At 52.1% G+C, this 140,146-nt stretch overlaps 3 protein-coding genes and 1 long non-coding RNA gene across 16 annotated transcripts in view; all 4 read right to left on the bottom strand.

The window, feature by feature from the left end:
- TSPOAP1 (TSPO associated protein 1) overlaps positions 1-59,129 on the bottom strand; it is a 67,918-nt gene extending 8,789 nt beyond the window's left edge. For 3 of the 10 annotated variants that reach the window (XR_007207769.1, XM_048325013.1, XM_048325019.1), the window contains exons 1-30: positions 58,747-59,129; positions 46,535-46,642; positions 44,792-44,920; positions 43,247-43,423; positions 39,766-40,020; positions 34,830-34,937; positions 33,936-34,019; positions 33,179-33,268; positions 32,346-32,468; positions 31,863-31,967; positions 31,076-31,126; positions 28,299-28,319; positions 24,905-25,088; positions 24,384-24,604; positions 22,107-22,216; positions 20,211-20,320; positions 17,993-18,808; positions 17,337-17,488; positions 15,267-15,839; positions 12,838-13,137; positions 12,381-12,560; positions 8,191-9,300; positions 7,456-7,582; positions 7,153-7,304; positions 6,440-6,602; positions 4,121-4,192; positions 3,975-4,040; positions 3,719-3,751; positions 2,709-2,812; positions 918-989 (exon numbers count right to left, since the gene is read on the bottom strand). Coding sequence is in view for 9 of the 10 variants with exons in the window: in XM_048325013.1 (XP_048180970.1) it covers positions 918-989; positions 2,709-2,812; positions 3,719-3,751; positions 3,975-4,040; positions 4,121-4,192; positions 6,440-6,602; positions 7,153-7,304; positions 7,456-7,582; positions 8,191-9,300; positions 12,381-12,560; positions 12,838-13,137; positions 15,267-15,839; positions 17,337-17,488; positions 17,993-18,808; positions 20,211-20,320; positions 22,107-22,216; positions 24,384-24,604; positions 24,905-25,088; positions 28,299-28,319; positions 31,076-31,126; positions 31,863-31,967; positions 32,346-32,468; positions 33,179-33,268; positions 33,936-34,019; positions 34,830-34,937; positions 39,766-40,020; positions 43,247-43,423; positions 44,792-44,920; positions 46,535-46,642; positions 58,747-59,025 (6,075 nt within the window). In the remaining variant the exon portion in view is untranslated. Of the gene's footprint in view, positions 1-917; positions 990-2,708; positions 2,813-3,718; positions 3,755-3,974; positions 4,041-4,120; positions 4,193-6,439; positions 6,603-7,152; positions 7,305-7,455; positions 7,583-8,190; positions 9,301-12,380; positions 12,561-12,837; positions 13,138-15,266; positions 15,840-17,336; positions 17,489-17,992; positions 18,809-20,210; positions 20,321-22,106; positions 22,217-24,383; positions 24,605-24,904; positions 25,089-28,298; positions 28,320-31,075; positions 31,127-31,862; positions 31,968-32,345; positions 32,469-33,178; positions 33,269-33,935; positions 34,020-34,829; positions 34,938-39,765; positions 40,021-43,246; positions 43,424-44,791; positions 44,921-46,534; positions 46,643-58,746 lie in introns of all 10 variants that reach the window. The other 7 variants (XM_048325015.1, XM_048325016.1, XM_048325021.1 and 4 more) reach the window with 7 other exon arrangements.
- Positions 59,130-64,647: 5,518 nt separating this feature from the next.
- On the bottom strand, positions 64,648-66,527 carry LOC125336253. The gene is made up of 2 exons (XR_007207711.1): positions 66,431-66,527; positions 64,648-65,347 (listed from the first exon to the last, which is right to left on the bottom strand). It is a non-coding gene; the product is annotated as an uncharacterized LOC125336253 (long non-coding RNA).
- A 9,729-nt stretch (positions 66,528-76,256) lies between these two features.
- Positions 76,257-78,965, bottom strand: SUPT4H1 (SPT4 homolog, DSIF elongation factor subunit). The gene is made up of 5 exons (XM_048324758.1): positions 78,745-78,965; positions 78,049-78,155; positions 77,882-77,937; positions 77,653-77,706; positions 76,257-76,652 (listed from the first exon to the last, which is right to left on the bottom strand). Exons 1-5 carry the CDS (start codon positions 78,820-78,822, stop codon positions 76,585-76,587), a joined length of 363 nt encoding a protein of 120 aa, XP_048180715.1. The 5' UTR covers positions 78,823-78,965; the 3' UTR covers positions 76,257-76,584.
- A 250-nt stretch (positions 78,966-79,215) lies between these two features.
- On the bottom strand, positions 79,216-139,928 carry RNF43 (ring finger protein 43). Of its 4 annotated transcripts, none has more exons than XR_007207729.1 (11): positions 139,424-139,928; positions 138,017-139,317; positions 98,312-98,434; positions 93,928-94,002; positions 92,416-92,547; positions 91,814-91,915; positions 90,976-91,131; positions 90,369-90,471; positions 88,390-89,913; positions 81,905-82,221; positions 79,216-81,715 (listed from the first exon to the last, which is right to left on the bottom strand). XR_007207729.1 is itself a non-coding variant. In XM_048324756.1 (11 exons), the coding sequence occupies exons 3-11, from the start codon at positions 138,251-138,253 to the stop codon at positions 82,178-82,180; spliced, it is 2,496 nt and encodes an 831-aa protein (XP_048180713.1). In that variant the 5' UTR covers positions 138,254-139,317; positions 139,424-139,553; positions 139,791-139,928; the 3' UTR covers positions 79,216-82,177. The 4 variants fall into 4 exon arrangements, 3 of the variants coding, with proteins under 3 accessions (XP_048180713.1, XP_048180712.1, XP_048180714.1); XM_048324756.1 differs by having other exon boundaries at positions 79,216-82,221; positions 139,424-139,553; positions 139,791-139,928; XM_048324755.1 differs by having other exon boundaries at positions 79,216-82,221.
- Between the last annotated feature and the right edge of the window lie 218 nt (positions 139,929-140,146).

Here is a 140,146-nt window from a genome sequence, read left to right as displayed (position 1 = left end):
TGATGTGTGAAGGCACACCGTTTCCCATGCAGGAAGAGAGAGGTGGATGATCCAAGGGCCAAGGCTCACGTAGGCACACAGCTGGAGGGCAGGCACAGCCCCAGGAACGTGTTTGCCTACTCGGATCACCATCCCAGCCTCTGACCCAAGTGTCCGAGTGCTGGTGAAATGCCAGCTCTGAGCAGGTGCTGGTTCAGCTGGTGTGTGCATGGAAAAATGCAGGCCAGGCTTTGGGAAACCTGCAGGCAACTGGTGCCAAAACATAAACTCAGAACTACTGGGATATTTAAAGGCCACGGAGCTGCTCCGAGGGCTGGAGCCCCTCTGCTCTGGAGCCAGGCTGGGATACCTTGGGGTGCTCACCTGGAGAAGAGAAGGCTCCAGGGAGACCTCAGAGCCCCTTCCAGTGCCTGAAGGGTTCCAAGAGAGCTGGAGAGGGACTGGGGACAGGGGACAGAGAGACGGGACCAGGGGGAATGGCTTCCCAGTGCCAGAGGGCAGGGCTGGATGGGATCTTGGGAAGGAATTGTTCCCTGGGAGGGTGGGCAGGCCCTGGCACAGGGTGCCCAGAGCAGCTGGGGCTGCCCCTGGATCCCTGGCAGCGCCCAAGGCCAGGCTGGACACTGGGGCTTGGAGCAGCCTGGGACAGTGGGAGGTGTCCCTGCCCATGGAAGGGGGTGGAAAAGGATGACCTTTAAGGTCCTTTCCAACCCAAACCATTCCAGGATTCTGTAATATTGGACTTACAGCAGGAGCAATGAGTGCCAGAAACAGGCTGCCCAGCACTAAGGAAAGAGGAGTTTATTTTTTTTCCCAAAAGCAGAATACTTTGTTCCCTGATTTCTGCTTCCCTGCCACTCGATGAACTCCAACAATTTCCAGTGTAACCACAGGATCTTCCCAAGCCCTGCACTTACATAGTAGAATCCATCATCGTCCATGGACCCAAAGACAGTGATAATGTCCCCGGCACTGAAGCTCAGTTCAGCCTGCAAAGAGCCAGAGAACAGAGGTCACAGGAAAAGCACTGCCTGGAAATTCTCACCAGGAACTTGGCTCCCCCAGGCTTCTTGCCCAATCTCACTCCAAGGGAGGGAGACCACTGTATTTAGTCTTGCAGTACCAGGATGCACGAGAGAAACTGAAATGGATAACTCTGGAATTCACTGCTAAGGAAGCATTTCATAAATTAAGACAAGAGCAAAGCCTATTTTTAAACCAATTTTAATAAGGGTTCAAAATATTCCCTACCACCTGCTCTGGAAAGCACTGAGGACAAGCTCAGCAAACACCAGAAATACCTTTAATTTCTTTAAATATAATTACAAATCTGTCCTGTATAAATATAATTACAAATCTGAGCCTGTTCTGTATGCAGCACTCAGGGATTGGTCACTAGCAGGAATGCATACAACAGAGAGATTTAACATGGACACAGAACAGCAGCACAGCAAACAGTGACTCTCTGTCCTGTCAGGCACCCCAGCACATGCTCCATGGGGCACAAGGACAAAGGTGTCACCAGTCTCTTTTAATGGAAAAAGCTGCCCAGTGGAGGCTCCAAACAGGCTGAGTCCCACTCAAGACACTGGCACTTCACAAGTGTCAGCTGGAAGGGATCTACTTCCAATATATTTACCATCTTTTATCCCTAGCCCTCAATTTATGTCTGGAGGCTGCAGGTCGCTCCTGTGGAGCATCTCCCACAGAACTGCACCAGCTTGTTTCAATAATTTGAGCTCTTGTCCAAAAGGAAGGTTCTAGAAGAACGAATCACTGCAAAAAGTACAGTTCCCTCCTTGGTGACAAGGGTTCAAGAGTGTTGAGTGGCTGGATATGTGCTCACATTGTGTCTCTCCCAAGATATTCCACCATCCCTAAAACGCTCTGGCCTCGGCCGTGTCTGTCCGGGCAGGAGACACAAGCACTCCCTGAACTGTGCCCTCTGTTGGCCAGACACTCCTCTGTGGATGAAGGGAAAGGCTCTGGCTCCAAACTCCACGTTTGTGTTTGCTCAGAGCGCTAACACAGCTCACACAGCTCGGAGGAACAGAGGACAGAGCATGTGCTCATCTCTTTTTGCAAAAAGGATTCTGCATCGCCACCTTTCCACCTGGAACAGACTGATCCACAAAAATACTGTTTGCATTATATCCTTCCCTGTTTAGATTATATCCCTTCCTGTCCCTGGAAGTGTCCAAGGCCAGGCTGGAAGGGGCTTGGAGCAACCTGGACTAGTGGAAGGTGTCCCTGCCCATGGCAGGGCGTTGGAATGAGATGGGCTTTAAGATCCCTTCCAACCCAACCCATTCCATGATTCTGTGATTCTATATATAGGAATTGCTTGGAAACAAGAAATTTGCAGACTGGTCCATTACACTGGAGCTAAATCTTTTTGCTTGAACCAAGACCTACACAGGTACTTAACACAAAAGTCACGCTCGAATTAAGTGCCAGAAGTGCTTTCAAACCCTTAAGCAGGTTTTTCCTTTTCCCAGAGTGTTTCTGGGATCAGCTGCTACCAGTAGGAGCTGCTTCCTCCTGCCCCAGATCTGCTCAGGCCTGTCTAACCACTAAAGGATGCCATGAATACTCACACAGTTCCACTGAGACTCTGGTTGGATCAAAGGGCTGAGTGTCTTGAGAGAGAAAGAAAAAAGAGACAGGAAGAAGAAACCTCTAAAAAGAGAGGAGCAGCTGGTGGTTACCTCCACATCTGTGTTTGGAGAGCTCTCCTTAGGGTTGTAGTCAAAGGCAGCCACCATCCTGCGAGGAGTCAGCAGCTCTGCTTCAATGTCTTTATGTTTCTGCCCTGCAGGACAAAAATAAAATATTCTCAGATGGAAATTTTGTCTTAGGACAAAATCCCAAATCACAGCAACTCCTTCACCATTCTTGTAGTGGAGTGAACAAAAAGAATACTGGGGGAAACTGAGTGGAGAGAGACTTTCGAGGCATTTGGTAAAGCAGTTTTCCAATCTTCTTCTTCACCTCATAAGCACAAAAGTGGGGATATCCCCCCATCCCAGCATCCTGGTGCTCTGTCTGTATGTACAGGAATGTTTTATTTTACGTCTCCTACTTACACACACACACACACATATATACACACACAGAGGACAGCTGTCTCTTTACAGTGTCTTGAAAGGACATTTCTCCTCCCACTACACAATGTTCTGCTACTGAGCTACAAAATTTATCCTCCAAGGGCCAGGGAACAGCACACAGGGAGGTGCGGCCTTGCCATCGACAACCTCCTGCCTGCTCAGCCCCATTTACCTACAGACCTGCCCTGAGCCTACAAAAGCCAAGTCTGCTGCTGCAGAAAACACACATTCATGGATTTAAACCCTGCCTCGGGTCAGCACTGGATGGGCTGGCAAAGGGTTTGCAGACCAGGCCTCTCTGGATATCAACAGATGATGCACCTCAGCAGGGGGAGCAGCCTCTCAGCAGCCCTTGGATCTTAAGGACCACAGCATGCAATGAGTGAGAGACTGGCCTGCTCCTCCCACAGCACAGCAATATGTGTGCTCCCCCTGCAAGCACCCTCTGCTCAGTCAAAGCACTCTGCACCCACTGCTGAACTGAAAGAACTAAAACCTTTTGTTACAGTGCTCTGAAGCAGCACCACAGGGTGTCTCACTGGCCCCTGACCACAAAACACATCTGTACTTTGATCATGCATTACCTACTCTCCAGTAAAAGCAATTCTCACCTGGCTGAGACTTGTACTCCTGTTTGTCCAGCCCTGCTGGGGGAAGAGAATGCCTCATCAGTAAGAGCTCATCTCCAACAGTGACCACGCGACAAAACTGACAAACAGTAAAGAGAACACCAAGACAGCAAACAACAGAAGCAAACTGTTCATGCAACTGAAAGTCTACACCAGTAACCAGGACTCAGGAACGTAACAAGAAGCAGAGGTCAAGCTCCAAAACTATAAAAGACATCACTGTTGTTAAAAACTTAACACCAGCACAGGGATGGGCTCTCTTTCCACTTCCTAGCAGTCGTACAGAGACAAACGTCTGAGGGTCCTGAAAGCAAGTAGTAAAAATTCAATGCAGTCTGTAATCCTATAGCAAAAACCAAAGAGGAAGCAGTGGGTGACACAGACCTTTCTTGGAGCGTCTGGGTTTTGGAGGAGGGACGGTTTGGCGGCGTGGAGGTGGAGAAAATGTGCCATTTCCTTAATAAAAACACCAAAAAAGCAAATAAATAGACAAGAGAAACAGACAGTGAATGGAAAGTGAGAAGCATCTTGAATAGTGAACAGGGAACAGAGGAGATGACATGCCTCCCCTGGGAGGCTGACACCGGGATTTCTGTGGGCAAAGCCCTCCAAGCCTTGCCTGTGGACTCAGATGAGGCATGATCCACATCCCAAATACACAGAGAAATCCACACTGTGCTTATGCCTTTTAGCCACTCCACAGCTCACAACAGACAGACTTTGCTGCTCTTATCTTTCAGAAGCAGCACCATAAGGACAAAATAAAACCTTGTACCATTAACACCTGAAAAATCCCAGCCCTCTAGCTAAAGTTTCTGCACTGAGCAGGGTCAGGACTGGATGAAATCCCAAATGAACCTGCAGAGTGCCCAGACCAACCCCTCCAAGGCATTTCCTTAGTTACAAGGCTGTCATAGGGGTTTATGGCAGCAGGAAAACAGCAGAGGTACAGCCAGCCCCACTGCCAAGGAATCAGAGGACCACTACGGTTCGAAGAAGACCTTTAAGATCATCAGGTCCAACCCTCACCTGGCTGCCCCCTCCTGTCAGGGACTTGTGCAGAGCCACAAGGTCCCCCCTGAGCCTCCTTTGCTCCAGCCTGAGCCCCTTTCCAGCTCCCTCAGCCGCTCCTGGGGCTCCAGCCCCTTCCCAGCTCCGTTCCCTGCCCCGGACACGCTCCAGCCCCTCAGTGTCCCTGACAAGAGGGGCCCAAAACTGCCCCAAGGATTTGAGGTGTGGCCCCACCAGTGCCAAAACTACAGTCCCTCCCTGCACACACACACAAGGTACATCTTACTGACTACCACCACCTTCCTCAAAACTTTCAAACCCTTCATGTTTAATGAAGTCTCAGAGCTATTAAAATCCTTTACTCTTTCAAGAGTATGCAGTGGGGCAGGGTAGAGAGAGCCCTGTGTATCCACAGAGGGACACAGGCCACCACAGGCATCCAGCCATCTCTGGCATACACACAGGAGAAAGAGTATGGATGTGGGAAACACCTTATTCAAATCTCCTCAGACACGAGAGAGGCCAAAGGAAAAACATACTCAAGAAATCACAAGTGAAAGCATCAGGCTCCTTCAATCCCTGTGCTCCTCAGGATCAACTTTCCAGGGACCAATATTTAGGAGCTGGGCACTGTCAGCCCCTCAGAATCATAGAATGGTTTGGGTGGGAAGGGACCTTAAAGGTATGTTAGGGCTGGATACTGGGTCTCCCTCCACGGAAATAGGAATGAGTTGGATTGCTCCTTTTTTTCTGCTGAGTTTTCTTACTTTTTGGTTGATTTGTGTTTCTTCCCCAGCTCAGGCAATGTCAGGGCTTACCTTTGCCATGTGCTGTTTTTCACTGCTGAACTGGCAGGGAAACAGGGATCAGGCAAACCAGGAATATCCTGGTGTTTTAACAAGTGGAGCAGATCCAACAAGTGGCACTGGCAGTAGAGGGTGCACAGAAGAGTGCAGGTTGAGGGGTGGAGGCATGAGGGACAGGCACTGGGACCAGTATTCACAGCAGGGGCAGCTCACAGCCACTGAGCCTGACTCTGCCTGAGCTGTGCTGGCTGCACATGGCAGGGATGCTCCCTTTCCTCCCCGAGTATGTGAGTGGGACGAACAGGAAAAGTCTGCAGTGCACAAAGCACTGACCATGCACTTCAGGGAGTAAGGAAGGAGGAACCCAACGACCAGGTCTGCTCCTTGTACACTCCTGTCTGCCTGCCTTGCTGTCTCACACCTTTCCTCCCTCTTCCCCATCGCCATTCCCAAGTCACAGATCCTCTCACCCAGGAGCAGGGTCATCCTAAGAGTTCAGTCACAGGCTTTCAAAACAAAGGCGAGAACAGAGTGAGAACTCTTGTTCACATCCTCCAGCTGCTCTCCAAACGCTTCTGTTTCCCCTCCCCTAGCAAGGCTCAGCCTCTGTGCTCAATTCCCACACCTCAAGCCCAGGAGCAGCTGCAGCAGCTGCAAACACTGCAGTGGAGTCAGGGATGAACCGAGAGCTTGGAACACCCCCATCCAGCCAGACCCCCCCTGCCGCGGAGCAGCCGCTAAATCAGGCTGCAGATCCAGGACAGCCCTCCAGATGGCTTTGGTGGCTGCAGTGCCCACACACGACAGCAGGGCTGAGCTTCCCACATTCCAGCAAAGAGCCACAGAGCAGGGCGCACACACACACACACACACACACACACAGTACCTGGGCTCTCCGTGTCTGCAGGCAGGAACCCCTGCTTTAGGAGCTGCTGCTTGAGCTCACTGCTCTCCACAGGGACTTCTGACACCATGTTGCATGGAATGTATCCCTCCCTTCCAGCACATTCCCCCCTGTAAAAGCCATCAGCATCCTTGTCTCCACAAACCTGCAAGGGGAAATAGACAGTTTACGCTGCAGGGACTGAGCTGCACAGAGAAAGAATCATGAAATATCCTGAGTTGGAAGGGACCCACAAGGATCATCCAGTCCAGCCCCTGGCCCTGCACAGACACCCCAACAACCCCACCCTGGGCATCCCTGGCAGCGCTGTCCCAACGCTCCTGGAGCTCTGGCAGCCTCGGGGCCGTGCCCATTCCCTGGGGAGCCTGGGCAGTGCCCAGCACCCTCTGGGGGAAGAACCTTTCCTGATATCCAACCTGACCCTCCTTGACACAGCTCCAGCCATTCCCTCAGGTCACCAGAGAGAAGATATATAAGATACATATAAGATATATATACATATATATATATATATAAATATATATGTAAGATATATAAATAAGATATATAAATAAGATACATATATATAAGATATATAAGAGGGGCATCTGCCCCTCTACTTCCCTCATGAGGAAGCTGCAGACCTCCCAAGGTTTATGCTGCCCCAGGAACACCAGATGGATCCACAGAGTAGGAGATGTTCACTAAGCTCTTACTTTCAGGATCTGCCCCTCCTTAAATGGGAGCTCCTCTTCTGCTGCATCAGGGTTAGGGGACATGGAGACAGGATCGTAGTCAAAGAGAGCCACAAAGATCCGAATGCCATCATCTTTGCCAGAGCTCTCGGGAGCGGTGCTCCTTGGAGGGCCTGTGCACAGAGGGGACACAGCAGAGAGAACATCAGCACCCTGCCCCTGCCCTAGCCCTGCAGGGCCCAGGCACTGCCTGCCAGCCTCTCCCCAGCCACTTCCAGGCTTCCCTCTCTCCTGCTGCCCTCATCTCTCCCCGCTGCTGCTCACCTGGACTAGAGAGCAAAGGTTTCTGCATTTGGCTTCTTCTTACACTCTTGCTCCGCCTCCTGCTAGGAGCCTGCCACGCGGCCGTGCACGGCGGCTCTAGGCCCCTGGAATCTTTATGACTGGATGCCTGCAATTGGAACCACCAGAGAATTAGTAGCAGCCTCTGCCTTCCAACTCCCTGAACAGTGCTCAGCCCAAACGCACTTCACAAAGAGCAGTGCATCCAAATGCAACATTCCTCTTCAGGGACACTCTAGAGCTGGAAAGACCAAGAGAGTTGGAAAACAGAACTGAGGACAGGCAGGCGCCCTGCCAGGCACCAGTGACGATCCCCTTGGTGAGGGTGAAGATGGAGGAAAGGGCATTTCGAGGGGAGGCAATGACATTACAGTCAGCATCTACACAAAGCTTTCACCAATCAGCTTATTGCACCAGGGATTTTCGTTTGGGTCCCACAGCCTCCTGTCGTGGGGAGGAAGACCCAGCGTGAAAAGGAATACTGCATCGGTGACACTTGGTCAGGGAGCAGGAAAAGCAGAAGCAGCTACTACAAGAAAAGCCACGGAGCAGCACAGAACTACAGAATCTCTCAGGTATTCTTCCAGACAATCCTAGAGGAGGGTCCTTTCCCTGGACAACACGGAACAAAGCAAGATACAGGCAGGCCAGGGAAGCAGAGGGAAGCCAGTGCCACTGCAAGCTGCTTCAAAGCCAGAATAGGAAAAGTCACCCAACCCTTTTGTGCAAGGAGGTGCTACGTATCCCCTTCGAAGAATGTTCGAGCCTCCTTCTCCAGCCAGGTGACTTACAGTCCAGCTCCCAGCCCTGCTCCTCAGAGCTGCTCTCACACCTCAGGGCTTCCTTCTCCCGGCAGAAGAATCTCAGGTGCTGGCTAGGAGACCCAGCCCACTCCATACCCTGCTCTTCCATCATCTCCAGCCTGGTCAGCTCCCTTCTGCCACCTGGGTGGGCAACCTCAGACTGACTGGAGCAATCACTCCAGTCCCCCTGGCAGCTCTGGGACCTCTCTGGCCACAGCCTGCTCTCCGGGGAGGATGCACAGGTTGAATCCTGATCATCTTCAGAGTCATACTCGATGTCTATTTCCAGGCTCCTGGGGCTGGGGCAGTGCATTGCCATCACAGCAGGTTCTGCCCCCCCTGCTCTTGGGGCTTTTTTCCGTAAGGTGCCTTGTCTGGCCCGGCTGTACAAATCCAACCCCTCCTTCCCACCGGCACTGCTGACAACATTCAGCTCCTCCCTGAGACTGGGAGCTCTGTATAACCCGCTCCCCATCTGGCTGCAGTTGCCCAGCAGACGACTGCAGTGCTCTGCTGGATCACTCTGTCTCTTCCTACTTATCTCAGGCCGACTCCGGGTCTTCTCTCGATAATTATTTCCCTTCTTCTTGCTCCAAGAAGGACTTGTGCCACTCCCAGACTTTGGGTCGTTTTCCTGATAGCCCCAGTTCCAGTGTGCCTTCTTTTGACTCCAGGCCAGCTGGCCAAAGGCAGGATTTGCACGGTCAGCATCTGCTCTGCTCTCCTTAGCACCGTGCTCCTCCTGCGGAGTCTGAGCAGACACATCCATGGAGGTGTTATTCCCATCTTCCTTTAGAAATGGCTCCTTGCTGTTGGGTGGTTTCTCTGTTCTTCCTGAATGGTAGGTTTGTGTTTCCAGCGAGTCTTGAGGGTCTGTCTTTTCTTCTGTAACATCCTCGTCTTCATCCTCATCCTCAGTCACTTCAGGGATGCTGAACAACTTCTTGCTGTGGTTCTTCTGAAGCGGGAGCTCCAGGATCCTCTCCAGAATCTCCTCATCACTGTCAGTATCACAAAGATCCATCTGTACCCAGACCCCGAGAAAAGCCACAGCCAGGACAAGCAAAGGAAAAAAGAGAGGAAATACACATTAAAACAAGAGGCAAAGTGACCCTGATTCCCTCCCAGCAGAGCAGGATGGAGCTGTGGCTGCAGCAAAGCAAGGGGAGGGGGCAGAGGGAGCGATGGATCTTCTGGCAAAAGCAATCGGATGGACCAGCAATGCAGCGGGAAGCGAGGAAGGCAAATGCATGGAAGAGCTCCCTCCCAGCCTCTCCTGTACACACACAGCTGCCTGCAGCACCTCTCATCCTGCCACGGGAAGGATTCCCCACGGCTTGGCACCCTCGGGGCGGGACGGGGGCAGGAGAGGCGCAGTCCCTCCACGGCAGAGCTGAGTGGGCTCCTCTGTCCACAGGACTGAGCCTCAGCCTGCGCTCACCCACGGAGCCACGGGTCCCCCTTACCTCTGTCCTCCCCCTGGAGCACGGGGAATGGCCCCCTGCTGTAGGACACCCCTTGGAGACGTTGCTGCCTGGGCCCTTCCCATCTCCTAGCAAAGCGCAGCCCTACTGCAGGTTCCTGTCTGCAAATCCAGGAGCAGAGCTCCCACAAGCACAAAGAAAAACCCCTTTACCTCAAAGGGTCACACAGACCTGAGTTTCACTTGCAGGTGGGGGAAAGCCTACTAGTTAAAAGAAAATTTTGGGGACAACACTGCTGAATTTTAAAATTTGCTGTGGACCAACTGCAGAATTTATGGGTTTGCTCCTTATTACATTAGCACCAACACAAAAGGTAAAATCCCAGGTGCATAGTGTCATTTTGGTAGGAAGATATGTCTGGAGGTCTCTTGTTCAACTTCCCTGACAAGTTACATCATTATGTGCTCTAAAGACACTTACAAATAGCTTAACAAGCATGTGTAGCTATTGAAGTTTTAAGCTACAGCCATGAGCAGGTCTGTTCAGAGATAATTAAAAACCGAACCACAGTGGGGGCGAAACAAAGGCAGTCGCAGGCTCTCTACTGATAGTTCCAACCTCGATGGCTTTTTCCAAGCAAAAGTTGGTCTTGAATTACATTTAGAACTGGTTGAAGGGGCCTCCAGAGGTCTCCAGTTCAGTCTCCTAATTGCAGCAGGACTGTTGCCAACAATGAATCAGTGTCTTTGCTTAGATGAGGCTTGAAAACACCAAAGAATGGAGATCCTGAACCCTCTGGGGACCTGTCCCAAGGCTGCACCACCCTCCTGGGAAAGAGGTCTGAACTCATCTCCAGCATGAACCTCTCCAACAGCACCTCATGATTTCTGCCTCTTTTTATATATCATCTCCCAGAAACAAGAAGACTTTGGCTCTTGTCCTTTTAACCATCATGCAAATAGTTATAGGCAGTCACAAAATCTCCCACTCAACTCCTCTAGGCCAAAAACCCCTCAATTTTCTCAAACTCTCCTTACAGGACACATGCTCAAGGCTTCTGCCTTGTCAGCACCCATTAGGAATATGCCAAATTCATAAATACAACCATAAAGTAAGTTCAGTAAGACTTCTTTTAGCTGCTCGCAGAGTTGTGGCTTCTGCTTTTGAGTTTTAATACAATAAATGGTTTCAGCAATTAAACAACTTATTTGAGGATAAACATTTTAAAAGCAGCACCCCTGTGTGTTTTCATCCTTTGGATCCTGAAAGAGTTGGCTGAGGAGTCTTGAGGTAACAGAAAATTTAATTAAATATGCAGAATCCTAGAAAACAGCCCTACTCCAGTCACATCCCCTTCAATCCATAAGGCAGTCACTGGAGCTCTTTGCCCTAAAGCTTCCTACCCTCATGTCCTCTCCCCATTCAGCATCTTGTCACTCTCACTCTGTCACTGCCAGAGCAGAAAACAATTACTTCATCCAGTCAAGAAGCACCAGTTTGTTCAGCTCAACAGGACGTAAGCAGGGTTTTGGTGTTTCCTTTCAGAAAAAAACCCAACCAAAATAAAACACCCAGAAAAAACCCACAAAGAATAGTGCTCTTGATTGCTCTTATTTCCTTTTTTCTCCTTCCAGGAAACTTGTTTTTCGTCCACTTTTTCCCAGTCCAATCCCAACAACTGGAAGCCCTTCCAAAACCTTCAGAGGTAGCCCCAGCCCCTCCAGCCACCAGGCTCTCCTGGGGCTCCTGATGTGCTGTGCTGCAGGTCCAATCCCACACCTGGGAAGCAGAAGCCCCTTCAGAGGGAGAAAAGGAAATTTACTCCCAAGTCATTACATTGTCCGCTACCACTGAGTGCTCACCAGCCCCATCCCTGCAGACCAGCAGCCACACAGGGCACCAGCAACCACAGATGTTCTTTGGTCACATGAAAAATCAAAGAGAGGCTGCTTTCTTGCCATCCAGGCGTATCACATTTCCTGCAAAGCTTTTTAACTTCCCAGTCTCTCACTCTCAGTCCTTTCCCTCATGGACGTTCATCCCAGCTGCTGTAATCTGTATGGTTACACACCGGCTCCAGTTGGAATCACATTCCCACAGGTGCATTCAGGCCAGGTTTAACTCTTTGAGCACGAATTAACCTGGTCACTTACAGCTCAGCTCAGGCAGAATTTCACCCCTTGCAGCATCTGAACTGCAAAGCCACAGCTCTGCTCCTACATGCCAACCCTGGCTACAGAGAGCACCAAGGCCTAAGCCAAATAATCATAGGATCATGGAATATCTTCAGCTGGAAGGGACCCAGAAGGATCAAGTCTAACTCCTGGCCCTGCACAAGACACCCCAACAACCCCACCCTGTGCCTGAGAGCATTGACTGCTCCCTGTTTACAATCGGTGTTAAGAACTCAATCAATAGCATTGACTTTAACCCTGGATTTTAAACATCACATCACCCTGTGTGTTTTTCCATCTAATTAAACCCTGGCTCCATTCATTACAAACAAACACCCTTCCCTCTCCCAAAGACCTTGTGTTTCTACTACCTTGAGCCAACACTGGGAGTAAAAGCAGAGCAGCAGGACCTTGGGAAAGACTCAGCCCAGCCCCTCCTCCTGTGAGCTGATGGCATGGGATGGCTGCGCCGGTGCTCCCCGCAAGCAGCACTCGGGACAAGTTACCTTTTCCCCGTTCTCCTGGGAACACGGCTCTCTCTGGTCCCATTTCTTCTCTTCCAGAGCTTCTGAAGACAGCTCCTCTTCTTCCTCCTCTTCCAAAATATCTGAAAGGTCAGAACTCCGGTTGTGCTCAGAGAAAAGGGTCAACTGTCTGCGGCCCATTTCCGACAGTTTTTCTTCTTGCTGTTGAAAAGCAAAACACATTTTCTCAGTTCTCCCAGACTCTATTTCAGCAACAAAGGAGCATTTTTCTTTTCTCTGAGCACATACACAGCTCAAGTGTGGTAGGAAAGAAAGTGGGCAGCAGCCAGGGAGTGACTGGCATGTGTGGACACACACAGCCATCAGCCTCTCTTTACAGCCTACAGAACAGTTGCTGCCTAAGGTTGGAAAACTCAAAGTGTCAAGTAGAGTTCACATCCCTCCACAAGCACACACATTCAACCAAGGTGAAACAAACCTCTCTTTTCACTCTGGACATTTCTTTCATCACCTCCTTGCCAGGAGACAACCTCAGGAACTCCTGGCAGCTGGTCCCACTCGTGTTTCCATCTTGGAAGGGGTCCTGTGTCCCCTCAGCCTGGCTGGGGGAGGACGGAGGCTCTGGGCTCAGGTGCTTCTCTGCCTCTCTCTCCCTGTCAGCACTGGGACCTTTGGGTGCCTCCTCCACAGAGCACATATGGCAGGTTTCTGTTTGGAGCTTCCCCCTGCTGTCGGTTGGGCTTCCCAGCTCCGGCGCTTTGGTTGCGGATTGCTCCAGCTGGGAAACAAACCAGCAGTGAAACCAAGGGCAGGTATCTCAGAGTACTAATACACCAAAACAGAGTCTTACCACCCCAAACTCTTTGACCCTCTGGTGTGTTCTGTGCTGTAGGCATATGAATATTTTGGCAGGCAACTTGCAGCTGGAAATGTTGGCCAGCCCTGAAGCAAATCCCTCCCTGTCCTCAGCTCCCAGGGGACACATGGAGCTCCCAGTGCTGCAGCTCAGGAAAGGCCCACAAAGGTATTGACAGGAACAGGTTTCAGAGCAGCAAGAAGAGCCCAAGCTATACAAGGTAATTTTCTCACTGTCATCTGCCAGAGGCATGTCCTAGACACCATCTGGCATGGTGGGATGAGCTGGAGATGAGGACACTACTCCAGGACTTCCAGGGGTGCAAGGGGTGTGAAGAAAAGGGGAATTAATGAAGGATAATATACACAGAGAGTACACCAAGCTCCTGATTATGTCACCTAGTGAGAATTAAAGAAGGTCTTCATCTGTATTCCAACCAGTTCAAGAAAACCTCTGGGAGATGGAGGAATGGAGCTCCAGAAACAAGAAAGGTAAGGCAGGTGGGCCCTCAGCAGCTGCCTCTTTCTCACTCTAACCAAGGCAGCCTCCCTGCATTTTGCAATGGAGCACAACCTTGTCCTTATGGACCAGGCGCACTTTGGAAACACTGAAGGATCAGACCCCAGGGGCAGTGAGACATTGCAGTGTTGAGCTTCTCAATGTCCCCTGGGCTCACACAAAAGCCAGCCAGATCCTGATCTCATGCCTAATCTCACAGCTCATTCTCCCACCCAGTTTCCCTCTGCTGACAGCCAAGAGAGGAGACACATCTCAAGTGAGAAGGATGATTTGCATCCTGGGAGCACCTGTTTCACTCCTCTCCACAAAGGAGGCAAAGCAACCACCACAAGTGCAGCCATCTACACCAGACATCTGCATGTCTGGAGGCAACAATGCTGGAAACAGGTGAAGTGCAGCAAGAGGCTCACAGCAAACCAAGGAAATCTAGGCTGGAACTGAATCCACCAGCTGAGACATCATTCTCACAGAAACCTCCTGGCACACCTCGAACATCTGAAGCTGGGGCAAATCCACCAGGACACTCCTCATCCCTGGAATTGCTCAAGGCCAGGTTGGATGGGGCTTGGAGCAGCCTGGCCTAGTGGAAGGTGTCCCTGTCATGCACTAGATGATCTTTAATGTCCCTTCCAACCCCAACCATTCCATGATTCTATGAAATGTGGGTAAATGAATCCAGCAGTTGACCCAAGGTACTGTGAGCTGCAAATGACCAGGAGTTGATCACTGAAATTTTGGACTCAACATCTCATTTCTTCTGGGTATTTAGCTGGCCTTTGGGCTTGGGCCCACCAAGCTGCTGTTGCTTCAGCAATTCTCAGACGTCTCAGCCTAACTCTGAGCCTTTGCAAGATCGCACTGCCATGATTAATAAAGTTATGCTGAATTTAACAGTTTGGAGCACTCCCCTGAGTTCTGATGTCAAAGGTCAGAATGGGAAATAGATTATTCTCCCTGATGTAATACATCCCACACCAGGAGGGCCCACTTCCCTCTGGTCACAGAGCAATCATTCACCTGTCTTTATATGGCTCTCAGACATCCTCACCACTGTCCTGAAAGAGCTCTGAAAGCACTCACCCACCCTACTGGGGATTCCACTGGGAATGTCACTCACCCACTGGGAACTGCAAATAGCCAGTGTCAGGACAGTTTGCCAGTTCTGCAGCCTCACTCTGCCATCCACTAAGGTGCTCTACCACTGCCTAGTGCAAACCCACCAGACTGGAGAAGGTCCCTTCAAGTCAGAGAGCACAGCAATGCCAGACTAACATGGGAACATCCTTTTAACTCTGCAAATTGTTCCTTTCCTCACTCTGCTCCTCAGCTGCTAGCAAACAGAATCAAGACGTGAGCAGCATCTTCCAGGTACACAACAGCAGCCAACACTCCCTGTTTGCCACCACTGGATGATGGCCCAGAGGCAACAGTGTGTCACAGAAAGATGCTGTGGCATCTTGCTCCACTCCCCAAAAAGGATCCATTGCCCTTCCCTGCACACCTGGCACTGGGCAGGAGACGTAAGCACTTACCTGCACCTCTGTCCCTTCACCCGGCTGTTGCAATCCCGGTTCCTTGGAAGGGCCAGGCTCCGTGCCCTGCCCTGGGAGCACTGTGCCAACCTGCTGGGGAGGCACACTCAGGCATTTCTTGTCTCCCCCAGTGTCCGAGCCCTGTGGGGAAGTGCCTGGAGCCTGCACCAAGGAAGCACTGGGGGAGGGGAGGTGTGGTGGGGAAGAGGCTTTCTCTGGCAGGGGCCATGCTGAGCCGACGGGACTGGAGGAGGGATCGATCCGTTTGGCATCTGAGCTCTCAGCAGGAATTTTCTGTTGGAGCGGGAGCGCAGGTGTGTGCTGCGGGCTGCGGGCAGGCAGCGAGGCCCTGGGGCCCCCCCGGGCCAGTCTGGAGGGGACAGTGGTGCAGACAGGGGAAATGCAGTGGGAGGATCGCAGCAGGACCGAGGAAATCTGGGCTGGAACGGAATCCACGGACTCCCCGTACTGAGACATCGTCCTCACAGAAACCTCGCGGCACACCTGGAACATCTGAAGCTGGGACAAGTCCACCAGGACACTCCCAGCTGTTGGAGAGGTAACTTCTATCACCTGTAAGCAAAGGAACAGGAAGGCATTATTTATTTGCACAGCTCAGCCCTCCTGAGAAGAACAATTCCCAACCCAAAGAGAGACCCCAAAGCTCTGGAGGGCAGCTGTACAGAATTCCCACCCTTCTGGCACAGTATCTGAGAAGAATGATCAGTTAAAGAGAAATTTGAGAAACTGAATAGTCTACAAAATATGAATACATTCACTCTCACTCCAGATTTTAACTCTCCTTGTTTCCTAAGTGCTTTTTAGTGCTTTTAGTGCTTTTCCCTTTTTTTGGCCATTCTTTCGACTACCTTCCTAGACTCGTCCTTTTTTTGACCATTTTGTGAAGAGGAAAAAGCATTTCCACGACAGAAGAGCAATTATCCAACACAGCATCATTCTGTTTTGCACTGTGCTCCTTCAAACTACATCATGTGTGCACAAGACCACAGGACAATTTTAATACAGAATGTCCTTGGATGGTCTGTACCTGTAATAGTACTGAACCCTGGGGTGTTTGTATGTTGGAATCACGGAATGGTTTGGGTTGGAAGGGACCTTAAAAACCCATCTCATTCCAGCCCCTGCCATGGGCAGGGACACCTTCCACTTGGAGCACCCCAGGCTGCTCCCAGCCCCAATGTCCAGCCTGGCCTTGGACACTGCCAGGGATCCAGGGGCAGCCCCAGCTGCTCTGGGCACCCTGTGCCAGGGCCTGCCCACCCTCCCAGGGAACAATTCCTTCCCAAGATCCCATCCAGCCCTGCCCTCTGGCAATGGGAAGCCATTCCCTGGGTCCTGTCCCTCCATTCCTTGTCCCCAGTCCCTCTCCAGCTCTCCTGGAGCCCCTTTAGGCCCTGCAAGGGGCTCTGAGCTCTCCCTGGAGCCTTCTCCTCTCCAGGTGAACACCCCCAGCTCTCCCAGCCTGGCTCCAGCGCAGAGGGTCTCCTGTCCTGGGAGCATCTGCACAGCTTCCCCTGGACTTGCTTCAGCAGCTCCACATCCCTCTGATGTTGGGGGCCCCAGAACTGGAGGCAGCTCTGCAGGTGGGGTCTCACCTAAGCAGGGCAGAGGGGCAGATTCATCCCTGACCCTTCTGCCCATGCTGTGGGGATGCCAACTTTATGATGGATCACTACACCTCACTCCTCACATTTGAGAGAAAGCCCCAGGTAGTGGCTGTGTACCTGTCCTTGTGCTCTGTCCATGCCCTGGGGACTCACTGTTTCCCAAAGGATCAGGCCAGTGCCTGCGCTGAGCAGAGGAGGCTGACTGTCCTGTTTTGCTGCTGAAGGGTCCTGTTCCAGGAGCACCTCCAAAATCTGGACAGAAGTCTTTTGTGGTGTGCATCACACATCCCAAGCAATGCCCCTTCTCTGATGTCACTCCTTTCCAGGCCAAGGACTGTCACTGCCTCCTCAGGACACCTTCCTGGATCGAGTTTTCCATGTCTTAAGGTCCAACACTTCGTGCTACCCCTGCAGCAGCCCCAGCCCCCCCCACACCCCGCACCTTCTGTCCATCTGCGTACACGGCATATCCAGTGACCCGGACCCCGTTGGAAGAGCCCTCGGCGTCAATGGTGACAGGTAACCAGCTGATAACCAGGATACCTGGAGAGGGACCAGCTTCTACCTGGACATCCAAAGGAGCATCAGGTGTGCCTGTGAGAGACCAAACACAATTTCCTCTTGCTTGTCTGGCTACAGCATAAAGCTCAACCCTGGTTAGAATCAAAGAGCAAACTCCCAAACCAGACCTGCCCCTGCAGAACTGAACTACAACAGCCAGGCCAGTCCTGGGAAATGACAGACAGAACCAGAGGAAATAAGGTGCTCTTGTTCTGTGAGAGCTTTAATGCACAGAGAACAGAACTTTGCAAAAGTAGCTGAGGCCATGATGCAGCAACCCTTGGAGCAAGGTCACGGCAAACCATCTCTTCCCTGCCCAACCAGCTGCTCCAACCAGCACAGAGGATGTCTTCCCAGAGCAAATGAAAGCAAAAGAGATAATCAAATTTTAAAATAAAGGAAGAAAAACATTAAGAAAAAACAGTGCAGCACCTCAGGCTTTGGGGACCTAATCAACCTTGCTTCCCTTTGCCCCACGGCTTCCCCAGCAAAGGGCCAGCTGAGCACAGCCTCTCCACACGCAGAGGCCGCCGGTACCTGCTAGAGGGGTAGTGAAGTGTATCACAGCTGAGTCCTGCTCCTGCCCCTGGGGCACCTCCTCCCAAGGAGTTTTCATGGGCCGGGCCTCCAGCTTGGCCACATACTGGGTGCTGGGCTGCAGGTTGCGGAAGGTGTACCAGTACACGCCCGGCTTGGTCACATCGCACTCCTGCCCGTTGAGGTACACCCCATGGCTGTAGTTGCTGTTGCAGGGAAGCCACGTGACCTCTGCTGACGTGGCCGTGACACTTCTGACTTTCAGCATCGTCGGTGCCACGCCAAAAGCCTGCCCCACAAAGAAAGTGCAGCGCAGTTTATCAGAGCTGCCGTGCTCCGTCACCGTCTGCACGGACACGCGGTAAGCCCTGCTGTGTAAATCCAGCTTTTCTATCACTGCTTTGGTCTGAAGGCCACTCTTCACGTTCTGACGTAGCTCTTCATCCACATAGATGTTGTAGCTTTGTATGTCTGGGCAGCCAGCTGGCAAAAGAGGTGGTTCCCAGCCTACAACTATGCTTCTGGCAAGCTGCTTGATCAGAGTCAGTTTTCTTGGGTAAGGCACTGCTGTGTGACTAACGGGTTCCTCCCGGTCTCCTTCTGCTCTACTGGCCAACGGACTGACGCTACTCTCTTCAATGGAGAACTCGCTCTTTTCTCCACTGCTGGTGCTTGCACTGACCAAACTTTTCTCCTGGTATGAGCTATGGGTGAGATCACTCAGCTCCGGAGGCAGAAACGTCATGAGGTCATCATCTGAAACTCGCTCAACAAAATTGGAGGGGACCAGCCCTCGCCGGCCATCCATCAGCTCCCCTAAACAAAAAACAGGACACCTGTTACCACTGCTCCTGCCTTTGAGCCTTCCAACTCAGCTGTGAGGACTACGGGACAACATCTATGCCAGGGTACAACTGCTCTGCAGTCAGGAGTGGAAAAAACCTCAGGGAGGTTATTCCTGGCAATGTTTCCTGATTTCCTAGGGCTTCCCTTGTTAGGTCCCAATGGACACAGTGAGGAGACTCACTGCTCCACACATTCCAGAGCCAACTAGGTAAAAAGCTGGGTTATGTAATTAGCTAAAGGGTTTCTCCTTCTTCATTATCCCATTCTTCCTCATCACAGCTCCTTCACTAACTTTTTCAGCCTTCCCGAACTATGCAGATGGATGATTTTATGTCTTCTCCCAGCCATACAGATTGGGGGTTTGCAGTACTTCCTCAAGAAAGTCCATCTTTCCAGCTCTGTATTTAGCTCTGGCCTTCCTTTTAGCTCCCTCCTTTCTCAACTCCTGTACTAAAGGTGTCCCAAAAAGACTTGTGGGGACAACAGATACACAGCACTTGGTCTGTGCAGACCCATCATACCACAAAGGAGCAGCACATGGGGACTGCACTGCCTTCCCCCTTCCAAACTCTAATACAGCAAATCAATTGAAAGCAGGGAAAGCAGAAAAGGTTAGTAAAGAATAACCTTTTTATTCTTTAAACAATAAACAAACAAATAAATGATAAGCTTGGGAATAGAAAGAAAGAAAAATGAGGCAGAGCAGTCACAGAACAAGCAGTGCAACACACATGCATTTGCCTCAGCTCTTGCAAAGCACCTCAGGAAATCGGGAACCATCACCCTTTAAGCAAGTGGCTCCACAAAGAAACTTCAGCACAAATTTACAGCCCACAAATCTTGGTTTTGATTCCATCTACCTCTTAAATCAACCAGGATCATGTTTGCAAAGGGGCCAGAACAGAAAAACTGTGTGACAGCAGCGAGGGTCACAACTGTAATTTGGGTTGGGTGCCAAAAGAGCACGAGGCAATGGAGCCCATCACCTGCTGCAGTTCCTGGCTCACTACAGTCACTGGAAAGAGGGAAACAGCCCATCTGCAGAAGGGGCTGAACATGTTCCTCTCCATGATGAGGGAGGAACCATATGGGAGTTGAAACCATAGGGCATGAAAACCAGAACTTGCTGAAAGTAGTAGCAAAATTTCCACTGAAATCACTAGACCAGGATTTCATGACTGAGACTTAATTAAATCATAACATAAATAAAAGCCTTTTCCAACAGAATCTGCTCTTCCTTCTAACAAACTAACTTTGGGCAGAAAACCTTTACCTTGAGGTTTCAAGATTCACTAAATTCCTCTCTCATTTTCTGGAGAGAGATCAACTCTCCCACAGCAGGTCAGTCACATTTCATTTTCCTAGAACACACCTTCAAAGAAGCCATCTTCATCCATGTCTCCATAGATGTAAATATATTCTCCAGCAGTCAGTGGAAGCTCTGCCTCTGGATTTTCATTAGGTCCATCAAAAGGATTGTAGCTGAAATATTTACAATTGAAAGACTTAATTAGCATAGGAACCTTCCCAGCAACACATTCCAGCTGTGAAGCTGATAAGCTTTCAATTCACTGGGAATGCATCCACTTTGGCAAGCAGCAAATTCCAGAGACAAAGGACGAGACTTTAGTTTACATATAAAAATATTTAATAACAGGTAATTTCTGAGGAGCAGAACAGATGACTTGTGACATCCAAAGAACAGGGATATGAAGATGCTGAGGGGACTGGAGCATCTCTGAGGGAGCTGGGCCTATTCAGCCCAGAGGAAAGTCAACAGAAAGGGGCTTTTATCAATGCCCAGGTGTATTTAGGGTGGGTGTCAAGAGGAGTGGGCCAGACGCTTTCCACTGGTGCCTAGCAACAGGACAAAGGGCAATGGGCACAAACAGGAAATTCCACCTGAATCTGAGGAAAAACTTCTTTTCTTTGAGGTTGAGCAAGCACTGGAAGAGGCTGCACAGAGAGGTTGTGGTGTCTCCTCCTGCTCTACCCCACATTTTACACAGCACTCCAAAAACTTTGCTAGCAAGAGAGTTAGAAATACACTGGTGATATGGCTTGGACTCGAGGCAGTTCTAACCTGCCTACCCAGGGATCCTCAAACTAATCAGAGGGTGTCATTTCACAGCAAAATGCCTCAAGAAAAACCTTTATCTTTACAAACACCTACTGCCAATTCCTATTCTTTACCCCTTAAAAGGGTTTTATTCATGCCAAAACAATGTTTACCTCTGTGATCTGATTGAGACCTCATGGGCCCAAGACTGACCTGAAGACACAAAGCACATCTGATGTGCTCCTCACAAGCATGGAATCTTCCCAGTGCTCTTCCTCCCAATTCCCAATATAAAAGCTGAAGGATTGGTAATAACTGAACTGTAGTGATTTGGGCTTGACCATGGTGGCTCAGTGAACAGCAACAGTCATCAAAAAATCTGTGTTTATTCTGTGCATTTTTTTTTTGTCCTTTAAAAATCAGAGCCAGAAAAATTTTGGCCAAAAATTTCAGGAATTCCAAGCTGAAATTTTCTTAATTGTTGGAATAAGATTTATTGGAGAAAATTTCTTGCACTGTTCTGAAAAAACCAGACAATTCAACAAATACGTCAAGTCCAACTAATTTTCAACAGAGAACAATACTGAAATTTTCACACAGTGCTGCTCACTGAACAGCTACTGAGCTTCATGTGCTTTTGTTGAGCTAAGCCTGGACTGTGCAGGAAGTAACAAGTCTCAAATCATGGAATGGTTTGGGTTGGAAGGGACCATAAGGATTTCAGCCCCTGCCATGGGCAGGGACACCTCCCACTGTCCCAGGCTGCTCCCAGCCCCAATGTCCAGCCTGGCCTTGGGCACTGCCAGGGATCCAGGGGCAGCCCCAGCTGCTCTGGGCACCCTGTGCCAGGGCCTGCCCACCCTCCCAGGGAACAATTCCTTCCCACTATCCCATCCAGCCCTGCCCTCTGGCACTGGGAAGCCATTCCCTGGGTCCTGTCCCTCCATGCCTTGTCCCCAGTCCCTCTCCAGCTCTCCTGGAGTCCTTTAGGCACTGGAAGGAGCTCTAAGGTCTCGCCAGAGCCTTCTCTTCTTCAGGCTAGACACCCCCAGCTCTCCCAGGGTGAAAATTCCATGGAGAAATAAGATGAAAGCTCTAACCTATTATTATCCAGTCCTAACAGTGGGGAATCCTAGATAAGAATGTGAAGTAGGGAACTATGGAGAACCCGTGTAACTTGACAGAGCACAAGCAATGACCACTCGGTACCTGTATCGAGCTAAGAACACCTGGAGCTTTGCAGGGCCTTGGCTGCCTGGCTCTGGCATGAGGGAGATGCTGTCAATATCCAGTTCTTCCATTTCACTTGCAGTGTCCACCTAGAAATGTTGAAGATAAGGATCTGAGTAAAGGAACACTCCAAGTGTTTGTACATGGTGAACACATCCTCTAAACTCGTGGCTGGTGTCAGTCTGGCCCCTGGGCTAAGGACCATCCATAAGAATGACTTTTTAGGTGAGCTAATAATAGTAGTAAGAGGCAACAGCCCCAAGTTGGAGCTTCAGTCAGACATTATGAAAAACTCCTTGCCAGGTGGGTGATGCAGCCTTGGGAACAGTTCCCAGAGCTGGGGGATTTCCATTCTTTAAGAATCCGTAGCCTCAGCTCAGCAAAGCCATGGCCACACTGAGCTGGTGACAGTCCCACTGGAGCAGGAGATTGGACTAGAGGCTCTGGAGACCTCCTCCAGCCCACACATCCGTAATTCAGTATGTTGATTCCCTGCTGCCTCTAAATGGTAGCTGTGCCTGTGTGCAACACAAATGTCAACCTGAACGAAGGAGCTCTGTTGGATGTTGAGGTCTTTAACTGCTTCTGTCCTCTCCAACACCTGCAAATTTTCTGTATGGTGTCTGTGTACTTTAGACAGAACTTTGATTGGAACTCCTGGTTTTAGCTGGCTCTGCTAACAGCACATGCTGAATGAAAAAGTACAGGAGTCAGGGCAGGAAGCCCCCCTTCCTGCCACAGCCTCTCCCTTTCTAGCCAGCAGCTCCTTCTGCACTTCCCAAGCTGGAGGCTGCACCCTCAAGGCATTTGGTGCCTACTGGCAAAGCACCTTTGAGAAATTTCTCTCAGCTTTTTTGATCCCAGTAAAATTTGGGGATTTTACATCCAGTGGCAATGGGTTGTATAATGCACCCCTTCTTCTTGAGGCAATGCACTCCCTGGGGTTTGTCTGAAATTGTGCCAATGAACCAATTCAAGCTGCCTTTTTAAAGCAGACCTCGAGGCAAATGCGTTTGTGATGAAGACCCATTGCAGGCACCAGAACACAAAGTATTTTCCCTAATACATGAAGTGCCAGACTTAATCTCAGAAAGAGTTCAGAGCATCTTTTCAAGGTAGTGTACTCCTTGTAATGCAATCCTGCCCGTGTCCTTGGAGAACAAACACCCCTAACACCCAAATGGAGGCCTGGAATGTTCCCACAACTATGTGCTGGCTCTTTTCCAAGGATCCCACACTGATCTCTGCAGGCATCTATCTCTCCAGGGAGGCATGGTGGCTTCCAAGCTTTCTCTTGAACTAGAAAGCAGGCATTTTTCCTGCAATAGACTTGCTAACAGTTCCATACCTGTTCCTCCCCAGGTGTGACCTTCACTTTGTCTCTGAACGCGGCACTTCCCTGAGCTCTTACACAGTGGGAGGCTCAGCCTGGCACTGCAGCAGCCCTTTGTTGTGGGTGTCCTGACCTGGGCACCTCCGCACTTCAGTGGCTTTAGTGCTCAGGAAACCCCAGAAGAGCAAAAGGTGCCCCTCAGGCCACCACACCCAGCCCTGCTCACAGCACTGCTCTGCCCTAAACTGTCCCCTCAAGTGATGCACAGGAGAGAGCATCAAGCCTAGCTCAAGTGAACCCCACATCACCACGAAAGGGCTCCTGGGGAGGAGAAGCAACAACCATCAAGGAGATCTTGGTGACACAAACATACAAAGCCTGTTAGTTCCATCCCCCTTAGCACAAACTCGGCATCTTCTCATGGTTTCTTTCACCAAGTAAAATCTTAGTAACTAAAAACGCCAAACAAGAAGTTTGAGTTCCTCATCCACAGCTCAAGGCCAAAAATAGTCTGGATACGGTTTCTCCCCATGCTAAAAATTCCAGTTTGTAGCCTTTACGTGTTTTAGTGGCAGCTGAGATGCCACAAGGAAGCTTAGCAAGAGCCATCTCACACTTCTCATCCCACTCCTTCTCCAAGCTCCCAGGCACTGTCTAACCAGTTGTTTCCTTCGTGGAGCACAGCAATATATTCAAATGAGCATTACAGACATAGCATCCAAGGTAATTTCAGTATTTTCCTACAGCTTTTCTCTTGTTTTTCCCATTTTCTTCAGGCAGCCAGAAGGGAATGAATGCAACCTTACTGGTGAATGCATGTGACCTTACTGGGGAGTGAATGCAACTTTACTGGTGCTCTCAGCAGTGCATTTATTCCCTTCTGGCTGGAAAGCACAGGTGGCAGAGGGGACTCCCATACTGACCTCTGGAGTTGGGCAGGATTTTGGGCTGTTCTGCATGGATTCTGATTTTGAAGAGCTGGACTGAGATTCCCCTTTCTTGGATTGTTTCTGAGTACTGGTGGGAGCAGCTGGGGAGCCCGTGGTGGTGTCTGGCCCCCGCTGCGACGGCTGCAGCTCATCACTCCCTTCATTGTGAATCTTCTTTGTGCTCTGATGGGGGAGCAGCCCAGGAACAGCTGATTCTGCAATAAAATCAGCTGGCCATTAGTTACAGCCACAGGCAGGATACAGGACCAGCAACGAGCATCCCAGGGAGCAGCCCAAGTCTCTACAAACGCGTCTCGTTCGACAGACTGGACACCTGTGCTCTCCCTGGCCGCAGAAATGCCAAGTTCTCTTTACAAAATGAACCAAAAGTATTTGCAATAGGGACAGAGATGCCAAAATTACACTAAACATTTGCATTATCTCCTTTAGCCCTTTTCATTTATATCAATATCAACCCATTTGTCAAAGCCCTCTCAGGCACATCCAGCAATTACCCTTGTCCCAGCGGGGCTGCGGGGCGGAGCTGCACAGAGCAAGGGGCAGCTCCGAAGTCACCAGAGTGGAGGTGAGAAGGTCGATTTTTCCTGTTTGAAGCCGGAATTGTTGGAGTTCCTGCGACAGGAGGCTGAACTGCTCTGTTTGACTGCGACACTGGTCTTCCAGATCCTTCACCCGGGCCTGCCAGGAGAGAACAAGGTGAGGAACAAACCCCTGTTGAAACACTGAGGTTCCAAACAGGATTTGCCTTTGCTGCATCTTTTCCCAGACTCCAAGGAGCTAAAGGATGCTTTTAAATGCCCTGCCGAGGAACAGTCATTGGAAACTGGCAGCTTCACACCTCTACTTATCTTAGAAAAGCTGAGGCTTATCATCCCTGAGGAAGCTGACTGCAAACTCCATTAGGACTTATCCCTAAAATGCTGGGTTTGAACTCCAGTATCCTCTCCCAGCCCTGCACAAGACCAGATGAGGTAAGTCAGAGATAAATAAGCCTTAAAAAGATTCAAAAGGCTTTGCATGGTTTTTGGACCCTTAAAATCATGTCTCCAAAAGGAATTGCTCTCCCAATCCTGCCCATCACTCCAGAGGCTCCAACAAGCTCCCAAAACCTTAACCTGACCTCGCCACCATTCCAGGCATGACTACCAACTGTCCCTCCAGACCTTGGCTCCTCCAGGCACTAGGAAGGGCAGAGCTCACGGGCTCGTGCTGCAGAACTCTCCTTTGAAGTGTGAGGCCCATACACTTCCCCCCTGGTCCTACAGGGATGATTTGCTCCAAATCCATGCTGAGGACAAGAAAGCCACACCTCAGCAAGATGAGGTGCCAAGGAACCTTGGGAAATATTATGGAGAGGGAAGGACACATTCCTGCTAGAGAACCATTTGTATTTTCCCATATTCTCTTCTTACCACCTCTAGAACTTCCCCTTACAAAATATTGCTGATTCCTGGCTGTCTTTACACATCCCCACATTCCCCCAGGTTGTAGGTAGATCAATTCCCAAGTGATTGCAACTGCTCCTTTCCCTCCTCTCACTGCTTTTTGTAGGTAAGATGCCCCAAAACAGATGACTGCACTGCACTCTTCAAAATTTTCCATTCTACAAAATGTATTTGAAGTGTTTTTTCTCCTTCCAACTCAAAAAATAAATTATGCCTTGAAATATTACATGAAGACAGAAAGTCTGGATTTTTAAGCAGGTCTAAAAATAACATTTCTGACCTGGAAAAAGCTCTCTCTGTGGTCTCAGAGTAACAGAAAACCTTTGTAGCCGCTCCCTAAGGATTTAGGAGAGTCATGCATTTTTATTTCACTGTGTCATATCTGTTTTAGGTGTTTCAGTTTATTACTTGCTCCCTTCACAAGTCCAAAGGGGCTCTCATGCTCTAAGGAAAGCTTGGATAAATCTCTCAAGTTTGGCAAGAACGGTCTCTGAACTGAAATCAGATGCCAGGAGGAGCTTCCAGAAGTGTCTGTGCTATCCACTTGCTCAGAGTCAACTCCTTGTTTACTAAGTCACATTGCACAGGATTCCTCTGCCATTAAGAGTGTTTGAATTTACTTACAGTTTGGGTTTTTCACATAAATACTTCTCCCCTACACGTTACATCTTATTAGAGAAAAGAAACAGTAAGAACAGCTGCACTGGATCAAAGGAGGGCTTCCTCAAGTCCAGCATGCATCCCTGATCCCACCTTGGGACACAGCCTACAACAACAGACAGGTACAGAATGACTGCAGGACCGGAGGGGGATTTGCTGTCTTCTCTGGAGACATGAGCCAGCAGATGCATCAGGATACTGTGTTTAACAGCATCATAATAGTACCTTGTCCTGCGAATTCATAAACCACAGTTTAAATCCATTTACACTGGTGGCCAAGCCAATAGTCCAGATAAATCACAGTTTAATTCTAAGACACCTAATTAGTCAGGTGTCTTTTAATCTGTTGTTCCAAACAACATACAAACATCCCTTAAGTACTACTGCCACATCATACACAACGTGTACTTCTAGCAGCTACTTGCAGGGGATCGCAGACAGCTGGGAAGCAGCAGGTTTCCAGGGCAGTGCTGGGAGGCAGGAGGATAAGGAAGAGGAGGCCCAAGGATGTGGCTAGGAGGTTCAGGGAACCAGCAGGAATCAAGCTCCAGACACAGAGAAGACTTCTGTGTCTATGCCCAACCCAAAATGGGGAGAAAGAAGCCTCCCACAACTGGGACTGCATTTCCAGAAAGAGGCTGCAAGAGCAGGAGCAGAACTTGCTGGGGTCAGTTTAACCCCCAATTCAGGAACTGATTCTCCACACCCAACCACCAGCAGGTCAGCCCCATCCTCTAAGACACTCTCCTCAGCTGGTCTGTCCACCTCTCCAGCTCATGCTCTCCTTTCAGATGTCCCTTGTTCCCCTTCTCCATATCTTCTGCTATGTCCCTTTGAGATCAGAGAATTCCCATTTTGCTCCAGATGTGCAGTCCAAGATCTTGCTAAAAACATGGCTGATGCCAAAGGAACTAAAGGAACATCCATAACTCTACATCAGTGTGGGTGCCACTTCTACGAGATGTGGGCATATCCCAATAAAGTCCTTTCCTAAGAGTTCCCAACACCTTACTGCTTTTTTGACCAGACTTGAGGCTGGCATTTTTTTAAAAACTCCCTTACCTTCCACCTTGCACCTCCTGCACCAGCAGGGAATTCTGAGCCCACCACTGGGCATGTTTAGCCCCTGCTCTCTTCCTTCCATGTGCCTTTGCACAGTCAGTGTTACCTGCATTACCCATTCCTCCTGAGATCTCTGCCAGACTGGAAGATTTCAAAGCAGTTTTCTATCAGCTACAAATCCCAGCACTTCTATACCGGCCTTCTTTCCAAACCACCTGTGAACAGGCCAGCTAGCACAGCTCCCAGGCTGGAACTTCATTGCCTACTACCTCTTCTGGGAAAACTATTATCTGCAAGCTCTGCTTCCCATCTTCCACCCAGTTACAAAGTCAGCAGGACCCGTCTTCTTCTCCACAACACTCATTTGCAACAGTGTCACCACTGCCTTTGGGGTTTGAAGGAAACACTTCACTCTTGGACTGCAAGTACTTCCCAAAAGACACTTAAATGTGGAGAAGGAGCACAGTTGGGCAATTCTAAAAATCTGGAAGTGCCCAAAAAAGTAAACTCCTAATTCTAATTGGTCAAGAAAGCAAGGCACTTAGAGAGAAAAGCAGCTGCTCCATCAAACTCACAGTGGGAGTTCCTTTAATTACATTTATTTCTTGGCAGTAACACTCTTGCAATCTTTTCCAGAGTATAGTTAAAACAAGAATATCAAGCAACTGTCAAAGTCAGAACAGAGGGGAAAATGTCCTGTTTGACAGGATTAGAGCAGTACCTGCATACAATCCAAAGTACTCTGGGAGCAAGAAGAAAAGCAAAAAGAGATATCAAACCACATCAGCAGTTACACTACAACACTCTGCCAAAGACAACCCCACCCTCAGCCTGAATGAAACTGTTTTCTCACCAACTTACAGCGTCTGCCTTGCTCCATACTGAGATTCCCATCTCATTCCCAGAAGCATCTGCTTGCCAAACAACAGCCAAATCCCACACACCAAATGCACGAATAAGATAACCAGGCACTTTTCGAGGGCCTCCAAATCACAGTGTGCTTTGAGATGAACGACAACATGCTTAGAGTGGCTGCTGAATTTCAAGCCCCCTTTCCCAGCACATTGCACTCACCCAAAAGTCAACGGAATGGATATTTTGTGCCCAGACCTTTCCCCAGGTCTGAGACCATGGGAGTGCTGGGAATCAAAGCGCAGCTCAGAACCTGGCTGTGACAGGATCTGAAGCAGCTGACAGCCTGCTCAGTCCTGCATCCTGCTCCTAGGTCAGGGAAAACAAGCAAAGTTGAGCTCTGGTCACCTCATTTCCCACCAAAACTGGATTCCTGGAAGGAGGCTGTCTCCTTTTGCTTCTATGCAGTGCCAAAGGCAGTTGAAATCTTGTCTCATGTACTTTGGAACCACTGAACTACCTCGTTCCCATGATCATAACCCTCAAGCTTTTCCTCCTAAGCTGAGACAGTGCTTCTCTCCATGGCATTCCTGCACACACCCCATTCCATACTCTCCTCACCCCTGTCACTGCCTTGTCTGGAACTACAGAACACCTGAGGCTGAAGGAGATCACCCGGAACACTGGGATCACCTGATCCAAGCCCTCAGCTCAGAGCACGGATGGCTGCCGAGAGCTCTGTCCAGTTCTGAACATCTCCAAGGAGGGAGACTCCACTTATGACAATCATGGGACAGAACTCTTCCAACAGGAAAATGGACTACACTCATTCTTCATTAATCTCACATCAAAAAGCAATTCGAGCACATGTAAAAATGATAATACATAGCCCAGGCATCTCAAACCCCCTAAATTATGCCATACACTGATGTTCTGGAATGACTATGATTATAGTTAAGTAATTTAAATGACTGTTGCTCTGCATTAATCTGGCTTTTAATGACAATTCCTCTTTTTTTGGTCTATTTTGTAAAATTCAGGGTTGAATGGGGCTCTAAGAAACCTGGTCTAATGGAAGGTGTCCCTGCCTATAGCAGGAGGTGGAACTGGATTAACTTTAAAGTCCCTTTGAACCCAAACCATTCCATGATTCTGTGATCTCTGTACCAGTAACATGAAAGCAAAAATATTTAACTGATAAGGCCCTTGCTGAAGAACACAACCAGCCCCTCGAACACGGAACAAGAGGACTGTCTGTTTCTTCCTTTGCACAGGGAGATGTCTGCTGTAAGCCTAAGGAGCTTCTCCAACCTTTCACTGAGTTAGTTCAGAAAATGTTTGGCAAACATCATAGAATCATCAAATCCCAGAATGGTTTGGACTGCAAGGGACTTTAAAGCTCATCTTGTTTCACAGGCAGAAACACCTTTCACTAGACCAGATTGCTCCAATGGCCTTGAAACAGAATACAGCAACCCTCCCTCTCCCTAAACGCTGCTCAGAACCCAGCTAAACACCAGCTGATGTAGAGCAGCACCTGTATCAGCTGATCCCATCTCTGCAGCCAAAGCAGAGGTCCCCAAAGGGATGTGGCAAGAGGACAAGATATGATGTCACATCCCCCAGTACTCACCCAGCCTGCAACACTTCAATCCTGTTTAGCAGGAGCCCAGCACTCTTGGGCTCTACAGCTCAGACAGTGGCCCAGCCCCCTCCAAAGCTGGTGCTATTTGCAGTCAGGGAGCAATTTCCTCCATCAAGGACACTTCCCATCTGCATCAACAATCCTGGGCCCCCAAGAGCCACAGAGCTGCACAGCAGTGGGCACAGGGAGCTCACTCTGACATCCCTGCCTGTTTGTCACCGCTGGAGACAGGAGCATGGCCCCCGGAGATCTCACTGTCTGGGTGCACAGTAAGACCTTCTGCTCACCTCAGGTGTTTCAGTGCTCAGAAAAGCTCTGAGAGAGCAGAAGATGCTCCCCTTGCCACCACACCCAACCCAACCCTCTGGCAGTCACTAAATTGCCACATCAAGTTCCAGGGTTTGGTGCTGTGCCTTTGCAGCTCCAGGAATCCAAGGTTTTCTCCAAAGTCATCCTGACAGACACTGAGCTGATGCCAATCAACCCCAAAGCAGTGCTCAGCACATCTGGCAGGCTGCACCAGTACCCTGTCAGCCACCAGGCAAAGCACATTCCCTGTGCATGTCAGAGCAAATGGGACAAGGGAGCTGCCTCAAGCTTCACCACTCCTTATGCTCAGGTTTTCCTATTTTTCCCTAATAAAACAAAGAGCACGCATACACAAGGGAAATTTTAAATCCCATGGGCACAAGTATTCTCCTTTCACATGATGCTGGAAAATGGAGCAGGCAGATCTGAGTTTGATTACTTAATGCATCCCTAAAAGAGTTTTTGGGCACGATCTGAATGAAGTAACCTATCTAAGGACTGAACAGGCCAGGATTTAATTCCCTGAACTTTGACCCAAACGTTACTTTCACTGCAGCAACATGTTGCATCCGATCAAGACACTACAGCATTTTGCACAAGAACCAACAAGACCCAAGGCATCCAAACTGATACTATAAACAAAAGATACCAAATCTGGAACCACTAATTCCTCTTGTGTCTTTCTGTCTTACCTCTAGAAGCTGTACCGCTCCCTCATGTTCCCTTCTTGCCTCTGCCTGCGCCTAAAGAAAAATAAGGAAGGGAGTAAACCAGAAAGCAGCCAACCTGAGTTCACTTCTACTGTCATCCTACCTTGGTAGTCCATTGTAGACCAGAGCACAGGTCTGGTGAGGAGCAGCTGAGGGAGTTGGGAAAGTGGCTCAGCCTGGAGAAAAGGAGGCTCAGGGGGGCTTCTGGCTCTCCACAACTCCCTGACAGGAGGGTGCAGCCAGACGCAGGGTGTCAGGCTCTGCTCCCAGGGAACAAGGGATGGGACAAGGGGAAACAGCCTCAAGTTGTGCAAGGGGAGGGTCAGGTTGAATACTGGGAAAATTTCTTCACAGTCCCTGGCGCAGACTGCCCAGCGCAGCGGTGGAGTCAGCACCCCTGGGGTGGTTTAACAGCTGTGTGGATGTGGCACTTGGGGACACGGGTTAGCGGTTGTCTTGCAGCGCTGGGGGAACAGAGGGACTCGATGATCTTAGAGGGCTTTTCCAACCTTTATGATTCCATGATTTAATTATTTAAACCACTGTATAGTCTGGAAACATCTCTGGGCTCCGGACACACAGCAGAGTGAAAGGCCAGAACTAACATTCACAAGCAAAGCCCTTCACTTTGCTCAGGTACCAGAGTTCACCTGGACTCAGACACTCTTACCCTGTAAACACTCATCTACCTCCTCCATGCACACCTCCAAAGGAAACAGAGTGCAGGAGGCCATTCAGAGAGGAAAAGGCCCTGTCACACCCCACATACCTGCTGCAACCGCCGGACCTCCTCCTGCTTCTCCTGCAGGACTAGCAGTGCTTCCTTGTGCTCCACTTCCAGCTGCTGCCTCCGCTCAGCCACATTTCTCATGTGCTGCAAGACATGGCACACACACTGAAACCCTGTCCTGTGTCCTACCAACAGCCACAAAGCCAAACCAGGGCCTGTATTTCATGTCATTATTGCACAAAGTAAGAAATGCCCATCGCAAGGCAGAGCAACACAGTCACAGAAAACCCTCAAATCAGTGATGGCCATCTTATCTCCCACACAAATCCCTGAAGCAGCCTTTCCAAAGCACCTCTGCCCACTTTGGAAAGCCATGTTCCAGGATCCTGCAGAAGCAGAATTCCCAGTGGAATTCCCAGCACAGAGACAAAAGAATGGTCAAAAAAGGCAAAGAGACAAGTGCCATCCAAAGACAGCAGTAAGTGTTTGGACAGTCCTTCCAGCCATGTGGATCCTACTGACCTTCAGCACCTGCTCTAGATTCTCCAGCTTGGTTTGGAGTCCTTGATTCGTCTGAATTACTGAATCCCGTTCCTTAGTCACCAAAACCACCTGCAGTTTCAGGTCAGCATTCTCAGATTCAACCTGAAGAGAAAGGATTCTCAGTAAGCACAAGCAGCCATAGGTGCTCCTTGTATAAGTAACAGAGACCGGTTTATTTCTGTGCTTTCTGCTAGCAATGATACCAAAACCAGGAACCTCCTCTCCTTCTGGTTTTCATTTAAAACAAATAAATGAGCATTTGTATCAGGCCTCAACATGTAACACTTTATTTGCACACTGCTTCCCTCCCTAGATTCATCTCCCTCCCTGTTTCCACGGAGGAAGAGACTGGGATAGGAACAGGCTATATAATGAAGAAAAAAAAAAAAAAAGCATGAAGGTCTGTAAGCATTTTTAATGTCTAATGGTAGGATTAAACACAGAGAATGGGACAGAAAATTCAGTAGCCTGCTGAAATCATCTTTGCCTTCTCCACTTATCACAAGGAATTTTTGGTTCCAGGGTGCACTATAGCCTGACGACTACCAGCAATGCAAGCAAAGGCAAACGTTTCCACTTACAGCAGTTATTAAACACATAGGAAGCCTTATGCAGGGTGGCAAATTGACACATGGGACTGACAAATGACTTTCTAACTCTTGTGCATTACATTTGTCCAGAGAAGAAGCTGGGAACAGAAGCCCAGATCAGCACATGACCATTACTGAAGCTGGAAATGTGAGAACAGCATGTTCTTCTCAGGAACTCTGCAGAAGCCAATGCTGCCAACCTGACAAAGACGCTGCTTTTACCTGTCCTGCCCACCCAGCCTTCTCATTCAGCTGCAAGTTCTCTTCGGCCAGTCGTGCATTTTCACTCTGCACCTCCTGCAGCTGGATCTCCTGTCCAGAAAGAGCAGGAATTACTACACCAAGGCCCTCCATCTAACTCCCCCAGATTATCCTGCAGAGCAGCTCCACTGCTCCTGTTTCCTGATGGTGCAGGATGCTGGTGCAATGCTGCTTGAGGGGTGGGAGGCAACAGTGAGCACCACTGCTCAAACAGAACCCAGCCCTGGGCCTGGGGTTGGACCTGGATGACCTCTAAGGTCCCTTTCAACCCAAACCAGTCTGTGATCTCTTAAGGAAAGCAAAGCAGAAACAGAAGGGAGAAATCCAGATGCTCTGCTATCACTTGCAAAAACTCCCTGGAATTAAACAGGATTTCAGCCAACAAGTAAGAAGCACAAGAAAATGACGGTGGGATGGTGGTATTACCATCTCCATACCTGTCTGGAGTGCCTATGAAAATGGTATCTCCCCAAATTAGCAAAAGGTCATGGAATTTCATCCAGTAATTTATGTAGCTGTATTCAGCCCACAGGTAGCTGAAAGGCTAAATAAACAATCCCAGCCTTAATGGCTGGAGCCCCACATTTGTGACACTGTTCAAATAAACAGAAACACTGGTGATTCCTTATTAAGATGAAGACGATCCAAGAGAGGCACAAAACAACTCAGCTCCTCTTCTCCCATTATGCTCATAACAGTAGGCAACAAGAACACTTACTAGTTCTTTGCATCTTTTATGCTTTTTCCTCACTTCATGCTCAAGGTTTTCACATTTTTTGCGCTTTTTCTTGAGTTCAACTTCCTGCACAAAACAAGCAGAAGTAGATCAGCAAGTCCACACTCTTACAATGCCTATGAAATTCAAGTCCAGCCTCTCAGACTCAGGGCTGTATTAGGTATTTTTATTTTCTTATGAAAATCTCTTTGTGACAAGCTTAAACAATGTAGAAACCAAGGGAGACTTTTCTGAAAGTTAGGAAAATCAAAAAATAAAACAACTATTCCCCTCTTCCCCAAGCCTTCAGTCTGGAAACAGTTCTGCTCCCATGTGTGTGGACTGTTCCTATTTACACAGGATAGCAGAGAGGACATGGTGTGGGAGACAAAACAACAGAGTTGTTTAAAATCTTCATCTTTAAACACCAGCTGTGCTACTTTAGCTCCTATTCTAATTCCAGTGACACCTAACAGAGCACAGACATCCTCTTTATCTGCAGCTATTCGTACCCCTCAGACAGACAGGAGCTGCTAAACCTCCCTGTGAACTGTCTTAATTTGCTGGAATAATTCACAAGGGATACATTCCTCATCCACATCTGTCCCCAGTTCAAATATGTCTAAACCAAACACAGCCCAGAACCTACTGGCATGTTCCCCTCTTCTTTGAGTGTGACATATTCCCCTGCCAGCCCAGCAGCTGCCACCCAGCAACACTCTGCATGCAGATGGCCTGTGTTTTCCTACCGATTCCCCGAGCTTCCCGCTTTTGCAGAGCAGCTGCACCTAAAGAGACGTCAGTCCCCAAAATCTCTACCTGGATTGCACATGTGAACCCCACAACAAAAATAAAAAAGTAGAGCACTCCTTCCCCCAAACCAGGTTCACAACTCACCAGCTGCTGTATCTGTTTGCTGCTCTCCTGGTTTGTCACTGCATTTTTGGGAGGGGAATTTTCATGTCCTTCAGAGGCAGGTCCCAGTGGTTGCACACCTGGTTCCACCTGAAAGCACAGGAGATGCCAGAGAGCTCAGGGACATCCAGGACAACAGTGCACAACGAGGGAGAAAGGACTTTCCTGGCAGTACCCCCCAGGAGAGCAACGCTCCACAGGGAACTCCTGATCTCTGAGCCGCACCACTTGACATGGAGAAAGCTGGACACCATGCCAGGGATCTCTGTGCTGGGAATCTCCTGGAGCCCAGTGCCAACCAGCCCAGCTTGACTGAAGTGTCCCCGAGGCACAGCGGGCTCCTGGAAGCCCTCAGATCCAAGCTCCCATATTTGTGCCTCACCTAACGACTCAATGACAGGCAGCAGCAACACCTTTCATGGCCCTCCCCAAAGCGACACAGAGAGGAGAAGAGAGAACACAGCCCACAAACGACAGAAACAAGTGAAGATGTCAGAATCTAAGGGCAGGGAAGAGCAGACAAACACTACCAAGAAATGCAGCATCCCACCTCTGCTGGTAGCTGGGAAGGGCTGATAGGGCAGCAGTGCCATGGCTTCTGTGCCACCACCAAACCAGATGAAAGGAGACACTTTTTATACACATTTGTACACAAGTTTCTAACAAAATACCTTTTCATTTGGGTCACAGACAAACACACCTTAATCCTCTAAATTTTTGCTCTCAGCTGATACTTGACTTGACATTGTCTGCCCAGAATAATCCCTGACTACAGGGCAAAGACTGAGACACACAGAAGAAAAAGGGCCTTGATAAGGCTTTAAACATTAACTGTAAAGTTACTTCTGATAAACAGATTTTAGGGACAGATCTTTAAGGTCATCAAAGCCAACCTACAGAATGAGGAAGAAGCAGGACTTTATGAATCCATCTCAGCCTTAGCCTTCAGCTGACCTCTATTACTGGGTCCCCAACGGTTCTGTGGCTCACGTGCATGAGCACACAGGCGCAGGGATGGTTTCAGTAATATTAAGCCGACGGCAAGGAGCTGAGAAGGGTCCTTGCTGTGGAGTTCCACAGAAAGCAGTTTATTGCTGCAACTTGTGAAGGGTTCCAGAGGCAAATGACCCCGACCATGTGACAGCTGGAGCTTGAGTACAGGGCTGTGGCTAACACCAGGAGCCAGCTGGGGAATCAGAACTGGGGTCCATTACCATAACCAAACACCCTGGGAGAGGCTCCTTCCCCTCACCATAACCGTAACTCTTTGGCACCAGAGACTGTCTTACCAAGAACTCTCTGTCTTTTGTACCACAGGTCAATCAGCCATCACAGACCTCTACTCAGACACAGAGTTCCTCATTTCACTCTGAACACCTTCAGTGCTGAGGAAGCAATGGGATGAGATCTGAGCTCCCTTTACAGCCAGTCATTAGGGCAGTGTCTAAGCACTACACCTAGGATGTGATTTTTAACCTATTTTTGGCTTGAAAGATCTAAGTTTTATCTATGTCTATATTAATGGCTCTTCTGCTGAAAGCCTGAGAGCTCCAAGAGCTCACACTCAAGCCCAGGCTACCAAGGACTTCTCCTTTTTTGCTACAAAGAAAATTCTGAAATCACCTCCCATGTGAACCCCGTTCCCTACCACCCATGGAATAAGGTTCACTGCAGAGTCTGACAGTCTGAGCACCAACCAGCACATGGAAATTGGGATCCTCCACCAACCCATGGTACCTCCATGAGTCCCAGCCCTTGGAAGCTTTCAGGTCTGCTGTGAAACCCGTATTTAACTGTGGAATATCGATGTGGAAATGTTTCTGAAACTTTTTTGTTCTTTTTCAATCACCTTGCTCATATTAAGTTTCAAACTGGTATTCAGAGAATCCCAGAATCACTGAGTTTGGAGAAGTCCTCCAGGAACGAGTCCACCCTGTGCCCAATCCCCACCTTGTCCCCAGCTCAGAGCTCTGAGTGCCACCTCCAGGCCTTCCTTGGGCACCTCCAGGCACGGGGACTCCAAACCTCCCTGGGCAGCCCCTGCCAAGGCCTGAGCACCCTTTCCATGGGGAAATTCCTGCTGATGCCCACCCTGAGCCTCCCCTGGCCCAGCCTGAGGCCGTTCCCTCTCCTCCTGGCCCTGTTCCCTGGCAGCAGAGCCCGACCCTCCCGGCTGCCCCCTCCTGTCAGGGACTTGTGCAGAGCCACAAGGTCCCCCCTGAGCCTCCTTTGCTCCAGCCTGAGCCCCTTTCCCAGCTCCCTCAGCCGCTCCTGGGGCTCCAGGCCGGGGTGCTCCACAGTACAGGGTTCAGCCAAGGGACTGGCAACAGCCTCCTCCCTTCACCAGTGCTGTCAGACTTAGCCTCGCTGACTTACTCATCAGCCAGAAAATCTTCTGGCAGTGAGGACAGACTCTCCTGAGTCAGAGAAATGAAGCACATGCATGAGAAAAGTAGTCTTGTCTGACAGAACCTGCAGGATCAGGTGAAAATCAAGGTATGGAAAGGTCATTCAAGGAAGGTAAGGGCAGGGTAGAGTGAAAAAACATCCATGCATCTCTCTTCACCACAGCAGAATTTGGGGGGCCACTTGGGACAGAAATCTCAAACTATGAAGAACAAAGCTGAGAACCTCTCTGAAACGGAACTGTCCATAAGAACTGTGGAAGCCAACAAAATAAACAGTAACAAACCACCAACATTATGTAATATTCACCCCAGGGCTCAAAAACCCCTTTGGCATAAACTGTGTCCTTCACTTCAGCCGTAACTGAATCAATACGTGCAGCAAGTCACTTCTGCAACACTGCCTTAACACAAAATAACTGGGAAGATGGCAAATACCATGTTTTAAGAGTATTTAAGCATATTTCAGCAGACATTTTGACACCAGTTCTGGGCAAACTGATAGAAATTGAGACAAAGGCAAATACTTAAAAAACCCCCAGACAAACTTATATTGGGGGGGGGGTGGGGGGGAGGGGGAAGGCAACATTTTCACAGATCCATGAAGAGTTTTTTAAGATGTCAGCAAGCAAGTGGGTGAGAGAGATCCAGTAGGAACCTGCTTGGGTGCACAGAGGACATTCAGCTGCAGTCCTTTAACGGGTGTCTGCAGACACTGAGCCACCACAGGGCGAGGGGAGGGTTTTTTCTCTTGGGTAAATACTCATAGAACATGAAAGGGCTGAAAAAGAGGGAGCAGGAACTGTGCTTTGCAAGTACTGATGTAGCAGAGACAAACAGTGACAAGGGCCTCGTGACACTGAGAAATTACAGAGACGAATGATGGTTTAATAAAGAGTGCTTAGACAAAAAAAGTGAAGAGATCTTTTGGGAAAGGGAGAGACAACTTCATTATGCTATCATATAAATCAATGCCACAGCGGCCGGGATGCTGCTGCATGCTGCTTCCCCAACACAAAACCGACAGAAAAAACACACAAAGGAGAGAGACAAAGATGATGAACACTGAATAACAGAAGAGGCTGGAAAGAAACAAAAAAAACCGGCTGAAAGACAGGGGTTTACAAATCCAGGAGTGACTTGGAATAGACGGACAAGGAATGAATATTCAATGCATTTGCTGTAAGAGCCGGGGGCAATAAACGAGAGCAGCTGGCGGGAAGGTGGGGGGAAGACGCGCAGCCCGTCCTCCCACCGGGGAATGTGGGATCCTACCACACTGAAAACACGGGAAGAAACCGGGAGAACCCCCAGGAGCCGAATCCCCCGGAGCCCGCGGCTCGGAGACCCCTGACCCGCCGGCCCGGGGACTGCAGGGCACAGCGGCACCCGCGGCCCGGCCCCGCGGAGGCCCCGGCCCGACTCGACTGCGCTGAGCGAAGCCGCTCCCCGGCGGGGCCTCGGGGCCGCCCGGCCCAGCCCGGCCTTACCTGGCGGCGGCGCGGCCCCGCCCGAGGCCCCGCGGCACCCCCAGCCCAGCCCCCGGCCCAGCGCAGCCCCCGCCGGCCCGGCCCGGCCTTACCTGGCGGCTGCGCGGCCGCGGCGGGGGCGGCGCCCTGAGGCGGCCCCGGATCTGCCGGGCTGAACCACTGCGGGCGGAGGGGCCGCGCGGGGCTGGGCCGGACCCGGCGGCACCGGGGAGGGCGGGGTTGTGCCCCTCTGCTCTGGTGAGACCCCCTGGAGCTGCCGCCGGCTCGGGGCCCCGAACCTGGAGCGAGGCCAGAGGAGGCCCCGGAGCTGCTCCCAGGGCTGGGGCACCTCTGCTCTGGAGCCGGGCGGGGAGAGCCGGGGGTGCTCAGCTGGAGAAGAGAAGGCTCTGGGGAGAGCTCAGAGCCCCTTGCAGGGCCTAAAGGGGCTCCAGGAGAGCTGGAGAGGGACTGGGGACAAGGGCTGGAGGGACAGGACACAGGGAATGGCTTCCCAGTGCCAGAGGGCAGGGCTGGATGGGATTTTGGGAAGGAATTGTTCCCTGGGAGGGTGGGGAGGCCCTGGCACAGGGTGCCCAGAGATCCCCGGCAGTGCCCGAGGCGAGGTTGGACAGGGCTTGGAGCAGCCTGGGACAGTGGAAGGTGTCCCTGCCCATGGCAGGGGGTGGAATGAGATGCACTTTTAAGATCTTTCCAATCCAAACCGTTCCATGATTTTATGGAAAAGAAACATTGCCGGCTTTCCTAGGTGGAAAAGCACAGCACGGGAGTCCTGTGCTAGGGGACCGGGACTGAGCTCCTGGCACAGCTCAGTATCCCTGTGCTGGTGTGGGCTGCCAGCAGCATCCATGTCCCTCCTCACCCTGTGAGACCTAGGGCTGGGATCGGTCCCTTTGGAAACCAGCACTGCACCTGTTTCCAGCGGATGTGAACCACAGCCCTCACCTTAGTGAAGTTCCCTAAGAACAGCAATTAACTGAGTAATTAAATAGCCAAACTTGCCGATCGCTGACCCACTTGTCTCACCTCCCTGTGAGCTCTCCCTCCCAGCGTTGGGTCTCCCAAGGCCCCCCTTGGTCGAGGTGCACCTTTGAGGCAGGAATTTGTCGGTCCCAGATGTGCGGCAGCACTGGGCATGGCACTGCCTGAGCTCATTTTGGAGGAACGCAGACACTCCTTGAAATTCTTGAGCGCAATCTGCCTCTGGAGCCGCAGCACCTCGCGCTGCGATTCCCGCAGCAGGCGGTCGAACTCGATGACGTTCAGGCAGCGAGGGTCATCCTGTGGGAAACCAAACATGGCACCATGGCCCTGACAAGCTCCAAAAGGTGGGACAGGTCACATTTAACATGCTAGCACCAAAAGAGGGGAGGCCGGGAAAACCCAGGTAGTGTGGCACACATGCATGGCTGACTTCTAGGTCTCCAAAGCCTCAAAACTCACTTTATATCCTTTATGCAAATACATTATCCCTCGTGAAGATAAAACCCAGCCTGTAATGCTCCTGCAGCTCTCCCAGCATGATGCCCAGGGCTTTTCCAATCATGGGCCATCTCAGAATATGCCAGCAGGGAGCGTGGCAGGATAATGTCATTTCATGGCCCGGCCAAGTTAGAGCTCTCGCTGCTTTCTTTACTCCTTGTTGTGGGTGCTGGCAAGCGCTGGGCTTTGAGAGGTTGCAGGAATGAAGAACATCTAGGATTTGGTCAGTTCTTCCTCAGGATAATATTTGGTTTCCTATCATTCTTGATTTCTCTCCTCTCAAGACAGTATGTGTGATGGACACCTATCTTTAGCACAAGGGGTCACTCCCATCCGTTCATGACCCAAACACAGGAGCTTTTGAAGGAAACCAGCACAATCTGACTCTCACAAAACCGGGAAGAATATGTCACCAGCTGGTGTGATTCTTCAAAGGTTTCCAGATTTCAGGAAGCTGAAGAAACATGTACCTGCATGCCCATATGTACAAAATTGGTTTATGAAAACCTGTCTTTTCAAATCTGCTGCTGGAGGAGACATTGTTCATTCCCCTGGAAAGCTCCTAAGCCAGAGAATTCAAGACATAATTGGTATCCAGGACAAATGCAATCTGCTTCCCTGTTCGCTTCTTATTTGCCCTAAAAATAGTGTGTGCCTTATAAATACAGTTTGTGGAGAGAACCATGGTTACTCTCACACTGCAAGGGGGAAACTGAGGCAGCATTAATGGGAACTGATTATAGATTCAAGAAGTGAGCAGCTGGGCCTCCTCTGTGCCAGGCCCATGTTCAGGCTACCAGGGTAGTAGTTCTTTAAACAAAATTGGCTGTGGCTATGTATAAAGTCTCCCTTCCCCCACCAAAAAAGGCAGCTATTCCCAACAGACAACCTCCAAAGCCTGGGGGAACAAGGGAGTAGAAAAAAAGCTCAGTTCTCCCCTCAGTTTCTATTATATCCATCCCCTGCAGCTGTTCCCCCAGTCCTCCACTTCCAAGGATCCATGCTGCAAGAAATTGCAGCCTGGATTTAGCTGGAGCCGGGGTTTGGTTGGAAGCAGATCACTGGAGTATGATCTCAGGAAATTATTTTATTCCATCCTAAGAGCCCTGGCTTTGCAAAACAAGGCCAATGCCTTTGCAGCCCAGGGTGCAGGGTGTGAGTCCTGCTACTGCCAGGGAAGTGAGTGGATCCATTTCATAGGCACTGAAAAATTTCTACTGATTTAAATACCCAAGATTAAAATTGATTTGGTTACAAACTCTGAACGTGCACATCATATCTCTGCATAAAACCCCCTTCATTGGCATAATGCATTTTGCATGCTGCAGACAGATTAGGGGAATTTGGAATTTTAAGTAGCTGGAAATTAAAATTTAATGAGCGGTTTGCTTGGAAGAGAAATGGGAAAAACAAGATCAGACAGAATGATCTGTATTGCTCTCTTTTCTGTGGATTCCCTGCTCAGGCATCGATGTCCCGGTTGCTGGTGCCACAGACAGGGTCACCTTCCAGGACAGGGTGGTCACCCAGGTCACCCGTGCCCTAGGAAGGCAGTGACTGAATTTGTCAGCCCTGACGGTTGCACCCGTGTGCTTTTCCTTGGCCAGGAATGAATCTTGCTCACCCCCTTCTGTCACATTCCTTTGCAATCTGTCACTCTCCTGTCCCTAGCAGGTTCAGGTTGCCCAGCACACTCTGTTATGAAAATCAGAATGCTTTGGAAAGGGTCTCTTCCCCTTTCTGTGGGGACCTGAGGTGAGAAATCAAAGGAATGGGAAGGAAACTTCTTGCTGACACTGTAGAGCACACACAGACCTGGATAAGTTTGTCCTGTGGTTCAATGCCAGGAAGGATCAATGGGGCAGCTCTGTACGAACACCAAATACGCCCCATTGTTCTTATCCTGACTAGATCTACATTAGGGAAAGACTGAGACTCCACCTTCAAACCTGCAGTTAAAAATGAACATATGGGAGCACAGGGAAAAAAATAACGCTGTTTTCAATGAGGAAGTATTTGTCACCTAAATACCACGTAAGTAGGGCAGGTAGAAGTGCAAGTGTTCAGCTCAGCTGGGGACAGGGAGGTACGGTGGCACTTGACTATATTTGCATTAGCAAACCAGGGGGAAACCAGCATGGGCCCAAGTGTTACTGAGCTTCTCTGGAGATTTGAACTGACCTGAACTGAAAACATCCAGTTTCAGAATAAGAGATGCAACTGAGATGCCCAGAACAGGTTGCTTTAGTCACTTTGAGTGAGAACCATCTCACCCAGCTCCAGCCGCCTGCAGAGGCTCCTTTCAGAGCTCTCACAGAGAAAAACTTTGCAGGAGCAAAGTCAGACACATCTGACCAGTCCTAGATCTCGGGATGAGCTGAATTACCACTTTATCCCACCATTTATATTGGCATGGCCTGTGCTGGTGCTGAGGGGAATGCAGGTCACCAGCCCAGGAGCAGACACTAGCACTGGAGATGGTTTCATGAACACCCAGCCCTGCCTGGGGGCTTGTAGCCTTGGTCATAAACATGTCAGGAGGCACTGAATTATCACCAGTCTCGTGGTGGCTGTGAGTCCTCAGAAAGCTGCAGCTCGAGGCTTGGGATCTAGACTGGTTTTTGGGAACGTGCTGGTTGGCTTCTCAAAGAAACGCTTTAAAAGGAGGCCCTGCTTATCTTGCTTGCAGCTCAGCCCTTTGAAAAGTCATGCTGTCTGTGGCTTCTTGGGGGTTTCCAGGGAAGGAGTTTTAGTCACTGCTGGAAATGGCAGCTCAGATCCATGAACTGATGGAGGGACAAGCAGGGTGTCCCTCAAACACACGCTACTGGAGAGATCTGGACACTGTCTCTGCCACACACTCCCCCAGTGTCCCCATTCAGCTCACACATCAAATCCCCTGCCCTGTTTTCAGCCTCCAGTTGAGACTAATTCCCCTCAAACCACTTCCTGGAGCCTGGTTTCCATCACTGCTGTTGCACCACTTGTCCCCAGCCCCGGAGTGATGTCCCACAAAGTGTCTCACCTTCCCTGCCAAGAGTTTAGCCTGCAGTTCCCGGCATTCCTGCTGCAGAGCTTCAATCTGCTTGTCTTTTGCCAGGAGAGCACTGGCTTGCTCTGTTAGGTCCTTGGCACGCTGGCGGGCAAATGCTTTTTTGCACAGTTCCAGGCTGGAGCCCTTCAGAGGCACCGGAGCAGTTACCTATGCCAGAGAGCAGTGAGGTGTGTTTGTGTGTGACCATCACCCCTTGGTGTTCACCAACCACCACCCCATCACCCTTTTGTGTTCCTTAACCACCACCCCATCACTCAGCACAGGGAGCACTGTCAAAAATTGCAGCCTGGCCCCAAAGGACAGACAAACAGACAGAGGAGCACGACAGACCTACAGAAAAGTAGAAGAGGAAAGGCTAGATGGAAAAGTGGCTCAAAGAAGAGGTGGGGAAGGACACAGTACTCAATAGGTACAGCCAGCACGGGGGCTGCAGGCAGGGCAGAAGTGGGGAGGGGAAAGAGAGAAAAACAGTATGAGGTAAAAAAGACAAGAGAAGGCAGCAGAGAGGAGGGGAGAATGGCAGGAAAGATGAGCATGGGCTCAAGTATAGCATGGAATCAAGGATAGAGGTGGCCAAACCAGGAAGAGAATTGGAGCTTCCGTGGGTTTCAAGGCAACAGGAAAGAGCTTCAGCATGGATGGGTGGAAGATAGAGGGAAAGGCAGAGGCTAAGGAGAGCCCAGCAAGGGCCAGTGCAGCCAGGGAGGATTGGGACAAATAAAGCAGTATTTGTATAGGTGCTGGGGGTCTGCACAGTATGTCAAATGGTTTCTCTTAACATAGTATCTGACGAGTCCGTCTGCTGCCCTGCAAGTACCAATATCCCATGACAGACGGGCGGCACAGTGCCTGGGCACAGAGAGGGCAGCAGCGCCAGGAAATCCCCCTACCTTCTCTCCAGCACAGTTTTCACTTCCTCGTTTCTACCCTAAACAGCTTGAATTCCCCATCACAATCCCCGCTTTCCTTCAGGAAGGTGTGCCCAAGATCCCACACCCTACAGCCACCTCCCACTACTGCTGCACCATGTCAGACACTCCAGGGTTCACAACAAGCTGCTGTTGGGTTGGAGAAGGCAGAAGCCCTGTGGCTTGCACAGCATTTCGAGTGAGGTGAGGATGGGACAGAGATGCCTCTCACCCCTTCCTGTTTTGCTTCACCGCACTCCTTTTCTTATTCAAATCCTTCCTGTTTCTTTTTGGTGAAGTCAGATGAATTATTTTCATGACTTGCCCAAGGAAAGCTGAGTTAATGACTTTAGACTACGACCTTACAGTAAGAAACCAAGCAGGAAGAAATTCCACAAACCAGCCCCCAAGAGGAGTAGAGAAGCTGGCGATGGCTGGGGTTGGTGATTCTTGCTCTGCCGTGATGTGCAAAGCATGCTTGCTGTAGGTTTAAGAAAAAGGGAAAGGAAAGGCCTTTCTAGCTCAATGGAAGCAGAAAACCAAAGTTCCTGGTGGTGGGGTGCTCTCCCAGCCCAGCTCCCCAGCCGCAGCAGGTCCCGGCACCCACCACTTTGAGGTTTGCCTCCTGGAGCTTCCGGGCTCTCTCCTCCAGGCGCTTGGCGATCACCGCCAGCTCTGCGTTCTTCCTCTTCAGGTGCTTCACCTTCTCCTCCGTCTGGGGGAAGCAGCTCCTGCGCTGGAGAGCAGAAGGAGAAGTTGGAGGTGAAGCCCTTGCTCAGGAGCCAACATTCCTGGCTGAACCTGACCTACGTAAGGCACACAGGCCATTTCCCAGCCAGGGCTTAGTTCTCCTAGAACTATCCCAACCATTGAACACCAACCTCTGCTGCCCCTCCAGTCCCTGAAACCTGTGTTTTCCTGGTATTTTTGTTAATGTGACCTCTCAGTCCCCATGAGATGCCCCTCACCCCACCCTGGACCATCCCACATGGTCCCTCTCCATCCACAACATCCCTGTTGCAGGCTCTGCTAGGACTCAACATGTCTCCAGCATCAGGGTATCCTGGCCACCCACCCTCTGGGCTTTCTCTTCCAAAGAAGTCTTCCCAGTTTATTTTCCTGGGATTACAGGACTCGACACACCCCTGAGGATTTGTACTTGCACAGCGAGCTTATCTGTGTCCTTTCTCTCCTGACACCAAAGCATGAGTGGGAGAAGGCAACAAAGGACTTTATGATATTTGCAAAGCAAATTTCCTTTTTCTTCCTATTGATTCTGTTCGCTCTTAATCCCCTTTTATTTGTTATCTGTCCGTTCCAATAAGCTGCCACTTGCCGATGGCTCCTTCTCCCAAGGTCGAACCCAGATGTGTTGTGCCATCTTTTCACATCAGCAGAAACGTCAGGCCGACTGATCCTCACGATTATTTCCCTCCCTCCCCCAGTGAGAGTGCACCATGGGCGCCTGGGCTGGAAGGCTGAGGCTGATTTTTGAGAGCCAAATTTGATGAGAGCACAGGCTTGTGCTTCACTAAAATCCAGATGACTGATAAGGGCTAACCCCTCGGGGTGCAGGACATGCTGAATTTATGCTTTTAGTGTTAGAAAATGATCTAAAATATGCGTTTTGAATGGGGTGATATAAATCTGAAATGCTGAGCAATCAAATTTGCCCAGCGTGGCTGGGCTGCATCCCCACACTGCAGGGCTGTGCAACGGGTGATGCTCTCCAGGGAGGATGCAGGAGGGAAATATTCCCTCTTTCCTGAGGGTCCTGGCTGCCTACCTGGGAAGTCAGGCATGGGGGAGGGGGCAGAAGACAGAAGGCCCAGGCTATGGCAGCCTGGCTTGGCTTTGGGGTGCAGCTGGGGAGGATGTCGGTGCTGGGCTCTCGTGGGAGCAGGGGGCAGTGCTGCACTGTCACCCAGAGCCAAGGCTGAGTGAATCAGTGTTTCTGCTTTTCCAGTTAAAGAGGAAATAAGAGCGACTTCCCCTGCCCTCCCCTGCCCAGCCCTGCTCTGCACTGTGGGGAAGGGTCTGGCTCCAGCTGACGGCTGCAGTGTAAAGGCACCCAGGGGACCCAAAGCACCCAGACCCCCTTCATTCTCTGGCCCTGCCCAGATGAACCTGTGAGTTCAAGAAGCATTTGGACAGTAGTCCTGCACATGGTGTGACTCTTGAGGATGGTTCTGTGCAGGGCCAGCAGTCGGATTCAATGATTCTTGTGGGCCCCTTCCCACTCAGCATGTTCTGTGATTCTGTGATCTCTTAGAGTTGGCAGCAGACAGCAGCTCTCTGTGTCCAGGACTCGCTCCCCATGGAGCATCCCACGACAGCGTCTCCTGCTCACCAGCAAGCTGTTCTCCTCGGCCAGGCTGGAGCAGCGGTGCCGCAGGTCCTCCAGCGCACTCAGGAGCTTCGTGTTCTGGCTCACGAGGAAGCCGTAGTCAGCCCCACTCTGCAAAACAGCACGGAGAGGCAAGGCAGGGCTTCAGCTGCCTGGGGCAGGGACTGCAGGTCCTGCAGGACCACAGGGATTCACCAGGGGCAGGGGCAGAGGGGCTGCAGCCTCACACCAGCCCCAGCCCTGCGGTGAGCCCAGCCTGGCTGTGCCGGGGGCTGGCAGGGTCAGGGTGCTGGTGGCAAAGGGTGGGATGTGGGAGCTGATTTCAGGAGGAGGCAAGAGGCTGCATGTCCACTGGGGGACAACTGGCCTTTGAGGCCACCCTGAGGGTGACAGCTGCCATCTCCATAGCTTTAAAAATTCTTTCAACTTCCACCCATGGAAAAAGCCCAGACCCTTCTGTTGTCCTGAGCCATGGCACCATCCAAACTGGCTCAGGTGAAACACGGGCAGAGCCAACAAGACCCAGGCAGGCAGAACACAACCCCTGGCACCCCAGACATGTGTGCTGCTCCCCACAGCTAAGGGACCCAGTGGCCTCCAGCACCACGTGGTTTTGGAGGCAACCAGACTTCCTCACCCTCTTCCCCACATCAGCACTCGTGTTTGGCCCAGGAAAGTGCCCAGGAGCCAGACCCCAGATCTTCCTCTCTGTGTCAGCCTTGGCTCCGGAAGAAGGTGACATGCAGGATTTTTTGCAAACACCAACTTCATTTTGCCACCTCAAAAGCAGCAGCGGCAGCAGCAGCTCAGCCAGGAGCTGTATATAGAGTTTTGTGGTTGCTGCTTCCTGCCGAGAGCAGCTCGCCGCAGGCTCGCTACCGGAGCCGGCTCCCAGCAGGGATTTCTGGGCGTGAGCAAAGCTCAGAGCTGAGCTGTTGCTTCACAGCTGCCATATGGCAGTGCCTCGGGAAGATCTAGCCACATGTTTTCCCAGCAGCCAGGCAGGTCCTGCAGGACCCAGTCCCAGAGCCCAACAAGTCTCCGCTGAACGGCCGCGACCCTCCCGGTGCACAGCTCTGCCCTGCAGTTTTCCAGCCAAAGCTACGGGGGAAACATCCCTCGCTCCCAAAGGAGTGCTGCCCAAGCTTCCGGGGTAGCAAGAGCTCAGACAAGAGTTCAGCTCTAGGAGTCTGAGACTGCCTAAAACTCATTACACTTTTGAACAATTCTGGTTTCTCCATCGTGTCCACTGTAGAGATAGGGCACAAGACCAGTGCCACAAAGTCCCCTCCCACTGAATTCCCCAGCGTGGTGCCATGCCCATGGCTCTCCCAGCCTCTCACACCTGTATGGAAATGCCTTGACAAAGCAGGGAGGGAAAACACAGCTGAAGGAGGTTGAAAACAACCAAAAAAAACCCCCTGAAGATGACACCCAGCCCTTCCCATCAGCCTCATCAAGCCCCTGAGACACCAGGATATGATGTGCCATGAGCTGACAGGCTTTTGGCTGAGTGATTTGTAGATGTCCACCCTACCTGCAGAAATCCCCGGGTTTGTGAAAGCTGGAGTGAAATGCCCCATGGAAGGAGGCTGTACTGCTACCCACACGTGGGAAAGCAAGAATATATTTTCCTCTATTTTTTTCTCTCCTAGGCACTCCAGGCCACTGTTCTTGGGGACATCACACTGCAGCACCTGCCTGCCCTCTCCTGCTCTCCAAAAACTTAGGGCTGCTCCCAGGGATGGTCAGGGTAGGCCCAGAAACAAAGGAAATCCCTGAACCCAGCATCCCAGGGATGCCAAGAAGCTCCCCTGGGAGCCATGTGCACAGCTCTGTGCCCAGTACCAGATCCTGCAGCATCAATCCCATCCCTGCAGCTTTACAGGGACAGAGGAGGTGTCCCAGGGAGCATTTCCCCCATCACCAGCTCCGAGAACAGCAAAGCACTTCCTTGGCCTGGGAATCCACGTAGGGGACACTGCAGGTGTCAAAGAGGAGACAAAGCAGGGCGGGTTCACGGGGACAGGGGTCCTACCAGCATCTCCTGTGCTGTGCATGACAGCACCTCGGGCTGGTCCCCTGCTGCCACCCCCAGAGCCAAGCAGGCAGCCCTGGGATGAAGTCAAAGTGCATTATTTCCATCTCTTTGCCACTGCCAAGAGGCCTCAAAATTCTTGCCTGTGGTTGCACTGAGACAGGGCAAGCACCATGAGCCAGCAGCCTCTGCGCTGGGATGGGAGCAGGAGAGGTTCTGAGGAGGAGCTGATGTGCTCCTGCTTCTCCCACCAGCCAGTCAGGACTTCTGGCATCAGCAGCATGGGGTTTCAGTAGGGGACAATCAGCACCTCCAGCATGGCATGGGGATCTTTTGGGGACCTACATGCAAATTCCTGCATTTGAAACCCCATTTCTGTAGCCATAAACCATTTCATCAGGGCAGGATGCAAAGGCTCATAACCCCTCACCCCTACCCTGCCAGGCTGTCCCCAGCTCAGCCCAGGTTTCGTGTCACGACTCCAGAGCCCATGGCATGGCAAAGGCTGGCATGTCCCTTCCCATTCTGTGGATGTTGCTGCCTCCCCGGGCAAGGTGCCACGGAGCAGGAGAGTGTGGCTGTGTGCTCCAGGCTGGGGCCAGGCACGGGGCCAAGCCTCCCCTGTGCCAGCACGTCCCTCTGCGGCCACAGCTCCTTGGGGCTTTGCCCAGAGAGGCACAAGGGACATCAGCAGCGAGACGATGTGGAGGCAGCAGATCCTTGCTGTGCCAGGATGTCTGTCCCGCGCGGGGACGTCACTGCCCAGAAAAGCTTTGCCAAACCTTCCCATCGGCTCTGAGCCGGCGCTGGCTGCATCAGCTGAGCCCTCCTCCAAGACCACGGAGAGCCTGGAACCGAAGGGCTGTCTAGACGTCATCCCACGCTCATTAAACATTCATTTCCTATAATGAAATGGCTTTTAATTTATCAACCGCTCCACAGCTCCTTAAGGATCCCGCGCTGCACGGCGCAGCCTCGCTGCTGGCTGCACTCGGGGCTTCCACGGTGCTTTTCATGGGGAGCTGGAAGTAATCGTCAGGGAGGAGAGACACAGAGGCTCCCCCCAAAGTGACTCATCCTGATGAAGACATACAGAAGTGTCAGCAGGAGCTGGAATCCAAATGCGTCCCTCAGTCAGGGAGGTTTTCCGTGAGCTGAGGCAGAGCTGACACCATGGGGCAGCAGAGAGGGTCTCCAGGCAGCCACATTCCCCAGATCAGGAGCATCCTTGGCCACTAAAATATTAACCTAAAAATTGACGCAAGTGACACGTTCTTTTGCCACAGGAAAGTTTCTAAAATGAGAGGAAGGCAGGAGCAGAACAGCAGGGATGCTGAGGGAGGAGAGCAGCAGGCACATGGCTTTGAAGCCTCCGTTACAGGGAAATCAGCATCATCTGTTGTCTCTTTTGGCAGGTAGAGCCCAAAGTTTCTCCAAGACACATTGAGAGCAGCAAACAAAGAAAAGCCTCAGCATGGCAGCTGCCAGAAAACTGCTGCTTTTTCACCCGAAAGCTTCAAAAAGCACAGGAGAGCTGCAGCGGCTTTTGCAGGGAGAGGTGCCCAGCCAGGCTGCTAAATGGGTCACGCAGGCAAAATCCCTCTGGAGCACCCAGCATCCAGCACAGTCCTTAAAGTCCTGCAGAAAACTTGCAGGAGGCCTTTGGGGGACAGTAAATCAGCCAGCAGCCGTGCTCCGCAATGCGGCTGGGGCTGTGCCGGCACCGCGGCACGGCCTGGCACCCACCGGCCCAGGGCTCCCCCAGCCAGCCCTGGGGAACAGCCAAAGTCTGAACCCTGCCTTGCTTTGAAATTCCTGCTGAGAGCCGGACAGGGAGGAGGAATTTACCAGGTGGCCCCATGAGCAGGAGGTCTCAGGTGGCCTTTTGGAAGCAGGCAGGCACATGGCTGATTTGAAAACAGATAATTTGAAGGTGTATAAACCACACGCAATTTGAAGGTGTATAAACCACTGACAATTTCAAGATACCCTGCAGTGACTTCTCCATCTGCAGCTCATCCAGGGTACAGCTGCTGGGTTTGCTTTTGCAGGAGCCATCTCTGAACACAACTCCCCTCTGCAGACACCTTGCAGAGTGATTTCCCAGGTGAAGCTATCCCAGCTCTCCTGCTATCTTGGATATATTAAATCCACTACCTCTCCTTCATTTGAAATCATTGTCCCCAAGCCTCCACCATGTCAAAGCCCTTTAGCTGTTCGTTCCACCTGACTTTAGTAATTAGTTCCCTTAACTTCTCAATCCTCTTCACTTGGAAATGAAGCCTATCATTGCCAATCCGTTTCCTCCTCTTCCAGCCAGTTTCAAGGGAATCAGCCACCTCACAGAACAAAGTTATTTTCCATAGGCTGCTCTTCTGCAGTGCCCTCACTGCATGTCAAAAGCAAGACAAAAATAGCCTCACCTCCTGTTCGGTCAGTGAGCAGAGCCAGCCCCGGCGCTGCCGCTGCCGGCACAGCGAGCAGCCAGCACATCCCCACCCAGGGAACAGGGACAGTGCTGCCAGAGGTATGGGAGCAGTAAGAGACATGCCTGGGACTAGGCTGTGGTTATCCTGCCACTCTTCTGACAGGCAGTGCGTCCCACTGCGCTTGTCCTGCTTCCTTCCTGCATTTTGCGCCGTTCCTGGTTTCAGACACAAACATCTCTGTTGCGCCCTTGCCTTTAGGGCACTTCCCCACAGCCCTGTGTGCTGCCAACTCCCCTTTCCATCAGTCAGCATTTTCCCCTGCTGCCCATCCCTCTTCCAGCCTACTACTTGCCCTTATTTATGTGATTTCCTCATTTATCTGATTTTTATCACTCCATGTAACAAATTCACGGAAGAAAAAATCCATCCAAGGCTATTAACTTCAAAGGTCCTGCCTCCAGCATGAGGAGTGCTGGAGCCACGAATTGAAAGATATTGAGGGAATATTCAGAGGAGCAGTCACTATATATTTGCTGTTTCTCTGCATTTCCCCAGGCATCCTCTCCTGCACACCCTCTGACCACTGCCAGCTCTTCATATGCTCCTCACTGGCTGTTTAAAATGAGACACAGCTAAAATTGGAGTCTTGCAAAACCAGGTCCTCTCTATCTTTAAACCCTCTGTGGAAGCCCCATTATGAATGGATCACAAGCCCAGCTATTCCAGGAGGAGAATAATCACCTCAGTAGCCCTGATGGCCCTGGCTCACTGTCCTTTGATGAGCTCAGCTTCTCCAGCCTCCCAACCAGGGAGAAATTAATGTTCCTGCAAAACTGAGACAGGGAGGAATGTGAGTGGAAAATAAACTCCCAAGGCAGAGGATCAGCTCTCCAAAATCCAATGCTGCAGCTGGGTCCAGGGTGCAATGCGGCACAATTCCTCACCTTTAACAGCAAATCCAAAAGACAGGAGGATTTGCTAGGAGATGAGAGAAAATGACACTGAAATACCTCAGGGCTGCTGGGAAGGTGGCTCTGAAATGCTCCTGAGGTGCTGCACATGTGATTCTTCATCCTTCACCGTCATACAGAAAACAGGGCAGGGAGTTGTGAGGAATGAAGGGTTTGGAGAAGCCATGGGAGACTCTGGCAGGGGAAAGGTGCTGCTCAGAGTGCAGGTTCTCATGGTGCTGAACACTGCTGGTATCACCAGTTCTTTTGTTTGGCCAGTTTGCGCCTGGCCCTGCTCTCCAGTGGGCTATGGAGACGTGTCCCTGCTTCCAGCTGCCCATGACCCGCCTGGAGCAGAGGTATGACAAGGTCGGTGTGGCCCTGGACAGGCTTTTCCCAGCTGTGACCCAGCTCTCTTGTGTTAAGCACAAAGTGTTTTGCAATCCCAGGATGTGTTGGCCACAAACTGCAGCTGATCCATCAGATAACCTGCAGCAGCCCCGGGTTGTGCAACACTCCTCAAGTACAGGAACATCACCCTCCTGCCCTTGGGCCACTATGTGACCCCTGGCCACCTCAGTGTCCCCTGCAGGGTCTTTGCCCCCTACACACCTCTGAGAAAGATATCTGCATTTTGTAGGGTGAAAAGCAGGTGCAAAGCCTGTTCTACCAACTACCCTTTGAACACTGGTGTACAAGTGTCTCCCTTGTCGCTTATCAGCTTCCAGAAAGATTTGGCCAAGCTCCACTCGTCGTAAAGCAGGACTGTGCTCCATCCCCACTGCACTCAGGGGATACTGCTGTTTCACTGCCCAGCTGGGGAATGTGTGGAAGACAGGCTGTGCACTATAAAACCTGGTTGTAATATTCTGAAGCCAAGACAGCTAAGCTGTCTTTTTCCCCCACTGCAGAATTTTGTGGGTGCTGAACAAATCATTGAATCTGCAGAGAAGTAGCTCATGCAATGGTATTTCCACTAGAAAAAGAAGTGCAAAATGTAGAAGATGTGGGAAACAAAGTGTGAAAAACTTCAGTGCAAACACAGAAAGACTTCGCAACCTCTGCTGCTGTGTGCTCATGCACATTGCAAATCATTTGAGCTAAAACATGGGTACTGGAATTTTTGGAGCTTTCTGTTGCTTAGCTCTAAGCAGAGGTCAGTCTGCAGCTCCCAGCACTGCAGGCTCAGGCCCAGACCACCCTGAGGTATTTGTGCAGCATCTGGACTCTTTTTGGATGCCACGTGTCAGATAATTCTATTTTGTAAGCATGCAAAAACCCCCAAACCCCTGGTGAAGAATGATAAAATTTAGTTCTTTCCAGGTTTGGTATTTGATGGCTGGAGTAGGGATGATTGTTCTCTGATATCTCATCTTTCTTGTAACAGAAACTCTAATCCAAAGAAACACTCCCAAGAAAGGCATGAGACTTCTGCCTTCACCCTGGGAAGCCACTGAGCTGCAGCTCAGTAAATCCCCTGCTCATACAAAAAAGCCGCAGCCCTCTGAGGATCATGGCTTGCAAAGTCAACACCAACTCTCCTTCTCACCACAGAGCCTCAGCAGCAACATCCATGATCACAGGTGTGCTTTGATTAAGTGGAAATACTCGATTCCTCACCATGTTCAGCTCTGAAGAGGCATATTTGCTCTTCTCCCTAGCAGAGTACATCAGGGAGCTGAGGGGCAGCTTTGGTATGTACAAGTCAGTTTTTGCCCAGAAATCTGCACTGCAGTTCTCACCTGCTTCTTCCTGTTTTCCAAATCACTGGCAGCTTCCCAGGGGCCAAGAGCACCTTTTCTTTTGTGCCACATTGGCTAAAAACCTGCTCGAGTTGCCCAGGCAACTCGATAGGAAGATAGGAAGGAATTGTTCCCTGGGAGGGTGGGCAGGCCCTGGCACAGGGTGCCCAGAGCAGCTGGGGCTGCCCCTGGATCCCTGGCAGTGCCCAAGGCCAGGCTGGACATTGGGGCTGGGAGCAGCCTGGGACAGTGGGAGGTGTCCCTGCCCATGGCAGGGGTGGCACTGGATGGGCTTTAAGGTCCCTTCAACCCAAACCAGTCTGGGATTTTGTGATTCTAGGCTGGGATCAGTGTTCTTGCTCATCTCGGTAAAGCAGGAACTCACCTGGGGTATTTATAGGATTTTGTGCTGGACTGAGAAGCCTCAGATCTCCAACAGCTTTAACAAGAGATGGAGGGGGGAAAATCATCTGCTTGCACCCACCACGGAGCCAGAGGCTGATGTAAAGGTTGGACTCGATGACCTTGGAAGTCTTTTTCAGCCTTAATGATTCTATGGAAACATGAATGGCAAGAGCAGCAGCAGCTGATGCTCCAGAGGGTGTTTTCCCAAAACTCTGGGCAGGTGTCTGGGATGCAGAACGCCCACACTCACAGCAGGAGGGGGACAGCAAGGCTGCCAGCACTCCATGTGCCATTTCTCTTCATGTTATTCCCGTAAGGAGGAAGACTAGAGCCAGAGGACACGAGAAAGACATTGGTGAGTCCCCTCCAAAATGCAGAGGGTGAAACGAGAAGGATGCTGAGGTGAAAGATCATGGTGTGGCAATGGCCAACAGCAACATGGTGTGACAGCCCTGTCCCAAAGCCTGTTTGTCTCCACCAGCCCAGAGGAGCCAAGGACACAGTGAGGAGGCACTGCTTGGTGTCCCTCACCCTCCACGTCCCACACAAGTGACCTGGCCAAGCCATTTGGACATGTCTTTGCACAGAGGGCATGAGCTTAATTAGAAAAAGAGCTAAAATGAGCATTGCCTTCCCCTTCCTAGTCTCACTTCACCTTGTTTTCCATTCATTCCTTCAGAGAGGCACTGGCTCCTCCTGGCAGGCAGCTGCCTGAGGTGGCCGTGCATCCACAGTGCTGCAGCAAACAGCACTGAGGCATTTGCATGAGGCTGAGCACTGCCAAGCCAAGGAAAATTAATTCACTCCGATTTTGATGGAATACAATCTTCTAATTGGGATTGCAGGAAATGGCAAGAACTGGCTCCATTGCCCAAGGTCTCCTTGTCCTACTGCCATCTTTCATTCTGCTGACCTACCCTTCCCAGTCAAGAGTGCAGCTCTACACACCCTCAGACACTAAATGAACAGTTTCCCAGCTTTGCCAATGGAAAATCTGAAGTTCTTAAAAGATCACAAATTCCTGCAAAAGGCACTAAGCTTATCACTGAATGCAGCTTGGCCTGAGCACTTGATGTGGAGGACATTTACCAGCATTTTATAATTCTTCCTGTGTCTCTGCTTTGTGTTATTAAGCCCCACTGGGACCAACAGGTTTTTTTTTTTTTGAGGCTATTTAAATTCCTAATCACTGGAGGGCTCCTTGACTTAAGCATTTATAGTTAGGTTTACAGATTTACTGAATATTCTCAGTTCCACATGACCTCAAGGGAAGCTGAGGCTTGGATTTTAAGAAATTCAAATCCAAAGCAACCTCTTGTGATTGGGAAAGCATCATGAGAACCAGCTCAGAGCACCCTAACTGTGCCCCTTGCCTGTGTGGTTCTGGGATGGGAACAGGGAATGGTCAGCTGCTGAGCTCATCCCTTCCATGAGTGATCTGGGGAGCTTGGGGAGATGAGTAATCCTGGCAGGGAAGGATGCAGGGAACATGCAGAAAGTGAACGACCTTGATCCTCTCCCCTTGTCCAATGTAGGGCACCAGGAGGGGGCCTTCCCTTCAGCAACCCACTCCCAAACCACCCTGAGTTTTCCAGGGCCAAAGCAGATCCCGCTGGAGCAGCATCCCCTAGGAGATGCAGGCAACTGAGCTCTTGTGGGAAGTGCTCTACAATCCATCTGACAGCATTCTGGGAACTTTCCAATTTCCAGCCAGACTGTATCTGTGCCACTTTAACCCCATTCTTCCTACACAGAAGAGTTTTTCTCCTTCTCTGATATTCATTATTTGGACTGGGATCCTACCCCTGCAGTGCCTGGAGATTCTCAGCAGGAAAGTAATTTCTTACATCTCATGTCCACACAGAGATTTTGGGAAGCAGGACCAGAGCAATTCCAAAGGCCCAGGAGGAAGGATACACTTGTGACAACCCCCAGACAGCATTATCCAGTGGGGCCATGGTGGGACACATTGCTCTGGAGCTGGGAAAGCCTGCAGTGCCTTGCAGGATGTAGGGACACGAGATAAATGGATGGAGAGATGTGGGCACAAGTCTCAACAAGGAAAATTCCCACCAGGCTATGGAGAACATTCCTCTGGTGGGATCCCAGCCCTTGGAGATCCTCAACACTTGCCTGGTCAGGACATGATCAGCCTCTTCCAGCTCTGGAGCCTTCTGGGGGCAGGGACTGGATGGGAGGCTCCAGGTGTCTCCCCTCATCCCACCTCCCTAACTCCAGAGCTCCTCTGCCAGCTCCCAGATGGGAGAAGGGCAACAACTCTGCACTCAGGAGAGACCCAGGCAAGAATGCCAAGACTAAGCTGACCTACAGACAGGCTTAATGCCTGTCCACAGTCTGTCCCCCAGGGAACGGCTGAGCAGCGGTGGTGGAGGCTGGGACACACAGCAAGAGCTTCATCATAAAATCAACATCTTTAATCAACTCTGTCAGTGATGAGCCCTCAGGAGGCACTTCCCCACACCAGGAGAGGACTCTCTGGAGGCAGCTGTCCTGTTCACAAAATGCAGCTCTGACATCCCAAGGACAAATGTCCTAAAGGAAGCCAGGCTCCGGCAGCAAGACACACAGGGCATGTCCCAGCCTGGCCAGGAGCAGCCAAGCTTTGGAGGGGAGGTGTGCAAGCCTGTCTTGGCCCCAGCCCTAACACAGCACCTTGTCCCCAGGCTGGAGGATGTCGCTCCACAGCCCAGCAGCAGCAGCAGCAGCAGCAGCACTTGCTCTGCTGGGGACAGCAGCACTGAGCTCCCTCCTGGGGCTGAATTGGAAGCCTTTCACATCCCTAAAGCCACTTGTCTCCAGGAGAAACTGCTGGATTATTTTTTTTTTCCAGGAAAACACAAGGTAACCTTTCTGGAGATCAACATCCATGTTAAGGATGGTACTGCCATGGTACCACCAGCACCACCCCAGTGACATCACAGTGCCACTGTGGCACTGCCATGATGCAGCAGGGCACCATCACTGGCACCAGAGTGCACCACAGCACCACCAGCACCACCACAGTGCTGCCCCAGGACACTGGTGCTATGATGGTACCACCATGGTGCTGCCAAAATCCCATGGGAGTGGGAAGGCTCCCACCAAGCCAGGAGCCTCCAGGATGGCAGGAAAACATTCAGTGCAGCCCAAGCACCAGGACAAACTGGATGGCAGCTGCTCAGCAGTCACCTCCATAGAGACCAATGGGGGCAACCCGCTGCAGGGATCAGCAAGAGCTGGTGCACAGCTCCCACCCCACAGGTGCAGTTCAGCTGCTGGAGCACCCACAAACACCCCTCTGAACCAGCCACCTGCCCTCCTTCCCATCCCAGCCTTCCCACCTGGGCTCCCACCAGGACACAGCATCTACTCCCTCCCTTGTCAGCCAGCCGGCTCTCCCAAAGGAAGTGTTCCAGGCCAGGCTGGACGGGGCTTGGGGCAACCTGGTCTAGTAGAAGGTGTCCCTGCCCATGGCAGGGGCTGGGACGAGATGGTCTGTAAGGTCCCTTCCAACCCAAACCATTCCAGGATTCTCTGAAGACAGTAAGTCTGGCACAACCCATTGGACTCCTGGGACACAAAAGAGGGGTGGGAGCAGAAATCCATCCCATTCTGCTGTCCCGTATTTTGACTGTGGTGCTTCTGCCACAGCCAGGGCTGGCATCAGAGTCAGACCAAAGTTCAGTGTGGTCTTTCTCTAAGCATCACGATAAACAGCCCTTCAGAACAGACCCTTAACAGTGTGCGGGAGTGAAGTCATGTTCTCCCTCGGTGGGTTTCCAGGGGCGCCGTTTCTCCTGCAGGCTGCTCCAGGCTGCTCTCCAGCTGGGCTCAGCAGCACGGCGCAGCCTTGCTCAACCCCCCCTGCTAAACCCCGACCAGCACTGGTCAGCTCTTCTCCCCCATGCTCAAGAAGAAAAGGCCAAGAGCCGATTTCTCCTCTATTTTAAAAGCACCACAGGGCTTCCCCAAATCACCAGGAGACCCCAGGAAGATGGCTGATGTTCCCCATGAGAAAGGGTGGCAAGCTCTCCTAAACAGCTTTTGTGTGAACTTTTGTGACCTAGATCAAGGCGTTGAGACCCTGAGGGAGCCTTTTGGGCTGTTTTTAGGGAGATGCTGCAGGGGCCGGGCATTGCACTGCCCCGAAGTGCCCGGGTGCTGCCTGCAGGGGCTGATTCCTCCTGAAGTGGAGGTGCCCCAAGCCCCCCAGGGCTCCCCAGAGAGGAGAGGGGATGCTCCCGGAGGGGGTGGCAGTGAATCATGTCCCTGCCACTACCTGCAGAGCCATTGATGCTGCCGGAGCGGGGAGATGCCGCAGGGATGGCTCAGCCTTGGCTGGTGCAGGGCTGTGTCTGCTCCAGGTGGGCTCTGCCCAGCGCTGGCCCCGTCAGGGCTCCGGCAAGACGCCGCCCCAGCTCCAGCGTCTTGCAGGGCAGAGGCAGCTGGAGATGCCTGCTGAAGGGCCGTGAAGGCTCCCGGCTCTCGCGCGGGTGCGTGGCGGCTGTGGCAGCTCCCAGCCCCGCGGGGATGGGTTTGTGGGTGGCTCAGCCGCAGCCCCGCGCTCCCAATTCCCAGTGATGGTCTCGTGCCGAGGTAACATCGCCCGCCTCTCCCCCAGAATGAGCAAACACCCCGACCCCCGCCTTACCTGGGGGTGTCTGTCTGTCCGGTCCATCGCTCGCAGCGGCCTGACGAGCTCCGGTGCGGAGTGAACCCGCTGGGGGTCCGGCGGGGGGACGCGGGGGGTTCCCGAGGGCTCTTCCTGGGGCTGGGGTGCTCCGTCCCGCTGCGACCCCAGGGACAGCTGGCAGCCGGCCGTGTCACCCCCCGCGCCTTCACGCGTGTCCAGGTCCGGGCGGGCGGAGGCGGCGGGGGCACCGCTCTGCCCCGGGGCCGCGCTGGGAGCGCCGCGCTCCGGCTCCTGCATGGCTGGGGCAGGGCTGGGCTCACTCCGCACCGGCCAGGGCTGCCCGGGGCGTCGGGAGCCGGCAAGAGAAAGCCGAAGGCATCAGAGCGGCGGCGGGAGCAGCCCGGGCCGCGCTCCTCCGCGGCGGGGCCGGAGCCGGGGGCGGCCGCAGCAGCAGCATCCCCGCACCGGGGCTGGCTCCGTCCCGCACCGGGGCTGGCTCCGTCCCGCACCGGGAACGGCTCCGTCCCCGCCCGGATCCTCGGCTCCCCGTGCGGAGGCTGCTCCGCCGCCCTCAGCCCCCCGCCGCCCCCGGCCCCATGACGTAGCGGAGGGGCCGGGGGAGCTGCCAGCCCCTCGCCGCGGCCCCGGGCAGCCCCCGGCGCAGCCGCTGCCGAGTCATCAATACGGAGCCGGGCCGGGCACCCCGGGGGGGCCGCGCCGCGCCCCGGGCCGCCAATGGCGGCGGCTCCGCCGGTTTCCACGGCAACGCTGCGGGAGCGGGGTCTGGTGCCTATTGATGAGGCGGCGACAGAGGGGGGGCGGCCGCGCTCATCCCGCATCCCCCCGCACCGCATCCCCCCCGCACCCGGGCCCGGGGAGCCTCGGAGCCCCGCACACCACCGGGATGGGGGTTCGGGGACGGCACCGGCCCGAGCCCGCTGCTCGGCTCTGCCCCAGGGCTGCTCGGCTCTGGCCCCAGATACCCGACTCTGGCCCCGGGATACCCAGCTGTGCCCCAGGGATGCTGAACTCTGCCCCAGGGATATCCAACTCTGCCCCAGGGACGCCCGATTCCATCCCAGGGATACCTGGGTCTGCCCCGGGGATGCTCAGCTCTGCCCCAGGATGCCCGGTTCTGCCCCAGGGATGCCCATCTCTGCCTCGAGAATGCTCAGCTGTGCCCGAGGATGCCTGATGTGCTGCAAGGATGCCCATCTCTGCCCCAGGCATGCCCGACTTTGCCCTGGGGATGCTCAGCTCTGCCCCAGGATGCCTGGTTCTCTCCCAGGCATGCCCGCACACCTTTCTTCCACGGGAGCGAAACCTCGGTACCTCCCTGACACACCGTTCTGGAAACAACCCTCTTCTGACAAGGGCTGGGCCCCGCCTGCAGCACTCCCGGGACAAGAGGCAGAGGGTGGTGCGGGCAGGGAGGGAGGGGGTGGCTGATACGATCCTTGGCGACAGGAGCTCGCAGCATTACGCCAGAGCCAAGCGGACACTGCCATCCCTGAGCACACGCAGCAGGCAGACGCGTGCTCTGTCTCTCTCTGCCTCCTCCCTGCCGTGCTGTGTCTTTGATGAAGATCACACCCTACATCAGGCTGCACAGTGTTAGTGATGCTCAGGGAAAAGCCACTGGGCCACCCTGGGGGACATCTGTCTGGCCCGGCTCCCCAGCCCCACTCAGTGCTTGACCCACTGCAGAGCAAGGTTTGCTGATCCCAAACCCAAGAGCACTTGATGATCCCCAAACCCCTGAGCATCTGGTCCTGCCTCCCCATGCCCTTGTGCGTGGCAATAGCTCTCAGCCCCACTGCTGGTGCCTCCCTGCTGCGGCGTGGGGGTGTTGTGTGGCATCTCACACGTGCTGCTCCCAGGAGAAGCTGCCTGGGCCACCTGCTGCAGGGGAGGTACCGTGGGGGTCTTTAGTGCCCCTGTCAGACACCACTTTGTAGGCACCTCCTTTGAGCAGCTTCTCCAGCCCATCCAGATGTGCAGATGTGTCACCTCTTGAACCCAATGCCATCGCCTGTGTGTCACCTCTTCCTGAGCCCAGGCAGCACAGGCAAGTCACCTCTCACCTCTGGGTGTGGCTACGAGTCACCTCTCACAGCGTGCAGGACTCTGCCATCCCGCCTGAATCCCAGATCTCTGAGCCCATTCCTAAGGGCTGTTTGTGTGGTGGGGGGAAGTCCCAAGCTTGCAATGAGCAGAAAATGCAGCCAACAGCCCAAAGGGAAGATTCCAGAAAACCAATCCCACCTTCCTGTGTGTTCTGGTACTCATGCACCTTCAAAACACCAGCTTATGTGACTCCTTCTGCTGCAGGAACGGGTCAGGAGAGATCCCACCATCTCCCACTGCTCAGATCCCCTCAGTTCCTGCCCATGACTGTTCCCCCTGGCAAGGTACCAGGCAGGCTGTGCAGGTGCTGAACCGGTGTGGAAGAATGCCCAGGCACTGCTCAGCTCCCTGTGGAGACAGAACAAGCAGGTTTCATTAGAAGAGGCAGCAGCAGTGGGAGGAGAAAAGTGCCCTGATAAGATCTCGTGTGGCTGCGCAGCCTTCTCAGAACCCCAGCCTGGTTTGTGCCTCCACTGCCCTGCGCTGCTCACAGGCTCTGCATGGCTCATCTGGGACCTGCTGCCACCACTGTCTTTCCCCTTGTCCCACTCATCTGTGCCAGACCCACCTGGCTCCATGGCACTGCTGGAACCTGCTGCCCTGGAGAAAGAGGGGCCAGGGATGCCCCAGGCTCACGTCTGGATCGCCCACAGCATTCAGTGAAAGTCCCAGTCAGGTGAGGTGAAGGATGGGGTGTCCACACCCCCCACACCATTCCTGGGGAGAGGATGTCTCCTGGGGCCTCGAGCTTGAGAAGCTGGAGATGATCTTTCACACCTTGGCCAGCCTACAGCTGGATAAGTCCTTAAAGTCTTACTAACAATACAAGAGGAAAAATTCATCTGGGCTGTTGAAGACTCAGTGGCTCAAGAGCTCCCTGAGCTGTGAGTCACTAAGTTCTCATGAGGGCTATGGGGATGGGGTGCTACAGATCCCCTTGGTCCTCCAGGTCACCCATGGATCTGCCAGGGGCTGTGCTCCCTGCAGAGGAGACCTAGAAAGATCATTGAAACTCTCTCAGGACAGGGGAACCACAGGCTCAGGGAAAGGAGGTGATGACGTAGAGAAAATTATGAGAAACAGTGACATTGGAGAGCTCAAGATCAACAGATCAAAGGTGGGGAGATGACAAAGGTCCCAGGAGAGCCCTCCAGCAGCTCCCATTGCTCTCCAAAGGTCTCCAGGGAGCCAGGCCTGCACCCGGCGGTGCAGGGACAGGGATCCAGTGTATGGTGCTCCCTCTCCATCAGGGAGCAGCAAGGATAGGGCTGCTCCAGTGGGCAGCAAGTGGGAGCCCAGGTGTGATCCAGAACACACAGCATCCTCAAACCCCAGGGAGCCATCCCAGAGCTCCTGGGCAGGACAGTGGTAATGGGGTCCCTTGGCAGCCCCAGACAAGATCAGATGAACCAGGACAGGGACCCCAGCCAGGATCAGGAGGAGACAGAGCTGGGACTACAGATAAGGCTCCAGCAAAGGTGGGTCCAGCCAGGTGCAGGGCCAAAGAGAAGCCTGTTGGTCTGGGCTCCAGCCAGCACAAGTGGCTGGAGACAAGATTCTTACAGTGATGATCCAGAGACCACTGAGTGGTCTGACCACTGAATAAAGCTCCACAGAGCTTTATTCCTACATAGAAGCTCAGCCAAGGCCTGAAGAACCAGGGCTGAGCCTCACTGATGCTCCTGGCCCAGCACCTGCAGGTCCTACAGGCAATTAAGTCCAGTTAGCACCTGATGAGTCCTCCTGAGGTCCTCCCCTTGCCCTGTGGGTTCCAGCAGGGACTGGAGTGGGCAGTGAGAGCTCTGCTGTGGTTTCAGATGAAAAAGAAGCACAAGAATGAGCAGGGGGGGGCTAAGGCAGCCCTGAGGGAGGTCCCCAGGGTGTGGGGACAGTGATGTGTGTCAGCACTCAGGGACACCTCCAGCCTGAGGTGTGATTGGTGGGTGCCAAGCCATTCCCACCCTCCTTCCAGCAGTTCCCTGGGAATGCCTCTAGCAGCACATGATCCCTCCTGTCTCTGCAGGAGCATCGCTGGTGGCTGCAGGGACGTGCAGTGACACAAGCAGCCACCTGCTCTGCCAGCAGAGCCCTGCAGCTGCCATTCCCACCTCCTGAGCCTGAGGTCTGATGTGTCCTGCAGCAGCTCCAAGGAGGAGATGCACATGGCCACATTGCCCGCAGTCACCCTTCCCGCTGCTGCTGCCATCCCCAGCAGCACGTGGGCACTGGCAGCGAATGGCTCCACGCTCTGCAGCAGCACTGGGACAGAACCCCTGCTAGAAACAACCTAGAAAAGGAATGTGCTGGACTGGCCCTGCCAGGGGTCACGGTGAGCCCCAGCCATGGTAGCCCCAGATGGCATGGCGTGGCAACATCAGTTCAGGCACTGGGGCTGTGCGGGAGAGCCTGGCAAGAGCCTGGCTGGGCTCTGTCAGTCCCTACAGCCCTTCCAGAGCCATCCCAAGAGTGCTGGGATGGGCACCCACACCCCCCACAACCCCAGGGGTCACAGTCCCAAAGCCTGCCCTGCTCAGGGCATTTTTGGGTCAGCAGAGCAGCAGGGCCTGGGGACCACCCGGCCTGCGTGGCATCAACCAGGGAACTGATGAGCACAGCGAGGTCCTATGGAGACTGGGAGCTCACCCCAGCAGGGACAGGACACGTTTCCTTGCAGGAACCTCTAAAATGCCTTCAGGATGGAAGGAGGGCTTGAAAAAATGGAGGATTTTATTTAAAAAAACAGGAAAAAAGTAGCAGTTTCTGTTTTGCTGCTCTCAGCAAGAACCACCTTTCCAACCGTCTCTCCCAGCAGTGACCACTGAGTAGTAGCTGTAACCACAATAGTCCTTGGTCATGAAACTTGGATATTTATCCTTCCTAATACTTGAATACACATTATTAAGAGGTGAATTTTCAAAGCTTTTGCACGTTAAAAATGTGAACTTGCTTTTCCCTCCTGGCGCTCACAAACTGAAAGCTGCTCAGGGCAGTCCGCAGTAGCTGCTTGGGGTTTTTTTTAGCCCTTTTCGTTTTTACTGTTTAAAAACTTGTCTCCTTGTGACCATGACGACAGTTTTGATTTGATTTTTTTTCCTTCCACATCCCCTTTGAACAGCCACAAAGCCAGGGAACATGGGAAAGCTGGGACAGCAAGGAGAAGTAAAACATCCCAGTCCTTTCTGGACAGCCCAGTGAAAGAAAAATACCACAGACTCATTAAGCCCCCCCCAAATGATCCTGAGATCAGCGCAAGAAGTTCTACAAAATGTAAAAACTTTCCACCGACATTTGGGCTCAAAAAAGAAAACAAAAAATATTTTTAGTATTTTTTCTACTGTTTTTAGATGATCTCTCCCACAGGCAGGACATGGGCAGTCAGAGACAAAGGGAAGATGCCTGAAGGGGTTTTGGGAGCTGACATTTGGGAACAAGGACCAAACATCCTCTGTGGAAGCTGGGTTGGTTTTAGACCCCCAGGAAACACAGGCCAGGGGTGTGTGGCTGGAGGGAGACTGGGATTGTAGGAGGATTTTTTGGCTTCACGTGCCCTTGTGACCACGGCCGGAGCTGTCACGGGACACAGCAGCTTTGCTGGTGACCCCCGAGGGACTGAAGGGGACAGTCCTGTGTCAATGGGCTGAGATTTGCCGGCCACCACCCCCACCCGTGGTGTCCCCAAGGCTCCCCAAGGCTCCAAATCCGGGATGACCCCACTGCACGTGGCCCTGGGCACGGCAAGGAGCTCTTCCCCAGTTCTGCATTTCCCAGGAGTTGAATAAAAAAATCCACAAGTCAATACCAAAAGAGTTTTATTTAGCAGTCCCTCAGCCCGCTGAACCCAGCAATCACCAGGAACCCCACTCTGCCTCCCCTGCTGCACGTGGTCGCCACTGCCCAGCTCTTCCCAGTGCTTCACCACATGGAAAATGAAGATGGGGGTAAAAATGTGCATTGGAGGCTCTGCTGCCTACCTGGCCCCCCAGTGTGAGGCTCGCTCCAACGGGATGGGTCCCTTCAGTGGCACTCATGGGACACTGGGCCGGCGACCCCTCCCGCCCACGTGGCCATCCCAGGTGCTGAGGGGACACGTGGGGACAAGCAGAGCATCCCCAGGGAGGGCGGTGGAGCTCTGGGTGGGTGCTGTGAGCCAGGCAGGGCCCGTTGGCCGCTCTCAGCCCGCGTGCGGCTCCCGACGGGCTCGCGGGTCCCGGCGCTCTCCGTGCTCTCTTCTCCGTAGCCCACAGTACACTCATCCATAAAGTAGGAAACACTACACCCTGCAGTGCTGTTTAGTAGTGCTTTCTACTTTATGGGTGACTGCACTGTCTCTCAGTCGCTGTCGGCGGCCGCTCTCCTCCGGCGTGCAGCTCCTTCCCCGCGCGGGGCCACTGCCGCGCCCCACGTGGCCCCGCCATGGGCCTGGTGTGGCCAGGGACGCGAATGGCAGGTCTGGTCTGGCCCCGGGACAGAGACTCTCTGGCAGTGTCACCTCCTGGGAGCCACGCCAAGCACAGGGGACATCCTTATCCCACGGGGGAGATCCTGCCTTGCCCTCCCTTGTCTCCCCAAAACCCCCACCCTGAGCATGGGGGACATCCTCACCCTTGTCCCCACCGGTGAGACTCTACCTCATACCCCATTGTCCCACCTCCAGCCCTGTCCTGGGCACAGGGGACATCTCACTTTTTCCCCAAGGCAGGGAGGCCACTCAATACCTCATCCTAGTCATAAGGGACAGTTTTGACTCATTCCCAAAGGAAGGACCCCACATCAGACCCCATCCTAGTCACAGGAATAAGCTTTCACTTGTCCCTCAAGGAGGGATTCCACCCCAGACCCCGTCTGGGTCACAGAGAACCCAAATGCCTGGTCCCTGTTGGTAGGGATCCTACCCCAAACCCCCCCACCCCAAACCCCCCCACCCCCTCTCAAACCTCATCCTGGGCACAGAGAGTGTGTTTGCTTTGACCCCAGGGGGACACCTCCACCTCATACCCCATCCCATTCCCGAAGGACCCCCTTGCCTTGTCCCCACATGGGAGATTCCACCTTGAACTCCATCGCTGCCCTTCAGACCCCATCCTGGTCTCAGAGGGCCCTCATGTCTGGACCCCAAGGGTGAGATCCCACCTCAAACTCCATCTTTGTCCCTCAAATCCCATCTGCATCACAGAGAGCCCACTGTGCCATGTCCCCGTGAGGGGACCCCACCTAAATGGCACTCTGGCCACAAAGGGCTCCTCTGCCTTGTCCCCGTGGTGGCGAGCCCAGGGCAGACACCATCCACATGATGAGGACCTTGCATTGCCTTGTCCCCATGGTGGAGATCCTGTGGCAGTGGGTCCCTCCTGAAATGTCCTCATGGGGACCCTTCTTATTCTCCCATCCTTTACTGAAGTCCCCTTTGCCCCATCCCCCTGCCCTGAGGCCACAGGAGCTCCATGTCTTGGCGCTCCCCTTGGGCCCCCCTCGCCCCATCTCCCAGACACACGGAGATCCTTTGGATGACCCCACAGCCCTTCGGGGTTACCTGCAGACCCCCGTGATTCAGACCACCCAGCCCCAAGAGCCTCACCTGCCACAACAGCCTCCACGTCCACCCGGTCCCGTCCTGGCTGCCACCAAAAACCCCCTGGGTGTCAACTTCTGCTTTGGGCACTTCCCGCCTCCGCCCGCCCGCCAGCACGGCACCTCCTCCCCCGCTGCCCCACGGTGCCCCCCTCGTGGGCAGGGCCCCCTTACCTGTCATCAGCCCCCAGCACCCACTGCCCCCCTGGCGCTGGCACCAGAGCCCCCCTGGACACCCCATGCTGCTCCTCCAGCACCGCGTGGCGCCTCGATGGGTCCCCCCGTTACCGGGTCGGGGCGCGGGTGGCCTTCGCTGGGTGCCGGTGGCCCACGCTGGGTGTGGGTGACCCACGCCAGGAGCCGGTGGCCCACACCGGGTGTGGCGGTGAGCGCCAGGTGCTGGTGGCCCAAGCCAGGTGCTGGTGGCCTGTGCTGGGTGCCGGTGTCGTGGGGTGCTGCATGGGGTGCCGGCCGGGGAGCAATGGGCCCCTGCAGGGCGCGGGGCTGCTTTTAACCCCATCCTGCCCACGTGGCCCGACCACAGGAAGAGCCGTCGCTGCGGAGCAGATAACGGTGCCGGTCCCACCCAGCGCCGCCCCGCAGCCCGACCGCAGCCGGTCCGGCACCGGGGCAGGAAGCACCAGCCGGTTACGCTCTCCTGGGCTTTGCTGCTGACAGCGACAAACATGTTTGTGCAGAAAAAAAAAAAAAAAAAAGAAAGAAAGAAAGAAAGAAAGGAAAAAAAAAAGGTGTTTGCACAGGGTGACAGTAACTGAATCCACCTCCCACGGCTGCTCGGCTGCACCACGGCCCCTCGCCCCATGCTAGCGGTGGGACCTGCACGGCAGCAGTTCCTGCCCACGGAGGGTCCAGCAGCCCGTGGCGGGGGCTGCAGGACTCAGGGGCTGCCTGGTCATGGGGGTGAAGCACTGGGGACACAGGTGCCAGCGAGTCACAGGCCCTAAACCTGTGCTTTAGGAAATGCATTGCATAAGAGGCTTCCTGGAGCCTCTCACTCTTCAGGGCTCTGCAACACCAAACTTCCCCCCGGCCCGGGCAGCTGTAGCGACCAACAGGGATGTGAGGCCCTGGGAAGAAAACCGAAAGCTGGGTTTGGAGGTTGGCACATCCAGGTCACAATGGCCCCAGTGACGGCACCGGAACGGTGCTGGGACACAGAGCAGGAGGATTTTGCTTGGCCAGCACCGCCCTGTCCCAGTGCCAGGGGAAGCCCACCACTAAACTAGATCAAAACCTACAAACTAAATCCCCAAAAGTGACCGTAAATGGGGCCATGTCTGCCCCTGCACTGGTTTTCGTGTACCTCTGCAAAAGGCTCCTTTTTAGGCCAATGCAATTCACTCTCAACATTGATAATATGGACGGAAATGTATAAAAAACAGTACTGGTGAGGTGTGCAGGAGGCAGGGGGAGAGCAAAGCCAAAAATAACCGAGCAGCAGCACAGGCAGAAGTGATTTGACTTGAGCTGCACATGTGCTGATGGCAGCAGGTAAAAGGCTTTAGGAGAGAGAGAATTGGTTGGGAAGGCCTTTCCAAACCAAGGCTGAGCTGGTGGAATTTCAGTGGAAGAAACCAAACAGAACTGGCTGGAGTGAGCCCATTCACCAGCCCAGCAGCCCCGTCCCTGTGCCTTGGCCTGCCAAGGGCTGCCCTGTCTCCCACCCTTCCCTGGCCCTGTGCCCATCTCCATTCCTTATGGTCACGGGACTGGGGACACTGTTCCCTATGCTGGAGAGAAATTCAACAAGGAATGTGAGTGCTGTTGGTGATGTCTCCACAGGGCCCTTTTGGCAGCTCTGAGCCCAGGAACATCGCTCTGCCTCGCCAGGGGCCTGTGGTAAGCAGCCACTCATCCATGGCAGAGGCCACCACGTGCAGGCTGGGTCCATGGGGTGGCCTCCTGATGCCAGGTGACTTCAGGTGCCTCCCAGACTGGCCCTCCTGGGGGTCTGAAATGTGTAAATATCATTTTTGGTGTGAACCACAGAACATCCTCATTTGGAAGGGACCAGCAAAGATCATCAAATCCAGCTCCTGGCCCTGCACAGGACACCACAACAATCCCACCCTGTGCCTGAGAGCAGATTGTTGCCAACCCAGAGACCATCCTGGAGACATCCCCCAGTGCCATCAGCCACCTCAGTGCCAGGAGATAGTCCCCAGCAGTGGTGGGTGCCATCACAAGGGGTGAAAGTTGCACAGGGTACAGGTAACCACGCTCAGGCAGCAGAGAAAGGAGCCTTTTGGGGGGCAACCAGAGAGAGACTTGGCCCCAGAGGTGCTGCTGAGGGACCTTCCCCCGTGCCCCAGGGTCACGGCCATGTTCCTGGCTGATGACAAACTGGTCCCTGGTAAATACTGCAGCTGGGAGGAGGGGACAGGGTGGGAAGTCAGGCTCACTGAGGAAACCTCCGTTTGAGGCTGACCATGGGGCAAAGCAGGATGAAGATATTTCCCAACAGAGGCAGCCGGGGGAGATTGCACCCAAGGACAAGATGTCAGGGGAGAGTGAAGCACGTGGCCAGAGCTGGGATGTGCAGGATGGCAGCAGGGAGGGAGCTGTGCCTTCCCAAAATGGGGTCCCCAGCAGAGCCCTGCCCAGCACCTGCCCGTGCTGCTGCGGGGCCATGCAGGGGGGCCATAGGCGCCTTCCCAGCAGAGAAGTGGGGGGAGGCGACGCTTCCTCTTTCCCCAGCCCAGCACGGATGGGGGATATGACATTTTGGGTCCTGAGCTGATTTCCTTCTGCCTGCACTGGTCTCAGAAAGGAGGAAATCAGCAGATCTGGTTCCTTGGGCTCTGATGAGGTCTCTGAAAGTCTCCAACTGATGATGAACTTACCACATTCCCCAGCCATTGGTTAATTTTACTGGCTGGCAAACCAGGCTGCAGGAATTCCTACCCCAGCCCTTGGCTCTGGTTGGTCCTGCTGCACTCGTGTCCGTCTGAAGGAGCTCCAGGAGCTTTTTGGGGTCGGGGGAGGCTGAAACAGCAGCGTTTCCTCCCCTGGGAACCCCGTGAGAATATCCGGTCCCCAGCTTTCCCGAGGCCCCTCTCCACACCCTGCCCACCTGCTCCGCATCTCCCGGGGGCTTGCTGACGGACCCCAGGTGCTGCTTCCCAGGGTGCAGCTCCCCGAGAGAAACCACGTCCCCCCGAGGCACCGCTCCCGCACCCTGCCCTCCCCTGCCTCATCTGGGGGCACCCGGATGCAGCTCAGACACTGCCATGCCCCCCAAGATTTCCTGGGCACGGAGCACCACGGGCGCCTCGTTGCCACCCCGCAGCACCGACGGGGCTGTTCCTTTTCCAGTAACGCTGCCGGTATCGGGGAGCGCAGGGCAGCGGGAGCCGGCTTGCGGGGCAGCGGCACGGCCGGGCCCAGCGCTCGGCAGGGGGAAGGGCCCTTGTCGGGCCGTGCAGCCGAGGCGCTGCGAAAGCGCTGATATTTCTTATCGGCTCTGCAGCAACTTCCCCTCCTCTCCTGCGGTTGCGGCGCTCGCTGCCGGCAGGGGAAGTGCTGCCCTCGGCCCCGGCGCTGGAGGAGACGAGCTCCTGCCGGCGCCTCAGCGTGGCCCGCGAACCCCGCTCGGTGCTGGGGACAGCAGCTGCCCCGCCACGCTCAGTCATTCCCACCATCCAGCACGCCGTGGCTCCCATCCAACCGGCACCTTGTGGAGGAAGAGAAGGAGGAGAAGAAGGAACAGCATGGTCCCACCCAAAGCCTCCCTGAGCCACCTCCACTGCCCTGGGGCCAAGGGGCCGGGTGAGCCACTGGATCCACGGGCAAGCTGTAGCATCTCCTGGCCAGGCCCCAAAGGAGCCACAGCGTCTCAGTCAGGCCACTGCTAACGCTGAAGCCTAATGACAGTGTTCCCAAAGCACCACATCCCTCTGAGAACACGGGACAGAGGCACGGGGGGCACAGCTCTCTCTGCTTTACAGTGCCAGGGGGGGCCTCCTAAAAGGCCCGCGGGACAGAGGGCTCTGAGCTGGGATGCTCCAGGAGAGCAGGTGCTAGGGACATCTGCAGCACCAAAAAATCAGGAGTGCCAAGCACCACCCCTGAGAGCTTGTTTTGGATGGGAAGGGCATTGTCTGCCACCGTCATGGCAAACCTTCAAGGAAGAACTGCAGCGCCTGTGGCACGGCTGAGAGGCCACCTGTGTGCCCAACAGAGGGGCTGCGGTACCTGCGTGGGCCGAGCCCCGTTTCACCGCCGGGCACGGGAGGCGGCCCCGAGCGGGATGTTCGGGGGAGCCCCCCGAGCGCCCCCAGCCCCCTGCCCGAGCCCGGCCGTGCCCCGGAGGCCGGGCAGGAGCGAGGCCGTTACAAGTGACTCAACCAGAAACTGCCGGGCGAGGAGGCGGCGGCGAGAGGCAAATGAGAGCGCGAAGGGAAACCTCAAAAAGGCGAAGTGACGCGGGCGGGCGGGGGACACGGCGCTGGATTTGCCCATATATAGACAAAATCGCGGCCCGGCTGCGCCAGTGGCGGGCGCGGGGCGGTTGGGCCGGGCCGTGGCTGCTCCGGCATTTTCCGTGGCACCTGCTGCCACCGGCCACGCAGGTGGGGGAAGGGGACCCCACGGCCCGGGGGCTCTGGAGGGGCCCCCACGGCGGCCGGTGCTGCACAGATGGGTGACTCCTGTTTCCCCCCTCTTCTTGGGATGGAGGATGCTCCGGGACAGAGCCCAGCAGGCGTACGGGGAAGGAGGGATGAGAAGCAGCACCAGGCTGGGCTGTGGATTTCCCGGGGCAGGATGGGCTCAGGAGGTGCAGGGCTGAGTTCTATGGTGACAGACCCTGCTCTCCCTCGACCTTGACCCTGCAGGACAAGGGGCAGGAAGAGCTGAGCATGTCTGAGGGCCAGAGGCGCAGAGGAGGGGGTCAGGCACTCAGGGCTGCCAGGAAGCAGCTCCCCAAAGCTGGCATTGATGGCACCTTTCCAGCACCTTTCCAGGCCAGCTGTGCAGTTCCAAAGCCCCAGCCTGGCCAAGGGGACAGATCCTGCAGCCACTGGAGTGTGTTGCCCTGTACCACACACCTGGGCCATTTGGGGACCAGAGGTGCAGTGTCCTCTCCCAGCACAAGTCCCAGGGCTCTGTTTGGGCACTCAGTGGCTCTTCTGCAACTGCCCATGCAGAAGGACCTCGGAGGGGAAAAGCCCCTTTCAGCCCAGCACCAGCATCAGCCTGGGTGACATGCAGCTGGCAAGGAGAAGGGAAGGACAAGTGCCACCTGGGATGCTGCAGGAGGTCTGGGGATGGGGAGATACCATCAGATTCTCAAATCCCTCCTTGGACTTCAGCTATGGTCTCACTTTGCCATGCGCCCTCAGGAAACGTGTCCTCAGCACCCTCAGCCACCTCCACTACCGAGCTGAGACTCCACTCTGCCCTGCCCAACCCCTGGCATCTCCCTTCCCATGAGGGAGCAGACCAGGGAGGTGAGAGCTCTCAGTCTAGAGGAGGGTTGGGACCCCCCACCAGACTCCAGAACCCCAACTCTGTGGGCAGACCCGTGGGTTTGGAGGTATCCACCATGAAGCAGTTTAGGGCTCTTTGCAGACAGCCCTGAGCTCACAAGGGATGGATGTTCCGCTTGCAGGTGCCCTTTGCAGGCCTCTGTCAGGAACCCAGCAGCCTCTCCCCTTCAAAAGCAGAGCCTCCTCCTTCCACTGCGGTTCCTGAGGGGAAAACACCCAGAGGACCCATCATGCATCAGAGCTCCCTGTTTTCCTCGCAGATCCCCTCAGCAGGGAGCACATCCCAGTTCCTTGCCCACCTGCCTCCATCCCAGTGCACCAGGGTTCCCTGGGCTGGGCACGTGGCAGCTGGGCCCCGTTCCTGCCATGCTTTGAGAGCTCTCCTAGCTTGCCCCTCCCCCCCATCTTGCTGCTGCTCAGATCTGGGCCCCTCCTCTCCCCACCACATCAGACACAGGGGCCTCGGTGGCTTCTGCCCATGTGCCCTGACATGGAGGTGACGGGCAGGATGGGGCACCCATTCCTGGCATGCCCCGGGCTTTACCATCCTCTCTACAGCAACATTTCCCTCCAGGTACCAGGACAACCCAGGTCATCTTCCCCATCACCTCCACCTGCCAAGCCAGTTTCCAAGGATAACAGTCTTAATCTGGGGTTTGTTTGGGGCTTTTTCCCCACCCCTACCACCTATCCCCAAGGGTTTCCACATCCCTGAGGTAACCAGTTCCCCTCAGGCACACAGGGTGGCCAAAAGGAGCCTGGGAAAGTCCAAGTCTGCACTGGGAGCCAGTGAAGAAGTGAAAGTGGAATTAGGGTGAAGCAGGAATGATTCTCAGAGAGTAGGAGCACCTCTCCTATCAGGAAAGGCTGAGAGAATTGGGATTGTTCAGCGTGGAAAAGAGAAGCTTTCGGGGTGACCTAATCGTGGCTTTCCAGTACCTGAAGGGAAATTACAGGAAAGATGGAGAGAGACAATGGACAACGGCCTGGAGTGACAGGACAAGGGGGAATGGCCTTCCATTGCCAGAGGGCAGAGACAGATGGGATATTGGGAAGGAATTGTTCCCTGGGAGGGTGGGCAGGCCCTGGCACAGGGTGCCCAGAGCAGCTGGGGCTGCCCCTGGATCCCTGGCAGTGCCCAAGGCCAGGTTGGACATTGGGGCTTGGAGCACCCTGGGATAATGGAAGATGTCCCTGCCCATGGCAAGGTAGGGAACAAGATGGTCTGTAAAGGCCATTCCAGCTCAAACCATGCCATGATTCCATGCTGCTGCTGCCAGCCCGGGCAGCATCTCAGTGTGCCACAGCAGGCAGAGCAGCCCCAGGGGCACAATGGGGGGGTCACCCTGCCTCGGCCCCCTGGGCAGGGTCCAGTGTGCTCTCATCCACGTCCCCCTTCACCTGAAGCCTGTGTGGCCCAAGTGGGAGGCCAGAGGCCGCTCTGACCGGGGTGTGGGCAGGTCTCCGTCCCCGGGCAGCGCCGGAGGGGCCCCACGCAGGTGGGGACAGGCATTTCCCGGCAGCTGCCTCTGCAGAAGCACCGAGTGCTCTGCGGTTTGGAAAGTCACTTTTCTCGTCCGCAGGGAGAGCCGGGGTATCGGTTCTCAAAACCCGCACGAAATCTACTGGCTCGTGTTTCCTGCCGGGGCTGCCCTGGCTCCGCTGCCCAGAGCTGCCAGGCTGCCAGGGATGCCAAACCTGCAGCATTTTCGGGCCTGGCTGAAATATTTGAGCGTCATTTGGTGCAGGGGGAGGAGCCGTCCTGACTCACATCTCCGCTCCCAGCCCGTTGCCGCTTTTCTCTCCCGATTCCCGCTCCGGCTGCCGCCGCACATTTTTCCTCCAGTTTCTTCAACGTGAGAGCTCCCTGCCCTACTTTTTTTGCAGCAATAAAGCTCCGCATCGTTTGCTTTTGGCTGGTGCAAACCCCAGGCAGCTCCGGGGCTGGAGTCTCACTGGCAGGCTCCTTTTGGGAGCCTTGCGGGAGAAGTGGATCACCGGGGCTGTGCGATGTGGGATGCGAGGGAGCTCGCAGGGAACGGGCTCGGGGTCAGCCTGGTGAGAGGCACCACGTTCCTGGAAGCGCTGCAGGCACAGGAGGTGCAGCTCTCAAGAACCACCACGTTCGGCCCATTTTCCTCGCTGGGGTGGCTCCTTTGCACCTGCACTGCAGCTCCTGCCAGTCTTAACCCTACATATCCTGGAGCACTTGGGCTTCCAGCAAGGGGTGAGGTCTCTGCAGGGTTTCCATACCCCCTCAGTTTCCCCGAGAGGCACAGTGACAGTGCACACTGCGCCCTGGGGACAATTTCCTAAGCAAAGTTCCCAGCCCTGAGCGGTGATTGCAACTTCCCAGGAAGGGAGATGAGAACCGCGGAGCCTCAGCCCCACAGCAACCGCAGCCAAACAAGCCCATCCTGCTTAGGGTCCTGTGCAGAGCCCTCTTGTCACCTCCTCTGCATCACGGGGCCAGGGGACAAGGGTCCTGGGTCCTGATGTGGCTCCAGCCTTGGAGCACCTCCAGCATGGCCATTCCCTGCAGCCAAGGGAAGGAAGGCAGTCGGGACTGAACGGTGCTGTGAAACAGCAGGAACTGGAGCTTGTGGCTCAGTCGGTCTCCAGCAGTTCCCCAGCCCAAGGGCCGTGCTGCCACCCCGCGGCACCACCAGCGTGAGGCTCCCCGGGCTGGGCACGGGAGGGGCGGATCTGTCACCCTACATCCTCCCAGCCTGGCTGGAGACAAACCCTTGCTGCCCAAAACCAATCTCCAGCCAGCTGGATAAAGAGCCACCCCCCTCATCCTCCTTGTTCCCTTCCATCCTGAATGTGTCAGGCTGCCCAGACAGCCCTGGCTGCAGCTTTCCCAGACCATTCCACTGGGGATGAATGCATCTGGGGGGATCCCAGGTCACCCTGTGCCCCTCATGGCACAGCTGGGCCAAAATTGCCCTCCAGAGCCCAGAGGCCTGTGCCCAGAATACCTAAACCTGAGCATCCTGCAGAGGCCCTGGGCTGCTGGGACAGTCAGATCTCTGTCCCACAGGCCTGGCCTACTGGGAGCTCCCAAGGTCCATCTCCTGCCCACACTGCAACGCAGCAAGCCTGAAGGATGACTCACCAGGCAGCTCAAGGGCTTTGATTTCACCAGGGGTGTGTGAAAGTCACGGTCAATTCCCCCTTTTGACTGCAGAACTGAACCTGCTGCTCTGTCTTCCCAAGAGGAGGGTGCTCTCAGCTCTTCCCACAAAAGGTGGATCTGCACCTGGAGACGTTTGCTGGAGCTCAGGGCCCAGCAAGGACTTGACTTGGCCCTGGTCTGCACTGAGCAAATACTCATTACTTCAGCACCACATCTGCAAGGACCCAAGCAAAATGTGGCTTAAGGCACCTTCCCTTCCAGCCCCCTGTGCTCCAGGCTTGTCCCACCACACATCTGCTCCAAATCTCCACAGGAGGCCATGCTCTCTCTGACCTGGGGCACCTGGGACTCATTTCTTGTGAGAAGCTCTACAAACCAGAGCAGTGCAGAGAGGCCATCACCTCTGCCATCCTGGCAGTGTCACTCCCCAGCCAGTCCTGAATTCCCTGTGCTGCAGTCACTCTCAACCCAGACCAAGTGCAATTTTCAGGCTGTAATAACTTCCACTGTTTGTCTCAAGAAAACAAAAATTGAGCTTTCCAGCTCCAGGATTATCTCAGGGAAAAAAAAAAATTATTTCACTTGGCCCTTCGTGACTGGTGGCTGCTGCTGAACTGAAACAAAACAACTCAAGCAAGAGCCATCAGCTAAGCAAGCCGAATGCCTCAGGAGTTCAAGTGTTACACACACTGAGCTGACACTTAAAGCAGTCAGATCTGCAGAAGCAGGAGGCTGGATGGGTGTTTCCACCCCTGCTTGTCCACCCCTCCCGTGTGCAGGGCCTGGTGCTGCCTCCCAACCACACCAGCAATGGGCCCGTCCTGCTCTGCCTGCCCTGGAGCCCAGCAACAGCCAGTGGATGGTCCATCCTGCTACCACATTCCTCGTACAGGACCTGCAGGCCCAACGCTCCGTGACCTCCATGTAACCACCTCCACAGGAAACACTGGCCATCACCATATCTGCTCCATCCAGCTGGGAGCTGCAGGTTCCCCACAGGGAAGGGCACCCAGCACAGCCAGGGCAGGATCTTGCTCTCAAGGCAGGAATGTGGCCCATGGTACAAGCAGTGACAATCGCAGGTTCCAAACAGTCTGGCACAGGCAGGGGGGCAAGTGTGAGCCCCCCACCTCAGCACCCTGCAGTGGTGAAACCAGTGACAGAGTGACAGCTGGACCCAGCCCTGAGCAGGCAGTGGGTTTTATTGAACTATTTACACAGCTATTTCCCAAATCCCAAATCCCCGCTTTCCCACACCAACCATCAAAAAACTTGGGCATCACCATTAAACACCCTTTCCCAGTCCTACTCACACCCTCCCCCCAGCAAGGCTCAGATAAATGTCTGTGGTCTGTGGTGTGGCAGAGTCTGGAGGTACCGAGTGAGGGGAGCTGAGCCTGCACACTCCAAGTCCAGCCCCACTTGCCCACAGGATAAAGCTGAGAGGTTTTGGAGCAGTGCCCACTGCCTCTTCCACGCAGCACTGGGACCTCCAGGCAGCACAAGAGCGCTTCAGGTTTTTATGGCTGTGTCCCGAGACTTGTAGGCCACTCCACGGCTCTTCAGCTCTCGGACAATCCCTGCAGCAAGGAGACAAACACATTTTAGTCTTCTCCTGGGATGAGGAGCCCTGGGAACTGTCATGTAGAACTGGACAATCATCTTTGTTTCACAGAATCATGGAATATCCTAAGGGAGGGATGCACAAGGATCATGGAGTCCAGCTCCTGTCCCTGCACAGACACCCCAACAACCCCACCCTGGGCATCCCTGGCAGCGCTGTCCCAATGCTCCTGGAGCTCTGGCAGCCTCGGGGCCGTGCCCATTCCCTGGGGAGCCTGGGCAGTGCCCAGCACCCTCTGGGGGAAGAGCCTTTCCCTGATATCCCACTTAAACCCTAATCCTGGGTATTCCAGATATGCCTGGGCTGTGCCAGGCCTCAGCTTCTGGCCTCATGATGTTTCCAGCTCCTTCCCAATGCAGAGCTAAGTCAGAAACAAGGGAACTGGGATTCCAGACACAGGCACAGCTTTCACTCCAGGGATTTGGGATTCACTCCTGAGTTAGGAGTCTGCTCTGGGGCTACATACTGGGCAGGAACTCAACTGGATGGATGATGCCCTTTCTGCATTCCAGAGATAAGGCAAATCCTCTGTGCCCTCCAGTCCACTTGTAAACACACAAATCCACCATGGCACAAGCCCTTAGTGCAGGAGGAGGAGTGTGCTCACTGGGATTGCCACAACAGCACCCCATCCTGCAAAACCCTTTTCTATGAACAAAACTCCATGTTCTCCTGGAGCTGAATGGTTTGAGATATGCCCACCTTCCAGAATCGCTCTCTAATCCCAGTTTATCCCTCTGATAGACAGGTTTTAGCCAGCAGTTTTCAATATAAACTTCTGCCAGGTACAGTGCTGAACCCTGAAACTCCCTCTCCAGCAACTCCTTGCAGTCACCTTTGCTGATCCCATCACACCAGGGTGATCCTGTCCCACCTGGCTGATCCCAGCACCCACATGGCATGTTCCCTGTGCAGTGTTCACAGAGCCCCAAACCCTGACTCCATCACACAGGTACCTTGGGGCAGGCGGCCAGTCACGGACACTGCATAGACACCAGGCTTGAAGGTACCTGCGGGAAAGAAAACCTCGAATTACCCCATGTGGAGCAGCCAGGTGCGATTCCTCAACCTGTGCATATGCCCCCTCATTGAGGGGCAGAATCCCTTCCACAGCCCAACCTGCAGCTCTCACTGCGCCCGAGAAGGGTTTGCAGAGAAGGGATCTCCAGCTCCCAAATTACTCACTGATCCGCTGCCACTTGGAGACCCAGCTGTCCTCAGGGCTCATCATGGCGATGATCCTGTGGGAGGGATGGCAGTGAGGGGACGTCTCCCAGCTGGGTGACCCCCCTGTGCCACTTCGGTGTCCCCACGCTCCTGGGGGACCACGGCTGGGCCCAGGCCCCACTCACCCGTCGAAGGAGGAGCTGGTGCAGTCATAGACCATCTCGCGGTTCCCCTTCATCTGCAGGTACGTCTCGCAGTTATCACAGCCATCATACTCGAACTGGTCGATGGTCTAAGGGGACACGGGTGTCAGGGGCCCGGACCAGCCGGGAGCCGGGTGGCCGCGGGGCCGGGAAAAGGGAGGGAACGGCCGAGGGAAGGGAGGGAGGGAACCCCGGGAAGGAGGGTTCAGGACCAGGGCCGGGGCGGACGGGAAGCGCCCAGAGGCTGCGGGAGGCAGGGGAGGGAGAGAGGCCCGGGGGCGAAGGGCCGTGGCAGGGGCTGGAGGCACAGACCAGGAGGGGGAAAAGACCGGGAAGGTCCAGGCCGGAGAGGGGGTCCTGGGCCGGGAAGTGCTGGGAGAGGAGGGCCAGAACGGGCGGGCAAAGGACCGGGGAGGGCAGGAAGGCTCGGGCTGGGGCCGAGAGGGAGGAGAACCGGCGCAGGGAAGGGCCGGGGCCGGACCGGGGAGGGCCGGGCCGAGGTGGGAGGGCCGGGGCAGGGAGTGCCGGGGCCGGGATGGGAAGGCGCAGGCCGGGCGGGGAAGGGGCGGGAAGGGCCGGTGCCGGGGAGAAAGGCCCGAGTAGGGGCTGCAAGGCTTAAGCCGGGCGGGGGAGCAGTCCCTGTGCCGGCGCCTGTCCCTGTGCCCTTCCCGGTCCCACCTTGACGAGGGAGCAGAGCAGGCAGGCGCGCAGGTGCCGCAGGTCCTTAGGGACGGTCTCCAGCGAGATCGCAGCCATCGCTGCCCCGGCCCCGCTCTGCGACTGCGCCGCGGCCCCGGACCCGCCCCGGGCACGGGAACGGGAACGGGAACGGGAACAGGAACGGGCCCGCCCCGGCCCTGGATCCGCCCCGGGAATGGGAACGAGCCCACCTCGGCCCTGGATCCGCCCCGGGAACGGGAACAGGAACGGGCCCGCCCCGGCCCTGGATCCGCCCCGGGAATGGGAACAGGAACGGGCCGGGCCGGCCCTGGACCCGCCCCGGGCCCGGGCGGCAGCGGCGGGCGGGGGCTCTGCCGCGGGCGGGGGCTCTGCAGCGGCCGGGAAGGGCCGGGCTGGGCTGGGGGTCCCTCCCCGCGGGGCTCCTCCGGCAGCGCAGCCCCGCGCACAAAGAACAAACGCAGGCAGCAGACCGGTACATGGATAAATATATTAGTAAATAAATATATTTCTGAGCACATCAGCATATTCACACATCTTTGTGTTTATCGGACATAAATACACAGTTTTGCATATATATAAAACGTATTCTTCCTTTTTTTTTCTTCTGTGTGTGGTGTTTGTTTTTTTTTTTTCCTGGGTCATAATTTATTCCCAAGCCCCGAGAGCCAGGACAGACTCAGCAAAAAAACAAACGAAACAAAAAGCAACAACAAAACGAACCGATATTCACATTTCCAAAGGATCTGAAGGATTTGTGTAGGAGGGGAGGTACCCAGCCAGCCTGACCACATGCCCAGTTCAGGGGGTGGGAGCTCCGGGGAAAGGGGTCCCTGGGGAAGGGCTGGACTTTCAGTTTGGATAGAGGGAGCTTGGGATGCTCTGGCTTCCATCAGTTTTCGGCTGTGACTTTGGATGCAAGGAAGGAAAATGAACTCTGCATCATTGCAGGGATGCTGGAGAGATTCCATGGCGGAGCCCACAGGCACTGAGCCCTCAAAAGCATCACTCAGAAGCCAGAGGTAAAGGAATTGTGAGGAACCATTCCCTATTTTCTCAGATCCTGCTTCTTCCCTTCCAGGCAGCCAAGGATAGTCATCCATCTACTGAGGAGGATCTTTCAAACCCACCTTCCTCTCCTTCCCCTGAGCCCCCACCGAGGCAGACCTGCACTCCAGCCTTTTCTACGTGAAAAGGAACAGCAGCATAAGGTCAGGAAAAGGAGACACTTGGAAGCAGGCGTTGCCCTGGCAGCCTGGTAATACTGCAGTGGGGAGTGCACAGGGTGCACGAGTGCTGACCACTTTCCCAAAGAAGCTTGTGGCTTGCAAATTCAGGAATCTCCTCTTTTGTTAGGGATAACGAGGGAAAGAGAGGACGTTAGAGCTGCACTTGTTCCTCTGAGCAGTGAAATGCATCCCTGGAGGCTCTCTGCCTTCCTGACTCCTAAAGAAAGCAGAGGGAGCACCCTGACTCTGAGCCTTCCAGGATGGTCAAGGACATGGGCAGCTGGTTCAGACAAGCCACGGACCAGGAGCACAAGAAGCTGAATTGGGGTGAATCCAGATCCACTCCCGGATTTCTCCTCTAGTTTAAGATTGACTTCCCTGCACAGGAGAAAACATCTGAGCTTGTGTCTTCTGCTTGCACTGGAGGACAAGCAAGAGCCTGGAAAGGTCTAAATGTAATTCTGCTGGGTTCTTTGATGAAAGAAATTCAGCTCTTCCCTAGACTGAAAGGTCCCACAGGGGCCTGGTCACAGGAGACACGGAATGAGCACTACAAGGGAATAATGTTGGGTTTAGAACAGTGCTATTGGCTGATCACTTGACTGCCAGGGACTGATTAGCAGCTGGGACAAAGATGCTTTTTTCGAGGATTAAGGGCAGCAAACCCCATAAAAAGCTTTCCCACCAACAAAGGAAGGCAGAGGATTATCCTGAACTGGGACTGCATCACCAGAGCACTCTCTTGAGAAGCTGCTGCTTCAAGGGAAGACACGGGAAGCTTTACTGAGCAGAAGGGAAAGTCTGTCCCTACATCAAGTTTCAACTGTCAGGAGTTATCTTCAGCTCCAGTGTTGTATCCTCACCAATGCTTCCCTGTGCTTGGAAGCACTTGGTGCCATAGAAATGTGCACTTCATACGGGAATCTGGCTGATTCTTTGGCCTGACTGATCATTTAGGGCAATGAACTTGACAGGAATTCTTTGCTGTTTGAAAGCTGCATGGGTTCTATGTGTTTTGCATTTGGCAGGTTTTATTTTGCTTGAATGTCTGCAAATTATGAGATGTAGGAAATAAGAACTAGTGACATTCAGAAAAATCCAAAATACTCATAAATGGGGGGGGAAGTAATAAACCAGAGCCTGATGATTTCTCAAGTTTTCTCCCTAAATCATCAAAATGTTGGAAAAGACAGAAAAATCCTTTTGAAGGATCATTTCAGGAGTCTCAGAAATACGAAGTTAAGGCTGGGTGATGGATAGAGCTCTGCTCTGCATTTATTATGGAGGCTTTTGCTGGGAATTTTTGCTGTGTCTTGGGGCAATGAGAGGAAGGAGAGAAGCAGGAGCCACGTGAACTCCAGGATTTTCCATAACTCCAGTGGATGGGGACATCTGAGATATGTTTGAAATATGCTTTTAGCAGGGTTGGCCATGACAGCTATTTCAGGGTAGGTGGAGGAGTTAAGAGGATGAGTGAGAGACTTGTTCACACTGCCAGATGAGAGGGTGGATTCTTTGCAATGGAAAGAGTCTGACCCAGCTCCTTCCCAGAAATGCTGACGTCCTTGTGTCTTCCCCTCTCCTGCTGCTGGCAAACACAGCCAGTGGCCAAGACAGCGTCAGCTGAGGGACACTGAGGTGACCAAAAGTGGTGAGAGCTCTTGGTTTCCACTGAAGTCAGAAGCAGCACCTTGCAGGGCAGCCCTGTGAGCCGTGAGATGGAGAATAGCTTGTTCCTGTGTCTGAAATAAGCATGGAAAAGTTAATTGAAGAAGTCTGGCTTTTGACCTAAGTGAGGAAATGAAGTCAGGAGCTACCAGGCCACAGAAAGTAATTTCTGCAGCTTTTGGTCTCGAAGGCTTGTTTATTTTTGCAGTGTTTAGCAAAACCTTCTGTGGCATGAACATGCCAAAATAGCAGCTTGCACTCACTCGGTGAGCTCTCCCCGGGAGCCCTGCCCAGCTCGGAGCGATGCCACGGGATGACGATGGGCTGCCTGTGCCTTCAGCGGAGACGGGCCCGGAGAGCCGCGCTCTGTCTGGGTGACCTCGGGCCGTGGGGACGTGTCAGGAGACCACGAGTGTCCCGTTGCTCTTGGCAGTCTGTGTCTCGGCGGGGCAGGGCTGGGCAGAGCCAGATGTGAGCAGCTCCATGAACATCTGTGTCCACTCCATCTCCCAGCGAGCAAACAGGGCAGTGTTTTATTAAACTGAGTGTTCGTGGACATCCTGGACCTCCTCTTCAGATGCTGCATTCAAAGAAAAGGAGAAAGAAAAGTGTCAGCTACACCTGGCTGAACATTCCCAGGCTCTGCAGCTGCTGGGGCCTTGACCCCGCAATCCAGAGAACACATGCTGCAGGAAAAACCACTAAGTGAAAGCTACTAAAAAAGCCACTAAGCCACTGGAACAGGCTCCCCAGGGAATGGGCATGGCCTCAAGGCTGCCAGAGCTCCAGGAGCGTTTGCACAACGCTCTCAGGGGTGCACAGGGTGGGATTGTTGGGATGTCTGTGCAGGGCCAGGGACTGGACTTGATAATCCTTGTGGGTCTCTTCCAATTCACGATATTCCATGATTCTATGAAGTTTCTCCCAGTTTTTCAGAGGAAATTTTCTGGCCACCTCCCAACCATTTTATTCCTCTAAGGTGAAGTACAATAAAATCTAAAGATAAGACATCAAGCTGCTCCTCAAATATTTCAGAAGAGGCAGGCTAAGGGCACCCCAGGATTCACATCACTGCTAGGTGTTTGCTTTTGAGGCTTTTTGATGTTTGCTCTTTGTGAAAATCTGTACAGCTGACTGAAAAATTATTAGGACTGGAAAGTAACACCAATTCATATCTCATAGAGCCAGGGTGCAACAGAACTCCAGGCAATAAGAGCAGAGAGCAGTGATGCAAGACAGGAATGACACATGTTCCACGGTGTTCCACAGGTTGCACAAATTGCTTCTGAGTCCAGCTCAGGCTCAGGCTCTTCCCCAGCCCCTTCCACCTGGGGAATTACTGACAGGCAGGTGCTGAGCAGTTTACTTGGAACCATCCAACAACAGGGCTGCCTAAAAAGCTGCACCCAAGCCACTGCTCCAGACAGCCCCTTTCTCTCTAAGTCACTGCCTGTTGTCACACACACCACGGTCCCTTCCCAGATCTCTTAAGCCTGCCCAGAACTCTTATACAAGGTAAGCATAGCCCAGCAAAGGCATACAGACATGATTTTTCCTATTTCCCTTTTCCTGAATGTTCCTGAGATCAAAGGAAAGAAATGCCCACATATAGATCTATAGAGGGCAATTTAAAACAACTTTTCAGAACAGTCACAACAAATTCTTGTTGGTTGCTTATCACCAGCTGTAGGAGCAGAGCCTTTAAAATTAAATATGTGGGAAGCAAACAAACACAGGAGATTCTGCTTGGAAAAACAATGATTAGCACTGATTAGCTAATCAATGTGGGAAAATGAATGCACATGGTGTTGTACATGTACACACGTGTGCAAGCATGGCTGTAGTACCTGAAGAAAGAGTTTGAGCAGATCTTGCATTTGTGACTTGAGTCACAAGTGGAATCAGCCATTTCCAACTGCTTCCCTTGCCACCAGCTTATGTGCAACCCAAACAGAGACTGCCCAGCTTCAATCCCTCTGTGTTCAGATGCCTTCAGTCTCAAATAACATTACTAAAACATTTTCTGAAAGCTGTGCCTGCATGAGTTTCCCCTGCTTGTGCTAAGAAAAGATCAAGAACTGAAGAGCTGGGAGAACCTCGGCTGCTGGACTGGCCATGGCAGGGCACTGACCTGGAGCACACCTTGATGACACCACAGAAATCGTGCTCTTTGCGTGTTAGGTTTTAAGGGTGGTCTTTTTCTGCCCTCTAATCCCTTTCCCCCTCCCTAGTAAAGATCAAAGACATGACATGAAAGGGACTCAGGATGAGCAGGAGGGAGGAGAGGGGGAGGATGCCGAGAGCACTGCAGGAGGTGAGATTTCCCAGGGAGAGAAATCAAGAGATTTCATCAGCCTGTGCTGGAGTAATGTGGCTGCTCTGGGATGCTTTCCGGGCGTGCCGGGGCGGTTCAGGAAGCCATCCAGCTGGAATTCACTGCCAGTTGTCTGTCTTCCCTTAAGAGGATCCATCAGCATTGCTCCAGGATTGATTCTCCAGGGACGCGACTCCCAGGTGTGGCCTCTCCCAGGCAAGAGAAGAGTCGCGGATGCAAAGCCCGCCAAGATCGGCTGATGGAGGTGCTCAAGGAAGAGGCATAAACTCCAAGGTCATGCAAAAGGCTCTTTGGGATCATCCACAGTTACTCCCTGTGATGCCAGTGCATGGCACTGCCTGCACAAGCGGAATTTCCCCAGGGGCTGTGGACCAAGATTCAGCCTCACCTGGGAGCTGGGCTAGGTATGCACACACCTGGAGGGTGTTGCATCCCACAAGAGCACCAGCAGCTTCTGGAAGCCCTGGTTTAGGAACTTCCTGAGCCAGAGGGTGCATTTGCATCTCTGCATTTGCTACCTCTTGATCTGGGCTCTCAAAACCATTTTACTTCTGGCATCTACATCCCCTGGGCAACCAGCACCAGTTTCACTACACACCATGTGTTGCCTTTTGGGTGTTTTAAAGCTTCTGGTTCCCATTCGATGCCATCACTTACTTTGTTCTAAGTACTCTCTTATCTGCCTTCTCCTCTGCTCTCCTAATTTCATATCCTCTCTTTCATATCCTCTGCTAATCACTTTTTTCCCACATGAAAGTCTCACTATTCTTTCTATTTTCTCAGAAAAACCCATCGCTGGGATGGTACCAGATACCTTTCTGCCCTTCCACCAAGCCTGATTTCCCTTTCTTTTTCCACACTTTTTGGTGACCAGGAGCTGTGCGATCACCACAGGTTTACACAGCTGCATAAAAGGCACTTTCTGCTTGTCCCACGTAGTTCCCAGCCAGCTAATGCTAATGCTAATGATGATGATAATAACAACAATAATAACAGGAACGTTGTGAATTTTACTTAAAAGTGGCTCTGCTCATGCGTGGCATTTTGTGCTACTTACAGGGGATTTCACCCAGCACTCCCTCACCCGACAGCTCAGCAGCAGGGGATCCTCCTGTAACACTCTGTATCCAGTTTTAATGCTGACATCCTGACGGATTTTGTATGTTACACACTTTGCTATCTCGTCTCCTTGTCCAAGATATTTATGAGCTTGCTGGAAGGTTCAGACAGTTGGAAAACTCCCCTTTTCTCCGTCTCTGAGTAATTTCCCTCCATTAAGTCTGATCTGCACTCTGTCTCCTATTTTTCAGTGAGTTATTTACCTATGAGAGCACCTTCCCTTTTATCCTTTCAGAGCTTCCTTCCCCTAAAAGATCTGCCAGGTGTTATCTCTCCCTACAAAAGCGGGGTTGCCTCCTCCCCTGGTTTTCACACTCAGCCATGTGCCTACAAGTCAGACCCTGCATTTGAATTTTTAACAATTTGCTTGGCTGGAAAGTCAGGCTCATCATTCTGTGGCTTCAGCTATTTCCAGCTGATACTGCCCTCAGCTCTTCCTCTTGGCTCTGGGCATGGGTAAGAGATTGCAGGCCACATTCAGGATTTATCAGCTTCGTGCTCGAGCCCTGAAGGATGCCCAGTGGGTGATCTGTACCTCTGGCAACTTGTTACTCTCCACTGTATTTCAGAAGTGCTCAAACTGGCGATTTGATTCATGAGGGATCCTGTCCCCCTGCCCTGAAGGGAGCTGTGCAAGGTGAGAACCTCCCCTAGCACTCCCCCGGTGATCACTAATGCAGTAAAGGTAGTTTGCTCTTCTGCTCTGCACTTACAGCCCCTGAACATCCCTCAGACCTGTGTTACTCCCTGGGTCTGAAGAAGCCCAGGCAGCCTTCTCCCTTCTGATGGAGCTGAAAACGTTTGCATTAATAGTCTGTTTTACACAAGCTGTTCATGGAAATATTCCCCGGCCTGTCTCTCCACGGCTCTGCACTTCACTTGGCATCCAGCTCTGTTCTGACTTCCTTCTCCAGCCACACCTTGGCTTTGGAAGAACAGCTTCTGAGTGCCCTCCCTGCTCTGCTGCTTGACAAGCCCTTTTCTGGAGCTGTAAATGATCCCTGTGCCCAAAAGCATCTTAGTCTTTTGCCTGCTTATTTTAGCACTATTCTCATAGGAGTCTCCTGTCTGTGTAGGCTCATCTTTGCAGCCTGTGTTACATAAACAGACACACATATACAGATATAGATATACACATCTATATACACACATACATAGATATACACTGTGTGTATAGATATACACACATACACAGACCCTAATGCCACCCTCCTTTTCTGCTTGGGGGCGACTGGGGGTTTTTGTGTCACTTGTCATTGGACTTCACACTCTCCTTAGCGCAGTGTCTCTCCCATGCCACCAGAAGAGACACACTCTTCTCCTCTGTAATTTCCCTAGGAATTACAGGGTCCCACTGTTTGCTTTTCTTTTAAACTGGGTTTCTGAAAAGTTTATGTCAAAACTTTAATTTAAAGCTAGGCTTTCTAATTCATCCGCTTATATTTTTAGCCTTATGCCATTTATCTGGAGGCAGAGATGCATTTTTCCCTGGTCTCCTTGTCTGTGTTTTGTGTCCTGCTTGCATGGGACTGTCTATTGAGATTGTTCTTTGCTCTTTTTTACTTCTTCTCTATTGATTTATACCTTTCCCAAGATAAAGAACCAAAGTGATTATAAACTCAGAGGTTGTGTTATGTCAACCAATGTCTTCAGCTTGGTGACTTTTCTGCGTAAGCCCTGCACAAGCTCTCTGCTCTGTCCTCTGCTCCTAATAAAGTTAAATCCTTAATCTGTCTTCTCTCAATCTTGCAAGGGAATTCTGACTCTCTGGCTGGCCCCGAAAGCATCCACAGAAGCTACTGCAGTGAACAGACATAGATCCACAGCACTTTCAGATACACTGGTCCTTCTACCTGCTGGAACAGGGAGGGAAGAGGGAATGAAGGCTTGGTGTGCTTGGCAAAGCAGCTGGCACTGGCTCTCGGTGGGGTCAGAGAGGATAAGGAGGTAGGCACAGATTGGGGCCACTGGGACCATTTCCAAAGAGACAGAAGCTTCCCAGCACGGACCTTGCAATGCTTAGCACCCTGTGTTATGCACACAGACTCCTGCTCTTGGAGCCCTCCCAGGCTCATTTGGGAGCTCAAAGCAAGCCCTGAGTAGCCTGCCCTGAGCCAGAAGGGCTCTCTCCATGTGGCATATCCTGGGAGGGCATCCCTGCAACCAGAGGCATCTCTGCCCTGATGCCTCCTTATCTCTCCAAACACCAGCATCCCTCCAGGCCTTGGAAGAACCTCCCTATCACCTATCTGCAGTGTCAGGCAGGCACTTCTGCACCTGGGAAAAATATCTGTTCCTGGAAGTCTGGGAGGCCGGAGGGCTGCAGGGAGCCAGGACCGTGCCCATCCAGCCTCCCCTGCCCCGCTGCCTCCGCGGCACCGGGAGCCTGGGCGTGGGGTGGGGCTGGATAGACAAGCACCGGGAGGAAGTTATTATCTCTGCGGCACAATGGGCACAGTGAGTCACGAGTTTAAGGCCAGTGTTTTAACAGAAATTAGACAGCCAGATCTGTGTTTGGTACCTAAATCAAAAGGATTTGCCCGAGGACCTGCAATGAGTCAGTGGCAGGGCAAGGAAGGAAGCCAGGCTCTGCTCCCAGCCAGCACCTGCCCCTGCTGACTCGCAGGTTGCTGCCTTCAGAGGACCAGAGAGAGCAAGACCTGGGAGCTAAACTCAGGTTCTTTCAAAGAGCTTCATCTCAAAGGCATTCTCCCTCTCTTTGTGAGAGACGTGCAGCAGTTAGGCAAAGGGCCAAACTTTAATTACATCTGATTTCCAAAAGACACTAAAAAGTAACTCCCACGCAACAGAGGCAGGTGAGAAATGAGGGATGTGCAAATCCAGCAACTCATTTAGTCTGTTCTACTACCCCGGGCCACACACACTTCCTTTCTCACTGATTCCAGTTAACTGGGCTTAGCGAAAACAACTGGAGCCCAAAAAGCCTTAATGATAATGACTCTGCCAGTAAGACACCCAGACTGGTGCAAGGACACTGAAAAACGTGGTCTCACCCCTTCCTTTGGGAGATATTCCAGCTGCTAGAGATGTTTAACTAAAATTAGCCACCTTATTTCTCAGTTGCAGTATTTCAGGGTTTGGTGCACTCTTTAACACACTTGCTCATCACTCAGGCCATCACCCTCACAGGTGAGCTCTGGAATGCTCCTGCAGTCAGTGCTCCTGTAGGAAAGCCCATCAGGAAGGTACCAGGTGTCCTGGCAGCCAGAGTTCCTTCACCAAACCCCCCTCATTCACCTGCTCACTGCCAGGAGAGGCGAAGGCCAGACTTACCCGGACCACCCTGCTGAGATGGGCAGTGAAGGCGGACACTCAGACTGTGTCTGGGGGTGCCCGTCCCTGAGAAATCTGCAGGAACTGAGCGGTTTCCCTCCCGTCCTGACAACCCCTCCTCTTGCTTCCTCAGCTCGGAGCTGGACTGTGGCACTAAACACTTCCAGAGCGGCCGGGAGCCGCTGGGCAGGGCAGCGCTTGGGATCAGGGGCTGGGCTTCGGGAGAGCAGCGGTAGCCAGCAGGATGGCCGGGAGGAAGGTGAGTCTCGCAGGCTCTGGGCTCGGCTGAGTCCTTGGGCAGGAGAGCGGGGTCGGGCTCCAGGGGACACTTTCTTTTCCTTCGGTGATGCCTGCTCTGTAAGCTGTGTCTGGGGGGCAGTGGGACAGGGGGTGTGCCAGCTGCTCCCGATTGTCTGTTGGCATCTACACTGAAGTCCAACCTGCTTGGAGAAGTGGAGGGGGAGTGAGGGGGCTTCCGGCCTTCCTGGGGACAGGCTGGCTGTCCTGCTGGAGCTGCCTCCTGCAGCACAGCACTGCTTTCCAGAGGCTGCTGAGAGTGATGGCTTTTCTCAGTCCTCTTTTGTGTCCGAGCACTGTGGAAAGCAACCTTGGCCCCAGAGTATCGGGATTTGCGTGGCCCCGGCCCCTGCCCAGCCCGGCCAGGAGGACACTCCGAGTCCCGTCTGTAGTGGTGGTGCTGGTGGTGGTGGTAGTGGACATGGCTGAGCACCTGGGGCTTGGCCGGAGCGGCACCCCTGGGCACCATCAGGTCCAAGGAGCGGGGCCGCCTCTCCCTGGGCGGCCGCAGCTGCTCCTGGCCGTGGTCCGTGGCGGGGCCCTCGGAGCTGCAGTACACGAAGGGATCGTAGTCGCTGCTGAGGGAGCTGCGGAAGGTGGAGCAGCTGCCGTGGATGCCCTGCAGGCTGACGTCCGTGCAGTTCAACATGGAGTCACTGGAGGAGCCGTGGCAGGGCCCCGAGCTGGAGTCGCTGCCCGGCCCGTCAGCCAGGTACCCGCTGTGCTCCGTGAGATAGCTCTCCCCGGAGCCGCTGCTGTTGTGCTGGTGCCCGTGGCCAAGCCCACGGCGCAGGGCGGATGCACGGTGCTGCTTCTGTGCTAGGGCTGCCTTGGGCGCCAGGCAGGGGGGCTGGGGCTGAAGGGGACACGTCCTGTGGGGTGCCAGCGCCTGCCCGCATGCAGAGGGGTTGGGGTGCTGCTGCCCCAGCAAGCCCGGGGCCAGCGGGGCCACGTGGCCGCAGGCCAGCAGGGAGGTGGTTGGTCTGTAGGGCATGTAGTGGATGGTGCCAAAATCCAGCTGGGAGAGCTCTGGAGAGTGGAAGAAGGGGTTGCCGGGGGCTGGCTCTGGGAGAAAGCTCCTGAGGTTCCTCTGAGGATACGCGTGTGGGAGGTGGTAAAGGGCATGTCCTGGATGCTGGCGGAAAAGGTGGAGTCGCCGTCCAGGCTCCATGTCCTGAGGGACCAGCCTGGAGCTGGCAGCTGTGGCCTGCTCCCCCGAGTCTCTGGCTGTGGAGAGAGAGAAGGGAGTATCCAGCACACGTCCCACAGCCCCACGGCAGCAGCCCCGGCACTGATGCTCCACTGCCCTCCCACCATGGCCCCATGTCCTACCCCTGCTCTGCAAGTCCTTGCTGCCACCACCAAACCACTCTGATGGTCCTGCACACTCAGCACTGTCCCTGCTGCTGCGGCTCCCACATCCCACCTTCCTTCCCCACAGGCCCCAGGACTGGAATCCCTCCTCTTGGTGCAGGTCCCAGCCCAAGCCCAGCACCTCGCTGTACCCTGGGGGGCTCACAGGCAACGGACTCCTTTCCATGCACACACTGACTGCCCTGTCCACTCCGTGCACAGGGACACGAGGACTTGCTGATCCATCTCCCAAGAGCACCTGGAGCTCCTGGGCACAATGCTGCACACAACCCTGTCCCCAGCCAGGAAATGCTGTGTCTGAGCCCTACCAAGAATATTGAACATGCAAAGTGGACATGTGTGGTGTTGCTGCAGCCAAGGGTCAACACACTCCCGATGGAACTCGTGGGAGCACGAGATGATCCGCAGTTCCTAGAAAGAAGTGGAGAGGAGGAGGATGAGCAAGGAGAACCATGTTCCAAGACCTGGATGGGTCCCTCTTGATGGAAGTGAGCCTTGAAGGATGGACAGATGTCTAACAGTGAGGGATCTGCAGCCCAGCTGGGCTGTGGAGCACCTCCGGTTCTGCTCTGTGAACATCCAGAGAGGTGCAGGCCCTTGGGAATAGGCAGATTTCAGGCTGGGTGCTCTGGAGGAGCAAACCCAATTTCACTCTATTTCAACACAGGCATTTTATGGGCATTTTACCCCACAGCCACAGCTGGAGACCTGCCTGGAGACACAACTTCAGCAGAGGCTTTCCAGCCCAGGGGCAGGCAGGCACACCTCCATGGCTGCAGTCCCTTTCCAGCACTCAGGAGCTCAGAAGGAAGCATCTCACAGGCCTCCAGCTCCTGCCATGCTCAGCTCCCACTGCTGACCCCCCCACCCGGGAAGGCAGAGCCGTGGCCGCCCAGCAGCCCTGCCCAAACCCACCTGCCCCTCGCTGAACTCCTCGAGGCAGATGGCACAGACCGGGGCGGAGCTGCAGCTGCTGGCCGAGTCCCAGCGCGGGGCCGGCCGGGCCCGGGGCTGGTAGCGGCGTGTGGCCAATTGCCCGATGGCCTGCAGGGTCTGCTGCTGCACCGAGTCCTGCGGAGACAGATGGGGCTTGAGGAGAGGTTCAGCCTTACTCTGCCCTCCCGTCTTCAAAATGGGATTATCAGAAATATGGGGACAATACTCATCTGCAGAGGTGACTTTCTGTCTAAGCTGACTTGGCCAGAGTAGGCTTTGTCACCAGCAGGAGACATCTGGCCCTAGACATTCAAAATCACTCAGCAGTGTTGAATTTTTGATCCCCAAAGGATTGTCTCTCTATAGGACTAATTAGATATTCTCAAATATGGAAATACATCTGACTCTGGGAAGATGATTATTTAATTTGTTAATTTCTATTAAGAATACTAAATCATACAATCATAGAATCTTGGAATGGTTTGGACTAGAAGGGACCTCAAAGCTCATCTTATTCCATTCCCCTGCCATGGGCAGGGACACCTTCCACCGTCCCAGGTTGCTCCAAGCCCTGTCCAACCTGGCCTTGGACACTTTCAGGGATGGGGCAGCCACAGCTGCTCTGGGTATCCTGTGCCAGGGCCTCCCCACCGTCACAGAGAAGAATTTCTTCCCACATCTAATCTAAATCTCTCCTCTTGGTTTAAAACTGTTCTCCCTGTCCTGTCACTATCTGCCCATTTCCTCTCCCAGTGTCTGTTCCTGCTTTTCCTGTACTCCTGTTTGCCCAGACACGTCTGCTCCATGAGATCCCTACCTGAGTCCTGTTCAGCTGGCACTTTGTGCGGACAACAAAAATCAGAATGATGACAACCACAGTGCTGACCACCGTGAGAAGAATCCACACGTCGTAGTCTGGCTGTTGGATAAAACAGGACAGAAATTACTCTTCTGTGGAAATTCTCTTGGCGGGAGTTAGAGGCTAGGGGAATCTCAATCTCTTCTGGACCATCAGCCTTGGAAAATACCATCCTTGGCCAAGCTCTTCCTCTTTTGCTCTTTACACGTAAAAGAAAAAAGGGTTCAGTCTTTTCCGCACATCCCTCCAAGAATGGAATAACTCTGTCTTGCAACATCTCAGCTCCCTTGAGACCATGGTCTAAGGTAGCACAAGATGAGAAAATCAAGGCTTGGTCTTACTTGAAAAGACAGAAAATCCTCTCACCTCACTCATGACATTGAGCAAAAGAAACTAAGTACGCTCAAAGTGCTCTTGAGCCTTTACTTGCAGCAGGTCTGAATGCTACAGACAACTCCTGCAACAGGCCGTGATCTCCATCCTGAGGAGGAAAGCTCGGCCTCCCTGGGAAAGCCCAGCAGGTTGGAGGGCAGGTACAGTGAGAATCATGTGTCTCTCACCCAAGCTGGTGGCTCCTTGACCTCTATCTTCACGTGGGCCTCTCTGTTCTTGTTCACGACGCCCATGAGGAGCTCAGCATCGTGGCCCCTGATCAGGACCACGGGCTGGCTCAGGCCTCTGGGCTTCCTCAGCTGCAAAGAAACAAACACAGTGAGAGCTGATCCAGAACAGCCTGAAACAAGGATGATCCTGGCCCCCCAGGCACATCTGCTCCTCATGATGCTTCTTGCAACACTTCAGAGACTGACTGCTCCCCCAAATTTATGCTATCCTTCTATGATGAATCAGATGGAAGCTTCTCTTTTACCAATTTTCCAGCATGGATTTCTTCATTTTCCCCGCTGGTGACTCCTCGTGCAAAACTGGACATTGCTTGGTGTCTCGTGAGCTCCTTTCAAGCCCCTGTGCAAAAGCTCTTGGTCCCTCCTCTTCCCTATGGAAGGGCTGACAGCACTGCTGAGTGCTGCCTTCACCACAGAAACGCTTCCTCTGCTCTGGACCCATCCAGTTCCCCTCCTCCCTAAGGACGTTCTGCTTGTTCCTGGTCACGCTGGCAGTTTTCCACTGTGCTCCAGGCAGCCTGGCACGGGCTGGCTCAGCAAGTGTCCGAGCCTGCTCTCCTCCACACTGACCTGGATCAGGGTGGCCATCAGACCTAGTAACCCCTTCCTATACCCTGGGGGGATACCTGGGGGAATCCAAAGGTCGGTGGACAGGGAGGGAGATGTGAATGGAGGTGCAGATGGTCAGGAAGACCATGGAGGTGAGGCCAAAGGCTCCGAGTTGTTGACAGGATTTGACACTCTTGGCTTTGGTGTACCAAATGGGAAAGCTGGAAAAGTGGGAGCTGAGGCTCGGGGTAGGGATCAGAGACTGGGATCTGAGCAACCTCGGCATCACCTCATGGACCTGCATTTGCTGCTGTGTTTCTCTGGTGCCAGAAATTAAGTTGTAAGTGCATGAAAGAGCCACAAGGGATGGATCCAGCAAGGAGTCAGCCCAGAGTTTGTATAAGCTCAGGCACCAGCTCCCCTGTCTGTTCTCTACCTAAAGCTGGATGTTTTTCATATCCCTGGATTATCTGGATGGGGAATTGATTCCCTTCCAGAGATGACAGCAGTGCTGGGGAAAGGGACCTTTGGAGGTGTCTAAACCAAGGTTAAACCTGCACCAACAGCAAAGCAGGGTGCTGTGACTTTGGCTTGAAAACTTGAGAAATCACCCTTCCCGACGTACACTGGGCTGTCTGGACTAGATGGGATGGGGAAATCTGTAACTTCCCAAGAGGAAGCATCCAGCTCCTGGCAGAAAAGCTCGATTGACCATACAATGTCTTCCAAGAGCATGGATGTGCCACGCAGAGTGTCTGTGTGTGGGGTAAGAGCCAACATCCAACATTAGCAGCATCCTCCCGGGACCTCCCGCTGGTGGCTGGGGGTCCTGGCCTGAGCACATTTTGGGATGGGACAAGAGCACTGTGTTTTAACTGAGGGTATCCCTGGGGTCTGTACCTGATCAGCAGCACTTTCATCGTCGGTGATATCGAAAAGGATCGCACGGGCTCCACGCTCCCCCGCCAGCTTCGCCTGTCCAAAACAACAGAAGCTTCAGTGGACGTTTTGTACTGTAACCTGTGTCCACACCTGCCGTTGGGTCTGCGTCTCTTCCCAAGAGAAAGAAGCACCTGCTTGGACTGAGGAAACCGTTCCCACCTTGGCTCCTGAGCTTGTGTTGGGCTGCAGTGCCTGCTCTTGCCAGAGCCCTGCGGCTCACGGATGGTTTCTGCCAAAAGCTATGGAGGTGAACTAGTTGGTGACCTTGCAATCACAGCAACACACAGACCTAACCATTCCCCAGCTGTCCGTGGGCCAGGTGCTCCTGTGCTTCAGAGCTGGATTTGCTGGGGAGGGACGTGCAGCCCCGTTAGCCCTGCTGACCTCCACGGACAGCAGAGATGTGCACAGGTCGTTGCCTGTCACCTGGCAGCAGCAGGGCTGTCACAGGGCCTGACTCCCACCTGCAGCTCTCCCTGGTTGCCCCTGCTCATCGGGGAGAAGCTCAGGTGGAGCCAGAGCTGCAGGGCTGCTCTAGGATCAGCAGTGCCATGGCTCTCCCAGCGGGGAGGGACAGCTCAGAGACCCACCCAGCCGAGCACACATGCCACCCTGGTGAGGTAAGGCAGCCAGGACCTCGGGGTCACCCACCTCCTCCCAGGCAGCCTCTGGAGCCCTCGGGCAGACGGAACGTGAGCAGAACGCTGGGCTGGGCCGCGGTGGCTCAGGCGGAGCCCTTTGATCTGCACGTCCAGAGCAAACAGAGCTGCACTGCCAAAGCCGGCTCGGGGGCCACAGGGCACTGCCACCCTTCCCAGGTGCGCTATCAAACACAGGGAGCCAGGTGAGCCCAGGGATGGGGCATTCCCGGCACGGCAGAGCGGGATCAGCTCCATCCCTCACTCCTGGGCCACCTCGGCGAGGGCCGGTGGGGGCCAGGGACAGCAATGGGAATGGAGGTGCAGATGGTTGGGAACAGGTAGATGTGGAGGGTCTGAGTTGCTGATAGGATTTGACACTCATTGGAAACCCGGAAGAGTGGGATCAAGGCTCAGGACAGGGATCAGAGAGGGTCCTGCCTGGGATCGAAGGAACCTCAGTGTTTGCTACCACTGAAGAGGACTTTCAGGGAGTAAATTCCACCTGTCAGTCAGGCTTTGATGAACAACAAACAGCTCTGCAAAGATTTTATCCTGCTAAAGACACTGACTATGAGGCAATGAACTGCTGAGACTGCAGAAGTGACTTTTCCCAGCATCTTTCTGACTCCTGTTGCAAAGGACACAACTTCTGGTGACCAGGGACAGGGCCCAGGGAGCGGCTGGAGCTGGGTCAGGGAGGCTCAGGCTGGAGATCAGGGAAAGGTTCTTCCCTCAGAGGGTGCTGGGCACTGCCCAGGCTCCCCAGGGAATGGGCACGGCCCCGAGGCTGCCAGAGCTCCAGGAGCGTTGGGACAGCGCTGCCAGGGATGCCCAGGGTGGGGTTGTTGGGGTGTCTGGGCAGGGCCAGGGGCTGCGCTGGGTGATCCCTGGGGGTGCCTTCCAGCTCAGGATATTCCATCATTCTGTTCAAGCCTTTCACAACCTGCTTGCTACAACACTTTTCTCAGTGCTTGCTGTCTTTGTGCTGTATCTCTCCAGCCACATGGCACAGCTGAGCTTCCTCTTTGAGGACTGAAACACTTCTGGTGCAAATATGTATTTACAGGATGATTTTGGAGATCTCAGCAGTCTCAGCAGTCTGTCAGACCTGCAATCACTGGTTCTCTCAGAAATAAAAAAAAGCCACTCCCAAAAATTTACAAATGATGATCAGAAAGAAAAGTAAATCACTTTGAATTGATTCCAGAGGCCCTTCCCAAGCCTTCCTCTCCTCCAATGCCTTCCCTGATGATTTTAGCTTTGGATGCTGAAGCAGTGATAGAATTTAGGAAGCAGAGAAGTGCCTCAGGTGGCTGGTGGAGTTCTCCTTGTGTGGGGTTGGCCAGGGCTGTCCATGTTCAGGGCTTGGCTGGGTGACAGCTGAAGCAGAGGTTGTGATAACACTCTGCACATGGCTATTTTTATCACCATTGATACAGCCCTGCAATTCCACATGCAAAGCTCTGCCCCAAGAAGCACTTGGCAGGAAAACAAGGCTCCTGCTCCAGCCAGCATGAGCCACATCCCACAGCTACACCCCTGCTCCAGAGGAGGAGTGTGGTCCTGGGATTTTGAGGGGGAGACCTTGGCATCCCTGCCCATGACAGGGGCTTAGAGTGAGATGATCTTTGTAGTCCCTTCCAGTCCCAACCATTCTGTGATTCTCTGATCTGTACGATGTTGGAGGGAAGGAGCTTGACAGAGGCTTCAGGAGGATGGAGAAGCAGACAGGCAGGAATTCCAGGGGGTGGGAGATCCATGATACAAGGACGGGCCCAGGGATGTGGCCAGCTTAAGGAGCATCTGCTGGATTTCATGGCTAAACTACTCCTATTTGTGGGAGATCCCTTGGTGAGATTTTAGAGCAGGAACACCTGCAGGATGGCAACTGGTGTCACGTGCAGCTGGATATCAAAATCCAGCGCTGGATTTGGCTCTGGTAACAGAGTAGTGATGACTGATGGCCAGTGAACTGTCAGTCTATCAGGTGAACCGAGGGGTTTGTTTGCTTTGGGGGGCTCAGGGGTCCTGGAGAAGGGATCAAGTGGATGAGCAGAGTGCAGCAATGCACTGTGTCTTGTCTCCCTGTGCCAACCTTCCTCAGCTGCTCCTTGGACTCGGTAACACACTGGTACTTCCAGTGCTGTGATCAGAGTCTCGGTCCACCCCCTGCCATGGGCAGGGACACCTTCCACTAGACCAGGTTGCTACAAGCCCTATCCAACACGGCCTAAGTTTTGAAACCTTTTAAGGTTCTGAGATGGAAGATGGGCCTGTGCAGCTGCTCCATCCTCCTGTTCACGATCCTCCACAGCAGCTGCACTGACCAAACAGCCACTGCTGCCCTGCCCCAACATCCCGGGGCATCCTGGCACCACTGTCATGTGCTGGTCATGTCTGGATGGACATGGGACAGCTGGGGGCACCTGCCCAGCCCTTTTCCTTGTGTCTGTCACAAGCTGCCCAGGTGGGCCCAGGCCATTTTCCAGGTGTGGGGGAACTGACAGCAGGTTGACAGCTCCATCACACTGGCTCGTGCCAACAGCTGGCACCAGCTCCAGAGCAGCAGCAACCCGAATTTGGGCTGGGCAACCCAGGAAGGGATAGGTACTGCTGCCTGGCTGCCCATGCAGCCAGGGGGAACCAGCCCTGGGATGGGAAATCCATCATGGCATCACATCCCTTTCCTTGCTTTTGATGCCACAGCCTCTGTGAAAAAACCCTGCGGTGAAGGAGCAAGTGCTCAGTCCAAGTTTTGCCTGCCCTCTTCAGCTGAGCTGCAGGGAACATGGAAAAGGACCCTATCCCCATCCCTACCACATCACCACCAGCAGGAAGAAGGCAACAGGGTGGAATCACCTGAAGGCAATCTACGTAAAGCCAGGAAGCGCTGAACAAGGGGGTTTTCACCCTTGCAAACACTTGTGAAAAATAGCCCAACATTTGGTACGGAGACAATCAAGAGAAAAAGCCAATGCTGTCCTTATCCACACAACTTAATCAGAGTCACAAAGATTTTAAGGCTTAAAATGGCCCTCGTTCCTACCTGACTTCTTTATTACCAGAGAATTGGACCAGTGACCTCAGCTTTTGGCACAGGAACTGCACACTGAGGTGCCTGATCCAAAGACCTCTGAGATCTCCCAGGGCCCAAACTGTTAACAAGTCATGACCCACCACAAGTTCAGCTGGTCTGCATTTATCTCATTGCTCAGCACTGACTCTTCTCGAGCCTCATCCAGTGAAGTATTACAGCATTATTTTTGGAAACAGAGCCACAGAAGATGTTTTCTGTGTCCATGTTTTCCCACAGGCCAGAGAACACAGACAAACACAAATCCCCTCACAGGCCAGGGAGCAACGTGAGGCTGTACAACAGGAGGGGCATGAGGCTGCTGCACAGCAAAGAGTGTTGGATGCTGGGGTAAGGTCTGAGCATCCCAGAGCTGCCAGGTTAGGGGGAACTCCACACCTTTCACAAAGTCAGGCAGTCCAAAAGGTGGAGGGATGGGTGTTTGGGATGGCTGGCACAGCATCTCTCCCAAAGGACCGCTTCTGCCAAGGACCCTGCTCTGTCCTTGTCCTTTTCTCCACTTCCCAACAGCTCTTTCTTACCTAGCTGCCTTCTCCTGCCCTTTTCTTTGCTGCACCACAGGTTTCACTTCCCAGGCTGACGCCATTTCAGGCGTTTTTGCACTCACCTTGTTAGCCAGGGATAGGCAGGGGTTGGGATCCCGATCCGGCTGTTCCAGCTTGACGATGGTGATGAATCCCGATTCCGTGTGTTCATCCTCGCTGGTGTTGCACAGGGATAGCGGGTGGGACTGCAGGACAAACGCAAGGGAAACTCAGATCCTGGGGCTCAGCACTGTGAAGGGGAGCTCAAGCCCACCCTGCAGACCCTCTGGACCTGCCCAGAGGTGCAGGACCCCCCGTGGCTGGGCATCACCACAACACTGCTACATCCCATGGCCCTGCCCGAGCCAGTGGGGCTTTGAACACCACAAAAAACCAGTCACTGCCCAAGGTGGGTGTCACCCCAGCCACTCGGACCACCACAGTCCCCCAGAGCCTGGCTGGACTCCGTGGAGCTGGAGACCACAGTTCTAAGGCCTCCACTGACCCCCCTGGCACTGGGCTTCCCAGGAAGGTGGCTGGCAGACATTCCCCCTCAATCCCAGGGTTATACCTGTTAGAAAAGTGCCAGGAATGCTGCTGGCAGTGACAGGGGGGATTTTTGCTGCGTGTGCAGTGATACAACCCAGCACCAATCCCACATCCACAAGCACCCAGCACTGCACAGTCGGGAGGCACCACAAAGCCACAGAGCTGCTTTTGGTAGCACCAAGTCTTGGGCATCAAAACAAGAACAGGTCTAACAAAACCATGAAAGTGAGCTAAAATCATCAAATCCTAAAATCACAGCACGGACACCAACTAGTTCTCATGTCTCATGCAAATGTCTGTGGCTGTGAGTTTGTATCCAACTCCTGATCAGGTCTGGAACTGCTTAAAACAAAAGTAAAAGCAAAGGATTTCAGTGAAATTTGAAATATTTTAAAATGAAAGTTCATATCCTTTTATCAAAACACTGGTCTAGTGGAAGGTGTCCCTGCCCACAGCAGTGGGGAGAAGTGGATGATTTTTAAGGTCCCTTCCAACCCAAACCATTCTGGGATGCTGTAATTTAGACTTCAGACTTCAGGACACCAGAGGGAGTACAGCATTACCAAGCCAAGCACCACAAACTCTCGGAATCCAGGTTTTCAGGGAAGCAATCACATCTGTTACGGCTTGGAGCAGTCAGGGAAGCTCCCAATTAACCCCCTGCTCCCTTGGAGCACTGAGGGGCGCTGCCTCGACCAACACCGACACAGTATCCAAGTGCCCGTGATCCTGCTGGATTCACCCGGAATGGCATCACTGTGCTCTGCTCGCCTGGCTGGCAGCTGTGGTTAATATGTGATCGTGGCTTGGGGTTAATATGGGATTGTCACAGGAAATGCAAAGAGTGTGTCTCGGGATAGCTCCAACAGCTCAGGAGGAGCCGTCCCAAGCCTTCCCTGGGCTGCTCCTGGAGCCTGGGGGAGCTGGGAAGGACCTCATCTTGGAGCTGTGTCCGACCCTGGCTGTGACACTCATGGGGCAGTGACAGCCCTGCGTGCTGAGCTCGGAGCAGCCTCTCTGTGACCAGGATTGCTGGGCCTGATCCCAGCATTAGGGTGGGCAGGCCCTGGCACAGGGTGCCCAGAGCAGCTGGGGCTGCCTCTGGATCCCTGGCAGTGGCCAAGGCCAGGCTGGACATTGGGGCTGGGAGCAGCCTGGGACAGTGGGAGGTGTCCCTGCCATGGCAGGGGGCTGGAACAGGATGAGCTTTGAGGTCCATTCCAACCCAGACCATTCCATGATTCCATGATTAATGATGAACACTGGGAAAACGAGCAATGAGCCAAATGGGCTTCTGCAGCTCCAAATGTGCATGGGGAGCATATGGAAAATACTGGCAGCTGTTCTGGAGCAAGACCCAGCTGATAAATCTGGAGAAGACCTGCTGAGGAATGCTGCTCCCTGCACCTGAGGCCCTTCCCACGTGGGCAGCTGTCCATGGAGCTGTGGCAGAGCAGTGGCTCCTCGTTGTTCTGTGCTGGGTCCCTCACAGACACGGATCAGGCTGGAGGCTGAGCCTGGGAGCTTTCTCAACACCCTGCAATGCCCAGGGGCAGCTCGGGGGGATTCCTGGGGCAGGGACACAGGCACCATCCACCATGACCACACACTCCACTTGTCTTTGCTCCAGAGACCTCTTCCCTCTGCTCCTCCCAGCTCCTTCTCCTGTTTGTTGCTATACAGGCAACTCCTCCAGCAGCAGCACAGCAGCAAGATGTGGCTCTTATTTTCTACATCCTACAACAGCATTTCTTGGCATTTCCACTGCCCTGTCCCTGTGAGGGATCCTGGCTGCATACTGTGTTCACAGGACAAGAGCAGACTCAAAAAATAATGTAAGGACGATGCAGAAAAACAAGTACCATCCCCCTCTCTGCTGGGCTGAGCACCTCTGCAGCACCCGCAGCCCCGGGGCCACGGCTCCTTACAGACCCTTATCTGATCCAGGAGACAACAAAATCCCATTGCTGGAGAGAGGGGGTGTGTTCACATCCAAAACCAGAGAGGTTTCTTACGTGCTGCCTAAATCCCACCACTCCCCACTCCCAGGAGCTCCCTGTCAACAGAGGGACCTCTGTGGTTGTTATGCTGGACCCCCAGCGCCGTTCCAGCTGGGGTTCCCTGGTGGAAGTCACACTGCTGCTCTGCCAGATCCTTCTCCCAGGATGATCCCTGTGCTCCTGGGATCCCAGTGGTGGGCTGGGATCAGCTGGCAGGGTTTGGACCCACTCTTGAGTGATTCAGCCCTACAGCTCTGTCCACACCCTGGCCCTGGTAAGACACTGTCCACCTGTGAGCCCTGGCTTTGTCACTCCATCTGTCTCTGTCACCACATCCCTCCTGTCACACCTTCAAAGAGGACGCAGAGCTCCTCCTCATCCCTATCTTCTTGCTATCACCTTTTTGGTTTCCTGTTTCCTTATCCTATGTATTCTCTTTATTTGTTACCTTTTCTGTCCACAGTGCCACTCCTACAATACTGAATTTCACTTTTTTAACTCCTGCTTGCCATCTTTCCCATTTTGTTCCCACTAGACCCACTACCTTCACACCAACTTGTCCCTCCCAGCAGCACTCACAGGCTGCACTGACCAGCAGAAACACAGGGAAAGGTCCTGGGGAATCAGGCCTGGAGAGGTGTCCAATTCCCACTTGGGAGCTTCATGTATAAAACAAGAGGAAAAAAAGGTGACCCTGAGAGGTCATCTAGTCCACTTTGCTACCTGAAGACAGGATCAGCCAGACCTAAAACATTCCTCAGAGACACTTGCTCAACCTGTTTTCAAGACCTCCAAAAAGGGGAACTCCTCACCCACTCCAGGGCTCCCTTCTCCTCCACACCAGAAGTGTATTCCAGTGCCTCACTGGAGTTGTTTTTGTTACAGCCTGAGCCTATTAATTCTCACTGAATCAACCATGCCTATGGAAAAGAGATTATTTGTGCTCTTTTTTTTCTCCCCAAGGATCCTTTAAACATTTCTGTTCCCCTTTCTGTTCACCAAGGAGTCCTGAGGGACAAGGGCTGAAAAAGGACTCGGAGGAAGTCCTCGGTTTTCTCTGTAAGCACTTCCCACACTTTCTTCATGGAGGATGAATCAAAATTTGATCTGATCTGAAGTGGCAGGAGAAATGTTATAACCAACCCGTAAGACTGGCATGGGAAAGACAGGAAGAGAACAGGACAGGAGAGTGTTCACCAAAGGGCTTGAGAAAAATCCTCACTACACTGACCACAATCCCAGAAAAACTGCAGACAGCAAATACCAAAATGCATTTGAAGAAGTTGAGTGATGCAGGGAACGGCAGATTGATAACCCTGACTTCCCTGCCAAAAAGAAAAGCCAGGCTAAACCAAACAGGCTAATGAAGAGAAGGGAAGAACTAACAGAGTTTTGGAAAAGTAAAGGGATGGTTCACAGAGCCACAGGGTTCCTCAAAACAGTCAGTGAGTGTGGGACTGAAGGCAGTTCCATGAGTGCCAGACTCTGGTGTCTCCTCTCCTGTTCTCTTGTAAGGTCAAGGCTACGGAAGACGATGGAATATTGTGCAGTACTGCCCAGGGAGAGGGACTTTGGACAAGGCCTGGAGCAACAGGAAAAGGGGGAATGGCTTCCCAGTGCCAGAGGGCAGGGCTGGATGGGATATTGGGAAGGAATTGTTCCCTGGGAGGGTGGGCAGGCCCTGGCACAGGGTGCCCAGAGCAGCTGGGGCTGCCCCTGGATCCCTGGCAGTGCCCAAGGCCAGGTTGGACATTGGGGCTGGGAGCAGCCTGGGACAGTGGGAGGTGTCCCTGCCCATGGCAGGGGTGGCACTGGATGGGCTTTAGGGTAATTTCCAATCCAAACCATTCCATGGTTCTACAATCTTCAGAACTAAAATGAGAAAAAAGCAGGGCAGCCTTTACAGTGAACTCACCAGGACAGTCCCAAGGCAAACTGTTGTCCAAATATTCACAAACCACATGGAAAATGAGGGATGGTGAAATGAATGAGTTCTTCAATAACACATAAAAATCCAAGTCCGTAAATATTAAAACTGTCTAGCAAAGGATCTCATGATACTGAGTGATGGAGTGATACAAGACGTTAAAAAATGAAAAAATATATCCAGGTATTTTCCACAAGGATGAGCTCTAGGTGAGCTGTTAATGAAGAGGAAAGAGCTTGGAGTCACTGTGGGGAGTTTTACGGAAACCGTTGTTGAATCACCCAAAGCAGTCAAAAAGCAAACAGGCATTACTGTAAAAAACAAATGAAAAATGAAAATCTACTAGATAAAGCTGCAGTGTGTCAACATCTTGGCTATTACAAGGAGTCCTTCTCACTCCATCTTAAACTGAGATTTCTGTACAAGTGATTAAGTGAACAAGAATTCTTCCGCTTAGTACAGGTGGGATATGTCAAAGATACAGAAACTCACTAAAAATATGGAGAATTCATGGATCAAAACACCAGGAAGAGCTGTTAAATGCAAAGCCTGGCTGTGGGCATAGCCTGCTGTGCTCGGGGGGCTGCAGAGGAGCATCCGTTGGGATTTGACTTTTCTCAACACATTTTGGGGCTGCAGGGGAACAGCACACACGGGGTTCTGCACTCCCCAGGCAGCACCATGGGCTGCACACTCACCTCCCACTAGACTTTTGCCATGAATATTTCATCTAGGAACCAAAATCCAGAAAAAAAGCTGGGATTCGTGGTCAGTGCCAGAGAGCCGGGAGAGCATCTGCCCCCAGAACATCAGCAGAGCCAGCTGCTGCCTTATCTGTGGGACAGTGCTGTGACTTCTGGCTGTGTCCCAGCACCAGCCTCCTTCCCCTCCTCTCACCAGTATTCCAGCAGGTGGAATCCCATGCAAGTCTTTGAGGGAATGCTCACCCATGCAGCGCCAGAAGGGTACAAGGGTTTTTGTCCAGGACAGCAAGGCCTCCCCTGCCACAGCTCATGCCAGGACCATTCTCCATCTCATGCCAGGACCATTCTCCACGTGCCACTGGTGCCACAGCCTTGAGTGGATGAAATGCCTTGTGGAAAAGTTCCTTCAAAGATGAGCTACAGCCGAAGCAGCAGTGAGGGGATGAGCCAGGGGCCCACAGCACCACAGTGGCACCTTTGGGGACACAGAGCATGTCGGACATTGTCGTGCCACATCCGTGTGTCCATGGGAGGCACCCACTGCCCACTGCCCTGCTGGCTTCACCCAGCTGTGTCATGTCACTGTCACCCAGCACGAGCTCCTGAGGCAGGACATGGATATTCCTGTACTTGTGGATATGTCCGGCTCAAGACACCTCTTCCCTGCAGCAATTCCATCAGTGAGCCTCTGAACTAAGTAAGGTTTATATTCCTTTGTAGGCTTCAAAAGGCAAGTGAAGGTGGTCTCCTACCACCCTCTCCATCTTCGCTGCCAACACTAACCTGGCTGCAATAATTACTGGGAAAGATCCTCTGCTGGGTCTATGAGGAGATGGAAACAGGGCACCCGAGACAGGATTCCTGTGGGAAGGAGCAGGGCAGATGTCCCAGCTCTAACAGCCAGATGTGCACCTGCACAGTGCATCTCCCAGAGGTGCCAGAGCATGGGCACTGTCCCAGCTGCTGGCACCAGGGAAACCTCCAACGATCTTGCATGGCTGGGATGGAACAGGCCATGTGCACTCCTCAGTCACTGAGGAATGCTCCTGACAGCAACACGGCCCTGTTGGGACACCCCAGCCACCAGATCCTCCTCTCCCAGCCTCCCCAAAACTCAGCCTGACAGGAGGTTGGAGCCAGGTGGGGATCGGACTCTTCTCCCAGACAAGTGACAGGACAAGAGGAAACAGCTCCAGGTTGTGCCAAAGAACGTTCAGGTTGGACATCAGTAAGAATTTCTTCATGTCAGGTATAAGAAAGGGCTGCCCAGGGAAGTGGTGGAGTCCCCATCCCTGGAGTGCCCAAGGAATGGCACTCAGTGCTCTCATCTGGGTGACAAGGTGGGGATTGGTCACAGGTTGGACCTGATGGTCTTTGAGGTCTTTTCCAGCCTCAGTGATTCTGTGATCAATGCTGTGTGAACGTCTTTATTCCTGTAAGAAAGGCTCCTCCCAGTTTACCTGAACTCTCCAGCTCTACCAGCTGAACAGAAGCCCCTCTTACCCCAAGACCATTCCACCCTAAGAAAGACAGCAGCAGAAATGACAGGACACTACCACAGGCACAGGAGATGCTGCCAGGAGGCTGAAACACAGCGACAGCAGAGCTGAAAAGTGCTGTGGGACACTGCTAGAAGGACATGGAAGGATGAGAAGGGATTGGGCAGGGAGATTAAGTGAATTTTAGCCATGAAGAAGATGGACATGGCTGGTTGGAAAAGGAAAAGAACATCAAAGTGTTTCAAGAGGCCCAAGGAGAAATTGTCACTTCCATGACTCCTGGGCATGAAGCTCAGCCATCAGGATATGGGGCTTTTTTAATTTACCTGCATAAAGTTTCAAGAGCTGTTATAACAGCAAACACACCTTACCACATGTGAGTCACAGAGGAACACATTCACTGATAACAAATGCATTATTCTTAGAGAGACTCAGGTCCTACCTCAACGTGCAAACAGCTCAGACAACCATCCGAGTCCCCTGAAGGAGTGGCCAGAGGTGGCAGACGAGACAAAGGACCTACAAGGTGCCAGTGCAATACTGCCGTGCTTGTGCCCTCACTTGTGCTCATGAGCTTCACCACCTTTGGCCTGAGTCAAGGGTCAGCAGGGCGTGCGGGTTTGATAGAACAAATCAGTCCCTAATCAAGAAATGACTGTGTTTCCCTCTCCTTTTCATTACCAAGCTGGTGAGCAACAAAGAGCAGTGCTGAACCCAAGAGGGATGTTTATTTGATTATCACACGTGCAGGATTAGATGGTTTAGGTGAAGTCTGGATCTTTTCTGTCGCTCTCTGCAACTCCCTGAAAGGACTTCAGAGCCAGGTGGGGGTCGGGCTCTGCTGCCAGGGAACAGGGACAGGAGGAGAGGGAATGGCCTCAGGCTGGGCCAGGGGAGGCTCAGGGTGGGCAGCAGCAGCAGGAATTTCCCCATGGAAAGGGTGCTCAGGCCTTGGCAGGGGCTGCCCAGGGAGGTTTGGAGTGCCCATCCCTGGAGGTGCCCAAGGAAGGGCTGGAGGTGGCACTCAGAGCTCTGGGCTGGGGACAGGGTGGGGATCAGGCACAGGGTGGACTCGATGGTCTGGGAGGACTTTTCCAACCTAAATGATTCCTGTGGGGTTGGAGAAAATTCTCAAACACCCCTCACTGACAGCTCTGCTGAAGTTTGCTCTCCTGTGGACAGAGAGGTCCCACATGAGGAAAGCAGGTGTCACTTCTGTTGGCCCAGTCACCACGAGGATTGCATGGACCAGCAAGGAAATCTCTGGCAAAGCTCCATAACAATGTCTGGGTAAACTGTCTCTGTCTGGTCCACACATCCATGTTGGAGTATCAAAGGCAAAGGGAGGTTCTCTGGTCAGCCCTGACTCACAGCACTAAATGAAAGTAAAGGCAAGCTGGCCCAAGTCACGGGAGGACAGCTCATGCTCCTCTGCCTCCAAGCACTCTGCAGATGGTCTGGATCCCAAATCCCACGGAGAGCATCCAACCCATGCTGACCTGCTCACCTCGCACACCTCGGAGGGCCCGGCCTGTCCCCACCCCGGAGCCATCTCCATACTTGAAGACTCTCTCTCACCCGACCCTCTGTACGGTGCCGGCAGTGGCTGGGAGGTTAAAGCTGTCACACAGAACTCACACAAGTCCTGTCCCTCTGCAGCCCTCGAAGCACTGGCAAAGCCCAAGCTGTGCTGGCAGCTCTCTCACCTCTCCAAGCACAAAGGTCCCTTGGGACCAGCTGAAGGGTGGCACAGATACATGAGGACTCCCACAACTGGTCCGTGAAACACCTGAGGCAGCTCTGACCCTGAAAGCAGCTCTGCACTGATGGGCCACATACAGAGACTCACCCGAGCCCAGATCACTTTACTGCAGGCACTGGGTACTTTTCCTCAACCATCAGCTTTTTACCAATGGGTTTCAAAGTTAAAACCTTGACAACTGATGCCAGAAAGGGCATTCTTGATCCTCTAGAAAAGAGAAAGCAGATCTAGAAGAGCAAACACCGACAAGGAAATTGCTTTCGGGTCAAATTAAGCAACAACTTCTTCTGAACATCACACATCTCTTCCTGGAAAGAGACCAAAGGGCTCTCCAGAGGCTGATGTGGGCTGGGGAATTCTCTAAAACTCTCCTGAAGATGAAGCTCAGCAGCATTGTTGCCTGGAGATGTCAGGACCCTGGCATGGCCCTGAACCACCACTGTGGCCACTTCTGGAGAAACCAGCAACGGTCCAGGGAAGCTTCACCTGCTCACGAGCGGAACGTTTACTAGGATTGCACATGGAGCTGTTCTCACCAGGGAACAGCTGCAGGCAGGAGATGGGCTTGGAACGGAGGAATCACCCCAGGGAAAAGCTGCCGGCAGGAGATGGGTTTGGGGTGGAGGAGTTACCCCAGGGAAAAGCTGCAGGCAGGAGATGGGTTTGGGGTGGAGGAATCACCCCAGGGAAAAGCTGCCGGCAGGAGATGGGTTTGGGGTGGAGGAGTTACCCCAGGGAAAAGCTGCAGGCAGGAGATGGGCTTGGAACGGAGGAATCACCCCAGGGAAAAGCTGCCGGCAGGAGATGGGTTTGGGGTGGAGGAGCCAGCCCTGCTGAACCTTCCCGGCTGGCGCCGGGGGGAGCGCTGCCTGATCCCTTCCCCCTCCATCTCCCTGGGCTGCACCGCCGAGCCAGGTGCAGAACAAAAGGAAAGTAATGATTTAGTTGTTGCTGCAGCGCCGAGGGTTTGAAGGTCAGGCGCTCGGCACAGCGCTCGCTGCACGGCCAGGCCGCGCCTGCAGCCCCGCAGCCAGAGCTGCTCCGCGGGGCCGGCGCTGCGCGGCTCCGGCTCCTGCGCGGGCACATGAAAGGCTTCTCGCTAATGTAATAACTGACGGCCTCTTCAGTGCCGTTTGAACTGTTTACAGACCGAGTTAACGATTACAGGCAATGTGTACCTTGGCTGCTGCCCAAAATTCTTACCCGCCCGTCAGATATTATCAAAGAGCCCTTCGCTGCTGGCCTGGAGTCCTTCCAAAGCACAGCGCCGAAATGCCGGCGTAGAGGAGGGGCCTTGGGCGCTCCGTGGTGAAACCCAAGCTAGAAAGTCACAGATCTGCTCTGGAGAGGTGTCCTGGGATCCGGGTGCCAAGTCACGTAGAGACACAGGAAGGCCCGAGGGCTCCCTGAAGCCCCCCGTGCCCAGGGCGCACACGGGTGGGCTCTTCCCCGCAGCACATCAGCCACGGCTTTGCTGTGCTGCCTTCCAGGCTTTCGGAGAAGACACCGCACAACCCACGAGCTCTGGCTGTCCAGGTTTCTCTCCCTGCAGGAGGTCACTGCCATCCATACCTGGTTCTTTACACACAGCCCGGGCAGTTGCGTTAATGCTGGTGGTTACACCGCTTAAAGCTCCTCCTGCCAAAAGCATTTTCAATACCCTCATGCCTAAGAGTGAGGACAAGAACAAACCAGGTGGTGGGAGATTAGATAAAATCACTTGCATTGTTATTTGTAGCTGGAGAAATGCAGGTGTAGGTATAAAGTCTGGCTAGATTTGGGCTAGAAAACAAGCCCCAGCTCTTTGGGGCAAATTGCACCAGGTCTGGAAATCCCATTGAAATGAAGGGATGAAATAAAGAACTGGCAAGCTGCTCTAATTACAGCTGAGTAACACAGAGCCACATTCAAGCAGCACTGAGGCTGCAGAGCACACTCTGCTTCCGAGCAGGAAATTCCGCAGCTGCAGAGGAGGGTCCATCCTACCCATGGTCCTGCACCCGCAGCCACCTGGGGAGGCTCGGCGAGAGCAGAAGTTAATCTCTGCACCATGCTCTACCCCTGGAAGGTCCTGTCAGAGGCAACTTCCTAAATACAACTAGAAAAAAAATTAAGATCTCTGTTTCAGATACAAACATGTCTCATGGCCTGTCAGTCTCCCTCACCACCAAACTTTAGGCTGTAAAATGCTATTTAATGCCGTTCACTAGACCATCTGCAAACTGTGCTATCGTGGCTTCAAGGTACCACCAAACCATCGTTAAAAAAGTGTTACTTCAGTCCATCCCAGAGTTTCAAACTCCCAGCTACACCAGCAGCAGGAACTGATGCATCCCATGCCTACCAGGAGCCTGCACGGTACTGGGTTGCCATCATCCCGAAGCTCTTGGTACAAAATCTCAGGTGATAAAAGTATGAAACTTTAATTAAAATTTTGCTCCTGTGTTCCTAAAATGAGCTATTTCATCCTGCACAAAAAAATGCAAACGCATCTCTTTCACAGGCTGACACGAGATGGAGTTTTCAAGGGATGCTTTCCAGAGAAGGGCTGATGCCTTCACTCCATGCCAGCTCTGTCTTGAAATATGTTTTATGTCAGCAGGTCCTGGGCACAAGGACAAAGATTGAACAGCTAAAGGAATAAATGATTTGCTTTTCAATCTCACTCTGCACCGGCTTCCTGTTGTTATATTGCTCAGACGTAGTTTTCTGTAGTAGGGATGAGCGAGTGGCTGGTGGAGAACACACGAGTCTCTCTTGTTGGACGTTGTTGTATTTCCAGAAGACAAAAATGTAGATGCAAATACATTTGCTGTGATTTGATTCAATGGAACTTGCTGGTACAGTGCAGTACACGACAGAAATTGGTTCCTCCTACGCTTACTTGCTAAGACATGAGTTCAGGCCCTCTGGGATCTGCAATTCCCTGGCTGCTATCAATGACATCACTGACATCTAAGGAGCTGCAGGAATGCCGAGAATGCAGCTCCGGGCTCCTGGGGATGCTGAGCTCATCTGGAGGCACCAAAGATGGGGTGCCTGGGTCGCACTCCTGCCTCCCTTCCAACCTACACTCACTGCTCTTCTTGAGGCCACACGACACAGGCACACGCAGCTGCACCAGCTTAAACAGCAAAAGTGAAACTGCTTGAAAATTTCTTTCACTGATGTCTTCAGACGCTGAGCAGAAACAAGAATTTCAGCACAGACACAAGGGGTCAGACCCAAAACTGACATAACCCTGTGACCTGGGCAGGAACTGATGCCCAGGAAGTTCCACTTGAATATGAAGCAGAACTTCTTCCCTGGGCTGCCCAGGGAGGGGCTGGAGATATTCCAGAGCCCTCTGGATACAATCCTGTGCCCTGTGCTCTGGGATGGCCCTGGTGAGCAGGGAGGTGGCACCAGGTGACCCACAGTGGCCCCTTCCAGCCTGCCCCTTCCAGGATTCTGAGAATCTGTGACCTGACTATCACAAGCCATCAGAGACCACTCAAAGAGTGGTTTTCCACTTGGTGTTCCACTTGGGATACCTTCCCAGCATTACTGGAGTTACTGATCTGGGAGACATGTCCGGAGCCAGCTGGTGAACAGCCTGAAGGATTTCACAAACACACCTTATTCCTTTTTTGCCCATTTATACTTCTTCCACAACATTCCTTGCAATTGATCTCAACAAAGGATTTCAGAGAAGTCAATAAAATACTTTTTCTTGGATAATTTCACAGGAGACTTCCTGAGTCTCCTGAGTGAACTGTTACCATCTTTGCTGCATCCTGGGGGACTCCAGCCACTGAAGATCACAGAATCCCAGAATAGTTTGCGTTGGAAGGGACCTTGGAGACCATCTCGTTCCAGCCCCTGCCGTGGGCAGGGACACCTTCCACTAGACCAGGTTTTGCTCCACGCTGTCACAGATGTTCAAAGAGCTGAGCTGGTACACTGGAAGGAGCTTGAAGCAGGTAAGCATGAAACTCTTCCCTTAGTTTCAGCCTGCTGGGAGCCTCTGGAGACTCCAGCATTCATCACCAAAGGGCAAGTCTCCACGTGGAGGTTCTCAGGGACAGGGATGACAGAGGCCTTACCCCAGGACTCAGGAGACTGAGGCCAAAAATGTGGATAAAACTCCATTTTCAGGCATCTCTGCTGCCGTGTGCAGAGCAGCACAGAGCAGTGAACATGCAGGAGGACAAACAGGGCAGGAAGTGAAATAACTTCCCTGCTCAACAGAGTGAGACCAGTGGATGCTCTACCCACTGTCTTCATTCAAGGCCCCCAATAATTGGACCAAACATTCCTATGACTGAGCTCTACGAGCTGTTTTACTCCAAGGAGTGGGAAGGGAGCCACTCACAGCCCATTTGTCTGGGGCAGTGAAAGGAGGTGAGTTGTGACATCACCTCCACTGCAGCATCCAGCCCTCGCCGACCTGTACCTCTGCGAGAGGGGACAGACATCCAAGAGGAGGATGAGTGCTGGGACAACGAGGACATCTGGAGCCACAGTAGTTGAGACTAAAAGAAGTTCAGAAAGGAGAAAGTCCTGCTGGTTACTGGAGGGAGGTGTCCCGCTCTCATCCCTGGCTCCTGCAGAGGAGACGCGATGGACGGAGTCTCCATTGGCACCTGCCAATTCTGCGTTTTTCTGCTTTTTTCTCAACAATGACACTGGCCCCTGCCAGACAAAGACCACTGGGAGAGTCAAGCACTGCCTGGAGCTTCTGCTTTGGCTGCTCAGCACTGAAACTCCACTTTGTTGTGTAAAATGGGCCATGAACACCTTAAGTCCACTCATGCAGAGTCTGGCTCCTGGGCTCCACCGCCTTTTCTCCTGCTTCTGAAGGGTGGAGATGGTTGTTGCAATCACAGATTCTCCCTCTCTCTCTGCTGCTTTTCATCTTGTGGTGCTCCTGCTCCCAGGTCAGGGTGGCTGAGGGGGGTTTACTACACAGCCATGCTGGAAGCACAGAACAGCTTTCTGGTGTGGTACCTCACCCCCATATGCCATAAAACCTCCATACTCCTGCCCTGATGGCCTTGGGAAAATGGCAGGTGCCCATCTCCCAGGGCAGCAGAGAGCTTGTGGTGCCGGATCCCATGTCCAGAACCATGCCAGGCCCACACAACATGGATTTGCAGCTCTTTGCAGAGAGCCCACTCTGTACAGCTGTGCCTTGCTGGCACCACAGGGAACCTGCTGGTGTCTGCTCACGACTCTGCAAACTGTGCAAGGGACAATCCTTCATTACAGCTCCGTTGATTTCTCCCCTGATCCAATGCAGTTGCTTTTCCCACCAATATTCCCTGAAGTCACACTGAACAATGTGCATTTACACTGCCCAGTACACTGAGCCCTTGGTTCCCTCATGCAGCCGGCATCCCTGTCAGGGGGGAAGGACAAAAAGCCATTGTAGCCAAAACCTTAAGAGCCTGCCCCAATGGTTTCTGTGGTATTCGGAATCAGTGCAGCACTTGAGAACACAGGGATAAATCATTAACAAGTCATTATTGTTCACAGGTATTTTTGGCAGGAAACCACTGAGGTCAACTTGGACAAACTGCTGTGGGGTAGTGGGGGTGGCACTTTTCCTGCAAGAGCATTCAAATCCTCCTCTAATACTAAGAAATGGGCTGGAAGTGACCTTCCTTGCTGAATCTAATCGAGATGGAGAGTGGCACAGCCCCTCCTTGCCGCTCTTCTTGGCCTGAGCTCTCTTCCAGCTCCGTGATCAATCCCTCACGTCCGTTTTCCGACAGCGCTGTTCATCCTGAGCTCCCCTCGCAGCATGGGCAGCCTGACAGCCCGAACACGGCTCCTCGTGTGCCAATCCCAGAATCTCCTGGCTCCCATCAATCACTTCTGCTACCAGGAGTTGGGGAATTCCCAAATACTGCTGCTTCTCCCAGAGCTCCGAGCAGGGATGGCTGTTTCTCATTCTCTGTAAACCTGCAGAGATGCTGCTTCTGTACGACTGCACCAAATTCCCTCATCCCCAGCGAAGCCCATCGGCTCAGTGGGCAATGGGGCGGATGAATCCATGTGCCATTTGTTCCCAGGGCCATCAGCACTGGCAGCAAACGCTGAGAGCCATCTCCATGGTTAATATCCTGGAGGCTGATCCATCCTCACAGCTTCCAGTGCCGTCAGACACTCCAGCTTCCACATGGAAAACTATTAATTCTTGTTGTCATCCAGTTTCCCCCACTGCTATGTAGTTACTGTAAATCAAGTGCCAAAGAACACTTCCAGAACACCATGATGTGGCAATTCCTCCAAATATGGGGATGTGTCAGTTTAGAATTAAGTAACCAAACAATTTGGATACAAAGAGCTTAAAGGCTGAGGTGTGTTGGTCAGTGTGAGCTCCTGCCTGGGGAGATACAACACTAACATGGGGCTCCTTTTAAAGCCCTAAAAAATCTCCCAGAAGATGCCATGGATTCAGCTCAGCTATTCAGGTGGTTTCGTGCCCAGCCAGCTTGGGATGGTTTGGTGGTGATTTTTTTTTTTACCTAAGAAAAAGTACTTTCAACTTTGACATTTAAAAGTTGCCTTTCATAAGCACAGAAAAATTTCTTTCCAAACTCACCGGCTTCTGGACACATTCATGGAAGCCAAGAAAACCAGTCAGGTAACCGAGTCCAGCTCCTGAGGCAGCCCATGTTTCCATCTTTCTCTAAAAAATATTGAATCCACAACCGCAGACCCAGGCAGGGACACTTGTACTGCAAAGGGACACAAATGCTGCTTTCCAAAAGCCTGAGGCATAGTCAGATAATTCAAAACAGTTCTTCTGCCCAGCCTGACCTGAGAAGGTTCATGGCAGGGCTGCCATCAAGTAGGGTTTAGCAGGGATGGGTTTTCCATGGGATGGTAACAATGTTCAAAGACAATCCTTCCGAGTTTGACACGGTCCTACTGGCAGAGGTACAGCCTGAGCTACAATCGACATTTCAAGGACCTTCATGCCACGGAGCACCCAACAGGCTTTAAATCCAGCCAGAAAAGGTGCAGGAGTAAAAGTCTTCTCAGCCTACCATGGCACACACAGGGGATGCCCCAACGCTTTCTTTCCAGGGATTATTCCTTTGCTGGCATTTTGTGCAATTGCTCCCACTCCCAGAGATGTACCCAAGAGTTTCACTGGCTCTGGAGTGTCCCCAGAATTCCTCCACCCCATTCCAGCAGGGCTGTGCCACCAGCTGCTGTCCTCTGCTTCCACAATCTCCAAGCTCCATTTCCCTGGTCCTTCAAAACCCCCTTCATAGCCCAGAACTGGGGATGAACATCAAGTTGATTATAAAACAATTTCTTTTGTTGATAGAAAATTCTTTGCAGGGCGTGAACAGCAGGAGAAAGAAAGGACTCCTCTGAACTTCGAGCTGGCTGGAAACCCCCGGAGGGCAAGAATCCGATCCCTCCTTTGAGGAGCACAGGCCTGTCTGTACAGGCTGCGGGAGCAGGAGAGCTCTGTGTGTGCAGCTCCAACAACTCTCGCCAGCCCCTGCCTTGCCTTGCTCAGGATGAGCCTCCAGCTCATGCATGGGAAATGGCTCCACTCCTTCCATTTGCACCCCTGGACAGACCTTGTCCCACTAATCCACTCCTCCAGAGCCAAACCTCCTCCCCATCAGCTCCCTCCCCACCTGCCCATGCACCTTCACCAGGCCCCATCATCCATCCAAACCCAAATCCTTCTCTCCTGCTGCTCAGAACCACCCTGTGCATCCTTCAGAACTGCTCAGGAGGAAGAAATCCTTCACGCAACAACCCCAATCTGGGCAGGAACATCCACCCATCTATTATTTAATATTTACCAATACCCCACCAAATCCCCTGCCCTGGGTGCAGCCATTCTGCAGATGTCATAGCAACACTTTTTAAAAGAAATTCTGAGGATGGACAGGACGTGTTCCTTAGGAGCAAGGAATCTGCTTATCAACACTGAGCTTGAGAAGCCAAGTCCACAGGTTTCATGTTTTCCAGCCTTAGGAAGAAACATCATTCCCTGGGCAGCCAGTCCTGCTCTGGATCACCCCCATCTGCTTCCCAAGAGGACCAAAGTCCTTCAAAGTCCTTTAGATTCAGTAAAATAACAAATACAGACAAAAAAACCCTCCACCAACAATGCAGAATGGTTTGAAATCCCCCTGACGGTCTCTACATCCTGAGTACAGGTAACACCACAGGCCCACCTGCATCTCCTGACTCAGCTGTGCCATCCTGAGCAGCCCAACTGGGGCAGATCCATTCCAGCACCATTTGTGTCCCACATCCAGGAAAATCCATGGGTGTGCTGGTTACCCCTAACTGTGTTTCCTTTCTCCCTCTGCTCCCCCCAGAGAGCTTTCACAGCCTCTCACGCAGTGCTTCCACCACTGATATTTATATAAAATACACAAACAAGGTGCTGCTCCCAGCGCTCAGGGCCAGCATCTGAGCAGGGAGGAGGCAAAGTCAATGGACTTGGGGAAGGGACAAAGGAGGTGAAACTCCCCATTCCTGGACCTCAGCATTGCCATCGAATGTGTGCTGAGCATCTGCAGCTCCCTTTATCCCACAGAGTCCCAGGCTGGGCCAGGCTGGAGGGGACCCCAGAGGGTCCCTGGTGCCACCTCCCTGCTCAGGCAGGGCCATCCCAGAGCACAGGGCACAGGATTGTGCCCAGAGGGCTCTGCAATATCCCCGCTGAGGGAGACTCCAGCCCCTCCCTGGGCAGCCTGTTCAGGGCTGGGCCCTGCCCAGGGCAGCAGTTCTGCCTCCTGTGCAGGGCAATTGCTGGGCTCAGGCCCTGCCCGGTGCTCTGGTGCCGCTGCCGGGCCCCGGAGCAGAGCCTGGGCCCTGCCCTGAGCCCTCCCTGCAGATATTTGAGGAGTCTCAGCTGGAGCCTGGAACAGAGAGCTACTACCAAAAGAGCAAAAACATTTTGGGAAGCTTCCCTGGAGCGGTGTGGGGCTGCTACCTGGGATCTCAGTCCCTGAAATCAGAGATCAAGACTCCAGGAAATCCTTGAGAAGGGGGCTCAGGCAGATCCCAGAACACACACTTTCTTTCAAAAGCGAAAGAGTCCCTTGGGTACCTCCTTGGAGGAGTGTGGGGCTGTGACCTGGGATCTCAGCTTCCAAGAGGAGATGTGAAAAGATTCCTGGAGATGCCTGGTGCATTCTGGAAGATGAGGTTTCCATGAAAGAGGAAATGTAATTTCAGATTACTTCCTTGGAGGAGTCTGGAACTGCCACCCAGGATATCCCAATGCCTAAATCAGAGATGAAAAGACTCTGGGAGATGGTACCTGGGATATCAGCTGCCTGGAGGAGATATGAAAAGACTCCAGGAGATGCCTGGGAGGTGTCTCAGGTAGATCCTGGAAGATGCAGATTCCACAAAAAGAGAAAAATCATGTTGGCCAGCTTCCCTCGAGCAGTCTGGGATTTCAGGTCCTGAAATCAGGAGATCAGGACTCCAGGCATGCTACCATCTTGTCATCTTTGAATTACAGTGGTAACATGGTCCTCAACAAGGCTGGGCAAGAATTTCCACAGCTGCTGTCTGGCTGATTCTGGTGGCAGCCCCTGGGTTGGGGCTCTGCTCATCCCACTGTCCTCCAGCCCACCCAACCAGTACAGACAGCTCTGGGGGAGATTTCCCATTCCCAGCCTTTTCTGCCATTCCCATCCTTCCCGGAAGAAGCACCTGTGCTTATCCCAGCTCCCCTGCCACAGTGAAGGATGCCCTGGAATCAGTGCAGCCTCCAGGGTCCTGCTCCAAACCCAGGGTGGGGAGAACGCCGGGATGTCCATCCCCCTCTCCCCACCATTGCACTGCAGCTGAAGAAACTCCTGCTTGATTCCCACCCTCCTGGCTTTGCTCTAAAGGTCACCTGGTCCCTCCAGTGCCACTCACACCCCCGCTGGGCTGGCAGGACACAAGGGGTCCGGCAGGGAATGGAAGGGAAAGTCTGCTCAGGGGAGCTCAGCTAAAGTCTGATTAGGAATGTGATGGGAGCTGAGAAGAAAGCGAAGGGTGTGGAAGAATAGGGAGGAGAAGGATTGTTTTGGAGGAGAATAGGTCCAGAGCTCTGGGCAGTTTCATTAGAGGAATATTAAGTAAATGAGTCAGAGCTTGTGGTGCCTGAGGCTCGGGAAAGCTGCTGCTGGAGTGAAGGATGACGAGGGAAGATGAGGATCGTGGCGTGCTGTCTGCGTGCGAGATCCAACCAGGACACAACAAGAGGAAACTTGTTGCCTGCTCAGACTTTGATGAAGGCTTGCAGAGATCAAGCACTGCAGACGTTCCACCGCTGCCTCCGTCTGTGCCCGGTTCCAGCTGTGCCCGTGCACTCCAGGGAGCCTTTCCCGACACACTGCACGTCCCGAGGCACCGGAGCTCCCGGAGTGCCCCTCTCCAGCAGCACCCCCACACCACGCTGATCCCACACGTCCCAAAAGTCATCCTGCAAGTCAGGTTTTGTGCACTCATAGCTGGTATCTGGGGATAAAATTTGTCTCTTAATTCCTGCACCTAAAAAACTGAATATTGCACTGATAGCCACATGCAAGAATGCTCTGGGTAACGATAATCCCTGCAAGTGTTCCAGGCTGGAAAGGGCTTGGAGCAACCTGTTCTAATGGAAGGTGTCCCTGCCCATGGATGATCTTTAAGGTCCCTCCCAACCCAAACCATTCTGGTTTGATGAATAAACGTATATCATGTCTGTGTACACGTAAATGTACATATGCGTGTGTGTATATGTCTATATGTGTATATATATATATATACAGATATATATCTGTATATATAAATATACATAAATAAATATTCACCTCTACTGCAAACACAAAATCCAAGCCTGAAGTTAAGATGGGTAAACCAAATTGCCTACTTTTAAATTACAAAATTAATTTCATAAGCACCTGGGAAATTCAAGGTAAAGAAGTTAATTCAGATGATGTTGTGATAACAGAGATACAGGAATAATACAGTGGACTGCACTAATAAGTATTTAATTGCATGAAAGAGTTCCAAAGATCTATAGGTTGAAATTCCATGCCAGTATGGAAAAAAAAATACCAAAGCTACCAACTGATGACCTCTCTGTGGTAATGCCAGAGACCAGGAAAGGCAAAGGTGAGTGAGAGAGGTTACAAAAGTAGAAAAGCACAGTATTAACCACAGAATTACAGAATCAGTGAGGTTGGAAAAGACCTCCCTGACCATCGAGTCCACCCTGTGCCCGATGCCCACCCTGTCCCCAGCCCAGAGCACTCAGTGCCACCTCCAGCCCTTCCTTGGACTCCTTCAGGGATGGGGACTCCAAACCTCCCTGGGCAGCCCATAATTAATGGGTGACTTCAGTCATGGCCATACAGGCAGGGCAATTGTTGTACTGAAGTCTGAGCAAAAAGACAGATTTTGGTATCTTTATCAATTTATTTACGGAGCAATTTGGAGCAACCTCCAAAGTAGGTGCAATCCTGGATAGTGCACAGGGGGGTTGGTTGAATACAGATTATTTCTCTAATAGTGTCCATTATATATTCAAATTCCCCTATTTGTAGGAAAGAAAAATCAATCAATCAATCAATCAACATTCTCAAACCATTGAAAGTCTAAGAATAAGAAAAGTAGTTGGAAAAACATTTTAGAAAGCAAATGAGAAGGCAAAATGTTTTTGGGTTATACAGAAAATGTTGAGAGATTTCCTGCTGGAAGCTTGGAGTAAATTTACACCATCGAGCCCAGGACTTCAGCTGGACCCCCAAACGCCACAGTGAATAATAAAGGAAAGGAGAAGACCAGAAAGAAAAGGAAACCTTTGAGAAGTGGAACTTGAATCCAAAGGATAGCAACAGCAAAGACTGTAATTCTGGCAAGTTAAGGAGACTGGTCAAAAGACAAAAACATGCCAGGGGCTCCCATACAAACAATAAAGCCTTTTTCAACACATTAGAAGCAGGATGTCTATTAGTGACTCTCTGTGGCCAACAAATAACTCAGGGAATGAAAGACGCACTCGAAAAATATTTGCGAAAAAAGCTACATGAATTGTTTGCATCATGGGGTACCACGGAAGAAGTCAGGAAGTTCCCATGCAGAGCATTTCAGCACAGTCATAAATTACTTGGGAAAGGGTAAATTAATGAGGAGACAAAATTTGCAGATGAAACACTGTTTTTTTTAATTATCCACATCTCCAAATCCAAATTATCCAATCCCAAACTGGTTGGGAAGGCTTGCATGAAGGATCTCAGGCTACCCAGTGGATGGTTTATTGAGCAACATGATGCCAACAGCTCCCACCTCCTCCCATGCTCCTGCCCACGCATTCCCCACTGCTCACCCTGTCCTTGACTCCTCCGTGAGCTCATTCAGCTTATGAGAAGATCACAAAATGAACCCAGCAAGTAAAATTGAGCATTTGCTGCAATTGTGATGAGTTGGACAGGTTTGGGAAAGGGTCTCCCAAAGTCGGGGGTCACAGCAAGTGAGGGATGAGTTATGGCACAGAAAGTAGGAGGGGGGAAAGCAGCAGTTAGGGAAAAAGAAGAGCAAGTCTTCTTCAGCAAGGAGCTGGGATGAGCCCTGTGTGTAAGTGCTGCTGAAATGGCTCTGTGCTGGGAGAGAGGGGAAGTTCAGTACCAGTGAGGGCAAAGGGATGTGCCCAGGAACGATCATTTGAGCTGTAAAGACAAGGTTATAGACTTTAAAATAGCTCGTGAAACTCAGGGGAGATCTTGGGATCATTCTGGAACACTTTGTGAAAACATCACATACAGTGCTGGTGGGCACTGTATCTATTTCTTTTCTATATATATATTCCTGCCCTACCCAATAAAGCAGATGAAGTTAGGAATTTATGGGAAAAAATAACTAGGAAATGGCAAAATTATAGCCCAACTATTTGCTAATGGTGACTCTATCTCAACATGGGAAAATAAGAAAAAGGACACAGGTAGCAAAAACAGACATGTAGCAAAAAGATGGGAAATTGTTTGTGGGTAAGAGGAGCCCAGGATGCTCCACCCAGAAGAGGATGGCGCCTTGTAAAGTTGTGAACATTGGAAATGATGCAAATACAGATTAATTATCCACTATTCTTCATTATGCAAAGAGGAAGGTGTCACCTCAAACCACTTCCAAGGAAAAGGTTTAAAGTAAACAAAAATAATTCTTCTCACAGGCTCAGAGTGACATTCCCTGATGACAGATGATGTGGAGATATAAAAGATCCAGATAACCACGGGGCAAGATCCATTCTAGCTAACAATCCAAGTATCCTGCCTGTCATTTCCAGCCTGGGTGACCTCAAAGCTCCTGATGTTGGGATTTGGGAGGATGGACCCAACTTGATCCTTTTCTCCCACTGGGCTTTCTCTCCTGACTCCAAGCACCTGCCACATTCACTGTGTCCGTGTGTAGCCCACACTTGCTGAGCTGCTTTGCCCACGTCCCTTTAGAGACAGCCCCAAAACCAGTGGGCCCTTGCATGGTTTGCCTGCCCTGTGACAGACACCCACGCTGTGTTCAAGCAGTTGACCCAAGAAGCCCCAGTCCTTTCCAGTGACTTTCCATGAAAGAGGTAAAACTCCTCTGCACAGAAAACAACCTTTTGGAGAAGTCTAACAGCAGGGATTGGATTCCCTGAAGAAAGAAGCACCATCTCAGATCTTATTTTTCACTTCTAGGTAGATCTTTCTCTTACTTCTAAATAAAGAAGTGAAGGTACCTTTGACTTCATGTTCTCCAATAAAAGTAAGAAAACGATTATTTTAAAACCAGCAAAGCAAGTCTCTTGTCTGTACAAAAACCCCCACCCTAAGGAGGTGAGGAGAGAACAATTTATGGAAGCAGGGACCTCAGTGCTGGGAGAGGTTCAACACTATCTAGTATCATGGAATCAAAGAATCCCAGAATGGTTTGTGCTGGAGGGACCTTAAAGCTCATCCAGTTCCAACTCCCTGCCACGGGCAGGGACACCTTCCACTGTCCCAGGCTGCTCTAAGCCTCATCCAGCCTGGCCTGGAACACTTCCAGGGATCCAGGGGCAGCCCCAGCTGCTCTGGGCACCCTGTGCCAGGGCCTGCCCACCCTCCCAGGGAACAATTCCTTCCCAAGATCCCATCCGATCCTGCCCTCTGGCACTGGGAAGCCATTCCCTCTTGTCCTGTCAGTCCAGGCCTTTGTAAATACTCTCCATCCTCCTTGTCAGCTCCCTTGTCAGGTCCTGGAAAACCACAATTAGGTCACACTGGGGTCTTTTCTTGGCTGAAATATCCCAATTGATTATTACTGGTTTATTATTTCTGGGGAAAAAAAAGGCAGCAGAGCCAATAGAGAATTAAACTCTTGGCTCAGGCTTTCATACCTCCTTTAAACCTGACTCCAGGCTTTGATGTCAAGTAACTAAACCGATCAGGCAGTTTAGCAAGGCTGGATTTATCGTGGGTACCTCTGGGGGAGGCTCCCCGAGAGAGGCAGCGCAGTCGCTCTCCTGCTGCCCTCGGACAGGTCCAGCCCAGCCTCGCTCACCTCCCTCTGCAGCACTGGACACCTCGGGAGCGTGAAGATGAACACAACAATCCGTGTTTGCTTGGCTGCAGGCAGGATCACACCGATAAAACACTGACCCAACACTGCCCCAGCAGAGCAGAACAATATTGCCAGGCAATAAGAAGAAGGAGAAAAAGCATTATCAACTTGACTTTTGTTCAGTTATCTGAATTTACAACCTTGATTTCTCATTTGAGCCTGAACTTCCAGTCAATCGCAGGTAAAAGTACACTGCATTCCCATGTTCCTGCAAGGCAGCCATCCCCCTGCTGCCTGAGGAGATTGCATCACAGTTATCCAGGACTTTTATCAAGCAAGATCGTGAACGTGAGCTCTGAGGATGCAGAACAGACCTGAACACTTGCTCAGCTCCTTTTAAGAGCACATCACATCTGACTTCAAGAGACAGAGTTGCTTCCTTGTTTCTTTGATGTAGAACCTCAACTGTTGTTTTTTTGTTATAAACCCCTTTATGGTTTGCATATACTCAAACCCATGTCTTTATTGCTCTGCAGCACATCAGAACAGTGGCAAACACTGAGTTGATAACAACTGGATTGAATTTTTGGGGGGGGCTAAATGATTTCAGCGAAAGAACTTTGAAAACCTGAAAGAAGCTCAATTCCCACCTCGGTGGCTGATGATGTCAAATTTGCAGGCATCTGGTCAGCAGCTCTGTTTACAAGGGTTGTGTCTTTGGGGAGGGAGTTGAGAGAAATAAGTGCTTTTTTCTGTTCCATTTGGTGCTCTGAGGAGCTTTTAATGAATTACCTGAGATGATAATATGATTAAGTGAGGGCTCTGTGCACCAGGGTACGTGGGCTGTGCACAGAGGTCGTGATACCTGAACAGACGAGCACAGGAAATGGGTCACTAGAGAAGGCAATTACTGAAATGAAGGGAAAATACGGAGAGATGGTTATCTTGTTAAAACACGGTGCAAAACAAAGCAAAACAAACCAGTGAAGCTCAGAGAAACCCCAAAGATATCGGCTTACAGGTGTAGCCTGAGTGGAGATGGCAGATACATTTTCCCTGTGAGTCTATCTGAAAGATAGTTCAGTTCCTGAAGTTACTCTGAACTCCAGCAAAACACAACTGAATATCCAAATTTAAAGATGAAAAAGAAATTTCTTTGAAACTCAAAGTTCTCCCCCTCCATCAGCACTCACCTGGTGAACACATCACTGACCTGGTCTTTGCATAAGAAAGAGAGAATAACTTCTACAGAAACATTTGATAAACAGGATGTTTCAGTTCATTTTTTACCCCAAGGTGTTTCATTTCTCAACTGGAGAGAGAAAAAGGAGTTTGGCGGAGATTTGCTTAATGAATAATTCAGCTGCACGTAACAGCCAGGCTTCAAACATTTCTATAGGCAAGACTCTACACACTGAAGTTTCCAAAGGTGAAGAATAAATCAGAAATGCACTTGAGATGCTCATACATTGTTCTGTTCTCTTCACGCTATTCTAATCGATTAAGTTTAATCATTTAATAACTACCTACTTAACTAGAAAAGTCAATCAAATGGAGGAACTTAGATTAGTTCTTTGTGGCAATCTTGCTGCAGATAACAAACACCAAGTCCTGCACCATCATAAATAATGTCAAAAACAAGGCTTTGCCACCAGCTCTGATGTCTCTTCCACATGGGAAATGAACATTTTAGTGTGACCAGATACAGTCTCAGACACCAATATAATCCAAGAACAAAGAGCTCAGAAAATACAAAGGATGAGGGACTTCTACTTGGGAAAGCACTGACTCTGAAAACAATCAAAGGTCAATGAAAGGACAATATCATGATGAAATAACAAATTAACATAGGCTGCCAGATTGGTATCATGGTCAAAAGGTCAGATGTGAACCTCTGGGTACAATTCAGACTGAGGAGATCGAAGATCACAGGAATTGCCAGACTGGATTAAAGGAAATCCGTAACAAACACCCAAACTGCGGACTGGTTTGCACGGCCACGAGGCAGCCAAACCAGCACTGACCTCTCCAGGCAATGTGACCCCTCCACCAGGACACAATACAAAATCATCCTTCAAATCTGTGCTAACATAGATACATCAAAAAAAAAAAAAAAAAAAAAAAAAAAAAAAAAAAAAAAAAAATTCCCAAAGGTCTAAGCTTTCACCTGGGTCCCACAGGATTTTTCAGGGAAGCAAAGGAATACTCAAAAAACACCCACAGTTCTCCAGCCCACCTCCTTAAGCCCATGTTCACACAGATGCTTAGCGAGAGCTTAGAAGGTATTAAAAATCTCTCGAAGTTCTTAACACGGTCAACAGAATTAAACAAACATAAGGAAGTTTGCCTTCATGGACACAGCAGCCTCTCACTCCCCACATTCATCTTGTTTGCTCAAAGCACTATGGCCACCCAAAACCACCACCAGTTTCATTCCACCTTTTTCCTCCCTCACTTCCTAAGTCATGGCACAAGGGTCCGAGTACTGCCGTGGAAGAAGGAAAATGTTTCCCAGCATTAAGCAGGGATGCACACTTCCATGTGTGGGTGTTCAGAACGGGAAGCAGGGACAGACTCCCCACTGTGGGCTGGCAACTCACCCCAAGCACAAGACTCCAGTGGAAGCAGGGAGAGTAGCTCATGTGGATTTGTACATCTCCAAACAGCCCAACTACTACCCCGTTATCTCCTTTTCTCCTTTAAATGACAATCCACACACACACTCAAGAGGCAACTCCAAGCAGCGATTCTCTCTCCACAATAAGTGGAGGGAGCATCTCAAGCACTTCAGAGCAGTCTGCAAACCACAATCTGCCTAATTTGGCAGCATTCCTGAAAGCATCAGCAATGGTATGGAGTTTAATGGAACTCCACAGCCATGCAGACATCAGGAATGGAGCCATCCTCTGGAGAGGCCATTGAACAACCTGACCTTTGATGGAATTTACTGATGGCCAGGGGCACAACACTTGGCCAGTATCACAACATCTCCTGATACAGTATGTTATGCAATTACCAGTATCACTGCACCTCTTTATCTTCCAGCTCATGATACAAATGGACAGAGGCCTCCGGAGGGGTTCCGACCTGGGCAGACAGAAGGAGATGTTCTGCCTGCCATCAGTGTCTGAGGAGACAAAGCTCTCTGTCCATGAAGGTCTGGGGTTGCTGGGGGGAAAAGAAGGGCTAATTTCTGGCTCCGGTGAAACTTAGGTATGACCTCTGGAAAACACGTAAGAAACCTTATCTGGGAAGGGGAACCAAAGACCCTGGATGTCAGAAATTTAGCAGTGGGTCCTTCTCAGCCTCTGGCAGAATTTTATGCTGTCAGAGGAGTCACATTTAGGAACATGGTTACAAATAACAAACAAGCTGCCACAGGCTCGTGGTGTCTGGATGGTGAGATCCTGCTTAAGATTTCGTGCTGGGGTAGAAGTCAACACTCCTTTACCAAAGCTTCCTACAGAATTTTAGGACCACAGAGTTAAAGAAACTTGGAAATCCCTCAGATGGACTGAAATAGTTGCCCAGGTAGCTGCACTGGTGTGATCTGTACATCACTGCTCACCAGGCCCAGTGAACCACCCAGGACCACTGAAACACAGTAGGGATGACAGGTCAAGAGAGGAGAAGCTGCTTCTAGTAACAACCACCAAAACCTGGATGGGAGAGTTCAGAGGAGAGCCTGGAGCAAACGTCTTGTCTTCTGTGCAAGTCAGGCTGGGAGAACAGGCAAGATGTTCCAGGCCCTCTGGCTTTAACTTTTCCTCAGCCTGTCCCAGCCAGACCGAAGCCTGCAGAATCACCACTTTGCCTTATCCTGCACTCGGCTTTTGAAGAAGAAGGATTAGACAGGTATCAATTAATCCTTCAGGCTGCAAAATCAAGAATGTGTTACTAGGATTCCAAGGAACAAGCTGGCCTGTAGGCAACGGGGCCAGGACTTGTTGGCACCTGAAGAAGTGGATTTTGCAAAGCTCCTTGCTTCTGCAAGCTGCCCTCTGGGGCATTATCCCACATTTCCCACTTGCGGCCTGTCAGCTACACCATCTTTCTGGCCCTGGAACAGCCAGCATTCCCAGTGCTGGGCTCCATCAGGCACGCTGCGTTCCCTGGCTGCATGGCTCAAGACACAAACAACAGGACCTCAAAATATCTTCTTTGACATGAGCTGAACAAGAAGACCTAAAAAGGCAAATCACAGAAACACAGACGTGTTTAGGCTGGGAAAGCCCTCTGGGATCATCGAGCCCAACCACTCCCCCAGCACTGCCAAGGCCACACTGACCCCAAGTGCCACATCCACAGGGCTGTTAAACTGCTCCAGGGATGGGGACTCCACCCCTGCCCTCGGCAGCCTCTGCCAGTACCTGACCAACCTTTCAAGGAAGAAATTTTCCCCAAAATCCAATCTAAAATGGTACAGTTGGCAAGCATTTGAAGCTATTTTTGACTTAACACCTCCCAGGTGGGGGTAAGAATTTATGTCCCAGAAGTAGTTATCTGATTTATTTATCTGGTATCTCTAAATAAAAACCAGATCTTTCTAAAACACACAAAGTACTTATAGCCATTCAGGGCACATTTAGGGGCTTCATTAAATTAGCAGTGTAGAGTAATTCAGCTGATGGCCATAGGATTATGGCTGGGTTTTTTTCCCAGTAGTATGACGTCTCAGTCCTTTTTGTTTCGAGATAAATGTTTATGGTTTATGGCTGCACTCGATTTTAAAGATCTTTTCTAACTTAAATGATTCTATGATTCTACATCGACTGGTTTTCTTGGTGATGAAATACCTGATATTTGCAGGTTACCTTGATTCATTCCCTAGGCAAGGAAAGAGGAATATGCCAACAGACCTTCAAAATATACATATTCTCTAATAAGTAGGGAGGCTCTTATTTCACAGGCAGGAGTATCTCTTATAAAGAGAAGGTAACTGCTGAGAGCATGTGCTGTACCCAAACTGTCTGGAAAGTATCAAACATCCAGGTTCTGCTGCTTGAGGTATACACAGGGAGCTATTATCCCATCAGTGGAACGTAGTTGAGGAAATCATGAAGGATGAGGGTGACAAAGAATAAAAATGCTATGTCCAGTAAAGCCAGACAGGACTTGGAGCAACCTGGTCTAGTGGAAGGCGTCTCTGTCCATGGCAGGGGGGTGGAACAAGATGATGTTTAGGGTCCCTTCTGACACAGGCCATTCCAAGATTCCATGATATGAAGGCCAAAGTGGCAAGGGCCTCAAACACTGATTAACAGCACCAGCTGAAAGCCATGCTGTGAGATTTTCAATAATCGAACCTAAGGAACCTTGCGGTGCCTTCCGTGTGAACAACGAGCTGAGCTCCGTGTCAGTGATGGAGGGTGAAGGAGGCACCTATTCAGTTTTTCCACCCAGACTTGCCCAAACAGAGCAGAGGGGGGCTGGAAGGGCTGGTGCTGAGGGTGGTGGGCCTTGGGCTGGAAGGTTTCTGAAGGAGAGGAGAATGCAAGGGTAGATTTGGACCAAAGGCCCATCCAGCCCAGCATCTTTGCCTAGACAACTGCCAACAGTGGATTTCTGAAGAAATAAGAACAGGACAAGCTTGTAGGGCTTCTGTCCCGGACATTCTCCAAGCCTCCAACATTTTATAGACTCCCTGAGGCAAAGCTGGGACCGGTTATTGCACAGCCATTGGTGGAGCCTTCTCCCATTCATTAGTTCCAGTGGTTTTTGAACCTCTGTAAACTTCCAGCATCCACAGCAGTTCCTGCAGCGAGGGATTGTACACGGTAATTGTACAGTGAGTGAAGAGCACTTCCCTTTAAACATGACTCTTTGTAGCCTCATGTGATGCCCCATTATTTTCATATTGAGAGAGACTGTTAACAGTCAATCCCTATTCATGACTCTGTGGATCTTCCTCGTATCACCCTTCGGCTACCTCCTTTCCAGCCAGAAGAGAATTAGTCCAGTTTGTTGTTCCTTGGATAAAACACTTCTTACTCTTCTTTTTATCCTCATGTTTTTCTCCAAACACCTTCCAATGCAGCTACTGCTTTTTTAGAGCTGTGGGGAACAGAACTTCACACAGGATTCAACATCTGGATGTGCCTGGGATTTCCACAGGAGCTTAAAGAGATTCTCTGGCTTATTCTCTCATTTTCATTGCTAATGTTCCCTTTGTCTTCATGACAACCACCACATACCAAGCTGACACTTGCACAGACCAGTCTGTTAAAATCACAAGACACAGTTGTGGCAATGGGCAAATCAGAGCCCATCACTGAATGTGAAGAAATGAGTGATTCTCCATGTTCTCCTTAAGTATTTGGTCTCATAAGGTCGTGCAGTGATTCACAGATGAACCTTGTCTTCATTACTTCTAATTAGGTCATGTGTTGGAAAGCTCTAGAACATTACCAAGCACTTCCATGTGCTCACCAACACTTGGGAGAGCACAGCTACAGCACACACAGCTGCAGCCATGGGCTCCTCCCAAAGGGAAAATCTGCCAGTTATTCCTTCCACCTGCTTCTTACTGTCCAGTAATTATTTATCCAGAAGCCTCCTTCTAATTAATGTCTTAGTTTCCCTGGAAGTCTTTGCATTTGGGAAATGTAGCCAGATCTGCCCAACTGATGCCTATGTGGACTCCTTCACATCCACTCAGAACACTCTGTGTTACAATTTCTGTCAACTTACCATTTTACAACACGCTGCTCTGGGCTTTTGTGGATGAATTGGAGCTCAGAGAAAAACGGGAATCCCATCAGCCACCTTCCAGGGATTTTAAACAAGAGTTCATAGACAAGTTAATAGTTCAACGATTTCATCCTCCCCAATCCTTGGGTGAATACCACCTGATGCCAGCAACTGATAGTGGTAATTGTGTCTATCTCCATCACCATCTCATCTCCAGACATTTCAGCCTGAGACAGATGAAAGCACAAGGAGAATTGCATTCATTTTTCTTCTGGGAGTTTAGTTGCCCTAAGCACAGCTTTTAGACTTTAATTTTTTTAAGATTCTACCAATTGTCAGGTGAGCTTTCTGCTTGTGACTGAAGAGAATCTAGCATTAGTTTTTTTACCATTTCCAAGTTATTTCTCTTCTCTTTTCACTGTCTTCATGTATTTTTAGGTTGTTTCTCTTTTTTCTAATTTTGCCAAAATTCTTGCTTTTCCAGGATGCTTTTATATACTTTCTTACTCTTACGTTTAGGTATCCTGATATGCTTTTATCCTTTTTCAAGTATTTCTTGAGAGGTACATTTTATCTTAATTCTTACTGTAGTGTCCTCAAACACTTTGATGCAAAGGATGTAACTCTTAGTTGCCCTCTCAGACTCTTCCGAATGACCTTATTTGATTTCATGTCACCCTTTTCTAAATTAAAGCGCAGCTGTGGATGATTTTTGGCCTTTTAACATCTCAGCAGGAATAAAGTACCTGATTGCCACTGTCCCAGAGTGGCTTTTCAGAAGCAGGATTTTGAACGAGGGCATGGAAAAGGCCAAGGCCAGCATGGCTTTCCCCAGTCTTTGTTTTGTGGAGAAAGCAACCACGAAAGAGGCAGCCAGAGAAGGAGCATGAAGGCAAGAGCTGCTACCAACTCAGGCCACAACCAGGTGCAACTGCCAGAAATGGCGAAACGGTGGTTTCTCAACCAAAAACCAACAAATATTGTTTGATGATCTTTTTTAACATAAGGGCTGCATGTTGTACAAGCACATGAGGTTTGCCCATCACTCAAATCTGATTGCTTCTCTCATGCAGAAGTTGTGCAAAGTTTACAAACAGCAGCTTTTGGTCCCCTGGAGTGACAAAACAGAGGTCAGAGGTCCTCTGAAGGAGGCAGTGGAAGGACCAGATTATCTCTCTGAGGAGCGCAGTGTTGGAAGCAAATGCTGACAGGCAACAGTCTAAACCCGTCTGTGAACTGCTACTGAACAGAACAGCACATGCAGAAAAGCAACGAGAATAACCATTGTTCTAAGCAAGATGAAAATTATAGAAGATTTTAAAAAGACTCTTGGGAGAGCAGATGAGGACAAAAAAATAGCTGAGTGGGACTAAATGACGTGGGGCATGTTATGTGAATGAGACCAGGTGAAACAGAGGGTAATGGGGAGGACAGTGGCATTTTGGTGGTCCCAGGGAAATGTTTGGAGAGAAATCTCCAAACACTCAGGGACAATGTGCACCCACAGCATGGCTGCAGGAGTACCATCCCAACAGGACACTTGGGGAACAAAGGAACAGCTGAGCTACAGCGTCACAAGCAGAAGGGGAACTCTTGTCTCTTCAGGATCTTGGGGAGGTTCCACTTATTTTGGAATAGAACTGCTGTAGTAAATAAAAAGTTATTCAGATCATTCATTCTTCAAGGAACAGGACTCAGTCTGGAGCAGTAACACAACCACAAACACCATCTCTCTTACTACTTTAAAAAGTAGCCAAGACTGGGTTTCTGGAGCTGTATGTCTACACTGGATGGTGGTGCAAAGAGACCAGCTTGCCAAGATTTAACTTCTGATTCAAACTGACACACAGAAAGCTACAGGAATTATCACAATTCACTTTCTTAGTTGACTTCCATATCCTTAGAGATGTTCCCTATATTTAAAAAATCTGAAAACAACATTTTGGTGCAGGATCCTGCACAAAATTCAACTAATGAAAGAACCACTCACTCCCCAGACCTCCTCAACTCGTCCCTTCTGCTCTGCCACGCAGCCATCACCCCATACCCTTTCTAGACAGTGTGATCACTGTGTCTGCCCTGCTCTGTTTTTTGGCTTTTTGGCCTTTGTAGGGAGAACTGTTTCACACCTCTAACAGGACTGGAGTGCTGTTCACTTTTTACATCTGGATCCAACTCAATCCCAGGGTCATTCTCCCCGAGTTTCTGCAATGGACCTGTCCCTCCTACAGTTCTGCACCAACAGTGCTGCCCAACACGGACCCCATGGAACCACAGCTGCTGAGGAGCTTTGGAAGTAGGAAGTTGAAATCTATCCTTTCATGTAATTTTGAACTAGAATTCACATACCTTTTACCGACACAAAGCAAACTTAATCCCCAAACTGCTTTACTTACATTCAGAAGTAACATGTCATAACCAAACTTGGTCAAAAGCTTTTAATTTGTTTCACAGAGTTTATGGCCAGAGGAATTTATTCAACTCCCCAGTCAGAACTGCTGTGTTTGACAATCCAGTACATCTCTGCCACTACCCTGATGCTGAGCACAGTAATAAGCATTAGATTAACCCATTTGATCACTGGAGACCAAATTACTGAGATGGAGAACAAAAGAGAGATCAAAGGGCCACTAATGCCCTTAACCAGCCCCTTCAGGGATGGGGAAGTGACGAGGTGAGAATACATCCGTTGATTTAGGCAGATGATTCAGATCTCAACATGCACAGGAAGAGGATACACACCCAAAATTTCAGATAATTTGAACGGGGTGGCTGCAGGGGGGAAGAGAGTCTTCCACAGAAATCTGGCAGCACAGGAGTAACCCATACAACATAAGCACATCCAAAACAATCTTCTCTCTACTACCTTTGAACACTGACCTACATCTCTGAGTGCCTTGTTCTGAGGCAAGGCCAATCCTTGATGCTCCTAAAAACAAGATGAAAAGGTCCCAAGACAACTCTTGGCCAACTCCTGCCTGAGCCGTGCTGGCAGCAGGCCCAAAGCTCCGAAGCATGAGATGTGATTACAATTCCTTAATGCAGCCTGAAAGTGGTGTGGGCAAATGAAAGGCTGAGCAGCGCTTCCTGTTCTTTACAGCCAGGGAAATAAGGGAAAAAATAAACAGGTACTAAAACTAAGTAATAAATTACAGAACTCAAAGATGGAAGAGACCACCATGACCATCCACACCACTTCTGTCTACTTTATACCTGTCCTGCTGCAGCCAAGCATCCTGGAATGGAGAGAAGGCCAAAAGGTTAATAAAATACGAATGTGCATTACTCAAGTGTGATATATTCCCTTGTACTGAGATTCATTTTACATTTCTGCTTTGTTTATAACCCAAAATTTCATTTATTTGACCCTCGGCAATCCCTGCAACACTGCAACAGACTGTTGTGATACTTAAGATGACCAACCTGAAGGTCAAACTACAGTGCACATTTTCCATTGTACTTACTTGTTACTTTTCTCAGTTTAGGTTAAAATTTGCTTGTTTTCGGACTATGACTTTTGGGCAAAGTTCACAGAAAGCTTTTAGGCAAGGCTGTGAACATCTTAGGCTTTTAGGCATGTTTCACTGGATGGAAAACCACTGAGACATAGTAAATAAAAATGCATGTCAATTTTTGTCCAAAATCCAGCCTGATACAACAGAGCTCTCTTTGATCATACTGAGGCGGTGTTGTTTGTATTACTTTGACAATTCTGAAAGTTCTCATTAGAAAATAATGAATTCACATGCAGTTCAGAACACCCTTCCTCAATCCATAGGAAATGCCCACCAAAGCTTTTGCTTGATGGAGGCACAGAAAAAAAGTCATTTCTCTAATGGTTCAGAACCATTCCACCACAAATGCAGCCTGGCTGCAGCCTGCAAGCACAACAGGGCCTGTTTCCCTTCTCCTGTAATCTCACCCCTCTGCCAGCTTATCTTTGGGAAATGTCCACTTGTTCCCTGGATGTATTCCAGGGCCTGTGCATGGCCAGACATCCTCTATTGACTGTCACTCACTCCAGCTCTCTGAGTTCAGTCTCCTGACCACAGATCTGTGCTCTCCTCCAGTCGGGTTTGGATCTCCCATTTATGTCTGCCCCAAGTCATTACTGGGGCCTCCAGATCTGTCACCGTTTCAGTACCGAAAATCTTCAGCTCAAGATGGGTCTGCGCCCACCGTCATAAATAATTCAACTGCAACAACCAGCACCAGATGGTGCACTGGGAAGCTGGGAGATTTAGGTTTAAAGTCCTTTAAACTCCTTGAACAGGGAACAGTTTCCTGTCACATGTTTTCTGGATGAGAAAAGGAGAAGACACACCATGGAAAGCTCCAGCTCAGCCTCTGTATATGCTCAAGAGAGGGGTGGAGGTTCAGAAGCAGCCTCTGAGCTCAACCTTTTCTAGCAGCCAGCTCTAACTGAAGTTCCTACTCTGCATCTGGATTTTAATGGCTCACCTTCCAGTTACACTTAAATCCTGCACCAATGCTGAACTAATCCACGCTGTGGGTTACACTGGACACAGCCAACACTACACTCATGCTCTCTGTCCAATTTTCTAAGAGATCTGTGTGGGCCAAAGGGTTTCTTTAGCACTACCAATGTCCCTGTGCTGGTTGACTACAGCCTTTTTTGAGTCACTGCTTCGTGTGCTCCCCAAGACAGCTTCTACTTTCATAGGATCACAGTATGGTTTGGGCTGGGAGGGACCTTGATGCTCATCCAGTCTCACCCCCTGCCACGGGCAGGGACACCTTCCACTGTCCCAGGCTGCTCCAAGCCCCGTCCAACCTGGTCTTGGGCACTGCCAGGGCTGGGGCAGCCACAGCTGCTCTGGGCACCCTGTGCCAGGGCCTCAGCACCCTCACAGGGAAGAACTTTTTCCTAATATCTCATCTAAACCTATTATCTTTTGGGTTGAATCCATTCCCCCTTGTCCTGTCACTCCAGGCCCTTGGAAACAGTCTCTCTCCATCTTCCTTTTCAGCTCCTTCAGGTACTGGAAGGCCACGATCAGGTAACCCTGGAGCTCTTTTCCAGGCTACACAATTCCAAATCTCTCAGCCTTTCCTGAGCAGTATCTATGTCCCATGTAAAAATGTGGGGTTTTTTCACTCTGTAGGAGCCATTTGTCTCAGTGTTTCAGTGCAATTTCCCGTTCTAAAGGCTTGTGTCAGAGTCACACTTTCTGGTACTTAGGCACCCATTTTTTTTGTGCCGCAGTCAGGCCAAGTGGCTTCATTATTGCTGCTTCTGAAGCAGTTCTTGCACATTACTTAACGCTAAGTCAAGTCTGTGTACCCAGTACGAGCTGTTCCAAGAGGCAGAAACTGCTTCTTTGAACTGCCTCGTATTGTGCTATCTGACCAGTTTATTCACAGGTAATTTAAGTCCCCATTATCATTTGGTTCGACTTTCCCACTTCTTTGATCTCTGTCAACATTATGCACTCAACATCCTTTTGTTGATCCAGGAGCTGGGAGTATAGAAGACTACTAAGGTATTTACTTTGGTATGGGCTGGGAGTGTAAACCTCTGAGAGCACTGAAGTAGGTGATTCCAACTCCAACTGCATGTGCCTTGCAACACGGGGAACAGGCTCCATTGTCCAGGGTGATCCCATAGGGTTCATTGCAGCAATTCCAAGGGATAATTATCACACTCCTCCTCCAACTGGATCTGTGTTTGATTTTCTCTTTCTGAATTGTACAGGCCACCTAAAAAAACGGTAATTCAGGCTCCCCCTCCAATTCTCACTCAATCCATCCTAAATAGATCAACTTGCACGTTTTTTAAACAATTTATTTTTCTGGGGGAAGAGGAGAGGAAGGAAGATAATCCTTGGTTTGGGGGTTCAGAGCCTGTAGGGAGCTTGTTCTGCAGGTTTTTTCAAGTTTGTTTTTATGTTCTTCACGGTGTTTTCCTACAGTGATAAGTTAAAACAGTGCACTCTGTGGGTAAGTGAAAGTTGACTTTCTCCTACAATCCCCTCATTATGAAACTGCTGAGTTTGTACAGAAATGGAATAAAATATTGTAAGACTTGCAATGAAACAATGGATGTTGGGAAAACTAGTTCTACATACTGCCTGCTCAGTGAGACTGTGCCACTGTCCCACATACCCACTGGAATTTTCTAGGTGTCAGCATGTGAAGGGATTGGGACTGCTGATGACTTTGCCCTCCCTGTAGCAATGTGAGGTTATCCATCTCTTTTTAAATATCATTAATAGGAACTTTTCCCAAACTTTTAATGCTTTTTCCCAAATATGCTAGAACTAGAGACTGTACCAATCCCTGCCACTCTGCACAGACTAAAGGAATCATCCTTTCCCCTGTGTAGAAGACTGGGGTTATACACACTCAAATAAAGAGATATTAAAGCTCAGTTTTAATAATGCATCCTTGAATCTTGATCATTCTTGAACTGTCCTAAACAAGGCTGTAAGTGATGAACTATTTCTCAAATAAAATGGTTCTTTTTTTTCCTTCCACAATTAGATTTGTACTTGTTGTAATTCAAATCAGAAAAATCTCCCCTCAACTCTCCCCAGTGACTCTCTCCTTTTCTTTCCAAGACATTCCTTATTTTCCTATCTACCTTCAAACCAACAGCTCTCTCCAGTACCAAGTGGAGACTGAGTCAAGGGCAAGAAGGAAACTGAGACTTATTCCTCAAAAGTCAGCCAATAGAGCAGCAGAAGTACCAAAAAAAGAGGCTGAAAAATTTCTATAGCAATCCTGTGAATGGGAGTTCATCTGCAAACAGTCACAGGAACTGCAATTCTGAGGCCACATCGAATCCTGAGCTGCTCATGGATTGTCCATTGTCAGTAAGTTCCAAACATGTTCCTTCCAACCTACTTGTCCAAAAGGTTTGGTTCCTCCATCTGTAATAAAGGGCCAGTTTTTGACTGCCACGGGACTTTTAACAGCAGTTCAGGCTCCTGCAGGAGCCCAGCAGAGATCACAGAATCCCAAAATGGTTTGGGTTGGAAGGGACCTTAAAACTCATCCACTTCACCCCCTGCCAGGGGCAGGGACACCTTCCACTGTCCCAGGCTGCTCCAAGCCCCAGTGTCCAGCCTGGTCTTGGGCACTGCCAGGGATCCAGGGGCAGCCCCAGCTGCTCTGGGCACCCTGTGCCAGGGCCTGCCCACCTTCACACCCTCACAATTCTGTCCCGATTTACTTCCAAACCTAAACTTCCAGTTTGGAAACTGCCAGTGAGTTCCGCGGGTGCTTCCCGCATCCAGCAAGAGTTAATGCTCAGAGCAGGTGCTCCCTGAACAAGCTGCAGCACTGCACAAGCCTGGAGATGATTTCTGCAAGAAGTCTGAGGTGTTGGTTTTTTGACCTATAAAGGCTTAAGTGGCTCTGCCTGCTTGAGAAATTCCTCTCCCTTTGCATCACACGGCGGCAGCAGCTCTGGAGTGCAGAGGAAGCACTGCTGGGGTTACACTGGCAGGGGTGGGCGGCTCCCTGGCATCCTCCTGCTCACCCACTGGGCAGCAATGGAAATACAGAGATTTCCCACAAAACTCCTCACAGGGGCAAAGGCTGTGAGGGGGAATTCAACCCTGGGGCTATTTTATTTTATTGTAGGTAAAGAGGATATTGCTAAAGTTGGCTTCTAAGATGTAACACGCCACAATCAAAGTCCGTTTCTGTAGATGATCCTGGAAAATAGGGCAGGGAGAAACGAAACCAGGAAAACATTCTGGTAGAAGTACCTTTGGTGAGGCTCCATCACTTACGTGCAGGATTTTCTGTATTAAATTAAGAATGCATTTCTAAAAATATATTGACCCGAGCACTATGAAGATAATTATAAGTCATAATAAAGAGAACCTGACTTGACTACAGGGCCAACTCTGCACCACTAATCCTTGAGCAATCCTATTCTACCTCTGAAGGAAGAGAGCGTTGCTTTGGAAAAGGGACTGGGCCATCCATGCCTCTCTTCCAAGCTAAGCTCTGCAGTTTGTGTTCTCCTGGACAGGCTGACTGCACCTTACAGGGTCTGACATAACCAAGACCTATCCAAAAATGCTGTAAAAACCCCACTCCTTGACTCATTAACTGTAAATGTGACCATGTTATGTCCCTAAACTACATTTGAAGAAGCAACTGTGCAGGTATGTGTGCACAGCCATGAGTTTATTTAAGTAGGAGTTCTAGTGATTAGTTAGGCACGTGACCTAAAGTTTTTGCAAGATCGGGATGTTGACAACCATGTGCAAAACGAGATGTCTCAATAAAACCTAATTCTGGTGTATTTAATATCCCACTATCAAAACGCAAACTGAAAAGAATTCCTCCCACTAATTTCTTACTTATTTTGTACCCAAAGAGTTATGTCCCCATTTCCTGTTTTCTCCTTCCAGAGGTAAGAACCCACTGCAGCATCAGGACCCAAACAATTCTAAATACCATTTCATATGCCAAGTTTCAATATTTAGAAGCAGAATTAGAAACTACACCATGAGATCTGCAGGAGAGGTCACAGGTACACCTGGCTAAGCCTTCCCAGAGCACAGTGCCTGGCACCAGGCAAACATCCTGCTGCAGAAGGCACAGCCTGACCCCCTGTCCCAGCACTGCCAGCAGAAAGCAGGACTTCCCGCACTGGATTCAGTGGGATGTGGAACAGGAGCGCTCACCTGAGCACGGAGTGGCAGAGTCAAGGCCTGAAAACACAGCCAGGGCAGGTCAGTGTCTGTGTGCCCAAACTCAACAGGCTGGATTAAGAGTTTCCCCAGCCCTCTCCATTTGGAGAATGATTTTTAAAGAATGAAATTGGACGCTATTCACAGTTTTTATTCCAAACACCTGGCTGGTGCTGCTGTGATGGCACAAAATTCCCACCTGGCATTGTTGCATTCGGTTAGAAACCTCCACACATCCCTCAGGAGAGGTTATCATCCTCCCATTTCCAAAAGGTCTCACTCTATACTTTGTGCTCGGTTGCAACACCACTGTAGCTTTTGTAAGGAATAAATATTGACTTTCCTGGACATTGCCACACAACAGAAGAGGACCTTGAGTACATTCGTCTCAGATATTTTTTTTAGCCTGGTAATATAATTTTATAGCAGAGCTTCCATTCTGAGGAGTTCAAAAGGCATGGAAAAGCAGGCTTTATACATGTCACAAATTGTCCATGTTCACTTTCAGACAGGTGACCATGTTCTAAAGCTGGCTCGACTGTATTTCTCTTCTTAAAAAACTACACAGAATTTATTATTTTAATTTAAATTTCCAAACTACAAATTTAATTAAGATTTCAACATACCCCATTTGGAAAGTCCTGGAAAAATCCAGGAGAAAATGAAGACTTAATATTAATGCAGGCTATTTTGTCTTTTGTTGTTGTTGTTGTTCTTAAGAATAAAGCACACAATTGCCAGGCAGATTACCCACAGAATGGAGAGAGTGCACACCAGGTCTCAGGAAACTGAGCTCCAAACTCGGTGTGTGCAGGAGATGGGTCTGTTCAGTGAATGGCTCAGCTCTGGCTGTGCAGCACCTGCACCTCCTGTCCAGGTGTGGATATATTCTCCCCTTAATAAAGGTCAGAGAATAGCATTAATTCATCTATAAAAATACCTGGTGGTGACACCACCGGAGCTCCTGTGTAAGTAACATTCACCCTTCAGGTACAGGCAACAATAAGCAGGGCCAGGGATTCTGGTGGACGCAGCCAGGATGGGTTTTGGAGCGAAACTGAACCTCGACCTCGGCAGAGGGTGTGGAAATCCTCATGAATTTCAGAGAAAAAAGTACTAATCCTGTTTTCTGTCAGATGTTTCACATCCCGACATGTGACTCGACACACTCAGCTTTATAACATCAATTAAGATATGAAATAATCTCCATGGAATCAGCCGACCACATCCACAACTCAGCAGCAATGAGGCGCAGCCACAGCTCGGCCCCGAAGGAAGGCTCAGCCCTTTGCACGATGCCGTCCCCTCGGCCCCCGGGGAACCAAACCACGGGGACAGCGCACGGAGCACGGCACAAATCCACGCCGGGACGCGGCACCCAAGGCACCGCTCGGGGAGCCGCGGCAGCCAGGAGGGAAAGCGGGGAGAGGCTGGAAGCGGGTGGCGAGGCTCTTACCTGGAGCAGCTTCCCTTCGGCCGGAGTCACCTCGGCGACGTTGGCGAACTCCCCTTCCAGGATGATGGGTTCCACTTTGAGGGGGATGACCCTGATGATGGCTTTCTGCGCCGCCGCCCGCTCCGACTCCACGGCCGCCGCCAGCGCCAGCCCGGTCTGGCCCAGTCCTGCCTGCAGGGTCGCCATGAGCAGCCAAGGCCAGAGGAGAGCCAGCTGCACCTGGGGGCCAGCACTCATGCTACCAGCAGCGGGCTCCGGCCGCTCATACCGCTCGGGAACGCGTCCTCACCGCGGCGGGCCCGGCCGGCGGCAAAGCTCCCGGGGCTCCGAGCCGGGCTCCGGACAGACCCCAGAGGCCGCAGAGAGCGGCTCGGTCACCGCCAGAGCGGCTCCCCGGCGACGCCGGCTCTCGCCATCGCCGCTCCTCTTGCCCCGTGCCACGTGCTCAGAGGCCGCCGGGAGCTCAGAGGCATATTTTAAACAAACAAACTGGAAAAAAAAAAAAAAAAAAAAAAAAAAAATCCTAAATTGTGAGTCCGACCTCCGGCAGATAAATCCAGAAGGATCAGTGAAACAGGTTGCAAGCAAGAAGTCAGTTTGGGTGTAGAAGGAGCATTAGGAACTCCTCGGTCCCACGGAGATGAGGCACGAGGAGATCTCCCCGCGGATGTGGAGGCCTCCTGTCTCCTGGCCAAGAGTTAGGAAGATCCACAGGTTCAAAACATCCATCCCAAATACCCTCGAGAGAGACACCTCACCTTCTTGCTAGCACTTCCCACAGCATAAGCACAACCTCGAATGTTATCTGCACCGATTGATATCCTTCCCAGAAATCAGGCAGGCGGTATTCCTTGAATTTATGGTGACAAGAAAGCTTGCTCCGGTACCGTTCCCTTCCAAATGGAGTTGATCCCTTCCATCCTCCTCATGCCAGAAGTGCTTCATTCAGGTTTGGAGATCGGGTTTACTTTTCCCTTAGAAATCCATGCTCAGAGTCTGACTCCGGGTAGAGTTCTCAAAGATAATAAAACACACAGCTCCTCTTCATAGTTGCAAGTTCCCAGGAAATAAAAAGGCCCCCAAACACTGCCAAAGTTTAGACACGAAGCCCAACAGGTATCAGGCAGAAAGTTACGGCGTATCTGGTTTCTCTCGCACTATTTCTGTGCGCGCCCGAGTTCCGGTATGAGCACTTCCAAGCACACGTTAAGAAGATCCCGACTCAAGGCCCCACAAAATAAAATAGAAAGTTCCATGGTCTGCCCAAAGGTCACACGAAACGTATCGAGGAGTCTTCATAACTGAGAGAATTAAGACAGAAAGTGTTTTCGATTAAAACTGAAGTTACAGTGATCGCATGGCTCTGGAGAGAAAAAGGGATTTACAAGAAAAAAAAGCTTTGCAAACCTGTTAGGCAGTGAGCTTGCTGGAGTCCGCAGGGGCCGGGCCGGGAGGGAATGCTGCTGTAAATCCCAGGCAAAAGTTATTTCCAGTAGCTTAACAAACCCATGTGGCTCTGATGATGTTTGGGTTCAGTCTTAAAAAAAACAAAAAAACAAAAAACCAAACAGAATTGGTATTTATAATCAAAAAAAAGTATTAAAAAAAAGAGGAAAACTCTCTCGCGCACACACGCAGCAGGCAGGTAGGTGCAAGCGGAGCTCCACAGCCCGAAAGAGGATCCAGGGAGATCAAAGGGAGAAAATTACAGCAGACAGAGAGCTCCCGGGGCAGGCATGGCTGAAAGTGAAGTGTTCGCATGTAATCGCCCGACCTGCGCCAGCACCCCCGCGCGCTCCGGGAAGGCTTCCAAAGCCCGGCGTCCCCGCAGCGGAGGCGGGCACCGGCCGTGCCGGCAGCGAGCGCGGACGGCCAGGAAAGCTGGGACATGGGCAGCGAGCCGGCGGCGGAGCCGCTGCCGGGGGCGCGGGCGGCGGGGCGGGGGCCCGGAGCGCGGCTCGGCGGCGGCGGAAGGTCCCGGCGGGCGGGCGGCCGAGCCCCGGGCCGGCCGGGCGCTCGTACCTGCGGACACGGGCGGGTGGAGCAGCCGAGCCGCCGCCCCCGGCCGGGCCGCGGGCTCCCCCTCCCGCCCCGCCGCCCGCCTGCAGCGCCCGGGCCCGCGGGGGCGGG

Source organism: Corvus hawaiiensis, chromosome 20 (assembly GCF_020740725.1).
Source record: "Corvus hawaiiensis isolate bCorHaw1 chromosome 20, bCorHaw1.pri.cur, whole genome shotgun sequence".
NCBI lineage: Eukaryota > Metazoa > Chordata > Aves > Passeriformes > Corvidae > Corvus > Corvus hawaiiensis.
This window is presented reverse-complemented; position numbering and strand designations above follow the sequence as displayed.

Excerpts from the sequence above, each read along its gene's own strand:
- SUPT4H1 (XM_048324758.1), bottom strand. The coding sequence starts at position 78,822 with ATGGCTGCGATCTCGCTGGAGACCGTCCCTAAGGACCTGCGGCACCTG. Across the intron at positions 78,156-78,744 it reads TGCTCTGCTCCCTCGTCAAG|ACCATCGACCAGTTCGAGTA; the intron begins GTGGGACCGGGA and ends GTGTCCCCTTAG. Across the intron at positions 77,707-77,881 it reads CTCCAAGTGGCAGCGGATCA|GTACCTTCAAGCCTGGTGTC; the intron begins GTGAGTAATTTG and ends TCTTTCCCGCAG.
- RNF43 (XM_048324755.1), bottom strand. The coding sequence starts at position 138,253 with ATGAGTGCTGGCCCCCAGGTGCAGCTGGCTCTCCTCTGGCCTTGGCTG. Across the intron at positions 90,472-90,975 it reads AGGAGTTCAGCGAGGGGCAG|GAACTGCGGATCATCTCGTG; the intron begins GTGGGTTTGGGC and ends ACTTCTTTCTAG. Across the intron at positions 89,914-90,368 it reads TTGCATGTTCAATATTCTTG|CCAGAGACTCGGGGGAGCAG; the intron begins GTAGGGCTCAGA and ends CTCTCTCCACAG.